This window comes from Chamaea fasciata, unplaced genomic scaffold (genome assembly GCF_029207755.1).
Source record: "Chamaea fasciata isolate MVZ Bird 193981 ecotype frontalis unplaced genomic scaffold, bChaFas1.0.hap1 SCAF_18, whole genome shotgun sequence".
NCBI classification, from domain to species: Eukaryota; Metazoa; Chordata; class Aves; order Passeriformes; family Sylviidae; genus Chamaea; species Chamaea fasciata.
This window is the reverse complement of record NW_027094103.1, coordinates 12,121,350-12,239,182: the sequence shown is the minus strand read 5'-3', so window position 1 is coordinate 12,239,182 and position 117,833 is coordinate 12,121,350. Positions and strand designations below refer to the sequence as shown.

At 49.1% G+C, this 117,833-nt stretch overlaps 5 protein-coding genes and 5 non-coding genes across 13 annotated transcripts; 8 read left to right on the top strand and 2 right to left on the bottom strand.

Moving 5' to 3' along the window:
- Positions 1–1,725: 1,725 nt before the first annotated feature.
- On the bottom strand, positions 1,726–39,120 carry AACS (acetoacetyl-CoA synthetase). Its single transcript, XM_066199600.1, has 18 exons — positions 38,921–39,120; positions 35,770–35,873; positions 32,678–32,798; positions 29,659–29,772; positions 23,429–23,526; positions 19,640–19,754; positions 19,060–19,141; positions 18,794–18,941; positions 14,736–14,816; positions 13,585–13,709; positions 10,821–10,885; positions 10,519–10,641; positions 9,110–9,223; positions 8,832–8,957; positions 7,250–7,319; positions 6,530–6,588; positions 5,604–5,806; positions 1,726–3,044 (listed from the first exon to the last, which is right to left on the bottom strand). The coding sequence occupies exons 1-18, from the start codon at positions 39,036–39,038 to the stop codon at positions 2,907–2,909; spliced, it is 2,004 nt and encodes a 667-aa protein (XP_066055697.1). The 5' UTR covers positions 39,039–39,120; the 3' UTR covers positions 1,726–2,906.
- A 5,545-nt stretch (positions 39,121–44,665) lies between these two features.
- BRI3BP (BRI3 binding protein) lies at positions 44,666–51,407 on the top strand. The gene is made up of 3 exons (XM_066199540.1): positions 44,666–44,870; positions 45,748–45,850; positions 46,495–51,407. The coding sequence occupies exons 1-3, from the start codon at positions 44,673–44,675 to the stop codon at positions 46,911–46,913; spliced, it is 720 nt and encodes a 239-aa protein (XP_066055637.1). The 5' UTR covers positions 44,666–44,672; the 3' UTR covers positions 46,914–51,407.
- Positions 51,408–51,649: 242 nt separating this feature from the next.
- Positions 51,650–68,773, top strand: DHX37 (DEAH-box helicase 37). Its single transcript, XM_066199870.1, has 27 exons — positions 51,650–51,854; positions 52,583–52,752; positions 53,678–53,790; positions 54,366–54,690; positions 55,322–55,470; positions 55,746–55,838; positions 56,430–56,526; positions 56,929–57,042; positions 58,000–58,101; positions 58,628–58,742; positions 58,870–58,965; positions 59,292–59,368; positions 59,894–60,032; positions 60,255–60,331; positions 60,941–61,173; positions 63,202–63,313; positions 63,884–63,990; positions 64,378–64,566; positions 64,675–64,799; positions 65,056–65,172; positions 65,285–65,457; positions 65,852–65,966; positions 66,352–66,489; positions 66,789–66,883; positions 67,348–67,421; positions 67,723–67,820; positions 68,343–68,773. Exons 1-27 carry the CDS (start codon positions 51,752–51,754, stop codon positions 68,423–68,425), a joined length of 3,429 nt encoding a protein of 1,142 aa, XP_066055967.1. The 5' UTR covers positions 51,650–51,751; the 3' UTR covers positions 68,426–68,773.
- A 673-nt stretch (positions 68,774–69,446) lies between these two features.
- On the bottom strand, positions 69,447–69,518 carry TRNAA-UGC (transfer RNA alanine (anticodon UGC)). Its single transcript has one exon. It is a non-coding gene; the product is annotated as a tRNA-Ala (tRNA).
- A 222-nt stretch (positions 69,519–69,740) lies between these two features.
- Positions 69,741–69,812, top strand: TRNAD-GUC (transfer RNA aspartic acid (anticodon GUC)). The gene has a single exon. It is a non-coding gene; the product is annotated as a tRNA-Asp (tRNA).
- A 318-nt stretch (positions 69,813–70,130) lies between these two features.
- On the top strand, positions 70,131–70,203 carry TRNAF-GAA (transfer RNA phenylalanine (anticodon GAA)). The gene has a single exon. It is a non-coding gene; the product is annotated as a tRNA-Phe (tRNA).
- Positions 70,204–70,450: 247 nt separating this feature from the next.
- TRNAD-GUC (transfer RNA aspartic acid (anticodon GUC)) lies at positions 70,451–70,522 on the top strand. Its single transcript has one exon. It is a non-coding gene; the product is annotated as a tRNA-Asp (tRNA).
- A 268-nt stretch (positions 70,523–70,790) lies between these two features.
- Positions 70,791–70,862, top strand: TRNAA-UGC (transfer RNA alanine (anticodon UGC)). The gene has a single exon. It is a non-coding gene; the product is annotated as a tRNA-Ala (tRNA).
- A 2,472-nt stretch (positions 70,863–73,334) lies between these two features.
- UBB (ubiquitin B) lies at positions 73,335–74,685 on the top strand. Of its 2 annotated transcripts, none has more exons than XM_066199852.1 (2): positions 73,335–73,478; positions 73,914–74,685. In XM_066199852.1, the coding sequence occupies exon 2, from the start codon at positions 73,920–73,922 to the stop codon at positions 74,607–74,609; it is 690 nt and encodes a 229-aa protein (XP_066055949.1). In that variant the 5' UTR covers positions 73,335–73,478; positions 73,914–73,919; the 3' UTR covers positions 74,610–74,685. The 2 variants fall into 2 exon arrangements, with proteins under 2 accessions (XP_066055949.1, XP_066055948.1); XM_066199851.1 differs by having other exon boundaries at positions 73,338–73,517.
- Positions 74,686–77,790: 3,105 nt separating this feature from the next.
- SCARB1 (scavenger receptor class B member 1) lies at positions 77,791–99,078 on the top strand. Of its 3 annotated transcripts, none has more exons than XM_066199626.1 (12): positions 77,791–78,010; positions 81,823–81,980; positions 83,618–83,759; positions 84,210–84,413; positions 84,772–84,867; positions 85,450–85,562; positions 87,376–87,542; positions 88,174–88,292; positions 89,346–89,419; positions 90,246–90,297; positions 90,763–90,909; positions 93,220–93,949. In XM_066199626.1, the coding sequence occupies exons 1-12, from the start codon at positions 77,891–77,893 to the stop codon at positions 93,343–93,345; spliced, it is 1,518 nt and encodes a 505-aa protein (XP_066055723.1). In that variant the 5' UTR covers positions 77,791–77,890; the 3' UTR covers positions 93,346–93,949. The 3 variants fall into 3 exon arrangements, with proteins under 3 accessions (XP_066055723.1, XP_066055724.1, XP_066055722.1); XM_066199627.1 differs by having other exon boundaries at positions 77,792–78,010; positions 93,859–95,560; XM_066199625.1 differs by lacking the exon at positions 93,220–93,949 and adding an exon at positions 97,118–99,078 and having other exon boundaries at positions 77,794–78,010.
- Positions 99,079–117,833: the final 18,755 nt, after the last annotated feature.

The following is a 117,833-nucleotide window of genomic DNA, read 5'->3' as shown; positions in this document are numbered from 1 at the left end:
AACCAGGCAATCTTGGATTTATCCTCAGTTCTGTAAGATGCAGAGAGCAGACTGGCACCTCAGGAAAGCACTCACAGGCTGAACAATTTCAGTGGAGAAATTGCTCAGTGCAGAACTCCAGAGGGCACCGGTAGGAAGAACAAGCCTTCATCTCCTGAAACATCCGATCAGGGTCTCAAAGGTGGCCCAGAGCATCCCCTACAGACTCCAGTTCCCCCAACCCAAAACCCCACAGCTCTGTCTCACCAGGTCTCAGACCCTGCTACTCCTCCCTACTGCATTTTAAACCTAATTTTAACGCCCATTTACCTGTGTGAGTGACTGCTCAGCTCATAAATGAAATACTTTTAAGCATGCATGCACTAAACTGAAAGACAGTAAGAGCCTCAGGGAAGTTGCATTCCATCAGGCAATTACCTGTGTTTTTAGAACCCCTGAATAAGTAATCCACACAACCCATTTCTCTCGCACATAACAATAAACAATTTTATCAGCTGTTGCCCTGCTCGGGCTGCTGTGTACCAGCTCATTTTATTTTGTTGAGAACCACCACTAACCAGGGAAATTAATTGAAATCATAAGGCCCTGGGAGGGGGAAGGAAGTACCTGCTCTAACAGGAGCTGACAAAAGCACATTTCTAAGAGGGGAGTGATAAAACCACATCTCCCCGGGGCAAATGGGCTGATTCCATCACATAACTCAAGAGTCACTCACAAATTTGCAGAGGACTAAGTGAGAAATGCAGTAGAGCCTGGAGTTCCTCTGCTCTAATTGCTCTGCTGTTGAACATTTAAGTCAAGAGCTTAAAGTCATTTCCAGAGCCAGCTCTATTTGCATGCCACACATCCCACTAAAATCTGCACACGGAGCTTTCCAGGCAAAACACTGTGAACCTCAAATTATAAATAGGCAACAGCAGAAAACAAAAAAACAAAAAAACAAAAACCAAAAAACCAAACAAAAAAAAAAAAAAAAAAAAAAAAAAAAAAAAAAAAAACAAAAAAAAAAAAAAACAAGAGGGCTATGCACTCACTCAAGGTACAGCAGCTACATCCTGGCAGCCCTAAGGCATCCATCCGGTGTTTCTGGGTAAAACCTGTAATTTTCAGGGCAACACAGAATGAAATCTATATTTTTGTTTGTAACTGATGTCTGGGAAAAGCTTTGCAACATCTGACAATCACAGGAGACCGAATTATATCCATTAATTCAACTCTCTCCAGTGTTTCCAACACGATAAAGGATTAGGAAAAGCAGCCTCTAGGCATTGTATATGTTCTTAATGTATCCGTGCTTCTAAACTATCTTTAATTAATGAAATAACCCAAAATTACTTATTAATAAGGATCTGTGGGCTTTGTAAACCTCAGACATTTTGCATGAATTAAAGAACAATATAATGAAGTTTTAATGAATACAAAGTCACAGTTAATGTAAAATTTATATATAGCAAGCCAGAAGGGGAAGGAATTTAAAAGTACTTTTAATCACAGGTTATTGACAGTTTGATAGCTCCTTCTTCTACTTTTCTAATGGGTGCTTGGTATTTTTATTATCACACCAGCATGACCTGACTTGGTACAGCAGAGAAAAGTACCAGCACAGAAAGTTTTGGACTAAGTTGGACTTGGATTAAGCCCATTAAAAATCAGTAACAAACTGAGATAAGTATTATTTCATGACACCCAGTTAAAAGGAAAATAAAGACAGCAACAGCTGAGAGATGTAGTATATAATTATATATATAAAGCATTGATTCCTTTTAATTAACTCTTTATCATCGTTGAATGCATTCAACACAATTGTAAGTACAATAATATTTCACCCACAAAATTCAAATAGTGCAGGAGACACTGAATGCCAGGGTTGGTATGACTACTGCAACTGTATTTTATGAAAAACAAAACACTTTAGTGCTTCCATTTCGCTGTTTCAGTAAGCTCAGTGTTTTAATTACAGTATTTTTTCCCTTTATAAACTGGAGGGTTACAGACCTAGAAAAGGAGTCTCTCGCTTTCAACATGAACATTTAGTAAAAAAAGTTACAAAAACCCATCAGAGCTTTTAATAAAGAAACACCCAGGAATTCCTCAGCTAACCTTCGAGCCAATAAACGACTTCAACCAAGGAAGCAAAATGTCTTCTTCAACCATAATTATGTTAATCCACAGTAATGACAGTAGATTCCATGGAAATATCCTGGAGTTACCCCAGGAATAAGGAGGAGGCAAATGCTCCCTTCACCTCCTGAGCCCCCAGAAGTCTCTCAGCCAACAGCTTAAAACAATGAGAAGGCTCCAGCACAAAATGAAGCAGCAATTTCCCCTCCAAAGGTACCATGAGAGATTTCAAGACTGAAATGATTCTGAGTCAGATGAAGTTTAGTGCATTATGATTTGGCTTTATAAAAACAGTTTAATGCACACTACACAGAGAACATGGTTCAGGGGCAAGGGGTTAAAATCACTTTGTGCTCCCTTACAGGGGACAAACACAGGGATTGAAAAATGTTGTTAAAAATCCAGTTAAAAAAAAGAAAGCAAACATTTTATGAAAGAAATATCTGCAACTGCAACTATTGGTGCTCCCATTTGATGGGCTGCTGATGTAAGTCTAACCAGAAAAGATGCACTCAGATATATAAAAATCAAAACAGGCAGGTTTCTCCTTCCAGGCTGGAAAAAACTTCAAAATATATGGCATATTTAACCAATAAAAAGGGAGCTAAGCTTTACCCAAGCCTTTCATAATGCACTTCATGAAATACTTTTTTTTTCCTTTTAAAAGAACCACTGGTATTAAATAGAGCTTTTTCTTTACATACATTATTGGTATATACAAAACAAATACAGAACAAAGACACAAAAAAAAAACCAAACCCAAAAAACCACCCAAACAAGTGACTTTAATAGTCTTGAAGCTCAGGAATATTTTGGTACAGGTCCAAAGCCTCTGGGTTTGAGAAAGCTCCCCGCTGCTCAACTTCTTTCCCTGCAATTATTTGTTTCACAGCTACTTCCACTTTCTTCCCATTTACCGTATACTGAAAAACAAAACCAGCAAAAATAAAATTACTTTTTTTTTTTTCATGTAGTGGCTTTATAGAAATATTCATGAACCCCCCCCCATCAATTCCAGAGCTCTATCAAAATTCAGCAGAATGCCTTCTCTTTTGTTACACTTGAAGCACTTTCTTCTGAAAATCACTTGAAGAGTAGGTAGAATTCAAAGAGTTTGTGTCAGTTTATTACTCCTACTGGCAATTCTGTGAGAACATGATCAAGCTCCACTAGAAAACAACAAAACCAGATCAGAATCATGGTATAAACACTAAAAATATTTGGTTTTTATGTTCTGACGCATCCAATGTTCAAACAAACTTTTAATTTTTTAAGGGTGGGCTCAAAAAACAAAGCTCAACTGCACAGGGCTTTGGAAGAAGAAAACCATGATTTTTCTTATCTGAATTGGACAGTTTTTCTAAAAGGGTAAAGTGAAACCTCTGAGCTTAACTGGTCCTCTACAGTTAAATGTTTCAAAACAAACTATAACAAATAAAATAAACTGTAACCAAAGGAGGCTTCACCTCCACTCATGAATCACACAAATTCTGTTACATTGTGTGACTCAAAGTAAGGACACTGCAGAAAAACAAACAAACAAAAACTTCTCTCAGGATCAGGGCACCGTAATTTCTGACACAGCAAGGAGGATCTGCTGCAGTGTGAACAGGAGCAGCCACGGCCCACCTCGGGGGATCTGTTTTTACAGGCACGTTCTGAGCCCCTTCCTGGTGCTGCTACCACTGAGACATTTTGGGGGTGGCAGCTTTGAAAAGCTGACACACAAATCCCTCCTCGAAGTTCCTGCTTGCTCTGGGAACAGGGACCCACCTGCTTTACTGCTCAATCTGCTGATGAGGGAATTTAGGCTGGTCCTGGCCTCCACTGAACCCCCTGAGCTCCAGGCACCCCCATTTATCACTGGAGATCACTCAGAGCCAGCTGAAATAATCCTCAGCACACTATTGTCTCCATACCAAAAAACATCAAACTTTTCCTCATTAGATCTGCTGAAGTCACGTGTAACCCTACCCTCCTGAGCCACCTTCATCTGTCTCCTCAACAATCAGCAACCCAAATTTTCACAGGTGCCCAGAAACCACAACAGCTCAGTGGCCTGGCAGGGAACTGCCTCCCCTTTAACAAAAGATAAGGCTGCTCAAAGTAAATTAGTTTAATCAGTAAATCCTGTGGATGATGACCAGAAGGCTTATCTGGCCAGGACAGGGCTAGACAGGTTCACACTATGTTTTAAATACTGAATATCCTACTAAAACCATTGTTTTGTGCTGCTAAATCACCTCAGCACAGCTGTACTGTCTCTACAGGATCAAATTGCATTTTCACATGAGGATTCAAACACATTTCCAAAAGTAGCAGAGAATAGGCAGTTTCCCTTCCAAGCAAAACTTTTAAAGAAAGACAGGAGACAGCTTTGATCACTTCACCACTGGCAGATTTATCTGAAAGGTAATTTAAATTCACTCAATTCAGTCAATGTGTGAACTAATTAATGATCTAAGCAGGCTGTCCTGAGGGGCAGCCCATCCCAAACACCTCCCTGCTGTACATTCAGGTGATTCACACAGTTCACAAGTTCAACACTCTACACAGAAGCTAAGCTGCAGCCCAGAAAATGGGAACTTCAGGGAATTTTACACTCATGCAAAGACATTTTGAGCCAAGGACTACCTGCCAACAGCATCCTGAAACAAAATTAACTCAAGGGATTAACTCTGTGGACCACACAGAGTATTCTGAACCCTACAGCACTTCCGCATGGAAACCTACATGGGCAGGAAAGGGGTACCAGGCTCAAATGATGGCTCTGAAGTCTCAAGCCTTTTCTCTAGCCACAGTCAAGACTGTGTGCAAATGGACTTTGGGAACACCACAGTCTGCACCCAATTCTGCCGCTCAGAGTCTCTGAGGAGACTGTAACCTTAGAGAGGGCTGTAAAACAGCCACTCTACCTAAGGAGTTCACACAAAGAGCTCTAGCAGAACAGCTTCAAAAGACTGAGCATGCAGAACCTTCAGCTACACTAATTTCTCCCCCTGAACAAGCACAACAATTTCATTTTAAATACTCTTACAGTTAAGACAGTGATAGAGCTACATTTAAGTGGCTAAACAGATGTAACAGTGAAATGGTTTACAAAATGATCTTTTGAATTCTCCGAGTGCTCTCAGCCTTCCTAAGAATGTCACTCGCAACAGGAAAACAAAAACAAAAATGTGCTTATGGATAGCCAGGAAAGCCAAAGTTAAATTACCTTTTTAATATTTTTCTTTTAAGAGGTTTAAGTACATATTACTGAGAAAACTCAACCCATTTAAAAAACAAAAACCACGCTTAGCTGAAGAGGAGATGAAAAGATGTTGCTAGGCAACACAGACAAACTATTTATAAAGCTCGAATACACTTTTGAGATGCTAAAATTTCCACGTATGTGGGTTTGAAGAGCAGTGACAACTGCTCCTTAATTACTATTCAAGGTGACAAAGAAAACAGCAGGCAGCCTTTTTCCCCTGACATACCGGGATGCCTTTGGTTTCCAGGATGAGGCTGGGGACGTGCCTGGCCGAGAGCGCCAGGCGGATGGCGTCCTGGATGCGCTTCACCAGGCTGCGGCTGAAGGCGTGGCTGGAGGCCATCTTCAGGAACAGGATCACCCTCTCCTCCCCGTCCTTGTTGTACTGAGGGACGCACAGGCTGTCAGACACCTCCTCAAAGGCTTCCACTGCAAACGGGATCCTCGTTAGGGGATGGTTCTGGACGCGCGCGGTTTTTTGGGGTCATGTCGGACAAAAGATAAATCACCTCCCCTGTGTGGGCAAAGGGAAACAGGCAGCCTCTGCCTGCTCTGGAATTTCAGCCCTTAGGTGAAAATCCAGGTCCATAACAAAAAAAATTAATGTTACTCGTGGGACAGCTAAGGTTTGACACTAAGCCGTTTTCTCTGGCTTTCCCCACTGCAGCACAGGCAGGAGACTCAAAGTCCTGGTGACACAAGAATAAGGAGGCAACAGGTCCCTGAGTCTCAGATTAGCACCTTTGCAGGGACAGTTTCCCCACCTGTCACAGCACAGGCTTTGAAATACAAAGCACAAGCTCAAGAACTACTTCTAATTATCAGGAAAGTTACAATAAAAACAGTGTCAAGAGCTTGCCTTTAGGGGAAAAAGCCTGACAGGTTCTGGAGAAAAGAAAAAACCTGCTCCATAAAATGCTGCTTTTGTATATCCCAAGGAGTTACCTCCCACCCTACAGGTACTTCAGGAAAGCAACCAGTTTTAAGTCTACAAAATAAAATTTTACTGACACTAACATCCTCTGTACTGTCTCATTTGAAAAACAGCAAGTTTGTTCTTACTTAATCCTTCTAAACAGCTTTGTAATGCTTAAATTTCAGATTTAAGGCAACAATGTCATAGCTGGAAGAGGCAGAAAGTTGATTTCATACCTATGTTATAGATTTCAGAACTTCCAAATCTTACTCCATTGGGATTTAATGTACCATCACTGAAAAATCAGAAATACAACAAAGGAACATTAAAATATGATTACAGCTTGATCAAGAGGAAATTTTGATGCAATTAACCAAGTCTCTCCAGTGAAAGCAAAACCACATCAGAAACCATTTTAAGCGAATTTGAGCCAAGAAGGCATTTTACTCATTAGAATGAATCCGTACAAAGAACAGAACCATCATTAATTCACTCAACTTTGTTCCTAACAGCAACTTTGAAATGAAAACAGTAAATTCAGCCCCACTTGTGATCCTGGATGTCTATGATCACTGACACAGGCACAACTTAATACCTGACCTGCTGTAAGGAAGTTTTGCTGCAAAACAAAGTGGTGGCAAAGCCAAGTCCCCCAGTTCACCACCTGGAATGTGCTGCACTCTCAATCCAAACTCCTGTGACCATTATGAACCATGGAACACAAAACCAAGTCTTGTGTTCATGAACACAAAAGTGGGGCAGAACCCCAAAATGTGCTCCCTTCCCTCAAATCCAGGTGCTCTGATGAATTTAAGGGTTGAAATCCACAATATGTGATTCAATAAAACTAATGTAAAGCTAAGAAGGGTGACAGAATCGTGTGCATTTTACTCCTGAGGTGAAGATTGCAAATTGAACACTTGTTTCCTCCAAACTCTGCCAGCAGAACACTGTACCTGCGACCCAGCATGACAATTCCTCCAGTCTTGGGGTTAATTTTGCAGTAATCACCGTGGGCCCAAACACCTGGTGGGGAACGGCAAAGGTTAAGCAGCTGATTTCTTCACCCAGTCACAGCAGACACTGTGGAACTCAGCTGGCATTAACTGAGTGAAACACACAGAAATACAACTGAAACTCTGAGAACTGCCCCCAGCCAGGGTAACAGCACTGAGCTCCACAAACAACCCAGACCACATTTACCGTAAAGAACCAGCACAGCCAGGAGCAGCTCAGAAATCAGGATCAAGCCCCAGGTTATCATCTGATTGCTTATTTTTGCATGACTACACAGCATTCCTTACAAAACCAGTGAACAGCTGCTCCGAACACCTCATTTTGAATTACTGGAAGCATCTTCCACAAAAGTAACAACATTCCCACCTTGATTCATTGTCTTTCTTGATCCTTTTATTATGCACAGCTCTGTACAAGAAGCTTTCTGGGCTTGTGCAATAGGTATCAACAATTCCCTAAAGAGCTTTTGTGCCTACTGTTCTTGATTTGTCTAAATGTAAAAATCAGGTTTGACTTTCCATTCTTCTTTAAGATTGAGACTGCCACAGCAGCCTGCCAAAACCAGAAGCACAACCCAATTCTACTCAAACTTTTCTGAGGAAAAATACCACCCTCAATTATTTGCACATAAGACCATTTTCCAACTTAATTGTTACCATCTCAAGCCCATTTACAAGGAAAGACAGAAAAGGGGTGCAGACAGAACCTCAGTGATTTCAGTCTTAAAACTGTCACACTTTTTTTTTTCCTATTTGCTGCTGTCAGGCTTAAATACAGACTGCAAATTTCCATTCCTCAGTTTTCCTATATGTTTATCTCCTGCTGCACGTCCTGACTTTTCTCGTGAATCCACTCTGTATTGTTGCTACCTATTAAAAAAGAAGGTTTCCACATGCAAAAAAACCAGCAGCTGGAGATCCTGCTCCTAAAAAATCCCTGCCCCAGAGGCATCAGGGATTTTGGCATTGCTTTGCCACATCAGGAAAAGCCCTGGATGAGCAGAATCCTCCACAATTACTAAGAAAACCCTCTGGTCCACAGGCACCTGTTCCTTTACTCTGTAGAAGGCTAAGGATGCAGAATATGCATGTCTGAGGCAGCAAATATTTAATATATGTTTAATCCTCATGCTAATGAGGTAGCAGGTCAGCACTTATCCCGCGGGAGCAGCCTGGCAGAGGTGCAGCAGCACTCATCAATAGCTGATTGCTCCTGACCTGTTCATCTCACAGCCACGTCAGGCAGTCTGTGCCTGCACTGCAGACTGGGACAGGCAGATCTGCCCAAAGAATGCACCAGCAAAACTGGATTAGAGCTTTGCAGAGATCTTCACTGCTTTTATTTGGATTTCTATTCAAAACAAAACACAGAAAGAAAAGAGTGAGATGTTATGGAATATTGTGGAGTTCTCACCCTGGAAATTTGGACTCAAACTGCACCTGTGGCTGGCATTGGGCAGCAGCAAATAAATCTGTGTCTCTCCCCTCACAGTCTGCATCATCCAAAGCCTTCATTACATACCTGGGAATTTGGAAAAATAAGCCTTTCTGTATTTGCTCCCATTCTCATCGTTCCAGAAGTGTGTGGGCTGACAGGGGATGGGCTTGGTGCAGACCAGCTCTCCACTTTCACCCCAAACTGGTTTTCCTGTTGACAAAGAAAGAGGTATTTTCCATATCTCCTTTCTGTAAGCAACAGTAACAAAGCAAAGAGCATCTACACTTATTACTTGTTAAAGTTCAGATCATCTAGCTCCTGTGTATCTTCTACGTGTGCACAGTATTTTGGATCATAGTTACCTTCATCATTCCAAGCTTCTACAGCCATTCCAAGATTCCTGGCCTGAATTTCTCCTTTGTAAACAGGAACTGTAACATTGTGACCCATGAAACATGAAATTATATCTGTTCCACCTACAACAAAAGAAATCCATTGAGAATATACAGTGTTTTTTGGGAAAAAGCAAACTTGAAAAACTACACGGGAACTCTGGAACAGCCAACTGCCAACCTTTGCCAAAGGCTTCTGATCCACACCAAGCAGCACAGAACAAACAGCATTATCCAGGATGTTGTGACTTTTAATAAAAGGCTTTCTTTCTTATTTTATATATCTTGTTATATGTGTATGTCTTTCATGCAGAACTATCCCTTAAGGCATAACTTTTCTCCTTTCAACAGCCTCTTTAATCTCATTTAAGGAAATTTCCATTTATAGGAGAGAGAAAATAAACAGGCCCTACTTTACAGGCTTCAGATATTTACAGAATTACTTAGAAATGTTTTCTTGTTGGTTTTCATTAGTTTAAAGTAACCAGTCAAGCTATTCCACTCAGCATTTACTTAGCTTTTATACCTTATCAGCATGGGAGGAGGGAAGCCAGGCCTTCAGGATGAACAGTTATCTTAAGAAAAATAGATACTGTCAAAGTGCTTACTTAACTGGAATATTTATAGTCTTTCTAGGACTTCATGGAAGAGAATTAAGACACAAATCAATCACGTTAGCTCTTCTCAAAAATAGGCTTCTGCATTTGAGTCTATTAATGTCTGTAGTAGCAAGTTCTAGATTCAGCACTACTCTTACTGAGCCCAGACTCTGAGAGAACTTCAGTAGCAGAAAAGTTACATTTTAAAAATCAAACTGAGTTAAAAAGCCCTTTGAAAAAGTCAGTCCTTGTTCCAAAGCAAAATGAGGAGTGCTATGGTGGACCTTAACATGAGCAGAAGTTGCCTCAGCCAGCACTGCTCACAACAAACTGCACAGCATGGGGGCTTGGTATTTCTCTAATTATATAATCTACAAAAAAAAAATCCATCTGCAGTGCCAATTACTTGGCACAAAAGAACTGAAATGGGAACTCTCCAAGAGGTATTTTCTGCTAAAGTCAGCTATATGCAGAACAGTATGTTCTGTAGGTTAATAGACTCTTTGCTTGATCTCACCCTGCCACCCCTAAGGACAGCCAGTCAAAACAAATGATCATACTTAAAATCCAAAACATCCACCAAAACCACTTTGGAGTGCCCGAGTTTCATTATGGCACAGTGAATTATGCAGAAAAACCTCAGCACTGAAAAGACAGCTCATTCCAGTTTAACTATAACCAATCCCAAATGATCCAAAGGCTTCGGCTTCCCGAACAAGCAGGAAGGAACTGCACAGGCAATGAGAGAATCACTGAGATGCTGCAGCATAAAAGCCTCACCTGAAATGGATCCCAGGAGGACACTGCTTTTGATGTGTTTGTAGACATACTCATAGCTTTGGGATTTGAGAGGTGATCCTGTAGACAGGATAGTGTGGAGTGTTTGGAGGTTGTGTGTTTCACCTTAAAAAAGGAGAAAAGCAACACAGGTTAAGGCAGATTTTTTTCCAAGTGTTTGGAGCTATTTGTCACCACAATCCAGAGTAATTACATAAAGGACTGTGACAAGACAGGGAGTCAGAACCAGGAGAGGAAAGGTAGGAGGGAGGACAGAAGGGATTCACCAGCTTTTTGAAGCTTACATGGTTTTAAATTTTTCTCTTCTAGCACAGCCAGCCACTTTGCACCCGTTCCAAGGATGGTGATCCTAGAGGGAAAAAAAAAAGGTTTACATGTTTTGCATATTTAAATATGCTAAGATTCTAAAGACCTGCAATTCCCACTGCAGTGAGCAGAGGCTGTTACACACTCTGTACGTGGATTAGACAAACAATGCAGCCTCTTAGAGCTTTCCAAGTGCAAGGCACATCCTTTTGAACTATCAAAATCAGTCAGATCAAATGTCATCTCTGCAGCTTTGAAACTTTTAACTCCATCTTTAAATATTAAGCAAAGCATTCCCATCTCACGAAGACATTCACTTACATTTACAGGAATTTGTAACTGCAGAACACTCCAGAGACATCACAAAATGTTACAATGTTTACTTTATTAATGGACCATAATTTCCCGAGAGTGCCTTGGCACAGTCTTACACAGAAACTTTGCCATTTCAGGGCACAATTTGACAAAAAAATTACTTTGCTGTGGGACAGCAACCAGTGATTTTCTGCTTCTGATTCAGAGATACCTGTTCAGTTTTCAGTGGTGAAAGCCTGAGCTGCCCATGCCTAAATGAACAGGAAACTTGGCCCAATGAACAATTCAATCCTGCCCTTGCAAAGTGTATTTGGAGCTCTTCAACACAATGGAATTAAAACTTGAAACAAAGGCTGCGTTTCTTCCATCTGTCAATGTAAGTGCCAGTTTAATGCTCCTGCTGACCTTCAGGAAATCCTCTTACCTGGCTTCCACTGATTCATTTCACATTTCAGCAATAAACTCACTGAAGAAAATGCAGAGACAGATGAGGGTAAGAGACACAGCCTGAGTGCACAGAGCATGGGCAATACCAACACCAGCAGAGCTTAAAAAAGATCCTGCTGGGTTGGGTTTTCCTCCAAAGGCAGGATGGGAGGCAGGACACTTCCAGGCAAGGAGAAGGAAGTATTCCAACACTGCCAAAAGGGGATCTCTGCCTTTGCCATGCTGGTGGAAGATTCCTCTCTCAGGTAGGACCATGCTCCTTGCACAGACGCAGCAGTGCACAGAGCAGTTTATCAGGCACGTGGGAAGGGCACCAGAGAGGCACAGAATGGTTTGGACTGGAAGGAACCTCAAAGACCATCTAGTTCCAACCCCTGCCATGAGCAGGGAACCTCCCACCACCAGAGCCCCCAGCCCAGTTACCCTGCACCCCAACCATGTGAACTATTTTTACTCTTGTGTAACATCTCACTTTCCCTCTATGCCTCAAACCAGCGCTTATTTTACATTAGAATACAAAATGCTTCTCTATTTTAAGCTCTTTGACACTTCCTCTACAGCACATGTAGAGCCAAATCTCCCTTTATTTCCTTCCAAATGCTACATAACTGCATTTAGTCACCATCCACCAATTCCCTTGCACAGCTCATTAATGGACGCGTCCACTTGAGTCATTCTCGCCACGCAGGATGAGATATCCCGATGATACCCTGAGAATATGCTCTCTGAAGGAAAGTGTGGTGCCTCTTCAGAGAATAAGGTAATCTTCACATGTTGGAGCCTTTTTTTTTTAAACATATTTAACATATGAGTGAGCTGGGAACAGACTGCATGATGAAGTAGCACCCAGATGGCCACCGCTTTTAGCGCCAGATTACAAAAGTGAGACATGCAGACACATTTATCTTCACTTGCTTTTGGCATGTGGAAACAATGCTTAAAAATAAGCTGGGTTGTTTCTCAATTATCTTTTTTTTTTTTTTGCCCGTTGTTCTATCAGGGTTTCTTTGGGAGGGTGAAGCATGGCTGAAGTTTGTGGGTTTCTCTTGTGTTTGGCTTTTTTTTTTTTACTGGAAGCATTCTGACTTGGCATTAAGCTTCAGTTATAATAGCCAGAGAGAAAATGTCAGTCTTTAAATATTACATGTCACAAAAGACAGTGAAGTTTAAATTATTAATCATGCAGAGTCAGAAAGTGAATCTTTTGTCATCCACTTTCCACCACAAACAATTTTAATTATCAATTAAAAATGACACTCGTTTTACTGGAAATAAAATTCAAATTTACTCCTTATGTGCAGCTGGCAAAATAGGAAAGTTACAAAATAAACTTTAAAAAATCAAAGTTTAACAAAGTGTACAAAGCTAAACACAATCCCAGGGTTTTACAGCTGTTTATCTGCTACCTGCCTTTTCTCTATCCTTCAAGAAAGGCTGCTGAGAACATTTTCAGGGACAAAAAATGGCATAAAACACTCAGTGAACAGCTTATCAGCATGAATTAGGCAGTATAGATTAAAGAGCAAAATATGAAAATATAAGCAGCCCTGCTGAGCCCTTCCAGTCAATTTATGCCTTTAAGTCAAAGTTCTATATTAAAATCTTAGGCTGAGCTGCTTGAAAAAAGAATTCTTATTTACTAAGTTCTGAGTGTGCTGAGAAATTACTCTTCAGATTGCTCCCAATTACTGCCTTTTGAAAAGGCTGCTCTTGACAACTATTGAACCAAAAGCCCTTGTTTGCCTGGAATTCTAATACCTGACTCCAATTTGAAACAATCAGCTCTTTGTCTCTCCTCCTCTCTCAGAAAATGTTTCAGAACAAATTTGTAAAAGCAGCTCCACGCCCAAGGCTGAGCCAAAAGATAAACTGTGTCATGCTGTGCACCAGTTCCTGACCAAGAGGAACCTTCAGTGAGGTTCCTGGGTCACTGTGACAGGAGCCAGTGCCACCACCCTTTATTTAACCCTGGATACATACCCCAGTCTGTCAGTCAGGTCCCAGAGCACGTTTGGTGAAGGAACTAGAGGAGATCCATCATACAGGACCACTGAAGCTCCTGTAGCAAGTGCACTCACCAGCCAATTCCACATCATCCAGCCAATCTGGAGGAGAGAAGGAACCTCCATGAGTGCCACTGCCTGCAGTCCTGGCAGCCCCAGCAGTGCTGTCTGCTGGCACAGGAGCTACAGGCAACTCTCAAAAGATGCACTGGTGCAGATCTTGGCAGAAACTGGACCCAAGCACTACCCCTGCCCTCATGCAAGAGGTGCCACCTTCCCCTCCCTGAAGTTCTCCTGCTGTTAAACCCACGCCACTGATTTTGTCTGATCATATCAGTGAATAAAGCTGGAGCTCTGCTCATCCTCTCACCTGTCCCAGGCCTGCCTCAGCTGCCTGTTCCTGATGGATGTTCATCTAAGTGATCCCTACAAACACTAATGAGGTGGGGATCCCACGCCTCCCTGCACACACGGCTTTAGAGCACCAGGCAGGAGACAGGACAACTGCGAGACAAGGCAATTACCATGATCCCTCCGTGGAGATATTGCAAGCTGACTAGTCATGTTAAAGTTCAGAAGGGAACTCATGAGGAAAGGCATCAGCCTTCTCAAGCTGCTACAGTCACAGAAAGCTTAGGAATCATTTTTCTTTAATCACAGCATTAAAATAACACCCCCCTCCCACCATATAACTGAACTCAGATGAGGTTTACCCCCTTGCCTTTATTAAGCTTAGAGCTGAGCAGATTCTTTCCTCACAACCAAAACAGACATAACAAATTCTCATCTTCAGTATGACCTAGCCCTGCAGGAAGGTGGAATCTGATTTGTAGGTGATATTGATGAGGCAGCTTGATCAATAAACCTAAGAGACTAAAAATCAATCCATTTTCCTCACCAGTTAGGTCAGAAACATTTAACATGGGTTTGACCTTTCATCAGAAAGGTCCCTGTTGCATTTTATTATTCCATCTGATTTTATTTTTTTTTTTAACTTGGATGGGACAATCCCTTGCAGTCAACTTAACACACAAAGAAGTGTACTTTTGGATTTGTACGCAAAGTTGTCCCATCTTCACAGGAAAAACATGCTACAGTGTTTATAAAAGTGCCTTAAGCCCCACTTGCCGTTGTGTAGTACATAATCACATCATTGCTGCTCATGTTGCCATGAAGAATGTGTTCCTTCAGGTGCTGGATGAGGGTGCCCTGCAAAGAGTGAAAGGAAAACACAAGATCACAGAAATGAAAAGCAAAACCCTTGACAGCACATTAAGGCTTCAAAAACACTAACACAAGTCAATAGCTTGCAGGATGTACTCCAGGATTAAAGCAAGTATTTCCTCTAACTACAACTGAAGTAAATCCCAGGGCCTATCTACAGCAGCAGCAATTGCATTCTCCATTTTCTCACATAACTTTCCAGCCTCTCTCATTAGACCTCAGCAATTCCCATTGCACATTACTTTTAATCCATGGAATAAACAACTCCCAACTCCCCACAGCCATCAGAGTTGCAGAGTACTCCATGCAGACCCTAATTTTAACAGCAGGCTTTCAGCAGTCAGATTTTCCAAGAGAAGCCCTTTGACAGGTTCATTTTGGATGTATTTGGGCAATGGGAGGACTGAAGGACTGAGAGCTGCCATAAACTGCAGCAGCTGCTAAACATTAGCACCATGAGTCCAAATTATCTTATCTATTAACATCTAGGAGACAAAGGACCTGAGAGTAGAGATCTCTTGTAAACATTGGAGTGACTAGGAATGTGAAATGTCTCACTGCTCAGAGCATCAATATTAATAATGTCCTGAAATGTATTACTTCCTTTTGTTGGAAATGCTGCTAAACCACCTTCCTGATCATCATTAAAGCATAACTTGCTAGGATAAATAAATTTACTTCATTAAGTCACTTCACTGCAGTGACAAATTAATGTAGCCAATGTTAAAATAAAAAATGGTTTTTGCATTTATGCAAGGAGTCACAGTGAAAGTATTAAGAGCCTCATAAGCATGAAACAAGATTTACAGTGAAAGAAAACAGATTACAGATAAACATTCGAAATGAAAAAGGAGAGTCATAAAACTGGCACATGCTTCGGGAGAAAAAGCAGAAAACATTAAATAAAAATAAAGGATTAAATCTTATTTTCACTTCACTGCTCAAAGGAACCAGCTCTGAATTCACCTGCTGCTGTTTGAACACCCTCAGCTGTCACAACGCTGCCATCTAGCTACAGCTGCCACCTCCTGCAGCTGAAAATCACCCCCAAAAAATCGGGATTTAGAAACACTGTGTCGAACTGAATCGGTAAGGCTGCCAAAAGAATTGCAGGTGTTTACATAATTACTGCAGTTATAAAGGAAAGCACATTGTCCCTGCAGGAGATTCTGAAAGAGCCACGCAAAATAGCAAAATTAAAAGTCATATTCAATTATTATAAATACTGGTTTTCCTTTTTCCTTCCTTTAAGTTTTCGCTGCTTCACAGTTTTGGAACCAAAAGGGGATTTTTAACAATGGTTTTAGGTATAGGCTATGAACAATTTCCCTGCAAAACCTGGTACATCTCAGGCTGGAAACAAAAGGACTCAGAGAAGGCAGAGCTGCTCTAAACTCACAACCCAAAATGCTCCCTTGAGTTAATTTATAGGACTCGTTTATTTATAGGACTCTTATGACCTTCCAAATAAACCCCAAGCATTCATCACTTCACACCAGATGTGGCAGCTGATAAAACTCACTGGTCCTCTCCTCAGGACCAAGGCAGGGCTGGTGAAGTGCTGAGCATCTGGAGTGGCAGGAAGCAGCAGGAACAGCTGGGGCCAGGAGGGATTTCCAAACCAGGGCTGAGCACTGGCACAGCTGAGAGGGGCAGGAGGAGCAGCTCCTCAGGGCTGGGCTCAGAGCAGCAGTGCTCTCCAGCAGGGCTCAGGAGAATCTGAGCACGAAACAGCCTCAGAATGGTTTCCCTGCACCTACACGAGGAGTCTGCAGCAGCACAGAGGTTTAAGCCCAAGCCTTGCAAGTCCTTGAGATGGATAGACACGAACTGAAGAGTATTTTACCTCAAAATTCTCTCCTTAGTTACCCTGGGAGCATGGAATAACTGGAAAAGGGCCTGATATGAATGAGGCAAGATGAAGAACCAATATTTTCAGGACTAAAGAACATCTTTCTGCAGCACACCCAACTGGTCAAAGCCATACAGGATCAAAAAAACCAAGCCTACTCCTCTGAGCCACCATTTTTAAAATCATCTCCCCATGACCTGGCTTCATTTTCTTTATTTATGTATGTCGTTTCACTGTGTAGCAAGAAACATACTGCAGAATTAGATAAACTGAGTTGTGAATTTAAAGTAGGCTGCCTGTTGCCATCTAAAATCAGTACAGTAACAAACCAGCATTGGAACATACTATAAATACAATAATTGAAATGTCTTCGCCAAAATGTCATCTCCTCTTGCTGTCTTCACTACCAGAACCACACTTGGTTTAAACTAAGGCTGGAAAATATAACAAAGGCAGTAGGCTAATTCTGCTCTTTTTTAAAATCAAATCAATGCAAATCATCCTATTAATTCCAGTGGAAACAAGATTAAGCCTAGAACACACAGACAAGCCCAATAAAGTGTGTAAAAGACATCTGAGAATTCGTTTGCATGGACTTTGTAGGCCCTATTCAAACACTGAGGTCCCTAGTGCAACCATTTGCTGTTAGCACCAGAGCAAAAATCATCCTGCACCACAACTACAGAACTGCTCAGTGAGAACAGAATCACCACAAACAACAGATCTTATTCATCCATCCATCCATCACCTGCTCTCCTCCCCAGCCAGGATGAGTTGCCTGACCTAAACTCTAAGGTAGCTCTGTACATGACTCAGCTGGAGAGCAGAGTCATGATTCAGGGCAAGCTAGCACAGGTAACATGGGAAAAGAAAGAACTTTGCAAAAGAAAAGTCCAATTGTCTGATCTACAGCTATTTTTCATCTCTAGTGTTTATCACCCACCACTGAACAAAACACCTTCCCCTGTTTTTTGCTAATCCACCTCTGCAAGTATTTAACCAGTCCAAAGCCAGCACAGCTTCAAAACAGCTGTCAAACTTCAAAACCCACCTCCTTTCTTCTCCACAAACATTGGATTTGTGTCCCAAAGGGACCATTTTGTACATCACGTGCTGCCTGCTACCATCTCCTACTGACTGATAAGGTACAAAGCAGAGTGTTTACAGGCAGCAGGGGATTTGTCTGTGGGCAAATCCTCCAGCCCCTGCCATCAAAGAGAGGCAAGAACACACACACACCGGGGCACAGCATTAAAGGAGCCTGCCCTCAGGCCACCCAGCCCTGCAGGATGCTCAGCCCGACTTGCAGAGCAAACAGCAGCAATGGGGGACTCCGGCTAAAAGTTGTGCAGTTCCATTTGTACACATTGGTACAAAGTGCTCTAAGCAACACATCCTACCTGCCTCAAATGGGGGAAAAAACCTGCCTTCTATTAAGGATTATAGCAGAATTAAAGTTTCAACACTGCTGCAGCCACTTCCTCTATTTTAAGACCTTTAGAATGTTTACAGCAAGTGGAAAGCACGTGAGCAAGGGCCATTCTGGCACCAATATCAGATATTATCTTTAGCCACAAGAAGACACTGCCTCAAGCAGTTTCCATTCAACACAAAACCTACACTCAAGGAGATTCCAACTCTCTGGCTTCCTACCTTAAAGATTGAAGAGGATGACATACTCTAAACTGACAAACATGAAGTAATGCTCAAGGTAAAAAATCATAAAAACTGCAAGCTCCCTATGCGCCTCAAGGTAACAGTGTCCAAAAATCAGTTGCAAACATCCAAGTTCTTTGGCTTTTGTTCTTCAATTGTCAGTCAGGCCACTTCTGGTGCTTTTATGAGAGACACTTGCTCCCAGGAAACACCTGGAATCTGAAAGGTCTCCACACTGATTTCTACACCAAAATATTTTATATCCTTACCCATCCACACTTGCTTTCAAATAGCCACTGACAAATAACAAAGCTTCAACTGTCTCAAGTTACTGAAAAACTACTGTCAGCAATCAATTTTTCCTTAAAATACATCAGGGTGTGATGCTGTTAAAGGAAAAATGTAAGCCAAGCAGTCAAGCACAGCCAGTGCAGCTCCAGGAGGGAGGACATACCCCTGCTGAGTGAACCATGCATTTCGGTGCCCCTGTGGTGCCTGAGGAATACATGATAAAGAGAGGATGGTTGAAAGGCAGCTGCTCAAATTCCAGCTGGGGAGGCTGGTCTCCTTTCCCAGTAGCGAGGAAGTCTTCTAAAAAGACACTGCACAAGAAGGAGGGGGAAAAAAAAAAAAGAATAAAGGAATATTTCAAAACTTTCTGAAAGCATTACCCCAGCCCATGTATAAGATCACCACTGTACCCAGCAGTGCTCCCATTACCTGTTTGGAATCTTAGAAATATCTATGGCTTCTCTTGAAGACACATATGGAATCACCACCACCTTCTTTAGGTCTGGAAGCCCTGGAAGAAGGAAGAAAAAAATCATTTCCTACATTCAGTTATATAAGCAAAGGTCTTTTCTGCCTGATTGAATCACACAGTGTAATGCACTAAGTAACAGAAATAATTCTGATGCACTGAGTATTGAAACCCCAGAGGATTGAATTGTTACCCAAGATGTAATTTCCTCAGTGCTGCCAGCTTTTTATGTGTAAATCTGCAAGCTTTAGTGCTGTAATACCTCTCCATTTGTCTTCAGCAGCACTTTGCTTGAGCTTTAAAACACCATCAGCAGCCCCTGTTCCCCTGCTTCTACAGCTGACTAATTTCTGATGATCTATTAAAGTTAAGCAAGCAGAAAACTGTTAAAATTACAGAAAAGACCATTCAGCTTTTACCCAAATCTGTTCTGAAAACCTCAGTGGCCACCATAAAGGAAGGAAAGACAGCAACAAGCAGTGGCAGTGCAGGCTCTGAGTGCTCACAGACCCACAGAGCAGGTGGGATGCAGTGAAATACCTTTTACCACCCTCAGCAGCTTTTCCAAGTGGTTGTGTTCTTTGCCATTGTATATGACAGCCTCCACAGAAAAGATGAGCTTAGGCTGGATTTGGGAAAATCTGTCCAGTACACCCTAAGGATAAAGGGAAAAACGTGTAAAAAATATGAAATGAACTGCTACAGTAGGAAACTTCAGTGGGTGCTAAATGCAAGTTTGCAAACAAGCCAGGAATAAGGACAAGAATTAAGAGGAGAGTTGTTAAAAGACCGCCTGCTTGCCTTTCACTCACACAAGATCACTGAAGCACAACAGGTTTGTAACAACCTATTTAATGACCCCCAAGCAGATCAACCCACGATAAAACCCCCACAGATCACAGAACATTCTTTATGGACAGGACAAGCTCACAAAGTTCTAAACAGCTAAAAAACCGCCTTGCAAGTCAGATTAGACTCATGTAAAGAGGACCAGCAGCTGTGATGTGAGCAGAATTGGGCACTTGGTGTCCATGAAGGTGTCAGGACTCCTGGCTGCACCTGTAGCAGGAGCTCCATGTACCCCAAGCTGCTCTGACAGCACCAGGGCTGGGGGAACAAACACCAGCCTTGAGGGAGATGCATTTATGTGGTGAGGTGGGTCCCCGTGTGGACTGGCAGCTTTGCTCTGCCACCATTAACAAAGGAAGCCAAGCCACTGGTTTTTAGCAAAGTAAATTGATATTGAACACACACAGACCACCAACAAAAGATACCACAGCTCCTTTAGAGTCTCTGCAGCACAACACATTCAAATGCAAAATTTTCAGGTGTCTCCTCCAGCTTACACTGTGTTCACAAATTTACCACAGCTATCATCCTATTTGAGATTAAAACCCTTCTGGCATTTACTTTTTTCCATGTACACTGCATGCAGCAGCCTACCAGAAATGGATCTCTTTGTATTCAACAGCAAGAAGCAAATCCTTTCAATAAAAGCTCTCAGCACACTGATGTTCAAACCTCTCTAGCTCCATTACTTGGAGCATTAAGAACTACAAGATTACACAATAATGTAAGATTGTCAGCTAAGTGCTCAAGAACAATCTCCAAGATCATTCTGCAGAAATCTGACCTGAGTCATCTGCATATTCTTCCCAGCATTCTTTATTCTTCTTGTTTTCTATTTTGCCCTCTACATTGCAGCCAAAATGAGAAACAAATTAGTAGCAAATCAGAAGATGAAAGCAAAAACATCACAATCAACTCATCTCTGTTAAACTGCTATCCAAGCTGGGCTGCTCAGCATTGCAAAAAAATTTGCTGCAAAAGGACAGGAGTCCTGTCCTGACAATTTCTCCATGCTGTCTCCTCAGGAAACCACAGGTAAGGTATAGGATATGGCTAAATAGAAATTAATTAGCTGAGAATGTCATTCAACAGCTTTCCCTCCTATCAAAGATGTATTTCCTTTTTCTTGTTCACATCGTAAGAAAATGCAGTGACAATGCACTGACATGCAAATTTATCAATTACTTTAAAACTAAAAAAATCACCAGAATCTGTGAAGTGGCAGAAGTTTAAGAAGTCCCTAGTGTGTTACCTAACAAAAATGGAGATTAAATTAATACATCACAGTTACTCTCGAAGGGAGTATGAAGTTAAATTTCCTGCTTCTTTGGCACATTCTCACACCTCCTCCTTTTTACCATTTCCCAGGAACAGAGCAAGCAGCCACACAGGTGCTGTGTGCATTTCTCTGTGTGTGCACACCCTCATGCTGAGGGCAGAGCACACACAGCCCATTTCCACTCTGCCTGGTGTTTAAAAATTAAGCCCAATGAGCACTGAGGGTACTCTAAAGAGAAGAGTCAAATCTGAAGAGAAGTGTGAATCAGAAGCAGAGATGGCTCCAGTTCTCAGGCTCCTACCAGACCTGCTAACACACCCAGTTAGATTCATTAGCACTGGCAGGCTCCAGTCCCACAGGGCAGACTGATATGATACAAAGGCAATACAAACAGATGGAACATGTAATTGCTACACTGGAACTTTAATCCAACCAGATGGCTCAGCAAGGAATTCCTTCCACAAAAAGCTCAGGTGTAGCAGATATGGCTCGTTCTACTCCACGAGCCTCCAGTTCAGTCCAAAAAAATTGTGCAGGGCCCCAAAAATGGAGCTGCACTGAGCTCACCAAAGGCTCCTCACCCAGTTCTGCGAGCAGAGCTTCTTCATAACCTTTGAAATCCAACCATTCCTCATGCACAGGCCACCACTTTCCCATTAATTTATGGGAAGGGCTAACAGGGAGGGGAGAGATGAAGCAGCAGCTGCCAAGAGTGGCGTGGTGCGGGGGAGGCAGCTCGGTGGTGCTCTGACAGCAGACTTCCTCAAGGCTGGAAGCCTTGGGAGGGATGGCATTCAGAGCCTGCAGTGTGTAGGCAGCTCTGAGGAGTGACATTTCTGAGCTTCACAAAACACACACACACACAATTGGACTTCAAATGTTGGAAATGCTGCACTATTTCTCCCAGCACAAAAGTATTTTTTTATTTACAATAACAGGACTAATGCAACTTCACAAGAGGAGGAATAGCTTTTCCTCAGGGTGGAAGCCAATGTTTCTGAGGGCCTCTGCTGATCTCCCTCAGGATTTTAGGATTTGAATTCATGCCAACACACGCTGCCAAAGGAAAATAAGTGATATTGATGGCACTGCAGCTCCAAGGCCAAGTTTCATTAAAAAGCTATCACAAAAAACTAAAAGCTGGGCACTGAAAACAACAGCACACCAACACGGACAGAAAACATCCCAGCCCTCTGTAATGCAAGTAAAGTGAACAATCTTCCCCCAGATAAGAGATCGAAGCACATTGCACAGAAAACACTCCACACCATCATTTTCTGAGCAAGCAGAAAATATTTGAACAGATTGATCATTACATGCTGTAATGACTTTAATAATTTTTTTCCCAACGATACCTCCTCAAGCATAAGGACGTGGAATGCTGCTGCCCTCTAGTGCTAATCCAGGAATGATTATTCCATACATTTTCCCAGCCACTGGGGTTAAACACCAAAACTGAGGGGTTTATCTAAAAACACTGTTCTCCACACCATGCACTTCAAAGCCACTACATTTTTCATATGTAAACTTTTAGACAGAAGAAAGGTTCAACACCCCCCTTAGAAATGATTTAGCTCTGTTGAAGTGTGCTAAAAGCTTTCCAAACAGAGCAGAATACATTCCCAAAGCTTCCAGGGCGTATGTGTTTGGGTGTCATAATTTCACACACAGCAATTATTTCTACACTAAAAAGAGTTAATCAGGTTAGTGATATTAGTATGGAATTCCTCACTGTTGGCAAATAAAGCCTTGTGGAAAAGAGCAGCCAGGGTTGGTGCTGAGTTCAGGTGCTGAGTCCACCCTGACAGGAGGCAAAGGATGGGATACTTGGGCAAAGAAATTGGAGTGTGGAAACCTGAGCGTGGCTGAGCAGCCTGGGGCGGGATTTGGGAAGAAGAGCCAAGCCTCAGACAACTCTGTGCCACTGCTGCTCATTTGCATAGTTAATATAATAAAAGCTCACCAAGTCCACGGAGCCCATCTAAAAATATCCCAACAGCGAGTAGCTCAAGCCACTCAAACCACCAAGCTGAAAATCAGCAGTGACAAGCCAGAGCGAGCGGGCTGGTGCAGCTGGAAAAGCCGCGGAGTGCTCGGCTGTGCCAGGAGGTGGCAGCAGGGCTGAAGGGAACAGAACCCATCTGTCACCTGAATTCATCACCCCCGAGCCTGTCTGGGACACAGGCTCCGAGGTTACTCACGTTGATGCCAAAGTCTGGGGACGTGGAGCTCCAGATGGCGCCGATGCTCGCAGCAGCCAGCATCGCCTCCACGGCGTGGATGCTGTTGGGTAAGTAACCTAGGGCAGAGGTGGCATGGTTAGAGATGGAACAACACTAAGAAAAATCCATATAATACAGCAAAAATATAATATATACAGCAAACAGGCTTTAAAAATGCAAAATCCCAGACTGAAGCACCTTTTGAAGTTTTCCACGCAATCAATGTCGTACCTTGAAGCCAAATCGGTTACACGAGGAATTAGTAATAAATCCATTTATAAAAATATTTGTATCAGGGTTTTTTTTTTTTTACCTACAATATTATTCCCAATTTACAAATGTTCCTGCTTAATTAATAAGCCTTTCAGGATAAGAGGGCAGCACACTGAAAAGAGTAACTGGGAGAGAAAAATTAGTGATTGATTATACAAAGACTAAGAATACAGCAGCATGGAGGGGAATAGAACAAGACTGCAGGAACAGCCATTAGAGAAAGAACCAGTATCTGCAAGGAAAGATTATAAATAGCTCAAGAGCTGAGATCCAGCTTCACAAAGCTAAATGTTGTCTGGTAGACACTGCCAGAATCTTAAACACAAACAAGCAAAACCAGTGTCTCAGCTGATAAGGGAATAATAGAGTGGGACAAGCCTTGGAACCTTCCCACACAAATGTGGCTCCTCAGGTTTCTCTCATTAGCTTGCAGCAAGACTTCAAGATTTAAATTCAATTTATCACGACATACAGAATAAATTAATGTCAAGAAAGTCAGATTTTAGTTTCAGTGAGCTCAATTTGAGCAACTCTCCAGAAGGTGCTGGGTGGCTGAGTCTGACTCTGCACTGCTCAGAATCCAGCCCACAAATCAAAACATCCAGCTGGAATCCACAAACTACACTGAGGTGGATCAGAGTTCTGGAGTCACAGATCACCTTTCTTAAGCAACCAAATACATGTCCAAGTACTTTAAAAAAAAAAAAGCACAGGATGGGCCTAATTGCAGAACTCTACCATTTAATTAGAATTCTACATTTGAGAGCAAAACTTAAATGGCAATAAAAATGTTTTCCAATCTGTTCAACAGCAGTGGTAGGCACTGAGATCTTGGACTGCAGGTGCACCCCAGGTATCTCCGGACAGCAAACACTCACCAGTGCCAGGCACTTCTCAAAGGAGGATATTTATGGATGTACATTTCAGGACAGGAACTGAGACCACAGATCTTTAAAGCAATTTCCGCTGTGTTAATATTACCAAGTAGGAGGGTACCAAGATGGATTTTTGTGAGGTTTTTCTACATTGCTTGAAAGAAAAAAAAAATCCATCCTTTCTCAATTTTGTAAAAGGTGAACTTGAATTTTAACCTGTTAACTGAGATTCTTCCTCATTTAAATATCGGTTTCTTAAACCAGCAGTGCCACTGCAGTTACTGAAAGCTGCAGCGCTTTTGGGAGCAGTAACTTTTAAAACAGCATTATGACTTAAGCCCAGCAATGTCCGGAAAACACACAACTGTGAATAAAAGCCTCATGCCATGTTAAGATATAAATGACTCCCTAGAACTGCCTACAGCTTATAGTGGTTTGTTCAGTGAAGTTCTTCAGCACAAAGTGCAGCAAATGCTCATGCCCATAAAAGCATTATTTATTCTGCTATTTTTCCCTTGGGGTCAAGGTTTGTGCAAGGCACAGTATCCCAAAATCTCAGTGATTTTTCTTGTAAGACAAATATTCCTCCCTAAATAATTTGAAATATATGAACCAGAACGGACCAAAATGTCATTTTGTGTGACGAAAGCAGTTCTTTAATTGATGCCAAATATTTCCACTGAGCATTTCTTGGATGGGATCATCAGGGGGCCAGAGTGCAAGGAAAACTGAAAGATTTCTCTTCCTGCTTTGGAGCAGTTGTTACTTATTTACAACGTTCAGTTCTGTTCTAAGCGATTCTCCTTTTCACCACTCCCCATAGAAGCCCTCAAGGCAAGATCACAGGTCTGGGATTATTGTGAGCCAGACAATTAAATCGTTACTTTCATTTGTCAGCTGCCTTTGAGGTGGTGGTTGAGTTTTGGAGGCTACCAGCCAAAAGTGCCCAAAGGTACAAAACATGCACAGCAACTGACTCTGCATTTCTGTGCCTTCACCTGATCCCAGAAGCCATCCTGTTCTCTGGGATCTCACAGATTTATCCCAACACCATCACAGATAAAAATTTGGGTCTGTTCTGGCTGGAGATCCTCCCAACACAGCAGTGTAAGGACTCATGTTCCTTTTCTCTCAACAGCTAAATGACACAAACTACTTCTCCTGCCAGTCTTTCAGATTCAAACTGGATTCTCATTTAGAAGGAAGTAAAATTATTTTTTTCTTCCTCCCACACCCGAGATTCTCAAGCTGATCACAACTGCCATGCAGGTAAAGCTCCCTGCATTTTATGTGGCCCTGGAGACACGAGCACACTCCTCAGGGCACCCAGTGGGCTGACACAGGTCCCCAGTGTCTAGGACTGGAGAAACAGGAATGTTGCTGACAAAGAGGATGGAAAAGGCAACTTCTTTGGCTGGATTAACATCAGGCAGGAGACACAGAGCAGTGACCTATGGACAAAAGCTCTGCGTTATCGAGGAATAATGGCACTGCTGATTTAAATATTTATCATGTTTGCTCATAGATTTAACTACAGCCTCCACGTTCCTTAAGATAATATTTTAGCTAAGGATCAAAACTAGGATTTATCAGCATGGGGAAGGCTACAGGAGGTATTTTTCTATATCTCTGCATCTTCTCTTACCCCTTTCTTGAAGACGGTAAGAAAGGTGGAAACTACCTTCTGTTACCAGAAAAGGACCTTCCTCCTTTGGGTGAACTAGAAAAGCAACCGAATAAAGGGCTCAAAACACAGGAGCTGGGAACTCATCCTGCAGGAGTATCAGAGTATGACACAAAATGGTCCCAGAAGCACTCCTGACTTATAAAAATGTGTACAGTCCCCATAAAAACAGACAAATGAAAGCTTTACCTGACCTAAAACTTGTGAAATCCCTAAGCAGGACAAGTGCATTTTAAAAACACTGTCTGGATTCTTTTTAAGAGGCACTTACAGCCTGATCTGCTCAGGACTAAGTGCCTCAGCATTTTCTGTCAGTGGCTATTTGCTTAATCTAGCACACACCAAGATTACACTTACATGTGTTCATTTCCACTGCAGCACTTCACCAACAGGATAGGTAAAAACCGTATCCAAAAATCTGATATAATTATGCTGAAAACTCTGGCAAAAGTCTGATTGCTCGGAGTGCTGAGAACACATTTCAGGCAAACAACTAATGCCTCCATAAAGTTTAATAAAGGTTTCCTCTTGGAAAAAGAGGCACCCAAATATTCAGTTTTGTGCATGGAGGAGAAAAAAAAATCAACAACAAACTAGGCTTTGTCTGAGCCTTGAGAGAATACATCAGGAAGAAGGAAAACAGGGAGCAGCAACTAAAATACCTTCTCAATGTCTTACATTATTGAACTACACCAGCTCCCAAACCGAACAGAATTCAGAGACCAGACTCCCATTTCCAGCATTTCATACTCCTTTAGGACTTGCAAGTGAAGTTACCACCCTGCCCAACATTACAGTGGCCTGAAACTATTAGCACCCCACTAATCTTCTTACAAAGCTGGCTTTAAAACCCACGTAAGCAAGCAGGGCTAATGCAGTTGCTATAGATAAAATACCAGCTTTAGACAATGTAACTCATTTGATGTTTTGTCGAGGATGTTTCTGTGTGAAGGCATGGGGAAGGATCAGATTGTTTTTAACTGCTGATTTGGAACAGAGCAAAGCCGGCTACAGGGATAGAGTAGAAGCAACCTATCCAGAGAGGAGAAACATCCTCCCAGTTGTATTTTATTCTGATTTTAGTCATTGTTGTTTGCCAAACAGATGGCCAGTGGGAGACCAGGAGTGCCTCATGTGTGGAGCTGGGCAGCTTGCAGGAGGTGTTCTATGCCTCTCCCAACTGTTCAAGCATCACTGACAGCACTGCAAGACATCTTCAGGGGAAGAAATATGTTTCACAACACATCTGCTTCAATTATGTTCACTATTAAGTGCTCTCAGTGATGGAAAGGGAAGACTGGAAGAAAATCAAGCTGAAGAAGTGCTGACACCACTGCCTGTCCACCCACACTCACCCACCTCCAGCTTCAACATACTATTACTGTCATGATGCAACCATAAATTGTACTGAACAAACTAGGGGGTATGTTAAGTGTAATGAGAAGTTAAAGCAGCCTTGTCTTAGAGGCAGCAAAGCCTGGAGATGAAATCCACAGGAAAACAACAGTAATAGTCTCATGTGTAATTCTAACAGCTCAGATTTTAAGAGAAAGTGTCAACGAAGGGTGTCAGAACCTGACAGGCTGACGGCACGTTAGGCGGCTGTAATGAAGTTCATAGAGTATCTCCTTTCTATTTAAGAACTGATTTTTCAGCAGCAGTAGAAGCATGCCCTGTGTTACTACTACGAACCTCAGTGAGAATTGCCTTTCCCTCTGCCATCTGCTCGAAATTTTGGGACATATTACATCCCTGTGGACTCGGGCAAGTTCTGCAGAGCCTGATTTTTGACACCTCAAGAGGGTGTAGGACTCCAGCCTCCCCAATCAACACTTCATGTCTCTTCCCCAACTCAGTTTGGGAAGCTTCAGTCTCTGACTGCAAAGTTAATGACTGCCGATATCCACCAGCACAGCAGAGAAACATAGGAGAGAAGTTGAGACCCCATAGAAGTATCTAAAGTGACTTTAATATTTAAACAAAGTATCAGCTATGCTTTGTAATTTAAATGAGAGGTGAGCCAGCCACCAAAACAAGAAACATTCTAAAATCAGCCAGGCTGCAGTGTTGAACAAGACAGTCATTAACCAAAAGTGTAACAGCATTATTAGCAGCACGGGCCACAGCAGGATTTCAAGACTATGTTTTCTCCAGCTACAGAGCACATTTTCCCTGCTGTTGCTGCTAAAGAAATGGTCAGATATGAACATGACAGCATTAAGGTTGAAAATTAAGATGAAATTAGGGCATCTCCATCTCCCTTCAGACAAGCCTTCTCAACTTCACTGTATGGTTCATACCTAATTAAGGAATTAGCCCTAATTCTGTGTTAAAAACTAAGCCACCAGCTGTGATAACTCATGTTTGGCTGCCAGTTCCAGAGCATACTCATACCCCATGCAAGAAATGAGCTCTACTGAGTATATTTACATTTCCAGGTCATAGTTGTGGGTTTAAAATTTGGTTTTCAAGACACTGGTTCAAGTCTGTAGCATGCAGAAAACAAATCAAGAGTTTCATCACTGTGGGTTTGCATCATGTAAGATTTTACACACACTTATTTGGGATAATGGCCAAGTGTTGCTCAAAGAACATGGGATTCCAGCAGCACAATGATACAAACACTAGGAGCCAAGGAGCTTCAAGGATATTGCACCTCACTGACAAATTAAAGAGCACACAAAACAGAGGTGAAGCAGCTCAGCTGGAGGATTAAACCCAGCAATTTCAAAATAAATGTAACTCCTTTCCAAGCCTGGACAAGCTGCTCACAGGACAAAAGCCTATTTATATAGAAAGACACACATGACAGTCTCTTGACAGGAAATATTGCTGCAGAAGATGGGGTAAGCTGCTGAAAGGATCACAGGGCTCCAATTCTAACCTCTGCATGGCTGACCTGAGGAGTTCCTGCCCACCAGCTGCTCACTGTCACCACCCTGGTGCCAGGACAAGTTTTCTCCTCCAGACCTGCAGCTCACAGTGTCAGGAGCTGCCCGTGGCACCAGGACAACCAACCTGGATCATCATTTCCCAGAGGAATCTGCCAGACCCACCCTGTGACTCAAGGCTCAGCTAGAGGCACAGTCTCAGTCACCTCTGCTTCCACAGAGTGTTTCTGAAGCAGACCTTGGTGAATGGAGGATTTTCCTTCTCCCTTCAGTGCTAGAGAACCTGCAGGCTAATCCAGGTTCCCTCCCTCTAGAAATGCATTTCCTACAAATGTAAATACAGCAGCACAAGAGCCTTTTCTTCGGAATGTTTATCTGAGTTTTTCTGTGAAACACTATTTCAGTCATGTTTCTGTAACTCTAACTGCTCACTTCCACATTTCAAAATAAAACTTCCACCTCCTGTCCCTTGACAAAATTACTCACCTACAACTCTGTCTCCTACTTTTATTCCCATCTTCCTCATGGCTGCAGCATACAAAGCTACCGCTTGTCTCAGCTCTTCAAAAGTAACTTTCAAGATTTCTTCTTTGCCTTCCCCTGAGGAAAGAAAATTAAAGCAATCGGTCAGAAATCAGGCACAGCAACATGAGTCTAGTACAAACAACTAATCCTAGAAGAACAGAAAGCAATTCTAAGAGAGCAGCTCTCACTAATATTTATATTTTTTGCTTTGGAAGTCCCTCTTATGCTGCAACCAAAACCTCTTCTTTTTAACGGGAATCAAGTATTAATCAGTGGTATTTGTTCAGCAGGCATGAGGATGCTCCTGAAGATAAACACAAACCATTCACTGGAGAAAGGTGTGCTCTCAAGGAGGATTCATGGTAAACAGATTACACTCACCAAGGCTAATTTCTAACATGGTAAGAACCTCATTTTCCCTTTTTGCTCAGTTTTCTCATCAGGCCTAAGAAGCAGCACAAGCTGCCAAATTCAGGTTTTATTACAGCAAGTCAGTGACTAGAAAATCCTGCATGTCCAGGCCTGACTTTTGATGTGCTTTTGGATCATCTGCCCTTTGCCAAAGGGGCACAAAGCAAACAAACTAAACTGGACTGCACTCACCTCTGCAGGGATCTGCAGGGTGTTTTCCCCACTGCACTGAATGTCAGGTGTTACATAAGCCGTTAATAAATCACTCGTGAAGCAAAACTAACAAACCCAAATGTTATGAAAGCAAAAATCTGTCACTTTCAAGTCCCTTCCCTCAGTGGGACTGCTGCAAAGGTGTGGCCTGTCCTATTTCCACTACCCAGCACTTCTCATGAAGACACACATGCCAGGGATGCCACAGGAAAGGTGAGCTGCACACCCTGCTCCTTTTTCAGAGCAGCTGCCCTCAGTCTGATGGTATTTTTGACTCTTTTGCCTTCTTAGACTTTCACACCAATAAATCTGGACTCGCACAGAGCCAGGGAGCAGGTCATGATGCAAAACAACCCAAGTCCCTGTTCCATGTAGTTCATAAACTGAGCAGGGACTGCCAGCAGAGCCCGGGTTCCCACAGAACAACAGGAAATGAGACACTGATCTTGCTCCAAGATTAAAGCCCCAGGAGAAGGGAATCACAAAAAAGATCCACCGTGGGAGCCAGCGACAAGTGAAATTGTTTAGGAAAGCTACATTTACATCCCTGTGACATCCACACAGCTCCCAGAGAACCATCCCCAGTGAACACAAACCTCAGCCAGGCCCCCAAACCAGCACTCTGACCTGGCAGCAGGGAGTTGTCAAAAAATACTCGGACTTAAGAGGTCTTAAGGAGATTAAACACAGCAGAAGGTCACAAAAGAAATGCAGGTGGAAGTCTGCTCACCACAGAGGAGCCAACTGTTCATTCCAGCACTCATACAATAATCAACTAGGAAATAATTTTGCTCCTTTTGCATTCACCACCTGTGAATTTGTGACAAAGCAGTCTCTGACACACCCCACGACTTCCTAAGAAAAAGAGCCACAGAACTATGTAATCACATGTCAAACCAAGCCATTCACTGAATTGATAAAAATCCCTGTGATAATTTGAAGTGACAATATTTAACTCCACTTTCTCAAGTCACATGTTTAGCTTTTAACATGAACAAATCAATCACATCAATCCTACATACATTTAGAGCTGACTTATTAATCAATGTTTGGCTTTCAGGTGCTCCACAAGATGCACTCAACTACGCTGACTTGTTTTCTCTGCTGAATAATACATAAGCAGCTTTTCTAATGATCTCAAAATCTGAAAGTGATGACTAACTACTTTAAAGCCAGATTTTGGTTACAAGCCTCATTTCCACCAGACTTCACCAGATCAATTCTCACTCCACCAAAACTGGGTCACAGATTTCACCATTCTCTTTGAACTGATAATTGGGGTTTTTTTATATATGAGATCAGAGAGGTCTCTTTCAATACCTCTAACAAGCAAAATGCAACTGATAAGCATTTCTCCAGCAATAAACTTGCAGAAGGTGACACCTCACACAGCTGTTTAAAAACAATTTATTTATAACTTGAAAAGATGACTCCCATGTAGCTAAAATCAGAAACTAAGATTTTTTTTTAACACCTACACAATCAATGCAGATTTCAGCACCATTTTCTCTGCTAAGGAGCTGCAAGGCTTCATTGTTCATTGATAAGTTATTAAGGAACATCACTGCTTGGTCAGTGTCATGGGAGGGATTAGGTCCAGCAGAAGGGAAGCCCCAAATGCAGCTCCCTGAGGAAACACTTACACACCTGCACCTAATCTAAACTAATCCCACCCAACTGAGATTAGAACTGGTTTTTAAAGTTACCACAGTCAGCAGACAACAAAGTCTCTTCTCTGTCTTATCATGGCCATCCTTTTGAGTGTATTTTACTAGATTTACACAGATTTTACTAGGCTCAAATCTTCAGCACAACAAAAATTAAGACTGAGATTTAGTGCTCCAGAGAAGTAAAATTCAAGTCTTTCAGGCACATAACTGTTGTTTCTGTGGCACCAAAAGCAGAGTAAACTCCTGCCTAAACCCCATGCAGTTCTCAGTATTTTTGAAATAAAAGCCATAGAAAGAGGGTGGGAAGGACATTACCAAGCTACAGTGCCAAAATACTTCCTGAAGGCAAGCAGCAGGTGAGTACTTATAACAAATGAGAAATAACACCTCAAATACTGAGTGATGTTAAACACAGCATGACCTCCACTGCTTTAATGCAGATGAGCACATTCTAAGAAAACCTCATCTAGCTTGCAAAGGATTTTCCACATCTATATTCCCAGAGCATGTTTTGCTGGGCTGTTTGGGGGTTTTTTTGGCAGAGCTGTATCACAGATTGTGCAGCGTTACTGACTCCATTACCCTTTTTCCTCCTCATCCAAACCAGTTTATTCCCATGTTTCATCAGACCCAGTCCTGTGGGTAGCAGATAAACACAAGGCAATTTTAATTTTAACTTTCCTTACTTGCTGCATAGAGTGCAATCTTGTCATTGTCCTTGTGCCTCAGGAGATTCTCGGCATAGTTCAGACGGCTGCCCTTGAACCACTCCGGGACGTCGGAGATACTTTTGGATGTATCCACCACCTGAAAAAAACACATCCTTCACTCCTGGAGAAATGGAATACAATTGGTTTTTCACAGCTTTGTACACAAGGCAGCTCATCAGCTCCAAGCTCTTTGCAGACTTTATTAGGCAAGAATCACTTCTCCCAGTTTACACTGATCCTGGAATTAGAGGCCTGGAAAGTTTAATTATTTGTTAACTGTCACAGGCAAACACGTCACTACAACAAAACCACGGGAAGCTCTTTGCTGACAGCTCTACCTTTGGACCAGCCTTTACCACACAAATAAGACAAAATTGTGACTACACCCAGAGCAGGGGACGCACACAGAGCTCGGGAACAGCCCAAACAGGCACCCAGCACATTTTCACTCTGTGCCAGCACATCCAGCCCAGCCTCCCTCTCTGGAAGGTGTGAGCAGCCACTCTTCCCCAGCACGACTCACAGGGTACAGAGACACAGTGATCATTCCAAATAATTAATTGTATAGTCAAATGGAACTGAAGAGTTACAGCTTTTTATTCAAGGTCTCAATTTTTTTAGGATTAACAGGCTCCACCAACCTGTAAATAAGGATCCAATAAACCTACATTGAGTAACTCCCCACTTAGGATTAAGACATGCAAAGAATTGAAAAAAGCAATGAAAAATCATCAAATATACGGTCAGCTGAAACAACTTCCCCCATCTTGAACTAATTAAGCCTCAAAAGTATTCAGCTACCCCTTCATAAGTCACAGTTAAGATTAACTTTAATAACACTGATAGGTAAAGAGCCCCTTAGCATTAGCCAGAGGTCTAAATTCCATCCAAAATGCCCCTCTGCTTAGTGATTCAGCAGCACATTTCTTTGCAAAACCTTTAAATAGAAACGTTTTTTACAGTCATGTTTTTGAAAGCTTCAGTTTATACCCTCAGGTTCTCTCTCCTGGACTGCACATACATTACAGAAAGAGCATTCCTTCAGCCCAAGTGAAAGGCTCTTCTGAAAGCCAAGCAAGCCTCAATAAATCCCATTCCAAAAACCCAATGGTTTTGTGCTCAGAGAGCAGTGTATGTATCACTAGAGGCAATCTTAAAATTAACTTTTAAGTTAAAACTCACGTGGAAGTGCACTACTGCATTATTTTATTTCAAATGTATTTTCCAAAAAAGGGAACTCTGATTTCTTTGCTCCTAACAATTGGCAAGAACTGAGTTATAACATCTACACTTTATTGACTCAGGCTGCACAAACGATTTTTACACTAACATGCATTACTGCAGCAATTAGAAGCTGCTCTTAAAACTGACTCATTTCTGACTTCCTCAGCTTGAAGAAAAGCGAGCAGAATGTTTTCAGCATTTTCCAGGACAAGATCCAAGATAACTTTTTTTCCCTGAAGTGGAAAAAATCCTTCACAGAGCTTCTAAGAGCTCCACTAGCACCAGGAGCTGGACTCACACTCCAGGGTTTCCTCCCCAGGTAACACCTGGGACTGCCAGTTAAGCTCAACCTTTGGTAGTTGGATTTTGTCAGATGAACAACCTGATCCCTCCCTTGGAGGCCTCTCCACAGGGCCAACAGGTGTCAGGTGCTTCTCACAGCAAGGGGAGAAATTCAGACACATCCTCCCTTTAAAAACAGCTGCCTGGAAGTTGACATTCCAAGGGCAGTGCTGCCCTGCCAGCACAGCTCTGCACACTGAAGTTTCTCTGTTCGTTTCACAAGTGACACAGATGTCAACTGCTACAGAGAGACATCTGCACCTCTACAGCACATACTTCAAACCTTCACTGGGATTAAATAAAATCCTGGCTGGTTTTATTCTGCGTACACAAGGTTTTCTTGTTTTTCTTAGAATGACCTGTGGAAGTAGAAACTGTTTCACTGTTTGGGAAGAGGAGAGTCAACTCTGTTACATTAAACATTTTATTTACCTCAAAACAATGTTTACTTCCAGCAGACAGCCAGGATCAAGCTGTAAGACACTGCAAATCCACCTTTCCAGCCTCTAGCTACCACAGACCAGCTCAGTTACTCTGAGAGTTCCCAGAGTCTGAGCTAGCACCTACAGAAAATGTAAAGTTTAAGTGTTTATAGTGCTCAGACCACACACTTCCAAGCAGGCAAGTTGTTACACTCTTGCTGCATTCACTCATCTGAAGGGTGGGTCACATTAAATAAGACACCTGAGCAGCTCCATGCCAGGAAGAACCACTTGATCTATCATATCAGTACAGAAATCAGTAAAACAGGAAAAGCCAAAACAAACTTCCCAGTCCTCTCTGCAGGACTGGCAGCACTGAGGGAACAGATGGACTCCAGGCACTAAGGCAAGTCCAGTCCTCCCTACTAAATCCCAGGAAGGTTTCTACTGCATCAAGCTTCTCAAGTAATTAGCCCAACACCTTCCTCAGATGGAAAACCACAGGGTGATGTTGGTGTCCTACACCAGGACACCATTGGCATGATCTGCAGAGTCACCTTTCTTGCAAAGGAACTCTGTGGCACTGCCTGGTGCTCCACCACCACCACCATTCCCTCAGAGATATTTCCAGCCTGCACCTGACTGCAGAGCTTCCATAACCAGTTCTGCAAAGCCAGAGTGTAACAGGCGAACTTATTCAGGAAATGGGTTCAGGGAAGGCAAACATGAACCTGACAGAATGCCAGCATTTACAAAACCAGGGTGATACTCCACCAGCACAGTCCCAATGCAGAAGGCAGCGCACTGGCAGACTCCCCATGAGCAGCCAGGAACGACAGGGAGTGAACAGGGGCACAAGGACACTACAGTAGAACTGCTCAGGACAGCAAAACTCGAGGCTTTCACTTCCCTAAAGTGTACCAGCAACAGAACACCACCATCAACCACACCAGGAAATCCAGGACTAGATCAATTCCTTGTATCACTTGCCAGAGTTCCAAGAAGAGGTCAAATGATTGATTGTAACACGACTTTATTTCCTCTTTGTGTTGCACTGTGTAAGATAAGCACTGGACTTACCTCGTCATAGAGGCGGGAGCAGACGATGTTGCTGTACTGCCAGAATTCTGCCCAGAAGTCTGAGTAGGACTCCACTGACCACTGGTATAAATCATCATAGTTGGCTGGAAGGAAGAGATATGTGTCAGCATTAAGCAGGGAATTACAGGGATCTACACAAACTACAATTAAGGATATCCTGGATAAGGAAAATTCGTGGCTAAAACAATTCAGAAGCTAAATCTGACCAGAGAGTAGATCAGTTCTGCTCAAAGAAAGTGACTCTAGAATCAGGGAGTCTACCTGGACACCTGAACAGATGACTTCACCTGTATTACAAGCCATTTGCCACCACAGACAGTGACCTTTTCTAATAACTCCCTTCAATATCCACACACACACTCCCCCGCCATCCATACAACTGAAGATTAAACAAGGCCTGCTTGTTGACACTCCCTATCTATCAACACGATACTTTCACACAGCAAAAGATAAACAAGGCTTCCTGACTAGGGACGTTTACTGCGAGGTCCCAGCCTGGGGCCAAAGGCCTCTGATAGCTCAGTGATACAGAGATTAGAGGCACTCGTTGTCCAGCCCTGGGATCAACATCACTGCCACAGGAGGCACAGCCGATTTTCAGTGGATATGAGGTCAGCCAGACTGCAGCTCACCTTTCCATACTGAGACAGCATGAATGAAGTCAAACAAGATGTTTACTAGCTGGATATTATAAACCATGACCTGCCCTTAAAAACATGGAAATAAGCAGTTGAAGTGATTGTCTGATCGTGAAACACATGAAGTAACCTGAAGCACACAAAACAAACCCCAAAATTCAAACTAAATGCTGGAATTTAGTGTAGAACGGTTCTAGGTATGAATAATTGAAGCCATTTCTCACTGCAAGCCTGGAAGTGACATTTCCTCATCATGTCCACAATATCTGAAGCTGTGCCAGCAACCAATTAAATATCTCTGCCATCAGTGACAGTAAGTTTCCTGCTCTGCCAACTGTTCCCTATTCAATGCCATCAGCTAAACCATTCAAAGGCATTTTCACCAATTATCTCTGATTTTTCAGCCTGTTATCCAGCCAATTGCGGCAAAAGTCATCTTTGCAATGCCCCTTCTACAAGGAGGACATCTTCCAGCTTTTTAAAAGAAAAACATTCAAAACCATCTCTGCACTGTTACACACACTCAGCCACCACTTAACTGTTTCCCCACCCAGTCTGTCCCTTCCACACCAACCCTCTCCATCAAAGTGAGATTGTCCCCTAGGTATTATTGATAGACAAGGCAAAGACTGTTCTCCACAACAGATTTTATCTGCACATTGCCCAAATCCCAGCCTCTATACATCCTTTTTACAGTCCAGAGTTACTCATCACTATCCTCTACTCCACACATCAGCTGCACAGAGATAAGACTTGACACAAGAAGAACTCAAATTTCCACCTCCTCCTTCAAAACCCAATTGTATCACCTGCTCCAAATCATCTGATACATGCACGAAGCTACAGCTCACCACTAATTTGGTTTCTTACAACATGGACAGTTTGTTCTGGTTTGTCTATACAGCTTGTTCCAAATAAACTTCAGCATGCGAGTCCTTCAGGGCACAGGCCTGTTGCTCAATAAGAAAACACTACATTTTGTTACATTTCCAGAGCCACTATCTAAGGGACTATATCGCCCTCAGCTCTCCTCAGAGAGTCCACATCTTAATGTCACAGAGAGCATCCATTCTTTGTTGTGAAGAGCACTCATGACAATGAGCACCAGTGCAAACATAATGGAAGCTGACAAAGGCTCCTAGCTTTACACAGGAATCCACCTTCCAACAGAGAAAGCCACTTCCAAGTGGGATGAAAAGAGTTCTAGTTGTTTCAGCCATAAACACAGGCAGCCTGCTTGAAACTGTATTTGTTCTCACTAAATTTGTGTACCAGCTACACCATTCCATTCACTGCCTACAACCCTGGATTAACTTGCTTCCCATCCAGCGGGAGAGTGAAGACACCACACACCTGGATTCCAACGGGAAATCACCAGCAGCCAAAAGAATGACCTACCTTAAGGTGAGGAATTGTTTCCTGGACATGAACTGCCAGAAGCACAACTGACACTGCTGCCACTCCAGAACGCGTCTGCTCATACCACTGACACCTATACTGGACTGACAAACCTCCAAGCCACGTGCCAAAACTACTCCTATCAGCCTCCATCAGACAAATGATTACAGGAAAGCTACATGAGCAACTCGGGCTCCAAATACTTTGCGAGAAGGATATAAAACAAACTAGTCAGAACTGAAGGGTTTGACCTCCACGTGCACTGAAATTTACCCAGTCCATGATGTGGCTGAGCCCACAGAGCCAGCACCGCTGACTCCTGACAGCCTGGAGACACGACCTACAGCCTGCAGTTATGGAAAAAACAACACCCTGAGCTAGAAACACCTCTGGACACCAAACCCCTGCTCAAAGCAGACCTCATTCCAGTTGTTTCCAAGTCAAAGAACCACACAGCTCTTCACAGCCACACAGGTATTCCTGAACAAGCACAAAGCAGGGACCGCAGTCCACGAGCTGTGGTAGATGCACAGCAAACCCCCTTCATCTTCCACCACTAAACAACCTTATGCATCATCATTCACCTCCCAGTATACCTGGATATTACAAGACACACACTCTTCATAACGAAATATAGGCTAATAACTGCACTCTCCCACGCCTCCGCTGCTGAAGTATCACGCTAATGCTTACCCTGACCTCCGCCACAGCGACAGCGATCCCGCCTTCCCACATCCCTTTAAAACACCAAGTCACTCCAGTGCCGCTCCCGGCCCCAGAACTCCGGGCACGCCGGGAGCCTCCGCAGGTAGCGCTGCCCGGGCTGCCATCCAGCCGCAGCAGCGGGCGCAGATAAGGCTGTTTGCCTTTCCCATCCGCACACACCTTCACACCGGCGGATGCTGCCCCGGAGGCCTCTGGCTGAGGCTCAGGCAGAGCATCCCGCCCGCAGCTCTCTGCCCACCTGCCCCGGGGGGTGCCCGGGCACCCAGAGCTGAGCGGCACACGGAGAGGCCTCACACCTGCCACGGCCCCACGGTGAAGCCCCCACAGCCCCGGGATGTGCCCGCCTGCCCCCGCCCAGCAGCGCTCACCCAGGCGGAGCCCACAGCTGCTAGCCACGGCGGCGCGGAACCGGTCCATGTGGGTGTTGCGCTTCGTGTCAGGCTCCCACATCACCTGCGACTCCATGATCTCGGGCTCCCGGGACATGGCTGCGGCAGCGGAGCGAGGCGAGCACCGTCCGTCCCGCAGGCACCCTCAACAGCCGCGAGCACACCGCTCCCACCGCGCCCCGGCGCCGACTGCGGCCCCTCCTCCGTGCGCACGCTTTAAAGGCGCCGTGGATCGCATCACTCCGTAACCTTCCGCCGCAGAGAAAAGTGCGGGGCGGTGCGGCCCGCCCCGCCCGCCGAGGGGGCGGTGGGGACACGGGGGACGGCGGGGACCGCGGCTGGGCCGGGAGGGGCGGCGGGGACGGCCCGGGCAGCGCGGGGTCAGCCGGGCCCGGTGAGCGCGGGGACGGATGAATGGGGAAGCGGCCGCGCCGGACACCCGGTGCTGTCACCTCTAAAGGTCACCAGACGCCGCGTCGGCAGCGGGGAGGAACCATCGCACCCCGCTTTTCATCGGATCTCCGAAAAATTACCGCCGCACTGTTTGTTCATTTATTTTTTTTTTCCCCGAAGAGGTCCGAAGAAGTACCGACAAGTGTGTTTGACCCAAAAATGAGGCAAGAAACGCGTTTCTCCGTGGCCTCGCCATCCCAGCTACGCTTGTGTAACGCTCCCAGCCTACACAGCTTGCACCTCGGATTAAAACGGGCTCTGCTGGTGACCGTCGGGATGTTGCAACAACCGATTTCGGACGGGAATTGGCGCTACTAAAGCACTTAACAGCGTGCAATTCACTGCCCAGTCCGTGATCTTTAAGGGTCGTTTAGAACCAAAACGACTCCACGATTCACGGTTCCCCCATGCTGCTTATATAACTCATTTTCAAGGTCATGGTTTTGCTTCTAATTCATGGAAACCTCAAAAATGGGAATTTGATGGGGAAATCATGCAGGCGTACTGTCTGTGAAAGTAAAATACGTCTACCAGATTGTATACTTGCTCTATGTGCCATTCAGATTTTTTGTGCTAACACAGTACAACTGCTTTATTAAATTTGAAGGCCATGGAAACATTATTTAAACAATCCACAGTTTTTATTTGCCTCGAGACAGACCTTAAATCCGGCGTATTTTTAAACAACTCTCCCCAGAGCCTCAGGGACTCGGGGAGGCGGAGGTGGGATGGGAACACACTATCTGCCCCGTGTGCCTCCCTCGCCTTGGCAGCGCCCGGAGGTCAGTGGAAGTGTGAAATCCATGGCCGGACACCTGCCAAGCACAGAGATAAGGGACAAGGCAGGACGGCAGTGCCAGTGTCCAGCTCCCAGAGGGTTCAATGGGCTTGGGATCCGCAGCCCGTGGTGGGGAAACTGCCTGGAGAATCCGTCTTCCTGCGATCTGCGGACGAGATAACTCATATCAGGCACATGTCATGTACCAGTGGATGTACCCACGTAGGTTGTTGGTGTCCTAAACACCCTCACAACCCAAAAGGGTTTTGCCTCCCAGGCCAGCACAGACCTCAGACCCCGGGGCAGCCCCTCCGTACCATTTAGCCCCAGTGATGAACAGCCTGCCCTGCTCTGGGGTGAGCTGTGGGACAGCTGGAGAATTACACCCGAGCAGACACCTGCGGGATGCCGTTTATGGTTGTGACGCTCCTTGCCAGGACTGCAGCAAAGCTGTGATTTCTCATTTTTACTGAGGCCACCCCATGTCCCAAAAGGGTCACAGCTCAGGAGGGTGAGGCTGCCCACTGACCCCTGTGCTCTGGTGAGGCCACAGCACGAGCCCTGTGCCCAGTTCTGGGCCCCTCAGTTGAGGAAGGACATTGAGGTGCCGGAGGGAGTCCAGAGACAGCAATGGAGCTGGGAAAGGGGCTCAGCCGGGAGAAAAGGAGGCTCAGGGGCTTCTGGCCCTGCACAACTCCCTGACAGGAGGGGGCAGCCGGGGGGATCGGGCTCTGCTCCCAGGGAACAAGTGACAGGACATGAGGACAGAGCCTTAAGCAGCGCCAGGAGAGAAGTTTAGGTTGGACATTAAGAATTTCTCCCCAGAAAGAGTACTTAGATCCTGGCATGTACTCCCCAGGGCGGTGGTGGAATCACCGTCCCCGGCGGTGTTGAAGGGAAGGGTTGGCACGGCACGGAGGGCTCTGGTCTGGTTGGGTGGCAGGCTACATGCGATGCTTTCAGCAGCCTTTGCCAGCCGAAGCCATACCGTGACCCCGTGCCCCGCCCGCCGCCGCCGCCGCCGCCCCTCAGGGCCGGGCGGGCCCGGGCTGCGGACGGATCCCGCGCGGGGCACGGCGCCCGTGACGTCGCCGCCTGTGATTGGCTGCGGCGCGCCTGGCCCCACATCAGCCCAGAGCCCGCTCTCCTCGCGGCTGGGCCGACGGGGGAAGAGCCGACGCCAGGAGGGACCAATCGGCGCAGAGCTTTCTCAAGCCCCCCTCCCTGCCGACCAATGAGCGGCCGGATCAGGGGGAGGTGTGCCCAATCAGAGCGGCGCTTTCATGCCGCCCGGCGGGAGGGGCGGGGGTTCCGCCGTGGCTCTCTTCAGCGCGCAGGCGATGCCGAAATTGCTCCTTTTGGGATAAAAACACCCAGAATCACTGAACCAATTCGGCTGGAAAAGACGTCTGAGGTCATCGATTCCAACCTATGACTCAACACCACCCTGTCAACCACACCATGGCAGTGAATGCCTCATGCAACCTTTCCTTAAATACCTCCGGGGCCGGTCATTCCACCACCTTCCTGAGCAGCCCATTCTAATGTCTAAAACACCCTTTCTTTGAATACTTTCCTCCTTTAAAACAGCAGCAAAACTGCCGCTTTCTCCCACCCAGAGTAACCTGTACTTCTAAAAAGAAAATGAGCAGCTAAATCACCTGAGAAGGGACCCAAAAATCCTCTCGCTGAGCTGAAAAAGGTGTAATTTAGAAAGGACTGACCCAGTTACAGCTCAGGGAGGAAGGGGTATGATGGATTTGCTGATAAAACTGGGCTTTTAGGAAAGCACTTGCTCACTTATTAGCAGCAGTTTTACTATTGTAACCTTACCTAAGAGGGGCTTATGAATACATGTTCCCTGCCTTCATTCCAGGTTTCCCTTATCCAAACCAGTTTTCCCTCTTTCAAAAGTGACTTTGGAAAACTGGGAAGTAAAAGAAGGAAAACTGAACAAACCTTTAATGAGAAAATGGGCATTAAGAGGACTACAGTGACCGCTGCAATTAGTTTGGAGACTAGATTAGGATAGCCAGAGGAAAACAGCCTGAATAAGATTAACTGGAATTGCCCATTTTCAAATCTTTTTAAGCCTGGCCTTATGCCTGCTAATAGTAATACCAGGGTAGAAATGAAATCATGTTTTCTGCCTCAGATTAAATTAGGGGCCATTCAGATGATGCTTCAGAGCTGCTGAGCAGCAATAATGCTGCTGATGGCACTACCCCGTTGTGGGCTCTGAGGTAACCTGGAGTCACCTGTAAGAATAAATTGAATGATGAAATGCCTGGATCTATGAGATAAAAGTTTTGTAATAATGCCTCAGGGTGAGCTCTGCAATACACCGAGGCCTGACCATGATCCATTTGAACCAACAACTGGATTAGGAAATCTAAAGATTTTGGAAAGATTTTTTTAAGAAATCCTATATTCAGAGCATCGGCCAGCTGGTTAATGAGTCTGGATGAGAATAAGAAACTTCTGGGTCGTTTGATGTCCATGATCTGTGCAACCTCTATGTGGTGTCAGGAGTACAAGTAACCAGGACCAAAATCAAAGGGGTTTGCAGAAAGGGAAAAAGAAATAAAAGGAAAATGAAAAGGGAATAATAAAAAAGAAATGCCATGCTACTTTTTTGAGCATAATGATGACTTTAAAAGAGAGAACCCTGCAATCTGCTAAAACTCAGACACCTAGAAGCCCCCAATTTTTTTCTAAACACTCTTCAAATTGTTGTTGAATCCCTATCTCTAAGACTTACCCAGTTATTTTACTGAGGAAATAGAGAAGCACACTCATGCCTCCTCTGTACAGTGGGACCCTCACCAGAAGACCTTTCTATAAACCTTCCAGCTCTCCTCATGAAGAAGTTCAGTGTGGCTGAGGTCTGCCATGTTCCATGCCATGACGCAATGTATTCTTTGAGCAGACGCTTATTTCGTTTATTTAAACGAGGAGGGTGAAATCCCTTGTAATTTCATAAGAGCTGGGCAGTTGGACAGATAAACATACCTGAAATAGGCTCGTTGGGACAGGCCAGGACACCAATGAAATACCAGGAAAGTTTCCCAGATTATCCTGAGCTCATGCGAAGGACAGCCTTTGAAGGCAGCCACTGCCACAGGCCTCTGGAATTCTGTGAAGAACAGATGGGAAAAGACAACAGGCACTTTGGAGAAGAGATTTTGAGGGGATTCTACCGTGGAAATTCACACAGAGAAACAGGAACATTCCCAAATTTGCAGAAACGAGTCCCATTGGACCATAAACAGCACAAAGGGACACGGAGAAGGCCACTCCAGTTGGAAGCAAATCAAAGAATTATGCCAGGCACAGAAAACAACACTCATGACAGTTAATTATCATCAAGGTTTTTTGTATCAGGAGGCTCTTTACATGCGAGAAATGCCCCAGAAGCTGACATTTAGTGTGTGCTCAGAGTTTAAGCACGACATGGAATTGAGGGCAGATAACCAGAAATTTCACAAGAACCTCAAAAACACCTGTCATCAGCTACCAATCTGTCCTGGCAGAAGATGACGCTTCAGACTATACACAGTTATCAACAGATCAGCAAATCCTAAATGAAAGCACCCTTTATAAATATATAAAGCATCTATATCCCGCTGAAATCGAATCCTAAGTACCTTCCTGGATGTGGGCCCAAACCTTCCAGGGCCAAATAGAAAACAATGCTGAAAGGTCTAGGCCATTCTGCTAAATGTGAAAGTAAGTGCTTTGGCCAGACTAAAACTGGGAAAAAGGCCATAGCAGAGATGTCTATATTCTAAATATCTACTCCGCTACCAGGCTTGGGCTGAGCCACACGGTTGGCAATCGCCGCCGGGCTGAAATAATGAGTCAGGTTGGAGGCTGAAAAACAAAGGGAAATGGACGGCGTGTTAAGCGAAGGTGGCACGGGGGGCAAAAAAACACCAGCACAGCTCCAAAGGGTCAAACCCACACAGGTCCTGTTTTCTAAAGTCGGGGCTAAACCTGGTTCACCTAGTTCTGCATGAACCTTCCTCAAATCACTGGCTCAGCTCCAACGATTCAACTGAATTCATTCCAGGAAAGGTGCCGAAGGCTCTTTAACGACAAACCACTCCAGAGCCTGAGGTCGAGAACACGGAGCATGAAAGACATGCCCACATAAGAGATGCTCCAAACCGCAAATCATCTTTGTGGCCTCCGCTGAACCCTGTCCAGCAGCTCCTTATCTCCCTGGCACTCAGGAGCGGGGCACAGCCCTGCGGACGCGGCGCCTCTCTAGGGCGGAGCAGAGTGGGGAGGCTCGGCTGTGGCCGCTCTCTGTGGCGGTTCCCTGTGCGATTTTTCCCGGCGGTTCCCTGTGCGCTTTTCGCGTTCTTCCCTCGGCGATTTTCCCGTTCTCCCCTCACACGCCGCCCCGGGCCCGGAGCCCCGCCCGTCGGGGCGGCGATGCGGAGCGCGGCCGGCGGGCGGCGCTGCGGCGGCGGCGGCGGGAGCGGCGGGGCGGCCATGGCGGCGGCGCGGCGGGTGCAGCTCCGGGGGCTGCTGCTGCTGCTGCTGCTGCTGCTCGGAGCGGCGGGGCCCGGAGCTCGGGCGGCGCGGAGCCGCGGGGCCGACCGCCAGAACAGCCTCCGCCGCGCCGCCAGCGGCCTCTACCAGGGCGTCAGCGGCCTCTTCGGCGAGGACAACGTGCGGGCCCTGCAGAAGGTGAGGCGCCAGTTGCTGCTCGCCCACCCTCCCCCCCCCCCACACGCGCTTCCTTTCCGCTTCCTTTTCGCTTCTTTGCCCTCCGCCTCGGTGCTCCGGCGGTGATGGGGCGGCTCTCGGGCCGCAGCCCCGCGGCCCCATCGCCCCCCGGTGCGGGGCTCGCTGCTGGAGCGGCCGTGGCCTCGTCCCGGTGCGGCCGGAGCGCGGCTTTGGGGAGGAAAACGGGAGGCCGGGCTTGCGGCAAGCCGGGAGAAATAACAGCTAAACGCTGCGATGAAGGTGGTTCTAGGTGGGGGAGACGGGCAGGGCCGCTGGCTGGCGGTGAGGAGCCCTCCGGCTGAAATCCGGGCTGTCTGCATCAGCAGAGCATCCTGTGCTTGCAGGGCCGTCGGAACTTGCAGGAAAGCGGGCGGGAGCTGTACATCCCTCTGCTCCTGCTCTCCTCGGGCTGTAGGAAGAAACAGTAAATTCCGTTCAATTGACCTCTGAGTACACCTGGGACATTTGCGTGTGACGCCGGGGTCATCTCTCGGTTGCTTGATAAAACTGAATCTTTGGTTTGCTTTACCAGTTGTTGGTAATAGTGTTTTCTCTAAACTTCGTAACGATAGTAAAGCCGATAAAGTGCATTTTTTAAATCTTGCCAACTTATACATTTACATTCCAAAATACCTACAGTAACGATAATTGTAGTGCATAAATTCATGATTCACAGAGTTGAAAAAAAAAATTCAGATTTACAGGTTTTTTCCCATGGGGACTACGAAATAATCTGCAACCCTTGGTTAGTGAATTATAATTCTACTCATGACGAATAAGTCTCAAAGTGTTGCTTTAGGAATTGAGGATTTTTTTAATTTTCAATTTTATTTCTCAGTTTTTCTCAAGGTTGACAGAGAGGTTTGTGAATGGGGTGGATGTATTAATGGACACATTCTGGAGAATATGGACTGATTTGTTAGATGTTCTTGGAATTGATGGTAAGTGTGATGCCTGCTCACCCTTGAACTGTCTCAGCCTGTATGAGTGTTTACAAGCTAATGGGAAAACAGTTACATTTTATCATGCCGCTTAAACGTCCATCAGTGGTGTCTCTCTCTGCTTCACATGGCTTTGATTTTTCCTATTAGTATCTTCACACAGGAAGACTGAACCCCACCATTCCATTTCTGTATGTGCACCTACGGGATGTGTGTAGAATGATTTCCAAGGCACGGCTGGTTCCTTGGTGTCATCATTAAACGGATTCACACAGCCAGGAACAGCGCAGGGAAATCAGTCAGGACTAGAGAAAGGAAACACGCAGTTGAGAGCTTTTAGAATGTAGCTTTTACAAAGCGGGATCTGTAACCCCAGTATGAATTTTGACCTCAGGCTCTGGAGTGGTTTGTCGTTAAAGAGCCTTCGGCACCTTTCCTGGAATGAATTCAGTTGAATCGTTGGAGCTGAGCCAGTGATTTGAGGAAGGTTCATGCAGAACTAGGTGAACCAGGTTTAGCCCCGACTTTAGAAAACAGGACCTGTGTGGGTTTGACCCTTTGGAGCTGTGCTGGTGTTTTCTGCCCCCCGTGCCACCTTCGCTCCACGCTCATTAACACGCCGTCCATTTCCCTTTGTTTTTCAGCCTCCAACCTGACTCATTATTTCAGCCCGGCGGCGATCGCCAACAACCCGACCCGCGCCCTCCTGCTGATCGGTGCCATTCTACTGGCCTATTGGTTCTTATCTCTCTTCCTCGGATTCTTCTTTTACCTCCTGCACATGCTGTTCGGCCGCTTCTTCTGGATCGCCAGGGTGGCCCTGTTCACCCTGTCCTGCGTCTACATCCTGCAGAAGTACGAGGGCGACCCGGAGCACGCCGTGCTGCCGCTCTGCTTCGTCGTGGCCGTCTACTTCATGACGGGCCCCGTGGGCTTTTACTGGAGGAGGAACAGCAACAGCAGCCTGGAGGAGAAGATGGACCACCTGGATAGTCAGATCAGGCTGCTGAACATCCGCCTTTCCAGAGTGATCGAGAACCTGGACAGGGGCAGCGAGCAGTGAGCCGCGCCCTCTGCCCCGCCACTGAACACCAGCTCCGGAGGATTCCTACAAAGCACTGTCTCAGCCGAAGTTAACAAAGCAACAAAACGTCACATGGTAAAACAAGCAAAACAAAACAAAACAAAACAAAAAAAAAGTGTGCAGAGTTATAACTTTTCATCGTGTCTAAGACTAATTTATCTAGGTTAAACACTCAGCCGTTAGACTTCTAGGAGAAACAAACGAGAAAAAACCATTTACGAAATTCAGCTGTACATTCAGAGTTTTATCCAGTACTAGAATTTTCTCAGTAGATAAAACGCTTACTTTTACAAGCATTTAAAAACATCTTTTGTAAAGTTTTTATAAAAGCAAATTGAGTAGTCTTTCAGATATTGAAATTGAGTTAAACATATGCAAATTTGACACTTTAACGGTTAAAAAGAAAAAAAAAAAAATCTCAAGCTACCAAGCACTTCCATTGAGAAGTAACTGCTGTGGGTCCATATTTTTTCTTCAGAGTTGTGAATGTTTTTGTGTTTTTGTTGGCTTATTTCATTGCCTTGAAGTTGCCTTTCATAGAGTATCAGATGAGGAATTTTCTGGTAACCAGGCCAAAAAATTCACACCATAGCTTTTAACAGGAGGTGGGGAGTGAGGGAGAAGGAAGATCTGAAGTCCTTAAAAGCCAGTCCAGTGTGAGGAAGCGCACGTGTGGCATTTTGTCATTGCATTTCATCCCGGGAACTTTAATTTAATAGTGTCTGGAAGGAAATCTGGCTTAATAAATTGGCAGAGAATGAAGATGTAGCGTGACAAATTGTAATTCACGTTCAATCTGCACAAATGGAGCATTTTCCAAGCTTAAGTGCATGGAGTAAAACATGATTTTTTTTATCTCAGGACCCACGTACCTTCTCTCAGAAAAGGCAGCAGTTAAAACACGCGCAAATGTATTGTTGCTTAAAGCTTTCTCAGGACCAATCAGCGGCAATAAATTACCTTCAGGAAGATCTGGATTTCTTTTCTAAAATCATCATAGTTTTATAGGAGCTTTTTGCTTGAAGTCTGTGTCCTCATTAGGTTTTGGGAGAAGCCAGTCACCTTTCAGAGGAGGGTGTAGGGAACGGTTCTCTTTCAAAGCTGCGGAGCTTTGAAGCGATTTTATTTTGCAGGATTTCTGCGTTTCTTAACAAGCTTGGTAGGGTATCACTGGCTGTGCTGGTTTACTGAAACAAAGGTCACCTCAGGGAAGGAAGTGTGGAATGTGGTTTCACCTGGGAGCAGCAGCAGCAGCATCCAGGGGCACAGAGGTGTGCAGGGAGGGGAAGCAGCATCTCCCCCCTAGTGATGAGCACAGTGGTGGTACCACGAGGGGTGGGATGGAGCACAGCTGGAGCACTCCATATTCCATAGGGTCCAAACGAGCAGCTACATCAAAAAAAAAAACGCAACAAAAATTGGTCTAGTGATGGGGCCTGGCTACAAAGCAAGGGAACAAGGAGGAGGAGCAGGAGTTTGTTCCCCAGGTGTGCCTGCCAGTGCCAGCTCTGGTGGGACAAGCTGAGCGCAGCTTGTTCTTCCACTGGGCAAAGCTTTTGTTGGATGTGATGCTTAACTGAATGTAACTGTGGGGCAAATTCCTTTTTTTTTTTCTCTTTATGCTGAAGTTTAATGTTCTTCTTGAAATGTGTGTGCTACTTGCCTAACCTCTGTGGGTCTGTGTGTGACATTTCCACGGAGGTTGTTTTTAAATCCATGTTAATGGCCTTGACTCCTGGTGATCACTTCGGTTCAACACGGTTGAAGCTCATATGCACTTGGCACGGTTGGAATGCATTTTGATTTTTTTATGTCACTGTAAATCCCCCCTGCACCCCATTTATTAACAAGTACATGGTTTAGAGTTGTTAAATAACTGGGTTATCACAGCTTAAAATCTTTCCTGTGAGCAGATAGGGACTATGGCAACAAATAGTCCCCTTTGTCAAGCTGAAAATGTAAAGTACGGTAAATTCCTTTTTCCAGCTCATTTTCCATAGTATTACAGAGTCTTCCCTGTAAGCTCAGTTCTCCCTGCTGCTGAGCACAGAGGACTGGGCTAAAACAAACAACCTGGGAATTAGGAATTGACTAGTAAAGCTTGTCAGGTCTTGATGTGTTTTGTCAAATTCGAGACCTGAGGACCAAAGTTTGCAAACCTTGCTCATGTCAGCGTCTCCATCACCTTTCTTAGGACAATGTGCATGGGTCAGTTTGCATAGATTGTATTTCGTGTAGTCCATATTTAACGTTGGAGTTAAAAATACTGAATCATTTCTATATTAAGAGTTGTCTATGAGAAAGATTTCTTTTAAAGTATTATATAAAGGTTAATTTGGTTTATAGTTTCTCCCTATCTCACTCTAATAATTTGTCATAGTTTTGTAAAATCAGTTCTCCTATATTAATACTCTTAATTTCGATCACCCTGCTGCTTGAAAAATGGTATTTTTATATTTACTTGCATCCCATGTATAGCAAAATATTATGTGAAAAGCAGTATATATAAAATTGGGTATTTTTAATCAGTATTTTTCCCAGCACTCAGTTTTCACGTTAGTCAAATTCAGAAGTAATGATTTTTTTAAAGCACAATCTAATCTTCAAATATATATATATATATATATATAAATATATACTTTAAAAATGCTCTGTATTTTTAAACATGCACTGTAGTGAAAGCGCTTTTGGGGACATGAATGTGGTATTGTATTTAACCTCTTTCAACTTTTGTAAATACCTTTTACAAGTATTTTCCATACTGGGCCATCTAGTTTATCCATGGAGGTTTTTGCTGTTTTTTAGAAACCCATTCCAGTGGCTGCACTGCTTTTGTATCCCACAGAGATGTGTCACCTGTGGACAAACTCAGCCTGGCAGGTGGCGCTTCCCAGGGCTGGGGTGGCACTGGACATCCCTCAGCAGGTGACCCCTGTCCCAGGCTGGGGTGGCACTGGACATCCCCAGCAGGTGACACCTGTCCCAGGCTGGGGTGGCACTGGACATCCCCAGCAGGTGACACCTGTCCCAGGCTGGGGTGGCACTGGACATCCCCAGCAGGTGACCCCTGTCCCAGGTTGGGGTGGCACTGGACATCCCCAGCAGGTGACCCCTGTCCCAGGCTGGGGTGGCACTGGACATCCCCAGCAGGTGACATCTTCCCCAGGCTGGGGTGGCACTGGACATCCCCAGCAGGTGACATCTTCCCCAGGCTGGGGTGGCACTGGACATCCCCAGCAGGTGACCCCTGTCCCAGGCTGGGGTGGCACTGGACATCCCCAGCAGGTGACACCTGTCCCAGGTTGGGGTGGCACTGGACATCCCCAGCAGGTGACCCCTGTCCCAGGCTGGGGTGGCACTGGACATCCCCAGCAGGTGACATCTTCCCCAGGCTGGGGTGGCACTGGACAGCCCTTGTAGCTCCCACTTTTTGCCGTGACTTCGGGGAGCAGCTCTGTCACAGCCACGACCTGCTGGGGAACAGGTGGCACGGGGACAGCCCTGCCTGGCTGCTCCTACAGGACAGATCCCACTCCTGGACCTCTGGAGATGCCATCCCTGTGTGAGTGGCTGGACAAGTGCTGAGGAGGGGCCCTGGCTGCCCGGGATCGGCAGCTCCCCGGGGTTTTCCCCCGCCTGCTTTGGGAGCAGCCTTTGGAAGCGCCGCGGTGTTTTCCCCGAGCGGCTCCTGCGGACGCACGCACCTGTAGATATCCGATGTGTCCTGTGGGATGTGGCGCTTTCCCAGTGGTTGGTGGGTGTCAGAGTGCGGTGTACAAACCCGGTGTAGCTCAGTGCTGTTCTCCTAGCGCGTCCTTCACCTCGTGATTCGCTTCTCAAGACTCGTTGCGTCGTCGGTGTGGAAAATAGACCAGTATCAACCTTAGCTCTTCGGTGGTGTAGAAGTGTTTTAAGTGTGGTTTGCCTCACATTCTGATCTGTATTTGGCAGCTAATGGCGTTAAGTGACCATGAGTTCTCTTTGTCTGGGTTGGGGAATAAAAGGTTTTATCGTATCCGCATGTATTTTAAACTTTTTTGGATAATTCCATCGACCTGTGGTGACAGCACATGTAAAAACCGATCTTTTCCTTTTATTCAGAAGTTGTATTTGCTGTGGTAGCACTTGTTGTTGGCACTGATGGTAGTGATTTCACATCCTGTTTTGTACATCAGGTTTCATGATTACGGTGTTTAAGTTTGTACAATTGTTTATGTAAAAATGATTTGGTCTGAAGAGATGCTGTGTGTTCACTTCTTATCCCTAGACACATACGAGATCCTACTGGTAATACCGTTAAGTAGTTCCAACTGTACCAGACTTATTTTTTACTGAGCTTTACATGCCTTTATTTATTCCTTTATCGGACCATCCAAACCATGTACTCCGTAGTTCAGTATTTGTAGACCAGTTTCACGAATCAACTTAAAAGGTATTGTGGCAAAGCTTCGAATAAATGTTTACTGAGACTTTGCACTGAGCCGCGAGTGCCTGGTGAGGCTGCGAGGGGTGGGAGGGGAAGGGAGGGGAGGGATAGGGTAGGGTGGGACGGGATGGGATGGGATGGGAAGGAATGGGGAGGGATCGCGGCTCCCGGTGTGGGTTGGAGGCGTCCCGATCCTGCTGGATCGCCACGCCCCTGCCACGCCCCCTACCGCGCCACGCCCCTTTCTCCGCCCTTTTCTCGCGAGACCGACGTGCCCGGAAGTGGCGGCAGCGCGGTCCGCACGTGTGGCGGCGCCGGGCCGGGCCCGCTCGGGTCGCGCCGTGTCCCCGTCACCGGCACTGCCCCCGTCACCGTCCCCGCCACCGCCGCCATGGGCCGAGCGCGCCGCCGGCACAACTGGAAGGCGCGGCTGCCGCAGGGCCCCGCGGCGCCGCCCGCCGCCGAGCCGCTGGAGCTGCCGCTGGAGCTGGGAGGTGCGGCGGGACCCGGCGGGCTCCGGTCGTTATCGACAATACATCGGGCTGAAAGGGGCGGCAGGGCTGCTGTGATCGCAGTTGCTGTCGTGTCTTTGCTGTATTTTTATTACATTCTTGTTGTTATTATTTTTAAAACTCCCCAGGAAGGCGGTGGGTTGTCCGTCCCTGGATGTGGCACTCGAGTTCAGGAGTTGGACTCGTGGGTCCCTTCGACACTCAGCGCTTCCATTATTTATTAAAGCAACTATTAACGTATTTCTTATATTAAGCATTCGCTTTCTCAAGCTTCCTCAAAACTTTTTTTTTTTTTTTTTAAGATTGTTTGTTCTTCTATTTTTATCATTCAGAATTTAGTGAGGCGGTTTTTTAGTATTAAAATTCACTGGTGGTGCCCGGGCAAAGCAGGAGGCTGGGGAGTCACCCCAGGCCACGCCGTGTCCTGACCCTGGGGAATTGAGTAAAAAGGCAAAAATTGCATCATGTTGTTACATAAATGATGGGAAAATCGCCCTCAGGGCTATAGAAAGCTCGGGGTTATTGAATCCCCAGTTTGGAGGTCTTTTGCCCTTGCTGATGTTGCAGGATTTTTTCTTTTTTTTGGCTGGGCATGAGGGTTGTGTTTGTTAGGAATAGCTAAATCTGGCCTGGTGCTCGATAAGCCTGCTAAGCAGTGTGCTGAAAATAATCCACCTGGCACGAGTGAATAATCAAACCCTTGCCTTCAGATGGAGCAACCCTGAAGGGAATTGATGAAAGCAATGCCCTGGTGCTGCCAGCAAAAAAAGCAAAGAGGAAAAAAGCCTCGTGTGTTGTGCAACAGCAGAAGAAACCCCTGAGCAAGAAACAGAAGAAAAACCTGCAGAAAGTTTTGGAGCAGAAGGAGAAGAAAAAACAGGTGTGTTTGCTGTTTGTGGCAACAGCAGCTTCGTGGGTTTTCTCTTCAAATGGTGGTTTGGTCTTGGTGTGTGGAGAAAAGGGGGGTGATGGTGAGGGGTGTGAATTCTCAGGGGTGGATTCTCAGGTGTGAACTCTCGGGGGTGTCTCAGGGTGTGCAGGTGCTGAGGGTGATGTTACAACAGCAGCAGCCACCCCCTTTGCTGGGCACTGTGGCAAGGCTGCAGCACGCACGGGTGCAGCTCCAGTGGGGGAAGGCATCCCCTGCCCTCTCAGTGGATCAAGTGGTGCAGGAACACGAGTGGTTCCTGTCTCCAGGTTCCTGTTCTGACCAGGTATTACAGGTGTTGTGAGGTACATCACTGGCAGTCAGTGAGTTATTGCATTTTAAAGCACTCTGTGAAGCAGGTGCTGTGAGCGGCTGTGGCCTGCAAACCTCCAAGCCACCCTAACACTGCCCTGTCAGTGCTTCTGAAATGCTTCTTGTCTGTTTTCAGTGTGGGAATTAGAGCTTTTTGTCTTGGTGAAACCAGTCCTGGCCCTGTTAGTGTCTGAAGAATGGCTTTCACAAAGGAACTCTGGTTTTGGAGGTGGTTTAAAACTGGCTGCCTGACCTGCCAGTGCCATGTCCCACCTGAGGGATTTGAGGGGATGCTCCCATTGCTCCAGGCCTCATTCCAGTGCTTTAGTTCAAATCTATTTTCTTTGCTGCTGTTCTTAGGGTGCAGCTGAGCTGCTCATTGCAGTGATGTCAAGTCCCCATTTCTATTTTTGCTGTGGTACAGGGCTGAAATCTTCACTAGGGAGGGCTGAGCCTGGAGCAGCAGGAAGGTTTTACATCTGGATTTGCCAGGGCACACCTTGGAATGCTCTTAGTGCAAATCTTGGTGAAACAAGCACTGCTTTTGGTTGTTCTCCCCAAACAGAGAGCTGAGTTGCTGAGCAAGCTGAACGAGGTCCAGGCTTCTGAGGCAGAAATGAAACTCCTGTTCACAACTTCCAAGCTGGGCATTGGGGAGCGCATCTATCAGGCTAAAAGGTAAAGGGATTTTAGAACCCTTGCAATTGATCACTGCATTTGAACAGCAACATTCTGGGCTTTCCCTTGATTTCTTTTTTTCCTTCTTGGTGCAAACAGGTTCTTCAGAATGGACGGAGTTAAATGATTTGCTGTTTTTATCTGATAATGTGATAGTTATTTTCTTGTATTGAGAGGATGTTAGCTAAAAAAACCTGGTCTTTCATACAGGATGAGGTAGGTCACAATATGCAAGCTTTTGGCAATTATGCCTAACTACAAAATTGGTGGATAAACATTTATGTGTTTTCTTGTACTGGGGGACATCTACTGATGTTGACCAGAGTTGGTAGATTTATCAAGAGATGGATTTATTAGGAGCTGCATTTCTAGATTAAACTATAAAGATTCCTTCAGAAGAAATTAATAAACCCCAGGATAGAAAATGCTTAGGTACAAATCCATCAATTGGATCAGCCAAGGCTTTACCTGGCAGAGTTCTGAAAAGCTCCAGGAGTGGAGATCCTGGTTTTTGGGGAAGTCATGTCTGGTTTGAGGTCCAGAACACAGCTGACATGTGGATGTTTTGTTCCCAGGGTGACACAGGAGCCGAGGGCTGATGTCCCTGAAAAGATCAGGAGCATCAGCGGCGCAAACAAGAGAAGGCACAGCTCAGGTTCAGAATCAGAGCCTGAGGAGGAGCCCAGCAGCTCTGAGGAGGAGGAAGAGCAGAAACCAGACCCTGAGAAGTCCCCAGCCAGTGCTGTGAATGCTGCTGAGAAGGCAGAGGCAGGAGTGGGGAAGGCAGGCGCTGAGCAGCCTCCAGCTGGTCCCAGAGCCCCAGTTCCCCAGGCAGCCCCCAGCAGGGCACCCTGCCAGCCTGCAGTGTTCGTCCCTGTGGACAGGACTCCTGAGATTCAGGTGAGGCTCTGCACAGTGCTTACCAAAGGGGCTGGCGTGTTCCAGCAGCTGGGTGCACTCAGGGACCTTGTTCTGGCAGCTGGTGCAGGTCTGAGCTCCAAATCTGGTCCAGCAGCAGCAGAACTCGGTTTGTTTTAGGGTAGCAGCATTTATCTTTAGTTTTCCATACAGAATCTATTAACAGCCCTTTATTGTCCTCGCTGGAAAATCTTCTGGAGTCCCTTTCAGCCCTCCGTTGTTTTGTGTCTTACGCTGGATGGTTTTGCCCCATTTGTTGTAGGTGGGGCGTCGTGTGGAAACAGGAAAAGCTCTGCACGAGTCTAAGCAGACCAGACAGTTGTGAAATGAGTTTTCCCTTGAAGTGCTGTATTAAGAAACTCAAGGGACTCTGGAGTTTCACAAATTAAAGCGCAGGGCTTGCCCTCTGCTTTCTGGGAGGCTGCCTTGATGGCTCTGGCTCTCAGACATGCTCGTGTGGTATTGACTGGTTTAGAGCTTTCCAAATCACAGGCTTGCAGAATTCCTTTCGGTGGGTTTTATGCCCTGAGGAAGGCAGCAGTTTTCAGTCTAAGGAAAACAAAAAAGAAGTGAGAAGCAAGGCAACTAAAATCTGTGTTTTTACACTGTTTAGGAAGCAAGACTAAAGCTCCCAATCCTTGCTGAAGAGCAAGTGGTCATGGAAGCCATTAACGAGAATCCCGTTGTGATCATATGTGGGGAGACGGGAAGTGGCAAAACCACACAAGTGCCTCAGTTCCTCTATGAAGCTGGATATGCCAGGTAGGAATTGGGTTTTATGTGCAGCAAATGGAATTGCAGAGACAACATTTTGGGAGAAACTTTGCTGTAATCCGTGCATCTTCAGATCAGTACAGATATAACAGAAGGGAATCCCAAAGCTTCCTGTCTGTGTTTTTATTCCAGCTGTAACTAAGAGTGAGGCTGTGAGACCGATGCCACTTAATCTAGAGCCATTAGTGCGAAGTCCTGTTGTCACTTTTTGCTCCTCTATTTAATTGAAACAAGCCATCCTTTTCTTTTCCTCCCCCTGTTAGTTCCAACGGCACCATCGGGATCACGGAGCCGCGGCGTGTGGCTGCTGTGTCCATGTCCCAGAGAGTGGCCAAGGAGATGAACCTGTCACACAGGTGAGCTTGAAAAACACTTCGAGGCCTTGCTGGAAGGTGACACTGAGATGCTCTGTGTGAGTTGTCAGAAAAACCCTTTTTCTGACCCAGAGATGGAGCTCCTGAGAGGGTTTTAAAGACTTTTATTCCGTTTTCAGTCTCATGAGAAGGGTGAGACTGTACAGATGTTACAATTCACACCATCACAATCAGAAGCCAAAATATTTCCTAATTACAATAAGTGGGTTTTGGCCTACCAGTTTTTGCCTCACAATGCTGCTAATGCTTCTAAACCAATCACCTGAAATACCCCATGTGGGTCTTGCTACATCTTTCATAGTTCTATTTTTCCAAAATATCTGCTCTATTTGCAAAGTCCTCATGTGAAGCTTGTTTCCAGTTCCATTTCTCTCTCAGCAATGTCTGTCCTATCCCGTGGCCTTTCTCAGTCCCACACTTTATCTCAGAGTTTGCACCCAGCTGCACAAGACTGTGTGAGCCTTCTGCCAGGCTTTAGGAATTCCCTACAAATCCATTTCCCGCAGTGAGTGACATGGACTTTCTCATTCTCCCTGTGCTTTTTCCCATGTCTGCCCTGGTGTTTCCCCACAGGGAGGTTTCCTATCAAATCCGATACGAGGGGAACGTTACAGATGAGACACAGATCAAGTTCATGACAGATGGTGTGCTGCTCAAAGAGATTCAGAAGGTGAGTTGCTGTCTTCAGTCTTATAAAAAGGGAAAATTTTTGTATAGCTTGGGAAGAGAGGCCAGCGTGGGTTTGTTGCCAGTCTTTCAAATCAGAATCCCTTTCAGCGCCAGAGATTTGTTTCACCTCTACTCTTAATATTCCTACTCAAGTCCCTAAATGTTAGTTTATGTTGCTATTATTAATTGCTATGCTATGATATGATATGATAAGATATGATATGATATGATAGTTTATACTATAAAATGAGAGCAAGAAGAGACTTGGGAACCAGGCTGCTTTGGGTAGGGTGAGTGCGTTCAACTCTGTGAGAAATCCAGCTGTGGATGGGGGTCAGGGCTTGTGTAGCTGTGGGATGTCCTGGCTGAGGCCTCCTGTGCTGAAATCCATCTCTCTCCTCAGGACTTCCTGCTTTCAAAGTACAAAGTCATCATCATTGATGAAGCCCACGAGAGGAGCATGTACACGGATATCCTGATCGGCCTCTTGTCTCGCATCGTGCCCCTCCGTCACAAGGTGAGAGGGGCAGGGCCACTGCTCTGGGCAGGGATGTGCCACGGAGGGGGTGGCACACATGGAGAGGCTCCCTGAAGAGGGGATTCCCTGTAGTTGGAACCCTGGAGGCTGAAAGTTTCAGGCTTTCTGTGCTAAAAGCTGCTGACCCTCAAGCAAGCGCCACATTTGACCTGAGGCTGTGGAACAGGTTCCCAAAATTGAGTGACGGCTCTGGGGTTGTGGGTGAGTGGTTTGAATAGAATTGTGTGATCTCACAGGGTGAAAAATTTAGATTTAAGGTTTTAGTGTATAGTAATGTGTATGGGGCAAGATGGAGGATTTGGGGTGTTGTCCAAGTCCTTCTTTACCTTCTTCTTGGTTTTGGGTGGTTTTTTATAATTGGGTGAAAAAGGTCTGCATTGCTTTGGGTGGTCATTGTTGGGTCAGAAATATAAATCATAGAGGTGTCCCCTCGTTATTGGGTGATTAGCACTTAAATAACCTTGGAAAGAGTTAGAGGCATCCATTTTACCTCCATTTTCTGCCTTGCTAGTCAGAGCTCATGGCTCGTGAGGCCGTGATACAGATAAAGATTAATAAACACTGACTCTGAACACCAAACTGTGACTCCCATGTATTAATCCCGGCTCTAACACGAGGAAGAAAAGATAAAAACCTCACACCTGTGACATGAAATCCCATGGAAATCTGGCAGATATAACACTCAGTTTAACATATTTGTCTTTCTGGAGCACAGAGCCTACACCAAAGGGGAAGTAGTACACGTCAGTACCAAGAGATCTGGTAAAATCCAGTTCATTTGAGCCTTGCAGTGCCACAGGACACGTGCAGATAATTGAACACCAGCAGCCTGGGAGAGAGGAAGGTGTTTATTGTTGCACTGGCTGAGGCTGCCAGCAGCAGTGCCCAGGGGAGGAGTTGTTTGGGGCACGGGGTGACAGATTTGTGTCCCTGCAGAAGGGGCTGCCCCTGAAGCTGATCATCATGTCGGCGACTCTGCGAGTGGAGGATTTCACTGACAACACCAGGCTGTTCTCTGTTAAACCTCCTGTCATCCAGGTACTGTTCCCCTCCCTGGGAGCTGAAATCAAACCTTTATAAACCTTTAATAAAACCTTTAAAACCCGGGAGCCTTTATAAAACCAGTTACAAAACAGGCAGCACTCTAGTATTTCCAGCTGGTGCTGAAATCTTTCAGATACTGATTTAAAAACAGGCATTTTGTTTAGGCTATTGTTTCTTCTGGGACTTGCTGTTTTGCTTTCCACTTTAATCAGAAAACCGCCCTGGCAGAATCTGATTATCTTGAGAAACTCTTAAGTTACGGTTCAGGGGAACCAGAAAGCCTCAGTCTGAGTTGATGATGTGGAAGGGAGAAAAACTTTGGTTTCTAGCAGGATTCTATGGTGTTCAGAGCAGACAACACCAGTAATTTCTGTGGGCTTGGTGTTTTGTGAGGTACCAAACCCCAAGAGGTGAACAGAAATCCAGGGTGAGCTTTTCTGGTTGTCCCGTGAACACTGTGATGATTGATTGTGTGGAGTTATGACAGCAATTAAACCCTTAATTGCTATTTCCTCTCCAGGTAGATGCAAGGCAATTCCCTGTAACTGTTCATTTTAACAAGAAAACCCCCCTGGATGACTACAGTGGGGAGTGCTTCAGGAAGGTGTGTAAAATCCATCGGATGCTGCCTGCAGGTAAGAGAACCTCACTGCTGAGAACCTCTCAAATTCCTTATACTGAACATGTCTAAAGTTTTTGTGGGATTTTTTTTCTTCCCTTCCCTTCCCTCCTTCTTTTTTTCTTTTTTTTTTTCTCTTGCAGGTGGGATTTTGGTGTTTCTAACAGGCCAGGCAGAAGTTCACTCTCTCTGTAGGAGGTTAAGGAAAGCATTCCCATGCCAAAAAAACAACGCTGCAGGTAATGCTATGGAAAGTGTTAAACTTCAAATTAATCCCGCTGAGAAGTGAGTTTGCTTTGCATTTAAAAATGTGAACTTCTATTTCAAAACCACAAAAAACAAGGTTTGGGGAAGGGGCTCGTTGTGGATGATTGTCATGAGTGATGTTAAACTTTGTGCTGGTTGGAGTTTGGGAAAAGGCTCCAGTTCCCCTCTGCCTTCAGTGTGACTTCTTCCACACTGTGCATCCCCAGAAAGGTGGGAGGGGGACCAGACTCCTCCCAGCACCTTTTCCAAGAGGAAAAGCGTGCTCAGCTCACAGCTGCTCCACTGGCTGGTTTTGTAGGAGGAGAGGATGACAAAGAAGACTCGGTGGAAGAAACCAGGAAATTTAAGAAGTCGAGGAAGCGGAGGAAAGTTCTGGTAATGTGTGATGGGTAAAGAATTTCTCCAAGAGACAATAGGTGCCTCCCTGCAAACAGCACTCCTGTGGAGCTCTGCCTCTCACCGGCTCTTCCAGACTTGCCTGAAGCCCTGTAGCCCCCATGTTTCCCCTCAGGAGTTCCAGCAGTGCTGCTCACACTGCTGAAACTCCAGATGTTTTGGCCAGGAGATTGGTTTAGATTGAGTATTGACCACTAAAACTTGAATGGAAGGAGCTCCAGACTTGCTGGCACCGGGGCCGCTCCTCATCTCACCATTTGTTACCCAGAATTTGAGCTGGTGCATCTGTTACCAGGGCTGGTGTTTGGCTTGTGCTGATGCGCTGTGTTAGCAGGAGATGCTGATGTTACAGATACCCTGATGTTTTAGGGGATGCACTGATCCCTCTGCCACCTTCAGGCCAACACATCTTTGGAGTCAGTGCTCAGCTTTGCTTTCGAAGCAATGCAAAGTGCTGCTTGTGTCCCCCTCTTAACGTGTTGTTTTCATCTTTCCTCTCCTCAGACACTCCCCAGAATTGATCTGAACAGTTACTCTGTGGTACCAGTGGATGAGGGAGATGAAGACAGAGACATTGACAGTGATGATGATGCTGCAGGCTCTGATCTTGACCTGGATTTAGGAGATGGAGACTCAGAAGAAGGTTTGGCACACATGAAAGAAAGAATCACCTGTGACATGAGTTGGTTGTCCTGTGCTGAGCTGCTGTGGCACCAGAGCAGCCCCATGTCGTGGGAAAGCTGTTCAGGTTTTCCAGCTCCAGTGCCAATTACTTTGCTGGTTTTAATGAGGTGGTGTTTGTGCAGATGCTGTTGGGACTGAGCCTGGAAGTTGGACTGAGCAGTGTTGGTTTGTTTCCCCGCAGATGAGAAATCCGACTCGTCCCTGCCTCTGTATGTGCTCCCTCTCTATTCCCTGCTGGCACCAGAGAAACAGGCAAAGGTAAAGGATTTATTGTCACAGTGAGCAGAAGATCTTACAGATAGGAGTGATCATTGTCTGAAACCACAAGTGAGCTAAAATTCCCACCTTGGACTGACTGTCAGCTTGAATTTCCCAGTGGGCAGGTTGGGATGGACTTGGGCTGTGGTCTCCCTAGTGTGCCACCTCAGCAGGGTGGGAGGGATGATCACCCACAACCCTGCGGGATCTCTAGATCCATCCTGGCCCTGGGCACATCGAGGTGCTGCTGCCAGCAGGCAGCTTGAGCAGATTCCTGTGTTCCCTCCTGCCTCTGGAGGCAGCAGCAGGGTCTGGACACAGCTCAGAGCTGGCGTGGGCTCCACCTGGAGCCCCTGTGGTCATTTCTGAACCTTAACCGGGCTGGACAAAGAGCTGGGGACAGAGTTGGGTCTCTGCTCTGACTCTTGGGTTCCCCTTGCAGTGCCATATGCACTGCTATCCCTTCGCAGCCCATCCAAGAGGACTGCCTGCCCCTTTTCTGCCCCTCTTTTTCCCCTGGGCCCTTTTTTTCCCCTTGGCCCCTTTTCTTTCTTCCCTGCCCCATCCCTGTCCCCCCCTGCCTCTCACACTCCCCGCTGTCCCTTGCAGGTGTTCAGGGCTCCTCCTCCCGGCACCAGGCTGTGCGTGGTGGCCACCAACGTGGCCGAGACGTCCCTGACCATCCCGGGCATCAAGTACGTGGTGGACTGCGGGAAGGTGAAGAGGCGTTTCTACGACAGGATCACGGGGGTCTCGTCCTTCAGGGTCACCTGGATCTCCCAGGCCTCGGCCGACCAGCGGGCGGGGCGGGCCGGCCGCACCGAGCCCGGCCACTGCTACAGGTCAGCCCCGCTCTGCTGATGCTGAGGGCAGATGGGAGGAGTGATTCAGTGGGCAGAATTAGGTTTTACTCAGGTTTTCCTGTCTATAATAGTATAATAATAGCATTATTATATATATAATATATTAGGATTGCTATATATATAATAGTGTTACTATACATATACTAATATATATATGTGTTATTTTATATATGTAGTACATATAATATATACTATTATTCTACTATTATTATAACAACAGTAGAATAATAGCATGTATTCAAATATATACTATTTCAGGAAGGTTAATCATTTCCACTAGAGTAATTAGGTTAAAAGGTCATACAAACAACTTACGCATTTCACAACATTTTTCTCGCAGGGGGTTGATTGAATCTCTCCTCTTCCCTTAAGCAGGTTTTATCCCACCTTCTGTAATCTCAGAGCTCTGTTTGTTCCTGCCATGGCATCCTGGTTATCAAACCAGTCATGCTAATTAAGTGTGTCTTACTCTCTGTCTTGTGTATTCCCGCACTGCTGGATAGCAGGGGAAAAAACAGCCCAGGGGGGTTTCAGGGGGGGTTGCCAATGGTTTGGGATTGTCTGGTGTGACTGTTCTGGCTCTTTTTCTGACAAGGTTGGGGTTAATAGCACCAGAGGTGAAGTTCACGTTCGAACTTAGGTGTTTATTATTAATTATTGTCGGGTTATGCCCTTTGCTGAGCCAGAGGTGGGGCAACTGAGAGGTGTTTTAAAGACTTTGATGCTGTTTTCAGTCTCATGTGAAGGGTGAGACTGTACACATGTTACAATTCACACCATCACAGTCAGAAACCAAACTATTTCCTAATTACAATTAATTATAAGCATTTCTTGGCCTATCAGCTTTTGTCGCACAATGCTGTAAATGCCTTAAAGCCAATCATCTAAAATCACCCCTCGTGGGCCCTAATACAATTCACCTTTCACAGTTCTATTTCTCCAAAGTATCCAGTCTTATTTGCAAGGCCATCCTTTGAAACTTGTTTCCAGTTCCATTTCTCTCTCAACAATGTCCATCCTATTCCATGGCATTTCTAAGTCAGCATTTCTTCTCTCAGGGTTTGCATATTATTGCACATTATATCATCGCACATTGTGTGAGCCTTCTGTCAGGCTTTGAGATTTCTCTACAAATCCATTTCCCATAAATTGCCATCTGTATGACAGTCTCACAAGCCGTGGGTTCTGCAGCACCTCTAACAAGGTGCAGAATGGAGCACTTCTCTATCTCTACGAGGTCTTTCCGAGCACGATCTGTCCAGTTGGGAAATGCCACCTAAATTATCTTTACTTTAAACCCAATAACCAAACCACTTGAAGTCTGCAATGCAGACTTTATTTACCAGTTAGAGAAAACCACCCAAAGCCATGAAGAAGGAGGAAGAAGGTGAAAAAAGAACGACTAACCTCCACCCTAAAATCCCCATCTTGTCCCATATGTATTACTATGTACTAAAATCTTAAATCTAAGTTTTTCACCCTGTGGGATCACACAGTTCCATTCAAACCACACACCCACAGCCCCAGTGCTGTCACTCAATTTCAGAATCCTGTTCCACGGCCTCAAGTCAAATGCAGTGCCTGCCTGAGGGTCAGTGCCCTTCAGCACAGAAAGCCCCAAATCCTCAGTGTCCAGAATTCCAGCAGTCTGCCCTGTGTTCCAGTGGGAGAGGTGAATCCTAAATGCGAACTGTCACTGGTGATGTTGGTTTGAGGTTTGAGTTTGGCTCCTCAGGGGCCTTTCTCTTGCTGAAAGCTCTTTATTTTCATGGTTGGATGAGATTTCACCACGGCCAGATGAGATTTCACCATGGCCAGATGGATTTAACTCCAGGCTGAGTTAACTTGTTGTGAATAAGGCAAATGCCCCAACCTGTAAATAATGATGTGATTATATAAATACTATCCACAGTTGCCTTTTTTTTTTTTTTCATCCTTTGCTAATTTTTTCCTGCATATCTTTTAAGATTTCTTTAAAGGATCTAAATAATGCTTCTGGTCCACTAGGTTATATTCTTCAGCAGTTTTCATGGACTTTGAGAAATTTTCTGCTCCAGAAATAACAAATCGACCAGTAGAAGACTTGATTCTGCAGATGAAGGCATTAAATATAGAAAAGGTGAGTTGGAAAGGGCTTTGTACTACAGCACCCATTAAAGTGGCTGCCCTTAGGAGCCAGAAACCAACAGAAATGTGTTTTATTGTCATTGCTTGGAGCAATGAAATTAAGACCCTGAGAGTCTGTTTTGGTTCTGCACATTGCAGAAGCTGCTCTTAATTCCACTAGGCCTTAACAGACGTGTTTGTTCAAGGAGTAAATGCTTTCTTGTATTCTTGGAGGTTAAAAAAAACCCCCTCTCTAAACAGGGTCTGTGTTTTGGAGATACTTTCAGAAAGCACAACACTTAAATTTAGACCTTATTTAGCCTGCCCTGGGCGGTGCCTGCAGTCAGTGGCAGCTCAGGGTGATTCTGCTATTCCTGTTTCCTCATGCTTTTGTTCCAAGCATTTCCTGCCATTATGTGTCCTTTCCTTTCACTCCTGGCAAACATCCTAGATGTTTTTCTTCGGTACACGGAACCAGAGGGGAGGATTTCCCTCCCTCCCAGAGCTCCTTGCTGTGTTCACACTGTTTCCCAGTGAGGGCCGTGTCAGTGATGGACTGAGGGGCTCTTCTCTTGTGTTTTAGGTCATCAACTTCCCCTTCCCAACACCACCTCCCACGGAAGCCCTGGCAGCAGCTGAGGAGCTGCTGATAGCCCTGGGTGCCTTGAAGGAGCCCCCCATGACAGGAAGGTAATGCCTGTGCTCCCCCATATATATAATAATTATAATTATTATAATAATAATGGTATTATGTCCTGCCCTGCTGATCCTGTGGGCTCTGCTGTGCTCCTGCCTCCTCTTCCTCCTCAGCCCTCACATCCTTGGGCACAGAAAATGGCATCAGCTCAGTCTCTGTTTGTTTTGCTGGCCCTGGGTGTGTTTGGGCAGGGAAATCGTGCTGGGAGCCCCATGCAGGGCTGTGTTAGGAAGGGGAAATCTTTCCCCCAGCCTTTGGGACCAGCACGTAACCAAACCTGAGAAAACACCTCGAATCAATTGGGCTGCCAGAACCAGGAGCACGAGCTTGTTCTAATTCGAAGTTCCTTCATTCCACGGGCTCTCTTTCCCCTCTCCCAGGCTGAAGCAGCAGCTGGCAGCAAAGCTGAGCTGCCCCATCAGTCCCCTGGGCAGAGCGATGGCCACTTTCCCTGTGGCCCCTCGCTATGCCAAGATGCTGGCACTGAGCAGGCAGCACCACTGCCTGCCCTACACCATCACCGTCGTGTCTGCCATGACTGTCAGGGAGCTCTTTGAGGAGTTTGACAGGTGAGTGGCTGAGCCTGGCGTGCTCCTCAGGGGCTGTGTCCCTGTCACACTCTGCCCCTCTGCCTGCAAAGCCCAGCACTCACAGGGGCTGTTCTGTGCTTCTTCCAGGCCAGCAGTGAGTGAGGAGGAGGCAGCGCAGCTGAAGGGGAAGAGAGCCAGGTTTTTACAGATGCAGAAGGTCTGGGCTGGGCAGGGGCCCATGCAGAAGCTGGGGGACCTCATGGTGATGTTAGGTACGGAGCCTGATTTCCCTGTGCCATTCCCCTCATCCTGTTGTCCCCCTGTCACCCTGAGCCCTCAGCCTGGCACAGCCAGAGGCTCCCCTGTGCTGTAGGACTGTAGGAAAACACTCCCAGCAGTGTTTTCCAGGCTGCTCTCTGGGCAGCCTCCGTTTCCCCAGTGCCCAGAGGAAACTGAGATGCACACATTGCCTGGGGCAGTGCTGGGTTTAACCAGGAGAACTGATCTCTCCTGTCTGTGCGTTCCCAGGAGCAGTGGGGGCCTGTGAATACGCCGGGTGCACCCAAAAGTTCTGCGAGGACAACGGGCTCCGGCACAAAGCCATGCTGGAAATCCGGCGCCTGAGAGGGCAGCTGACCACAGCAGGTGTCTGGGGCTGGGGAGGAATTGCTCTGTGTGTCCTCCTCTGGGGGGATGGCACGTCCACCGAGCTGATTTTTCTCCTGTTGGATCTCCTCTCACCTCGTTTTCCCCGCAGTGAACTCGGTGTGCAAGGATGCCAAACTCTACGTTGACCCAAAGATGAAGCCCCCAACAGAAGCTCAAGTGACCTACCTGAGGCAGATCGTGCTGGGAGGGCTGGGGGATCACCTTGCCCGAAGGGTTCAGCCAGAGGAGCTGCTGGATGACAAGTGGAAAAATGCCTACAAGGTGACCAGCTTGAGTGGGCTCGGTTCCTCCTCCCCTGCGTGGCAGAAAGATGCTCCTGTGCAAAGCCCAGGGTTCTGGCTGGGTGCAGCACTGAGGGTGCCTGTGCTGGCTTCCTGCAGCTCCTCTCTGTGGAATTTAAGTTTGCCAGTGTTGCCTTTCCCTCTGCTCACGAAGGAAATGTTATAAAAGAGCCAAGAAGTACCATTAGTTCATCCTGTAAAGTGCTTTGTGCCTCCAGAGAAGGTGAAGCAGAAAATGATGGCGTGATTAAAAACCTCCATCACTTAAAGCTTACAAATGCCCATCTGAGAGAGACTGAAATGAGATGCAATGAAGGAATTGAGTTGTCAGTAACTGCTCTTAACTCTGCTTCAATCTTTGTGCCTCCTGACAGACTGCACTCCTGGAGGACCCCGTGTTCATCCACCCCAGCTCAGTCCTCTTCAGAGAGCTCCCAGAGTTTGTGGTGTATCAAGAAATTGTCGAGACTACGAAGCTGTACATGAAAGGTGAGTGCTGTGGGCCAGCTTGTGCTGCAGCCGTGGTGAGGAGCTCAGAAATGCCTTGGCAGAGAGTTTCCCCTCTCTGCTGGCTGAGTGCTCGTGACTCCTGGGATTTGGATCTTTAAGGCTTCCTAGCTCTGGATCAGGAGATAAATTGGCCTTTTTTGAACATTTATCTGGCAGAATTGGCTGGAGCAAAGCTCAGCTTCTGAAATACCTGCTTTGCCCCAGCCCTGCCAACCACAGCCGATCTCTGAACAGATTTTTTTACAACATAAAAAGTCTGACTTGAAAAATGAGGGACAAATCAATCTGTGGAGATGAGATCCTGACCGCGCCCTGTACTCATGGGGCTGCAAACCTTGCATTCAGTTGTGTTTTCCCTCCTCAGGTGTGTCTGCAGTGGAACCTGAGTGGATCCCTGCCCTGCTGCCACCCTACTGCCACTTTGGGAAGCCTCTGGAAAACCCTCCTCCCTCCTACTGCCCTGGCACGGGCCGAGTTCGCTGTCACAGACCCAGTGTCTTCTGTAAGTGTCACTCAGGGCTTTGTCTGCTCTGGAGCTCCTGGGATGCTGCTTTAACAGGGTCAGGCTCTGCTGGGGCTGTCCAAGGAGCTCAGCAGTGGTTTGAGCACCTCCATGGGGTTTGTAGCATTTAAATATTGGCATTTCCCATCGAAATGGGCGCTTTGTGGAGCCCATTGTGAGGGCTGGCGGGGGTGGCAGTGCCCTCCCCACTTCTCTTGGCACCTGTGTTGTGCCACCTCCCTGGAAATGTGGCCTCCTCAGGGAGCAGGGAGGAGACCTCGGGTGCTCTTTGTTTCCAGACCGTGTGGGCTGGCAGCTCCCTGCTGTGGAAGTCGATTACCCCGCGGGAATCGAGCGCTACAAACACTTTGCCAGGTTCCTGCTGGAAGGAAAGGTGAGTGTGTTCCAGCTGCATCGTTTCCCTGATGTTATCAGTAAGTTTTCAGCCCAATTTTTGGAGGAGATGAGCTTTATGGCTTCGTTTATTTGCGTTTTCCCATTCCTCATCACTTGCTGGTGGATGGAAGAGTTTGTTGTGGTTGATGAGGTGGGTAAAGTATCTTTAAAACACAAAAAAAGCGTGAAAAAGAAAATCAGTATTTCAGTGAAAGACACCCCCAAATTTAAGTCCTTTTTGTGCAAAGTAAAGAAAGCTAATATCCCACGTCTTTGTCCACCTTGAGACAGAAGAATTGTCCAAGGAGTCAGGACAAGACTTGGGGACACACGGAGAGGAGGAAGATGATGATGGAGAATATGAAATGGAAATTTGTAGTAGCACAAGTTCATCGATGGTTGTTGCCATGTAACAATTAATTTACCTTATTCATTAGATAATTGCTGTGCCAAATCTTGCAGGTCATTAAAAAGCTGAGTTCATACAGCCGGTGCCTCCTGTCCAGCCCCCTCATAATGCTGAAGACATGGTCCAAGTAAGTTGTTAAAAACAAACTTCAGGTCGTTGTCTCCACCACACGCTTTTCACCTCCTTTCTAAATATAAAAAATTCAGTGCTGAGAAGGGTGTTGGAGGCTGTGATCTTGGCTGTAGCTGCAGGGTGGAGAAAATGAGTTTTCTCACCAAGAAAAGTCGTGTCCCAGGAGAGTTGGTGGTGGTGGGGGCAGTGCAGGACACGTGCTGGGCTCTGCCGGCCACTGCTGGTGAGCTGAATGCTCTAGCTCTGCGAAAATGTGCTGATGAACGTTGTTTTGTTGCACCATGTCATTGATTCAGGCTTCAGCCCAGGACAGAAGCCCTCCTGCAGGCTCTAGTTAAAGAAAATTGTGATAATCGTGATGCTTTGCTGGCTGCATGGAGGAAAAATCCTAAATGTAAGTGTTCTGCTTGCCTAATTATCAGTCATATCACTGCAGTGCCTCAAGCACTACTGAATTGTAATTTCAAAAATGGACTATTTCATTTATGAAGTTTCAAATATTTCCTATTTTCTTACCAGAAGCAGTAATGTCTCATGTTTGGTTCTTGTGAAAAATGACAGAAAGCACTTCAGAAAACAACATTTATTTCTATTCTAATATTTTTTTTTATAGTTGTAAACACAGTTAAAATGTATTAGACTGTGGTGGTACTGTCTGTGAATATACTGATTTTTTTTTTCCTGGTCAAATGGATTTTCTTCAATATTGGGTGCCAGATGCTAGGAATTCCTTCACAGAAGCAGCAGCCAAGTGCTGCAGTGGTGGCTCACAGGAATCCCTGTGCACGGAATCATCCAAGCTCCAGCACCATCCCTGCCGTGGGATGCTGCTGCTGGCACGGTGGGGAGATCCCACAGGAGATGATTTTTCCAGGCAAACTCTGTAACTGTAAACTCTGCTCCTGTTCTCTTGCAGATCTGCTCACAGCCTATTGCCAGTGGGTCCCCGAGGCCATGCACCAGGAGGTGGCCCTGAAGTGGCCACCAGTAGCCCTGTGACTGTTGGTGTGGATGGATTCCTTTTCTCCAGGATGTTTTGAGAGCTTTCCAAGGGTTTCCTTGGAAACCTGAAACAGATGGACTCACCAGCTGTAGCAATACCTTTTTGTAAGCAAACCAGGTGTTGTTCTCTTTTCCCACAAGTCCTGCCAGCTGTTTGGCTGGTATTTCATAATATTAATGATAATGAGATGGATATGGACTAATATTTCATAATATTAATGATAATGGATAATTTTATCCATTGTATTTTACGGATTTTTTTTTTTACCTGAAGCTTCTCTTTGGACTATATTAGTCATGTGAACTGTAATAAATATGTAAAGTTCTTGGTGTGGATGGGAGAAATGCTTGCTGTCTGGGATGCTGCAGTGAGCAGAATATCAGAGCTGTGCGGGCACATCCTCACGGGTGGCAGCACATCCAGATGCAGACAGAACCTGGGCAGCAGCTCAGGACAGGAAGCACAAAAATGAGGAAACTCGTGGGTTGAGATGGGAATGGTTTAATTAGTGAAGGGAAAAGGCTCGAGCTGGTAAACCCAGTGCTCACACTGTGCTGATGGGCTGCTGCTGTGGCATTGCTGGAGGATAAAATCTGCACAGGGACTCTCTTGTCCCCATCTTCTGAAGGAAACTGGTGCAGCCCAACTGGCTGGATGTGATAATTCCCACTGCTCCCACATGCCTCAGGGGTGAGGCCAGGATATGAGGAAACATTAAAAATATCCAAAGTGTAGGAGCAGCACCTTTAGGTTTGGAGGCAGAAGGAAAGCAGCCCCTTGCCCTGTGTTGTCAGTCAAACGCTGCAGCACCACTGGGTTTGGGATGTCCCCGGGCAGGAGGGAGCTGGGGGATCTTGGCAGGGCTCCTTTCTTTAGCAGGAATTGCAGCACGTCTGCAAACTCTGCTGAGGGGAGGGAAGAAAAAGCAGCAGGCAGTTGTCGAGTGTACTGGGGAATTTCGGCTCATGGGGCAGGAAAAAGCAAAAAGCAGCGGCTTGGTTGAGCCAGGGCAAAAAGTGGAGATGCCGGGGATTGAACCCGGGGCCTCATACATGCAAAGCATGCGCTCTACCACTGAGCTACATCCCCTCCTGTAGCCGAGCCTAGTGCAAGTCCATAAACCCACAGCAGGAGCCGCAGGCCGGGCCGGGCGGTGACATCGGGGTGACAGGGCGGTCACCTCGCGTCCCCTGCGCCCCACGCGGGGCCCGGCGGCGGCAGCGCCCGCGGGATGGGAACGGGACGGCGGCAGCGCCACCTCAGCGGGACGCACCGTCATAGAGCAAGGCAGAACAGGCTTACATGTGTCCGTCCTCGTTAGTATAGTGGTGAGTATCCCCGCCTGTCACGCGGGAGACCGGGGTTCGATTCCCCGACGGGGAGGTATCATACTTTTTGTCCCCGGCTGCCATTTTTTGTGGGCGGCCCCGCGCAGGGTTTGTCTCTGATGCTGCCGTGGAACGCACCCGCCGGAGGGGCGGGACGAAGCCGGCAGAGCTGCGTTTTGTGCCGGGGCAGGGGAACGTGCGGAACCCCCCGCGGCTGCTGGTACCTGCGGGTTTCCTGGGAACGGGAGTGGCTGCGGGAAGGTGGGAATCGCTGGACCCCGCAGGACGGAACCCGCGCGGGACGGCGGGCAGCGGCCGGGCAGGGGAGCGCGGGGCGGGGTCGTATCCACGGCCAGTGAGGGCGCTCGCACCCGCCGAAATAGCTCAGTTGGGAGAGCGTTAGACTGAAGATCTAAAGGTCCCTGGTTCGATCCCGGGTTTCGGCAGAAACTTTTTTTTTTCCTCTTCTTTCTCTCTCTCTTCTTTTTTCCTTTACCGTCAAGACGGCTTCTTTTGCCGCCGACTGGGGGCTGCCGTCCCTGCGTCGGGCGGCTGAGCCGGTGCCAACGCAGGCGCTCCCGCGTGTGGGACTTTTGTGTCACGGACCGCTTCGCGCAGAGCGTTGCCGATGGAGCGGGTCATGCAGCCGCCGCTCGGGCATGACCTGGCCCGCGGGGAGCTTCTTTCAAGCCGTCCTCGTTAGTATAGTGGTGAGTATCCCCGCCTGTCACGCGGGAGACCGGGGTTCGATTCCCCGACGGGGAGGTTGATTGTATTTTTCTTCCTTTTTTTGCTTTTCGGCACGGATTTCTCTGATTTCCTATGGAGCAAAAACATTCAGTTTTCTGTGCGCGAACGAGCGCGTTCCCGTCTTTCTGAGGACTGTCTGAGGATCGCACCAGGCTCTGTGCACAGCAGCGCCCGCAGCGCACCCGGGCCTGGCGGGGCTCGGTGCGACCCCGGCCGCCGTTCTCCACAGCGGGGCCGGCCCCGCGCGAACCTGGCCGGTGGGCAGGACGGGAAATGCGGGCAGGGGGATGTAGCTCAGCGGTAGAGCGCATGCTTTGCATGTATGAGGTCCCGGGTTCAATCCCCGGCATCTCCACGTGGGTGTACTGCTCTTTTTCTCCCGATTTGTGGTGATGTTTAATCCGGTTGAAGTCACCGCGTCCCGTTAAGCAGCAGCAAACTGACCGCGCGGCCGAAATGGGCTCACAGTAGCACTTCCCAGCGGCATGAAGTGGGTTTTATTTTTCCATTTGGTTCTCCTCAGGCCTATGCAAACACACACAGCTTTTTGTGTCCCACTGGGTGTCCTATCTCTGCACTAAGGGATACAGGAAGCCCCAAAAGGACAAAGCACCAAACCCCGAAATGCAGGGGGACAGTGGCCACTCATCCCAGCCTGACAGTGCCTGGCAGTGCAGCCTCAGAAGCTCTGCTCCGCGTTCCCAGAGCCAAAGAGGAAGGAAAGAAGCCAGGACACCACAGGTGACTGCACTCCCTGGCTCTGCCCACTCCCCTCCGCTGTCCTGCTTGGACCCTCGGCCGGCTTGGGAAGAGCTCTCAGAGAAACAACCGCCCTGCTTTGATCTCCTGCGGAAGAGAGACGGGAAAACTCCGTGGAAACTTTGTGGCTGGGGAAACTCAGTGGGGCTGGGAGAGCTGAGAGCCGTGGCACAGCTGAGAGGTTTGGTCCAGAGACGCCAAAGCCCACGCAGAGCCTGAGACAGCTTTGATCTGCTCAGCTCAGTGGCAGCTGTTCTGTCTCACTGCCTGGTTACCAACAGCAGCAGGGAGATGACCGCTGACAGATGCAAAGTGACATTTCCTGCCACACTGGCTGAAACAGCTCCTTGTGCTATTTATTTACTCATCTTACTTCCAGTTGTTATTTTGAGCCAATGTTTGGCCGCAGCACTGCTAAGCGTGAAGATCCCTGTTGTAAATTTCTCCCTGGATATCCCTGACAGCTGTACTTTTGGAATGTGCCCTGCATGTGAATGTAAGAGAGAGTTTGTAGTAACAGGCATGAAGTAACAGAATTTTTGTCACAAAATACTTCCCCATGTGCCTTTTCGATGATTTTCTGCCCAGTCCTAAGTGCTCACCTTGTAACTGAAAGTACAAGCTTAACATTCTTACTCACTTTGTGCTGAGGAAAGAGCTAAACCTGGAAGGCTTCTCCAGTTTTTGTTGTTTGTACATTCCCAATGCATACAGTGTCAGCCACTGAGCACTGAGAAGTAAGAAGTAAGTAAAAGACTTCTGTGGCATTTTTTTTCCCATCTAAATGACACAAATGATTGAGATTATTATCCCTACAGCTGTGGTAGTGATAATAACACAAAGCAGCAGAGGCCAAAGAGCTCCCCAGAGAATTCCTCTCCTGTAACAGCTCCGTGTGTCAGGCAGACACAGGCACTTCTCAAACCACAAAGCTGCTCCTGGAGCTCTCCTTTCAGCTGGTGAGCAGCCCTGGGTGTTATCAGTGTCCCTTCCATTTCCCTTGGGCGCTGCCAAGGGAAGGATTTGCTAGGCAGATTGAACTGAATGGCACTGCCTGCATCTTGCAGACAAAGCTCCATTCTGTTCCCAGCTGCTCCCTGGAATTGCTGCGCAGTTTGGGGAGGATGGTGGAGGAGCTGGCTGTCAGAGTGCAGCAGAGGTCTGTCAGAAGGTGCTCTTTGAGAACAGAATAACAAATAGGCATTATTATTGTTATTTCTAATTTTACCCGGATTTTAATGAGCTATACACTACACTCAGATGCATACTCCACTATATGTGCGCACTTATATACACACACTCATTATCTCTCAGGTACACCATCTGCAGGACTTGATCTCTTTATCCATCTGGCCTTTCTTTGTCACACACTCATTATCTCTCAGGTACACCATCTGCAGGACTTGATCTCTTTATCCATCTGGCCTTTCTTTGTCCCTCACATCCCCTCTCCAGGCCCCCTGATCTCCATCCCCTCCTTCCTGGGGTGGTCCCGGCCCTTCCAGGCTGCTCCAGCCTCGGCCCCAGCACCAGCAGAGCAGCCGGACACCTTCTCTGGCCTGTCCCTTGTCCCACGGGCGCGATGGCACCGAGGCTCTGAGATAAACCTGCTCCACCCGTGCCCATCCCGGCGGCGTTGTGCCCAGGTGGGTGACACAGAGCACCCTGCCCCACCACGTGCAGAGGCCTCACAGGGAAATAACACTCGAGGGACGCCTCGGGATAAAGCAACGACCTCCTTCCCTCAGGAACCCCCTCACGGTGTGTGGGGCCGCGGGCAGAGCCGACCCTGGCCCTGCCCCAGGGGTGGAAGCCAGGGAGATGTTTTTCAAGGCAGAGGCGCAACTGCAGGGTTTAAACCCCTGAACATAATGAAAGACTCTGCCAGAAGCCGCGTCGTAAATGTAAATGCGGCTGCGTCTCCAGGTTGGGCCCACTGTGACGGGCCGGCCACGGCCCCGCTCCGGCGGCTCCGGGCCGGGTTTTGCGGCGCTCCGGACGCGGCGCTCGCCGTCCCGCGCGCGGCGGTCTCAGCGCAGCCCCGCGAGGCGCCGATCCCTCCGCGCCGCCCTCCCCTCTCACCCGCGCAGGAGAGCGGAGGCGCGCGGCGCCAGGAAAATAGTGCGCAGCGGAGTGATCCGAGCGCGGGGGCGGAGCGCCGGGGGGCCATATATGCACCGAGCGGGGGGATGCGTGGCGCAGTTGATTCTGGGTGAGGTTGGTGGTGTGGGCACGGCCGAGCGGCGCCGCGGTGAGAGTTCGGCGGGGAGAGGGCCTGGACACGGGCTGGGCGTCCGGGCGGAAGGGAGGGGTGTGTGCACTGAGGAACTGCGGCCGGGGGCGATGGCAGACGGTGATGGCGGGGGCAGAGCTGGGACGTTGCCTTCGCCTTTAACGGCAGCACCGCCAGGCGGTGGCGGGGAAGGGCCAGGGCCGGCGGCCGCCGGCAAAATGGCGGCGGCGCAGGCGCAGCGGCGCTTCAAGAAGGTGGTGGGCGCGCGCCTCGGGCGGGAAGGGGAAGCGCGTGGGGGCCCCGCCCCTCCGTGGCTGTGGGCGGGGCCGGCGCTGTGACGTCACTGACGGTCACAGCCCTGGGTACGGGGAAAGGGGAACAGTCGCTAAAGCACGGTGGTTTTCCCTCTTCCAGGGAAAAATGCAGATCTTCGTCAAGACCCTGACGGGCAAGACCATCACGCTTGAGGTGGAGCCCAGCGACACCATTGAGAATGTCAAGGCCAAGATCCAGGACAAGGAAGGCATCCCTCCTGATCAGCAGAGGCTGATTTTCGCTGGCAAGCAGCTGGAAGATGGCCGTACTCTCTCTGACTACAACATCCAGAAAGAATCCACGCTGCACTTGGTGCTGCGCCTGCGAGGTGGAATGCAGATCTTCGTGAAGACCCTGACGGGCAAGACCATCACCCTTGAGGTCGAGCCTAGTGACACCATTGAAAATGTCAAGGCCAAGATCCAGGACAAGGAAGGCATTCCCCCAGATCAGCAGAGGCTGATCTTTGCTGGCAAGCAGCTGGAAGATGGCCGTACCCTCTCTGACTACAACATCCAGAAGGAATCCACCCTGCATCTCGTGCTGCGCCTCAGAGGTGGGATGCAGATCTTTGTCAAGACCCTGACTGGCAAGACTATCACTCTGGAAGTGGAGCCCAGTGACACCATAGAGAATGTCAAGGCCAAGATCCAGGACAAGGAGGGCATCCCTCCCGACCAGCAGAGGCTGATCTTTGCTGGCAAGCAGCTGGAAGATGGCCGTACCCTGTCTGACTACAACATCCAGAAGGAGTCGACTCTGCACCTTGTCTTGCGCCTGCGGGGTGGTAACTGAACCAGCAGGTTGTTGCTTCCAAATAAAAGGTTCCCTGCACTTGTTCATTCCAATAAAGCTGTTGCATCCATAAAAAGTTTTGTGTCCCGAGTTACATGCACAGCCGTTCGTGACATTGCCAGACTCCGGGCTCTCGAATAAACAATAATTATGTAGTTTCCACAGACAAAGGAGTTGCAAAACTGCCTTATGCAAGGCTTCCACATGCCTGGTGATTGTAGCTAATCCCTCAGCCGTGGTTTCCCCGGGGTTGTATAAGTGTTCTGATACCTGGCTGCAGCTCAGTGCCCGCCTGCAGATGTTGTGCAGCTGTGGGCGTTGTGTAAGCAGGGAAAGCTGTAGATGCTCCCGGGTCGGAAGGCTTTGAAACAGCTCCTGGTTGCCCAGCAACTGCCCTTATTTTGGGATTAGTGGAGAAACAGCGGAAGGGTGATCCTGCAGCTCTGTCACAGGCTGGGGTAACAGGATGTCTCTGCTGGTCCTGCAGCCCTTGGGCTGGAAAAGTGGGGTGGGAAGTGTAGATCTCATCAGTTACGGGGTGGACTTGTTTTTTTGTCAAGCTTAATGGCATTAGGCAAGCAGCAATTTCAGATGTACTTACTGGAAATCTGAATGTGCCTCATTCCAGCTGTGCCCCAAGTGGAAATGCTGCTGAGCTGAGCTTTCACAGAGCGGTTTGTGTATGCCAGAGAAGCTCTGGCAGAAGGGAAGTTCCCTGTGAAGGGAGGTGGAGGTTGCAGGAGGGGCTGCTGAGTTAACCATGGGTGTGTGGGGACGGAAAATGGAGAGTAAAACAGAAATTTCCTTTCTAGGAGTGCTGGGATGGACTCAGCTGTGGAAGGGGATACAGTGGGAGCTCAGTGATGGTCTCAGCTGGTGACTGGCTTCAGGGGGACCAGAAGGGATCTTACACTGCCTGGGTGGGATAACAGGGTGACTCCAGTAACACCAGTTGCCTTTAGTACTGTGGCCTGTAAGGAGCAAGTCTGGAGCACCAGGATGTGTACTGGGGGAAGCATTTGAATGCTAAGGAGCTAAATCCTGTGTAGGTGGGAGCTGGTGCTGTGCCATCCTGGACATCCTGGCCTCTCCCACTGCAGTGCCCCAGGCTCTGCCCACGCTGCCCTGGCTCCCTGAGCTGAACCCCAACAAGTGCAATGAACAGTTTGCCACTGTGTGGGCTTTCTGTCCTCTTGGGATGTCAGAATTCACAAACTGAGCATCTCAGGTGTCCCTGCTTAGCCCAGGAGACGGTGTCACAAATGCAGGGAGAATAACTGCAAGTGGTTCTGATTTAAAGGCAGCCTGACTGCTATCAGGGAATGACAAAAGCCTCCACAAATCACTGCAGAGCTGTCTTCTAAGAAATCCTTTTATTTTCAATATCTCATTAAAAACCTTTACCGTGGCATATTCAAAAACCACGAAGCTGGACAAATCTGTAAATGCCCCGAAACAGGCTGCAGCCAGGCAGAGCAGGAAGCCTGCAGGAGAAACCTGGGCTGTGGTCTCAGCCTCTGCTGACCACGAAGGGAATGGCATGAAAGTTGTGTCAGGAGGGTTAGGATGGGTGTTAGGAAAAAGTTCTTCCCACACAGGGTGGGAAGTGGTCACAGCACCAAGCCTGCCACAGTTCCAGATGAGTTTGGACAGCACGCTCAGGCACAGGCTGGGATTTTGGAGCTGTTCTGTGCAGGTTCTTCACTCGATCCTAGAGGGTCCCTTCCAGCCCAGGACATCCCATGGCTCTGTGACCTCTGCAGGTCCCTTTGCTGGGTTTGAGGAACCTCAGGGCTCACAGTGGCAGCACCCGTGAGCAGATACCACAGCCGGGGTGGGATCAACCACAGAACAGCAAAATTTGATGAGAACAGCAAAGCGTGTCAGAAACTTTAAGGTTGTCAGGACATCTTTTGTTCTACCCATGGCAGAACATGCTGTTCCCAGAGATCTTTTCACAGCTTTGTTCTGCAGCGCCTCAGGGAACCTCCTGGATTTTCCTGGGGTTTACTGGGATTTGAAGAAAAATTCCTTTTGCAGCATTTCTTGGTAAAAAAAAAATAAATTAAAAAGTAAAAGAAAACACAGCTTTTGCTTTGTGCTGTTCTGAGGGCGTTGCTGCTGGGAGAGGGGGCCCACCCCACAGCAGAAACCAGCCAGGATTGAACAGAGACCTTGGTTAATTGATAATTAAACAGAGTTAACTGGTTATTAAACACAGGCAACTATCAGGGTAAAAGGTGTAGAAGGAAAAAATAAAAGTCACAATGAAGTGTAAAGATACAAATGCAGATGTTCCACCGAGGTGGGGGCCCTGCCTGGTGGCAGCCATGAGCTGGTCTCCTCTCTTTGTGCAGGACAGTGTGTGGCAGGTGGAAGCACTCCAATTTCCAGATGTATTGGCCCCCCTGGGACAATGGGACGTTGCACGTGGTTGATTTAAAACAGGTTGTCACAAACTGGACTCTTATTTTCTGCTGCCTTCTGGATGCTTCTGGGGATGAGTCTCAACAAGGATTTTATCCAGGGCCACTTTCAGATGCACAAGACAGACTATAAAGACCCAGTTCCTTGGAAAAGCAGAGTTGAATTAAATGAGAAAACAGAGGCAGGTTAATGGGTGATGGATGTTTACTCCTCAGGCAAGACATATACAAATATACACATGAATACAAATACATTTGTGTATTTTTTGTCTAGCATGTAATGACAGAAGAAGGAGGAATGGCTTCAAACTCAAAAAAACCCAAGATTAGATTAGATATTAGGAAAAAAAATTACTGCGAGGATGGTGAGGAATAGGAACAGGTTCCCAGAGAAGCTGTTGCTGCCGCTGAATCTTTCGAAGTGTCCAAGGCCAGGTTGGACATTGGGGATTGGAGCAACCCGGGAGAGTGGAAGGTTTCCCTGCCTATGGAAAGGGGGCGGAACGAGATGATCTTTAAGGTGCCCTCCAACGCAAACCCATTCTATTCTACAAACCGCCTGACTGAGCGATAGTTCATCTATTTACATAGGGCCTTTCTCTCTGTATTTCCCCAATTTGCCCGTTTTTCCGCCCGCGCACACGCGTTCACACGGCCGCCGCGCTCCGCTTCCCTTTCCCGTCGCGGGAGGGCGTGATCAGGGGCGTGGCCTTCCGCATCAAGCCCCGCCCCGCCCCGCGAGGCCCCGCCCCTCCGGCCGGGCCGGGCCGGGCCGGGCCGCGGGGCCATAAAGCGGCCGCGGAGCCGGGACCCGCTCCCGGTGCCGGTTCGCTCGCGGTTCGGCTCCGCCCCGCCATGGCCGTGGCCCGCCGCAGGCTGTCCGTGGGGCTGGGGCTGGCCGGGGTGGCCTGCGCGCTCCTGGGGGGCTGCCTGCTGCTGCTGGGGCCCGTCATCGTCCGGCAGCAGGTCATCAAGGTCAGCGGCGTGCGCGGGCGGCGCGGCGGGGGCTCGGTGCGGGATGTGCGGTCGGTGCAGCCCGTGTGTGGTGCGGGGCTCGGTGCGGGGATGCGGGGCCGGTGGCGGTGCGGAGCGGGACGTGATGCAGGCGGTGCGGGGATGCGGGGCTCGGTGCAGCCCGTGTGCGGTGCGGGATGCCCGGCTCGGTGCAGCCCGTGTGCGGTGCGGAATGCCCGGCTCGGTGCAGCCCGTGTGCGGTGCGGAATGCCCGGCTCGGTGCGGGATGTGGGGCTCGGTGCAGCCCGTGTGCGGTGCGGGATGCGGGGCTCGGTGCAGCCCGTCTGCGGTGCGGAATGCCCGGCTCGGTGCGGGATGCGGGGCTCGGCGCAGCCCGTCTGCGGTGCGGGATGCAGTGCTCGGTGCAGCCCATGTGCGGTGCGGGGCTCGGTGCGGAGTCGGGGGCTGGAGCCGGTGCGTGTTTTGCCTTGCGCGGTCCCGGGAGCCGAGCGCTGGAGGTGGTGGTGGTGGCAGTGTCGCCGCTGCAGCTCCGAGCAGCCTCAGGCTCTTCTCACTCTGGGCAGATGCGGGCTCGGGGTGTTCCGCCCTTGGTGGCAGCAAATTTGCCCGGAGTGAGCAGGTTAACTGGGCACCGCTGGTTAACGAGGGCTCTTTGCATCACTGCAGTTGGCTGGGGATGCCGCGCTTGGCAGAGCATCACCCTAAGCACCCTCCCTTCCCTCCTGCCTGTACCTGCAGCACCAGTTATTCTTTTCGTAAATAGATGAGCAGACTGCCGGGCTCACACGTGCTCCGGTGAGATGCTTTCCCAGCTGGAGACAGGATGATGTGCAGGAGCAGCCTCCAAGTTATCCTCTCTCCTAGACTGAAAGCCTGAAGAGTTGCTTCTCTCAAGACCTGTTTTATCCACAGGAGAGGTCGTGAGGCTGAGGAGGGTTTGTCCCCAAAATGTGGGGCTGCGAATGGAGCTGTTGGTCTGTTCAGTAGCTGCTGCACAGTTTTAGGAACCAGCGCTCCTGTCCCTGCTCCTGGGACACCAGTTACCCTGCTGTAGTGTAGAACTCATCCCCACATTTAGCCAAACCTCTGTGTCCCTGTCCAGGGCAGATGTGCTCCCTGCCTTGGCCTTTCTCCAAGCCTCCACCTACCCAGGTCAGCCCCTGAAAATTTGCTTCTGATGAAAGAGGTGAACAAACACCCCAGAGCCAATGGCTGGCAGTGAGTGTGGCGCAAAGTCTCTGCCGAAAATGACCTACTTAAACATACCCCTTGGAAGTGCTGCTGGCTGGGCAGAGCCAGACAGTCCTGTAGATTAAACAGCACAAAATCTTTGTTCAGTTTCAGGGCATCAGGAACTGGGACCTGCAAATAAAAGGCTGAACGGCCCCTACGGAACAGAAATGACGTTTTTTTGTGCAAAAAACCCCTTTCTGCCCTCTTTTTAGCCAATCCTGATTCTTTCAACCTAATTAGCTAAGTCCTGGTAATTTGCAATGAGAGCAGAAGATGAGGAAAAGATCAACCCTTGTTTCTCCTCCCTTCACCTCAGGCCCTTGGTCTCCACATCTTCAACATGATGCAAAATTGCCTTGAACTTATATTTTTTCCATTTCATGTTAAGCTGAATAACTGAGTGATGGTGGGTGAAGACAAACATTCAGACAAGACCCCTGCTGAAATTCCTGGGTTGCTCCTCAGAGTAGTGTGGGTGAGAGGGGCTGGTAAAGGCTGCTTTGCCCATCCTGGCTCCCCGAGCCCTGTCAGGATGGTGTATCCTGGTGGAGAAGCACTCAGTTACAGAGGGGTGGCTGTTTCAAGGATATCTTTGGGTGAAATCTGCAGGGAAAGATGTGGGAAGCAGGGAGCTTGGAGCCTGTCTCCTGCCCTGTCTGCACAGGGGGGCTGGCCCTGCAGAACCTGGGGATATTGCTTTTCTGGAATGCCACAGACCTTGCTGCCTGCGGTACGAGCTTGCGCACAGTGAGGCTGCATCAGCTCAGCCCTCTGCCACCCGTGGCTGCTCCACCTGGGGGCTCTGATGCTGCCCTGGGTGGCAGGAGCCCTCCTTTCCTTGCTGATGGAGCAGGGGGAGGAGGAGGGTGCTGAGAGGACGTGGAGGGTGAGGTCTGGCTGGCACCCGGCTCAACTGCTCCTCCCGGTCTGCAGGGGAAACCTCAGCTCTCAGTTTTCCTGAGCGGGGTGCCTCCCTCCTGGAGAGGCAGGATTTGGATGCTGCGGTGGAGCTACTGCTCTTCTGGCCCCATCTGGAGTAACCAGTTCCTCGGGAACAAAGATCAGCCTGGTCAGGAGGGGTCAAACATCTCCATGACCCTTTGCAACCCGTCTAGTCGACTAACGCTCTATTTTTATTTCAGCCGTATGACCGTGTTTGTTTTGACCTAAAAGTAGGTTAAATTTTAAGGCAACCCCGTTTTAGGGGATCTGAGCAGCACCTGTGGGGTGCCTTGAGCTGGGAAAGGCAGCAGGGAGCTGGGATGTAGCTCCATCTGACTGGGTACTTATTATAAAAATAAATGCGTGTGCAACAAGTGGTCAAGGGGAGTGCAAGACAGAACAAGCAGTTAAAAGAAACTAGCTGTTCTTGGTCAATCAGTTTGACACTTGGGAGTTAGGGTTGTAAAGCAGACTAAATAAATGTTTGTCCTACTACCCCTTCTTTGGCATGAAATCCTTGAGGCTGGCAAAATTAGAGCAGCATGTGGGCATGGAAGTGGTGGTGGGAAGGGTTTGCCAGGTTGGATGGGTTGCACAGAGTTGTGGAGATGCCTTCCCAGGGGGTAGGGCTTGGATGAGGGGCTTGCAGGGGCCTGAAATGCCTCAAGAAAGATGAGGTGTTGTGGGCAAACCTCTGGCACCTCACCTTCCCTGTGTCAGCAAATAAGTGCCCAGTGAGACGGAGCTGCCCCAGAGCAGGAGCTGCTCCAGCATAAAGCCACGTCTCTCCTCCTGCTGGTGGATCAACCCCACTTCCATAAGCTGCCTGCATCACCTCAGCAGGGACAGGGATTTGTACTTGCCGAAGAAATTATTCTGGTGGAACACACCCAAAGTAAATGCTCAAGAAGGAACAAGCTCTTTCCCCTCCTGCAGTGCCCCGGGGGCAGGGAGGGAGTGGAGGCAGATGTGCCCCTGTGCCAGGCCCTGAGCTGAGGAGGGCTCACGCTGTCTTTGAGCTCCTGCAGGCATTTCCCAGGACAGTGATATGGCAACGATTGTGCCTTGCCTTTGACCTGCCTCATGATCAGCTGAGTCAATGCAGGTTGGCAGCTCAGAGGAGGCAGAGGTGTCCTGTGCTGGGCTGTGGGGACACAGCAGGCTTGCCATCCTAGTTCTCCCTTTTCTTTTTGGGAATCCAGTTGTGAGGATAGCTGTGCCACTTCTCCTCGCTTGCTTTTAGCTGTGTGGAGCTGTCAAACCCATGAGCAGAGGCCTTTGAGGCAGGGTTGTTTCTGCCAGACTAGTAAAACAGAGCGGTGAATAATTCAGAGCCAAGTCTCCAGCACGTCAAAACACTCAGAAACCCTCTGGGCAGGACTAGAAGAGCTAAGCCTGAATGAATAAACCAGCATTATCTATCCTGTGGCATAAACCTGATGCTTCTGCACACACAGGAGTTCTCCCTGTAGATCTGGCTGGGTTTCAGTCTGCCAGACACACCTGGATCCTCTGGAGAGCTTCTGTTGTAGCTGCCACCTTCATTGAGCTGAGGGTGGACGTGTTCATCGGAAACCAAAGAGCCCAAAACATTGTGCCCCCTTATTTACTTATTTATTTGTTTGTTCTCCTTACAGAATGTCAGGATCAACCCCAGCAGCATCTCCTTCCAGATGTGGAAAGACATCCCTGTTCCTTTCTACCTGTCAGTGCATTTCTTCGAGGTGCTGAACCCCAAGGAGATCCTGCAGGGAGCGAAGCCGGTGCTGGGCCAGCGTGGACCCTACGTGTACAGGTCAGGTTCCCCTTGTGGTCCAGCCTGGCCCCCGTGCTGCCTGCCAGGCTGCTCCTGGCTCCTCTGGCAGCAGGACGTGGCATCAGCAGGCCTGGGGAGAGCCCAGGGGCACTGGGTGTTACAGTGACCCAAATTGTGCTCTGATCTTGCTAAAGACACACGTAGGACCTCTGGCCACTGAGACAGGGAGGTTGGAGTTGTGGAGCTCAGTCTTTTTCTGCCTTTTGGGCAGGCAGGAGCTGGGCTGGTACGGTCCAAACACGGGTGTGAGGGGTGGTGGTGGGTGACCCCGTCTTCAGAGTGCTCTTCTTTTATCTTTTGTGCATTTAAGAGCCCAGCTCTTGAGCTGGAACTGCCTCAGTGTCAGACTTCATGGGTCAGCCTGAGTCCTTATCTAATGCGAGACCCGGGATGTGACACTGACATGAGTGCTCTGGTCATGGAACTAGAGCACTGACAGTGGGTCAGAGCCACACTCAGCAGGGCTGGGGCTCTTAGCCATGGCTGAGGAGGGTGGCTGAAGCCCAGGTGTTCCTCAGCACCTGGAAGAGGAAGCAGTGATGGATGCTAAGTCGAGCATGTAAGCTTATGGGGATAAGGAGTGATCTTCAATCTCTTAGTGCCTCCAGTAATGTGGCGAGGTTGAATCAGCAGCCTAAGCAAGCTCATGTGGGCAGATTACAGGTTAATCCAGAGCTGCTGGGGCAGTGTGAGGAGAAACCTGCAGTATGTGCAGCGTGTGCCCTTGTTTCCCCCCGTGTGCCTTCTGTATGTTGCCGTTGCATCGCTCCCTTGGCTTGGGGAAAAGCTTCACTCGCTGTAAATAAGAATAAACAAAGGGGCAAAGCTTATTAGTGTCCTTGTGTTCCTGCTGAGCAAGATTAGTGCCCTTCCCTAATGTGGGCTGTAAAACAGAGGCTCCACAGTGAAGGACTTTGTTTTTTGCTGGTTAGAGCTGAGCTTCAGCTCCTCCAGGAGCAGCAACAGGCTTGTGATGTTGGGGACAACCTCTCACTGCAGAGCTCTGGGGCTGCCCCTGTGGCGTGGGCTGAAGTCTGGCAGCCCTGGGCAGTGAGCGGGACGTGGATGGCCTGAAGCCCTGAGGGGCAGGAGGTGTGATTTGAGCCCTGAGGGGCAGGAGGTGTGGAAGGTCAGGCTGCCCTGAACCCAGGAGCCATCGGGGAGCTTGGGAGCAAATCCGCGTGGGCTGGCTGGTGGAACATGTGGCACCTTGGCTGGTCCCCTCCTGTCTGCAGGCTGTTTTGGTGTGTGGGTTGCTGTGGCTCTGCGTGTCTGGGCACCTCTCTGATGTGGCTGGGCCTTCCAGTGGCTCTAGGTGAGACAACAGAGAAGATTTATGGTTCTGTTTTGGATTTCTTGGGTAGTGAGTTGGGAAGGAACACTTTGTGTCTGCAAGAATCCAATCTATCGGGGATGCCTGGCTCCTGGGCTGCCCTCTGCTCCTGCCAGACCCTAAGCCTGGTTGGGGTGGGAGGTTTCTATCTGTTCCCACACTGCCCCCCCAGGGGTTTGCTCTCCCCCAGCAGCAAGCCCAGGCCTGTGCAGCCCATTCTTGCTCCATAGGCTGCAGGGGCTCTGCCTGGGGGTGGTTCCCATGATCTCCCATCTCTTTGCAGGGAGTACAGGAATAAAACAAACATCACGTTCCATGACAATGACACCGTTTCCTACCTGGAGTACAGGAACCTTTTCTTCCAGCCACACTTGTCCAATGGCACGGAGGACGAGTACATTGTTGTGCCAAACATTTTGATGCTGGTAAGTTGCTTGTTGCCTGGATGGGTTCCACCTTCTGGGCTTGAGGGGAGGGTGGTGATATCCAGCACTGAATCACTGAATTACTGAATCATTTTCTTGTAGGGCTTAAGCCAGATCAAGCAATGAGGTGGTTAAGCTTATATAATGCAATTTTCTGCTTTTTTGGTATTAACTGTTCTGTTCTGCTGCTACTGTTCCAAAACCAGAGTGTGCAGAGCAGCTGGTCTTGAGTCTGCAATCCCATCTGAGCATCCTGTCGGGAAATCAAGCCTGTGAGCCCTCAGCTGCTTTCTTCCCCAACTGAGGAATAAATGAAGAACCTCAGTCTGTCCAGAGGATTCCTCTGGGGCTCTAGATGGGGGCAGCAGAGGGATTTTGGTTATCACCAAAAAATGCTTCATCTTCGGTAAAGATGGGGCTCTCATCCCAGGGGTTTGTTTTCTTTCTCAGGGAGCAGCTGTGATGATGGAAAAACTGCCCAATTTTCTGAAGAGTTTGCTGAGCACAGCCCTGACTCTCCTGAAGCAGGAGGCATTCATGAACAGGACGGTGGGGGAGATCATGTGGGGCTACGAAGACCCCCTCATCAACGCCATAAACATGATTGTTCCCGGCCTGATCCCTTTCAAGGGGAAGTTTGGATTATTCATTGATGTAAGTAAAGTGATCTTGGGGATAGCTCAGACAGTCAGCCAAGGAGAAGCTGAGAAGCTGGCGGGGTGTGGGGCACCCCTAGAGCTGATGGGGCACCCAGAGTCAGTAACGTGTTTCAGCCTCGCTGTGAGCAGCAGATTAAACCAACCATTCCTTCTCTCTGCAGTTCGACAACTCCGGTTCAGATTAAACCAACCATTCCTTCTCTCTGCAGTTCGACAACTCCGGTTCAGATTAAACCAACCATTCCTTCTCTCTGCAGTTCGACAACTCCGGTTCAGATTAAACCAACCATTCCTTCTCTCTGCAGTTCGACAACTCCGGTTCAGATTAAACCAACCATTCCTTCTCTCTGCAGTTCAACAACTCCGATTCTGGGCTGTTCACAGTGAACACAGGCATGAAGAACATCAGCCAGGTTCACATGGTGGATTCATGGAACGGGCTGAAGAAGGTGAGTGTCTGGCGCTGAATATGGGGAATGCCTGGTTGAAAGCAGGGTGAGCTGAAAGCTCTGGATGCTCTTGTGTGGGAGTCAGGTTTGAAGAAAGCTTTTACAGGACTTCAAGTGCTGCAGCTTCTGCTGTAGCAAGCTGCCAGGAGGCAGCCATGTGGCAAGGGGCTTTTCAGGATTAAATTCATCTCCTCGTGGGTTTCAGTGCCCTCCCCTGCAGTGCTGTCAGAGCTGGTTGCCTCTGATGGCTGAAGTCTCTCCTGTGGCCTGTGTTGAAGTTGTTAAATACTCTTGTTAAAGGATGCTTCACCCTTCCCCTGTGGAATTCTGCTCCCAACTAAACTCAGCTGGATGCAGAGATCAACTTCTGGGGGCAGGTGGATCTTAATTACAGGTCCATTAATTGGGTGGATGTTTGGCTCATGGAATCACGGAGGATGGAAAATAATGTGCTCAAAGACAGGGAAGATCTTTGATGCTGCTCAGGAAGCAGTGTGGGGTGGTGGGCATTCCATGCAGGGGCGCAAGCTGACTGCAGCAAGCTCGTCCTTCTGAATTCTCCTCTCTACACCTGTCCCACAGGTGAACTACTGGCGGAGCAGCCAGTGCAACATGATCAACGGGACAGCAGGAGAGATGTGGCCGCCCTTCATGTCCCCGACCTCCCTGGAGTTCTACAGCCCTGATGCCTGCAGGTGAGAGGCCACAGCAGGTGGCAGGACACCCTGTGCAGTGAGGCAGAGGGCTCAGGATTTGTTTCTGTAGCTAAAGTTCAGCTGCAGTTAGGGTTTGCATTATCTGAGCTTTGCAAACAGCGTCGCTGTCTAATTATCAGCATCTTGGGGTGTCCATAAATACCTTCCAGATCACTGGAGAGGTCCATCTTGCCCGGTTTAATCAGTACAAAATAACCAGATGTGGTTATCTAATTGGAGATAAGATGTGGGCAGTTAGAAGGAGAAGTAAGGGTTGTCAGAGGGAAATGCAACTGTAACTGCAGAACTTTTTCAGCTGACTAAACCCTTTGAGAGATTATGTCAGGGGGGAAATTCGTGCCACCATTTCCTAGCTCCTTCATTTTTTTTTTTCCCTTTTTTTCTCTTCTGCTTTTATAAGACAGCCTGACCTTAACTGATCACACAGGGGTTAAAGTACCCCACAGAGCTGGCCTGAGGCTGGGAGGGAGAGGAAGCAGGCACAAACCCCCTGTCCCTAGCTTGGGGGAAGGTAATTCCAGCTTTGTAGATAGTGCTGCAAAACAAGCAAGTGCTCCTGTTGAATAGAGAACAATGACCTCTTCAGTGAACAAACAGACAGCTGAGCCAGGCACCAGCACAGGGATTCCTCCACGCAGGGGACATCAGCAAACACCAAAATGACCCCGAGCCAGCAGCTTACAGGGAAGTTTACCTGTAACCAAAGTTCAAACACATCCCTGTTCCTGTAAAACTACAGAAACCTCTGGAACAGAGCAGGCCTTCCAGTGAACAGGAGGAAGCAGAGCTTGGTTTGTTGTTGGCACAGGAGGCTCCTGCCACACGGAGCTGTGGGGAAGTGGCTCAGCTGCTCAGGCAGCGCTGTGTCTTCTCCCCAAAGCTCTGCCTCAGCCTCTGCTCACGCACAGTCACAAACACCAGCCGCCTTTCTGCAGGGCAGGCGGGGCCCATCTCCTGTGCCCTGTGCACACAACGTGCACCTGATGCTGGGAGGCAGCTACCGAGGTTTGATCCTGCTGATGTGCTACAGCAACCTCTGCCTCCTTGCTGGAAGGTGAGCAGAGGCAGGAGGCACACTTGTAACTGCTGAACATGCCCTGAGCCCCCCATCAGAAGGCCTCTGTAGGGATGAGCATCCCCTCGGCCTGCCCAGGCTGTCCTGGCAGCCCACTGTGACCCACTTACACAGTCTGTGATTCCCTGATCCCTGCAAGCCTCGCTCAAGTGCGAAGGGAGCAAATTTTTTTTTTTGTCCTGGAAACTTGCATCAAACCTGCCCGGCGATATTGCAGCACAACATCAACAGCCTCCAGTAGCAAAGGGAAAAAAAAAAAAAACAAAACCTTGCTGTGTCACACAGGGAAATTTTCCACTCCCCTGGCAGCCTGTTGCTGGAGTTGGGCTGTGAAAGGGATTTATCCAGTGTCCCTGCCCTGTAACGGAGCACTTCAGAGCCAGGGCTTGCATAAAGTGGGTATTATCTCTTGGAGAGCAGCCCTGGGGATTACTACATGCCTTTAAACAAATCTCACCTGGATGTAGCAAACAGACTTATAAGCCTGTGGTTTCTCTCCCTAACTAGTCCTGACCAAACCCTTTAGATGTGCTTAAAAACATGGAAAGCAAAAGGTTTAAATGCTCATTCCCCAAAGCGCTGCTCTGAGGGTTTATCTTGATCTCAAAGTCTAAGTTACATTGCAACTGCATCTTATCCAGCCAAGATAAGAACCCATTTTCTGGGCTGGGAAACCTGTTGGCTAACCCTGCTCCTTCTCCACTGAAACCCTTGCAGGTCCATGACACTGGTGTACGAGCGCTCTGGGAAGTTCCAGGGTGTGCCCACCTATCGCTTCGTGGCGCCCAAAACCCTCTTTGCCAACGGCACAGACTATCCACCCAACCAGGGCTTCTGCCCCTGCATGCAGTCTGGCATCCAGAACGTCAGCACCTGCAGGCTCAGTAAGTCCTTTTTCCCCCCTGGCTCTCATCTAGTGGACCAGTGTTAAATTTGAGGTGCAACACGAGCTTGGCTGTCCGAAAGAACACAGCTCTAGTGTCTTCTGGGGTGTTGAAAAGTCCTGGTGGGTTCTGTTTGCACTCCCACAGGCCTCTCAGCAAGGAGGGAAAGAGGGAGAACCCTTGTGCCTAAAGTTCCTTCAGTGCCAGCCCCATGAGAGCCTGGCATTTGTGGGAATGCCCAGGGATACGGTGTGGGAGCATTACAACCCCTGGGCTGGCCGGGGGAGCAAGGAAGAGGCAGCCCAATTTAATTTAATTTGGCGACATTAACAGTTCACTTTGGACACTGTGTGTCATGCTACAGTGACAGTTCAGCCTGGGTGTCCTGACTCGTGTCTGGGAGCTGGAGTTACACGCGTTGTGTGCTGCACAGTGCTGGGGGAAATTGGGTGCTCCTTAACCCTCCCAGATCAACGGAACAACCTGCAGGGAGGGCAGGAGATTGCTGGCTGGGAGGGGAAAATAGAACAGCCTGTTCAGAACAAGTACTGCAAGGGCTTAAAACCCTCAAAAAGAAAAAAAGCTCTTAGGTGGGTGTGGAGGAGCTTAAGGTGTCTTTCATCTCATCCAGATGCGCCGATGTTCATTTCCCACCCTCACTTCTACAACGCCGACCCGTCCCTGGTGGATGCAGTGGAGGGCCTGCACCCCAGCAAGGAGCAGCACGGGCTTTTCCTGGATGTGCACCCCGTGAGTGACCCCCCCAGGGTGCTCCCCTCACCCCAGGGGCCGGCCCGGGGTGGGGGGGACCCTGCCATCGGCTGCGTGCTGGCGCCGCTCTGCTCTCGTGGCGCTGACTCCAGCAGGTTCCATAGTGCAAAGACTGGCCAGGGCATGTGCAGATAAAAATGTCAAAGCCATAAACTAATTGAATAATTAGCCTGGCTTCTGGAGAATTGCAGGACTAATTATAAACATAATTGTTTCGATAAGCACAGTGAAGTTGTTTCCACTGACTCAGGCCTATAACACCAGGAGGTGTATCTGGCAGCAGCCCAGCTGTGCCCCAAATCTGCAAGTGCGCATTGCCATGAGAACTGGCTGGCAAACTCTGAAGACCACGCTGTGGCTCAAGCTGGCAGCTCCATTTTTGGGCTGGCTTCTTCCACTCCCTCAACCTGCCTGTCAATCTGGAACTGGCTGCTTTTGCACGGGGCTGCTGCTGTGTCACGTACCTGCAGCGTGAGGGTGAATTCTCTGATTCACCCTCACTCCAGAGTGGAAAATTTGGGGTGTCATGAGGTGTCATTGTCCCAGCTGCTGAGGAGAAAGGGACGTTGGGATGTTCCACCCACAGCCCGCGGTGTGCGTGGTTAGTTTTTCCAAATGTTCAGCGATGTTTACTCAAGCAAAAAAAAAACCTATTTCCCTCCTGAGGTAAGGTAAACTGTGTGTCTTATCTAGACATTGGGCTCTGACTGCTTTTCTTATCGCAGTTATGAAAATCTAATTAAGTTTATTACAGTATCAAACAGCTACTGATACCAGTACAGTTAAGTATATTCTTATCAAGCTGCAGGCTGCTGACTACAAACAGGGACAGTCCAACAAAAATTCTCTGCTTGTAAAAAGCTGCTGCAAAACTGCAGAGTCAGGAGAAACCAAGATCTTAATGGGTGTCAGCAAGACCAGCTTTGAAGTGTGATGTTTTCATGGTCTTTGAATGTTGCTGGAGAGGGTCTGTTGGTCCCCACAAAGTCACTTGGGAGTTCCTGATGATCTGGTTGTTCTCTTCCTCTGCAGATGACTGGCATCCCCATGAACTGCTCCATCAAGCTCCAGCTGAACCTGTACATAAAGCACGTGGCTGGTATAAAGTAAGTGGTCACCTCCTAGAAATGTCCACCTGCCTTCCCTGAGCAAGGAGTTGTGCTGGTGCTGAGCTTGTTGCAGAGTTCACTCTCCCCAAAGATGAAGCAGCTTTACCATGACCAGTTGCCCTGTGGCTGGAGCTGAAACATCAGCCATTCCAGCGGCCACAAGTTCCATCCTTTAGCAGTGCCCAGTGGCTGCCTGTTTGCTCAGCTGGTGGTGCAGTGTCCCTGTCCCTGGGCAGACAGCTGACTGTTCCTCCAGGTGAGGCAGGAGCTGCTCACCCACACTGTGCTGCCTCTCAGGAGTCACCTGCAACATGGAAAGGCAAAACCCCCTCTGCCTGTGAGGCGGAGAGTGAAACCTGTGTCCCAAAGACATTCCCAGCTCTGTGAAAGCAAACAGGAGGTCTCTGTAACCAGTCCCTGTGGTGCCAGATGTTAAATGCCAGCAAGGGTGGGACTGTGCTCTCGCTGCTTGGGCTGGGGGCAGACAGCTGCAGACAGCCCCCGTGGTGCCATCCAGGTGGCTGGAACAGGAACTTTAGCATTCTGAAATTAGTTTCACTTCCCTGGAGCCCAGGTTTGGGATGGCACTTACTGCTGTCCTCGGGCAGTTAAGCCCCCGTGGAAGCACAAGCTCTGCTCTGGCATGGAAAGCACCTGGTGCCCCAAGGTGGGAGCAGCAGGGATTGCCCCCCCCTCATGCTGCTTTCCTGGCCGCTGTCAGTCTGTCAGACACGTCCCCTTAGGAAGGATTATGGGGCTAATTGTGACCTGAGCAACCCTGAACCTAAGCACGTGTTTCTTTTTCAATTTTCTTCCCCCCCAGACAAACAGAGGATATTAAGCCGGTGGTCCTGCCGCTGCTGTGGTTTGCAGAGGTGAGCTGCCTTCCTCTGAGGTTCTGCAGAGCCTCTCCTGCTTCCCCATCACCCAGCGCTGGGGAGACTCCACTTTGGACAAAGCTTTAAGCCAGCCAGACTAATTAAGCACCAACAGAAGGCTTTTCAATACTTGGCTATGCCATTAATCCCTCTGAGCTGAACAAACCCTGCACTATACTGGGTAAATCTCTGGCTCTGCCCTAGATGTGGGGTTAAATAGGGCCCTGGACAGGGCTGCCATCATCCCTGTCCCCATGTGGGCCAGGGAGTGCAGCCTCCAGCTGTGGGTGCACGTCCAGCTGACTCCCCCTATTTAGTAGAAAGCTTTTTAACCTGACTGAATCTTGCATAAATCCCCTAATTTATGCTGGGAGGTGGTGGGAGAGGAATCATTCAGCCGCTCTGTCTCAGGCCTGGGCAGGAGGGAGGTGGGCACTGACAAACTCTGCCTTTTTTGGGCAGAGTGGATCCATCGAAGGCTCAGTCCTAAAGCAGTTTTACACCAACCTGGTGCTGCTCCCCTCGGTGCTGGACTACCTGCAGTACGTCTTCCTTGGGCTGAGTGTCCCCCTCATTGTCTCAGCAGCTGTGCTCATGGCAATGACTCAGGTAAGGACCTGCAGGTGCCTGGTGGGAAGTGCTGCCAGTCAAATCAGGCTCAATCAGACGACGTGGTTTGGGCTGACAATCTAACATGTCTGAGGAAACATTGGCTGATGCCACCAGCAATCTCCTGGTGGTGCCAGGTGCCAGCAGAGAGCAGCAGGACTTCCTCAGCCGTCTAGAAATCGGGCTGCAAATAGAGAACATGAAGCATTTCTGGCTTTTTTGGTGCACAGCAGTGATGAAAGTGGCTTCCTGGAGGAGGAGGAGGTATTCCTCAGCTCACCCAGCTAATGGAGAAACAATCCTGGTTTTTCAGCCCAGTCTGTGCCATTGCACAGATCTGCATCTCTGCAGGGTCCCAGCATTTTTGCAGGCAGCACAGAGCCTTCTCCAGAGGATGGAGCTCTCTGAACACAGCCTGTTCAGTGAAATGCGGTTGCTGTGCTCTTGCAGAAGGGGCACAGCCACTGTGGCTGCTTCTCAGCCCTGCACAGGTTCTGTGTTTCCTTGAAACGCTCTTGATTCCTGTGCAAACTACTCTAAAGAGCTCTGAAAGTGAAACCCTCAGAGCCTTGCTGGACCTGGGCTTACCTTTGAAGCCTGCTGCCAGCTGGGCTGTGGGGTGAGCTGTCAGGACTGAATATAAAACAGCCAAAACACCCAGTTTTGGGAGATCTGTGGCTCCACAGTGATCTGGGCACACTAAGCTCTCTACAAGCTTCAGTTCTGGAAGTGGAGATCTGACTTCCCACCCTAACCCCGTATCAAAGGAAGCTGATTTAGCCCTGCACGCTGCAGGGGTGGCTGAGGCTGGCTCTAAAGCTGCAGAGGTGAAGGGGCTGCTGGTGGGGATAAAAGGCAGTGCTTGCGATGAGAGCAGGCTGAGGGGGAGCCTGTGTGAGGGGCTGCCTTTGCTCAGCTGCCTCCTGCCCTTCCTGAAACACCAAACCCACCCCGAACAGCGCCAGGCTTCTCGGAGCACCACGTAATTGGATTTTAATCAAGTGTACAATTACTTGAGTGACTTAAACACATGATCCCAAATCCCCTTGTTGCTCCGCGCACTTCCCTGGCAGGGTGGGAGTGATGCTGGGGCCCAGCGTGGAGCCCAGAGCTCACCACCAAGCCCTTACAGTGCTCCCAGCGTGGTCCTGGGGTGAGCTGCTCCCTGCAGCACGTGTGATGAGTGGCTGCTCTGGCAGACAGACAGGCTGCCCTCTGCTACATGACCCCAGGGGCTCTGAAATAAAAGGGCTGGGCAGCTATTTCTAACACCTTATGCGGCCCTGAGCTGGCATTTCCTCACCCTCCTTCGTGCAAGTCTTAATTCCTCGTATCAAAGAGGTTCAAGCGTGCTGGAAAAGGTCAGGAAAAAGAAAAAAAAAAAAGCTGGATTTTTAAACTCATTCAAGCCAACTGAATATCTGCTTGTGAAATCTCCTAAACCCAGGCATAAGCCAGCTGTATTTCTGTGCTCAGCCAAAAGAGTCATGAAGTGTTAGAACTAAAAATCAAGGGCAGGAAGTGCCTGACTACCTGGAAAGTGATTCAAAAGCCTCCATGACCTTACAAATCTCTAAGAAAGCTGTACCACAACACATGAACTGTCTCCACCTAATGAGCAGATAAGAGGTTGTAAACTGGAAGACAGCGATTTGCAGCCAAGGTGTGTTCCTCATTTGATTTGAAGTGTTGCTGATCTAGCCCTGATTGCTTAATCCGTGCGCAGTTCTGCCTCCCGAAGTCACAGGCCGTGCCAGAGGGGACACAGAGCGGGGACATTGTCCACACCTTCACGTGTCTGCCGGCGTGAAGGTCTCCCTGAACCCAGCTCCTCCCTCTGCTGTGCCTCTGGCTCCTGGAGGGAGCAGTGTGCTCTGAAGCCAGTAGAGCAGATGAGGTGCTGTGAAACTCTTAAATCTTAGTCTAGTTGGTAGTGGAGCCAGTTTGAAATGCATCTGTTGGCCTCAAAAAAAAAAAAAAAAAAAAAGAAAAAGAAAAAAAGAAAAAAGCAGCATCATCTGTACAGGTGTAAAATACCCCCCAGGCGTTGTTGCGTTGCTGTGATGGCCTGAAAAGCCCACAGTGTGGTGACAATTTCAAAAGGCAAAGCAGACCATTTTAAAACTGGCTTGACACTGAACGAAATCTTAAATAGGACCTAGTTTAATCTAAATTTCGAAATCCTCATTTATAACCCGATTCTAGTTAAAATGGTGATTTCCCCCCCCCCCCCCGGATCTCCTCCGAAAATTGGAACCCTCGTGAAATTCTTGTCCGAGTGCACCATAAACTAGACTGATTGTCTTCTAGGAGAAATGCCCTTTATTTTGGAGTAGCAATAAAAAGAGCTCAGACAGTAATAAGGCAAACCAGGCCACCTCTGCCAAAAATCTGCCTCCGGTTAAGGGGACGGTGTTGCAGGAAGCCAGACTGTAGGTGGGTACCCAGTCAAGGTAAAATGCTTTTCTCTCCTCCTGATCTGATTAAACCTCACTTAAAACCGATCAAATGAAACGTTTGCTGTCCACATCTCCCAGACGTGCCCTCCTGGCAGAGCTTTGACGGAATGGTGTTGTCTCCTGGATTTATTTGGGGCAATTTAGATCTCTTAATGCTGGCACTTAACCAGGTTGCAAGCACGTGCTCTTATTGTTTCTCCCGGTGTGATCTGCAGCCCTAATAACGTCAGCAGGGACTGGGGGGAAAAGTAGGATTGGTGTGAGGAAATATTTTCTTTGCCTGGTTTTTTTTTTCCCCCCCCCATCTCTGAGTGTTGGAGTTCCAGAGGTAAGTTTTTTGAATGGGTAAAAAAAAAAAGACTTGTGGGGTAACAGAGGTCGGTCCACTGGTGGGTGTCACCCCCTCCCCTGCATGCAGGGACCCTCAGCAGAGAGAGAGGCTTTCAGGAGGGGGTTTCTGATGTATAAAATATCTGGGTTTGTATTACAGGAGCACAAAATCACTGAGTCGTTGAGGTTGAAGGGACCTCTGGAGGTCATCTATCCCAATCCCTCTGCTCAAGCAGAGTCACCTAGCTCAGCACCATGTCCAGATGTCTCTTAATGCCTTCAGGAATGGAGATCCCCCAGGGCAACCTGGTCCCGTTTTTTACAGTTCTCACAGGATTTTGGAAAAAAAAAAAAAAAAAAGGAAAAAGAAAAAAAAAAAAAGTATTTTTAAGTGTCCAGATGGAATCCCCTGTGTTTAAAGTGCCCCTTTGCTCTTGTGCTGTCCCTGGACACCACCAAGAGGAGTCTGGCTCTGTAACTTGCACCCTCCCTTCAGAACTTTGTTTTCCGTGGTAAGATCCCCCTGAGCCTTCTCTTCTCGAGGCTGAACGCTCCCAGTTCTCTCAGCCTCTGCTCACATAAGAGACAGTCCAGTCCCAAAATCACCTCAGTGGTTCCTTTGCTGGACTCTGCCCAGTGGCTCCATCTCTCTTGTCCTGGGGAGCCCAGGGCTGAGCACAGCACTCCGTGCGTGGCCTCACCAGTGATGAGCAGAGGGGAGGGATCACTCCAGGACCTGCTGCCAACACTCCCAGGGCAGCCCAGGAATCAGCTGCCTGCCTTTGCTCCCCTGCCACGCTGCTGGCTCACCTTCAGCTCCGTGTCCCCAAGGCCCTCAGGTCCTTTTCTGCCCGGCTGCTGCAGGGCTGGGTGACCTTTAGTGTGTGGGGGGTTGTTCACCCCGAGTGAAAGACCTTGTGCATCCTCTTGGTGAACCTCAGGAGGGTCCTTCCAGTCCGTTTCTCAGCCTGCTGGGGTCCCTCTGGTGTAGCAGCCACTGCCCCAGGTTTTGCAGATCATTAATAAAGATATTAAACAGGCCTGGACCCAGTATTGACCCCTGGTGTACACTGATGGTTGCTGGCCTCCAACTCAGCTCTCTGGGCCTGCTGTTGAGCCAGTTTTCAGTCCACCTCACTGCCTGCTCATCCAACCCCTGCTCCGTCAGCTTCCCTATGAAGGTTTCATGGTGTCAAAATAGTCCAGGCAGACAATATCCACTGTTCTCCCCTGGTCTACCAAGCCAGTCGTTTCATCATAGATCATCAAGCAGTTTCCCCTTGATGCAGCCCAGTGACTACACTTGATGATTTAATTGTCCTTCGTGTGCCTGGAGGTGGTTCCTAGAATTAGCTGCTCCATCACTTCCTCCAGGGTGAAGGGAGACTGACTGCTCTGTAGCTCCTGAGGTTTTCCCTCCTGATCTGTTTCAAGATAGGAGTGACATTTCCTTTCCTTCAGTCTTTGAGCCAGGACTGGTCAAAGACAACAGGGAACGGCCTTGCTGTGACATGAGCCCACTCATCCCATCTTGGTCCGTGGATCTGTGCATGTCTGGGTTCCTCAAGTATTCTCTGACCTCATCCTCTTCCACCAAGGGTGCATCTTCCCTGCTCTGGACTTTCCCCTGGTTTCTGGGGTCCCCTGCCTCATTCAGCCCCAGGCCCTCGTGGTTCCCTCTTCCTTTTGTCACCTGGGTACTTAGAGAAGCCTTTCTTGTCCTCTGGCATCCTTGGCTGGATTCAGTTCCAGTTGGGTTTTGGCTTTCCTGTCTTCATCCCTGCATGCTGGGAGAGCTTCCCTGTGTTCCTGCCAGGTTACCTGTCCCTGCTCCCACCTTCCATGTGTTTCCTTTCTGCATTTGTCTTTGGAGCTCCTGGTTCATCCATGTTGCCCTTCCTGGCTTGGGATGCTTGTTAGGGTGGACTCTTGTTGAACTTGGAGGAGGTGACCCTTGACCATTATCCATCTCTTTTTGCCCTGACCGTATTCCCTCACCTGAGGTCTGTAGACACTTTCAGAATCATTGACACATTAAGGCTGAAAATTCCTCCAAGACCTTCAAGCCCAAAAACTTCACCCGTTGACCACCAATGCCCAAAGAGTCTCCAGGTGCTCCCGGTGGCATCGCTGGTGCCCACACTGGAGCAGCAATGGGCAATAGTCAAAGGGTCAGACAAGCCTCGCCGTCCCTCCACAACACCCCGATCCACGTCCCCAGCAAGCAGAAGGCTCTGGGTGAGGGGCAGGGTGGTGTCTGTGTCCCCAGCAGCAGGAAGTGACCCACTCCTGTCACCTGCTGCTTCCTCCTGAGGTCCTTGCATTAATAGTGTCAGGCCCCACGTGGTCTGTTGGAAGGCCCAGCTGGCTCCTGCTCAGCCCTGAGCGTGGTGAACCTGTTCTGTAGGTGTAAGCGTAAATGTTTAGGTGAGGAGGAGCTGCCAGAAGGCTCCACCTTCCACCTTCCCCAGAGGCTGCACCTGTATCCTAGGAATGAGTGCAGCCTGTGAGTGCTGCAGCTGCTGCCTGGGGGTCTCCAGGCCCTCCTGTCCCTCAGCAGAATGTCCCCGTCCCTTCCATCTCGGGTGCTGTGCAGCTCACTGCCTGTCCCGCAGCTCCTCAGGCTGGGTGTTCAGGTGGTGTCACAGGTGCTGCTGGGCAGGGATGGGAATAACCTCACCTTGGTGGGGCAAGAGGTGCAAAAAGGAGGTGCAGGAATCTTCCATTTAAGGAAAGGGTCCTTTGTTGCTTCTTATCTTCTTTTCTGCCAGAGTCAGGATTAAATGCTCAAGATGGCATTTCGTGTTCAGACTCAGGTGTTTATTAAATCTTATCTGTGTTACAGTCTCACAGGCCCTGAGTTCTACAGCATTTCAAGCTAACAAAGTAAAAAACTCCTATCTCTTTCTCTACAAGGCCTTTTAAGAATAAACTGCCCAATTATGAAATGACACCTAAATTATTTTTACTTTTAACCCAATAACCAACCACTCGTGGCCCACAATGCTGATTTTTCTATCCAATTACAAAACCTCACCCAGAGCCATGAAGAAGAAGGTGAAAAAGAAGGACTGACCTACACCCTAAATCCTCCATCTTGCTTTATATCTATATTACTATATTCTAAAGCCTTAAACTCTTAAGTTTTCCACCCTGTGATATCACACACTTCTATTCAAACTCCACACCCACACTCCCAGTGCTGTCACTCAATTTTGGGAGCCTTTTCCACGGCCTCAGGTCAATGCAGTGTTTGCCTGGGGGTCAGTGCCTGTCAGCACAGAGAGTCTGGAATTCTCAGAAAGTCTAAAATTCCAAACCAGGTCCTTGGAAGAGGCTGGGGGTGGGCATGGCCCGGGTGGGGACAGGGTGGCACCGCGGGGTGTGGCCGGGCTGTGACCTCTGTCCCTCCCCTGCAGAGAAGCGGCGGCGAGAAGAGCCCCGGGGCCCCGGCCAGGCAGAGCAAAGCTCCCCCGTCCTCCTCCGAGACCACACCGCTGCTGCAGGACACCGACACCCCGAGCCAGGACGGTGCCGAGGCCTGAGCCACCCACCCTGGCACAATTCCCACCTGGACGGGCTTCCCAAGGGACACACTGCCCACAGGGACACGGCCACCCTGCAGGTGACACCTGCTTCAGTTCCTCTCTGGAAGGTGAAGCCCTGGACAACTCGGCGTTGACCCTGCGCAGCACGGGATAATCCTGCTGCTCAGCATTCCTGCTCATCCAGAGACCTCCTCCACACAGGTCACCCTTGTCACAAGACCCCTTGTCCCCAAGGGCCAGCCTGAGCCACTGCGGCCCTTCTCTCCGGTGGAATGAAGATTGTTGCTGACTGATCTGAGAAGTTATTTGCGATTTAAAGCTGCCTATTGCTAGGGATAAAAGGCGCTTTAATGGGAGCCTTTAAAATAAATGAGGTTTGTGTAGGTAGCACTGATGGGATTTAGTGATCTTTTTAAAAGCCGCTGTTCATCTCACCAAGTGGGGCACACGCTGTCCTGGAGCCACTCACAGTTTTATTGCCACTTGATGTCACTGGGCTGCACTGCAAATCATTCCTGGGTGCTGTCACTTCAGTGATGTCTCTTCCCACAGAACCTGGAGCCTGCCTGGGGTTGCTCCAGCTTTTGCATGTGTTGGAGAGTAGTGGCGACTTTCAAAGCCCCAGTTCTGTGCCATGACCTTGTGCTCCACAGCGATTCCAGCTCACAGCCCTGTTACTCAGTCTCTCCTGGCTGTAGGGGACTGTGTGAGATGAGCCTTGGCAGGAGCTGGGTGGTACATCTGAGCTGTCACTCAGCTCCTGGCAGTTGTCCCTGCTGCCTGCTCAGCCGTCCAGGATCAGCTCTGGAGTGGCCGCTGGCACCGGGAGGCTGTCAGTGGCTCTGGTCACACTGCCTGACCACGGGGAGGGGGAAGCTTGACCCTGTCCTGGCGTGTTAATGAAGATATTTGTGCTCTTGAGAAGGAGGAATACGTGCGATCATGAAAGTAACAGTGGCCTTAAGTAGGGTTTGATTAAAGTATTGCAGATTTCTGAAATGGTGTCTTGGGTGACCTGGGGGTTCATGTTTCCTGGGTGGTCCTGGGTCACACTTTTGTGAAAAGGAACCCCAAAGACCATGAATATTTTTGGAAAACTCCTATTGTAGTTATCTACCACACCTGCCTTGGCCACTTCCAGCCAGGAGTTTGGGAAACCAAAGGGGGCAGTGCTGGAGCATCTGGCAAGGATGAGACAGGGGTGGGGAATCTCTGCTCTGGCTTGGAGCAGAAGACCTGTGTGTGACATGGATACTCTTGGGGTCTGGGAACCTTTGTCCAGGACTGCCCTGTGACTTTCTAGTGGGGCAAGCAATACTTTTACACCTCCGTTCCCCTTGCTGAGCAGGAAGAGCGCAGGACCTAAACCCAATTCTTCCTGGGCCGGTGCATTCCTTGCTGGCCATGTCCCGGTCCTGCAGTGGGCCTGGGCTGCCTGACCATGGCAACAGCCGTGATAGAGCCCAGCTCTCGACAGGAAAGGTGGCACACTCCCTGAAATGTGTCTTGCAGGTACGACAGCACCGGCCAAGTCCCCTCTTGTGGCCACTGCTGGGTTGTCTCCGTGGCACAGATCCCCACTGAGAGTGACTCTTAAACCGCAGCTGTGAACCCGCTCTGGCCTTGGATCCGAGTGTGTCCATCGGCGAACAGCAGCTGGCAGCCGCTGCGGGGATGGAGCCGTGGTGGGGCAGAGGCTCTGGGACAGCGGAGGGCGCAGCAGCAAGACCCACGCGTGGGCTCCCTGCGCGACGCTTTAACGACATCACGGTGCTAATTGCAGTCGGGCGAGTGAACGCCAATAAAACACGGCAATACCGCTCCGAGCACAAGCCCTGGCGGGTGGGGTTTTTTGTGTTTTTGGAGAAGAACTCGGTACTTTCACCGGCGCTGCTGCCGGGGGCGGGGGGAGCACGGCGGGATGGCGGCGCTGCAGCGCTCTCTGCGGCCGCCCGAGGGCGCTGTGGGGCCGCGCACGCTGCGGGACCTGAGAGGGACCCGGGGGACAGAGGGACACGGGGACGGGGGGACAGAGGGTCTGATCCTGGGGGACAGAGGGACACGGGGACGGGGGGACAGGGGGACGGGGGGACAGGGGGTCTGATCCTGGGGGACAGAGGGACACGGGGACGGGGGGACAGAGGGACGGGGGGACAGGGGGTCTGATCCTGGGGGACAGAGGGACACGGGGACGGGGGGACAGAGGGACGGGGGGACGGGGGGGACAGAGGGTCTGATCCTGGGGGACAGAGGGACACGGGGACGGGGGGACAGAGGGACGGGGGGACAGGGGGTCTGATCCTGGGGGACAGAGGGACACGGGGACAGGGGGACAGGGGGTCTGATCCTGGGGGACAGAGGGACACGGGGACAGAGGGACACGGGGAGAGGGGGACAGAGGGACACGGGGACAGAGGGACACGGGGAGAGGGGGACAGAGGGACACGGGGACAGAGGGACACGGGGACAGGGGGACAGAAGGACCGGGGGGACAGAGGGACACGGGGACAGGGGGACAGAAGGACCGGGGGGACAGAGGGACACGGGGACAGGGGGACAGAAGGACCGGGGGGACAGAGGGACACGGCGACAGAGGGACGGACAGGGGGTCTGATTCTGGAGAACAGAGGGACAGGGGGTCTGATCCTGGGGGACAGAGGGACAGAGGAAACCAGGGTCTGATCCTGGGGGACAGCAGGCCCGGGGCACGGTCAGCGATCCTGGGCACTGATCCCTGCCCCGAACCCCCGCCGTGTGTCTGTCCATCGGCACGCCGTGTGTCTGTCCATCGGCAGCGCTCCGGTTGCTTTCCCCCCTGTGCTTCAGTCACCTTGTTGGCTGCTTGCGAATTTTCCAACTCGTTTTAAAATGCTTCTCACAACCTCGAGTCCTTCCCTGGCCCTGACTCACTGTCCCTTGCCAATTCCCCTTGTACACGGCGTTCGGGGCTGTCACAGCCCCAAGGCCCCTGGTGCAGCGCCCTCCCTCCCCTGTGCCAGGCCAGGTTGAAGTCGTTCACCCTCTCCCGAGGATTTTAATTGGCCCCCACAGGCTCGGTTATCATCACAACGATCTGGATTTACTGTGCCGAGCCGCCTTGCACCCGGGGCTGGCACAGCCATGGGAAATGAAGGAGTCATCTCCATCCACGAGGCACTTCATCACCGAGGGGGAACTGTCAGGGCTTGGTGTCTGCCTCCCCCACGATGTGACAGAGGCTCCACTGTCTCCTCTGGAACAGAGAAAAGTGATAACACAGCCCCACTGGGGGTGGGGTGCTTTTATAAACGCTGCACAGAGGCTTTTCCCATTCTCTGGATCCATCTCTATCCCACTTTTCCTGAAGCACCCCCAGCCTGGCCATCCTCTGGGTCTGCAGAGGTCAAGAGATGGTTTAGATCCTCCTACACCAGGAGAAATCAGTGTTATCCCCTTCATCTCTGCCTCATTGCTCCCAGGAGTTCATCATTAGCTGTGCTGGGTTAAAACCCTGTGGGGCAGAGAGGGATCTGCTTTGAGCTCCAGCAAGTCTCTGCTGTGGTGTGTGTTTGTTCCTCATGGCATCCAAGTCCTTTCCTGAGCTGCAGCTCTGGTCTCCTGCATGCAGAACTCCTCCAGCACTGCAGGACCGTGAGTGAGGCTGGTGCTGGGGTGGGTGTGGGCAGATGCATCTCTTGGGGCAGAGCTCTGGCTCTTATTGCTTAAAAAAACCCAAGAAACAAACAGAGCAGTGTGTAACTGTTGTAGTTATAGGGTGGTGTTTGATGGGGAGGTGGTTTTGATCCTGGAAGCTATAGGGTACTGAGCTTTATGAACCTGCAGCGTGGGGCTGCAGGACCCAAAATCCAGGCAGGAGATGAAGTGACTCGTGGTACCTGGTTTCTCTTGCGTTTGGCCACAATGACCCTCTCTGTCTGGAAGAAAATAGCTGGAGGGAAGACAAGCAGCTCAGGTGGTTTTGGAGGAGAGCCTGGACTGTGCCTGGGCACTGCAGGGTTTTCCTGTGCTGGTTGGGTTTAATCCCCTCTCGGAGGCTCTGTGGTGCAGGATTCAGGCTCTGGATGGGGACCTGCAGCTGAAACCCATCACCCTCCTGTGCTCAACTCGGGGTTCAGCCTGCGCCCCGCTCTCCAGGCTGTGTGCGGGGCTCTGTGCTGGTTGTGTTTAATCCTCTCTCGGAGGCTCTGTGGTGCAGGGTTCAGGCTCTGGATGGGGACCTGCAGCTGAAACCCATCACCCTCCTGTGCTCAACTCGGGGTTCAGCCTGCGCCCCGCTCTCCAGGCTGTGTGCGGGGCTCTGTGCTGGCCGAAGCCCCGCTCCCAGAGTGCCCCAGAGCTGGAGGTGCTGCAGTGCTGGCACGGGCAGTGCCCGGCAGCCCTGGCCCCGAGCTGTGCCCTCCGCGCTTGGCCGGCTCAGCTCTGCGCAGCGTCTGCTGCCTTGGCTGTCACCCAGCCCGCCCGGGCCGTGCCCGGCGCTGCGGAGATCTCTGCCCATGTCCCCACCCCGGGACGGTGATCGGCCCCCCCAGCATCGCCCCCTGCCCCGGGTGTCCCTTCCCCTGGTGGAAATCTTCCTGCCCTTCAAAAAGGGAAACAAAACCCCCTGTGCTTCTTGCTTTGAGCTGTTGCTTTTACTGTGTGCTGGCAGAGAGAGCCACAGGCTCAGCCCCTGGCACAGAGCATCACTTTGGGATGCTCCACCCTTGCTGCTGTGGGCACAGGGATTCCCAAATCACCCTGGTATCACCTTCTTGTGGCCGTTGGCGTGCCAAACCTTGGCTCAGTGGGGTAAACCAGACCACAGCCCCACATGGAGTCCCTGTTTCCCTTCCCCATGCTGTGTGCATCCACGTGGGGAAATGCCCACGCCGCAGCAGGGAGATCCCACTGGAAGCCAGGCCCCTGGGGCTGGCAGCGGTGATGTGCTCAGATCCGTGCTCCCTTGTGCTTGGTGGCTCCCTGGGAGCCAGAGAAACAATTCCTAAAAAGGAGCAGTCAGATGGAAAATTGATACCAAATGGTGCTATCAGTCCCTTGAGGAGCAAGGTTTGCTTCCTGGGGGTTAGGGCGGAGGCACAAAAGGGTATTTCAGAGGAAATTCTTTTTTTTAAAGAGTTTACTATTTTACTCCTTTTGTAAGTTCCTAATTTTCCCAGATATGAACTGGCTTCAGATTTGATGCTGAGGGTACAAGATGCTGCTTTGGGCGTGTGTGGTGTCTGCAGGATGGGGAGGGTCTGAGAACTGTGCCCTTCTCTAGCTGCTTTATGGGTTCTGCAGCACCAGGGACCATCCCCAGCAGCTGATCCCAGATCAGGGGGATTTGTAGGTATTTGATCAGGTATTTGCCAGCCCCACAGGGTGGTTGTCCTCAGGAGGAGACAATCTTCATCAGGCAACACCCCAAGGGCTGCCTGCCTGGTTCCCATCCTCACTGTCTGCCCCTGCGGCTGCTGGGTGTTCCTGGGGGTAGCCAGCTGCATTTCTGGGCTTCAGGACATTGTCTGTAGCACCGTTAAAAACCCCACCTCCCTAAATGCCCCAGCTGCTCTCTGTCTTTTCCATCTGGACCGGCTCCTGGACCAGTTCCTGTAGGAAATTGTCTCCTGAGCAAGCAGTGCCACAGACAGGAGGCTTCACCTGGTGCCCACGAGCTGGGGACTTGTGTGTCACGATGTCCCCTCACTCACAGCACTGAGCACCGCACAGCCCTGGGAGCATCGGGGGGAACAGGGCCGAGTTTTGCAGCTGAGCTTCCAGGGAAGGAATTTCCAGCAACTGCAGATCCATCCCCAAAGACAGCATTTTAAGGAATTACCCTCTCCCCCATCTCTGCAGACTTCCTCTGCTTTTCCAAGTAATTCTCTGGCTCGGGGCCATTTTTGTAGTAACCGGAGCAGAGCAGATCCATGGGAACATCCGGGGCTGGAAGTTGGTGTTTTCCAGGTTCACAGCCCGTGGCTCTTATCTGCATTAAGTGTCCCCAGTTCCTGCACAGAGAGCCTCTCTCCCAGCTGTCTCCCTTGGGAGCACTGTGTTTCCAGAGCTCTGGATGCCACCAGGAGCAGTAAAACCACCTTCAGTCACAGAAGTAAATGGTGATTAGGGTTTTTTTGGGTGTTTTGGGGTTTTTTTTTTTTTTTTGAGCACTGCTTTAGCCAACAGCAATTGCTGGTGTTGGTAACTCAATCCCCTCCCTCACAGCAGGGCTGCTCCGGCTCCAGATGTGCTGAGCACGCCGGAGGGGTGCAGGGGGGATCCCCCGTGGGTGACCAAACAGCTTCTCTGCCCCCAGAGACCAAGGGGCAGACCCTGCCTGCCTGCAGAGAGCTGCCAGACAGCTCATGGTTGTGCTCCCCCCTCCCCTCTCCAGAATTACAAGGTTAATTTTCATGCCCTGATGGGAGCAGGGAATAGTTTGGGGGCTCTGGAGGGGGTGACCCCTCTCCCTGGCAGCCAGGGCTGAGGGCAGGGATCACATTTCCCCTCCCCACCTGAACAGCCCTCAGTGTCCTGGCGGGTGCAGCCCTGGAGACATACCTTGTGGATTTTCTTCAGCTCATAAATACTCCCCTGCCCTCCTCGGTGCCCCTGGCAAATAAATTATCTGAAGCTACATTTCCCCATTTCAAAGCCTTGTGAAAGAAACCAGAGGGTTTAGCAGCCCTGGCTGGCTGGAGTGGTTCACATACCATCCACCCATTTGCATTTGATCTACTTCATCCTGTGTTAAGTAATCCTCGAAAGCCCAGTGGGCTCTTCGTGCCTGTAAATCACTGGGGCATGTCACAGGCTGGAAATGAGCGGGGTGAGAGCGTGTCCCACCCCTGCATGGGACCCCGAACCTCCCCCTGGCCCAGAAAAATCGTCCTTGTGAAATCAGAGCTGCAGCTTGCTGGCTTGGGATGGCCGCAGGAGGTGGGGTGGGAGTGTGCCTGGCCCCCAGGTGTGTTTCCATGTGGGGCTGGAGCAGGATGCCCACCTCGAGGGGGTTGGGGATGCAGTTTGGGGATGGGTTTGGTGTCTCCCAGGTGCCTGCGTGTGCCTTGGTCTGGGTGCTCCCAGCTCAGCCCTGCTTGTGTCCCCTGAGCCACCCGTTCACTGGGGCTGCCCTGTGGCACCCCCTGCCCTGCTAGGTTTGCTTCCCATGCCTGGAATTTCCCGGGACAGAGAAGGGAATCCGCCTCCCCTCCAGCCCCTGCTGGTCGATCGGCCTTTAAGCCATCGAACCTCTCGCAGCCAGGCTGTGGCTCTCTCTCTCCCTTGTAATAAATCAAAGATTATTCCCCTCTTCCCCACCGCCTCTCCTCAAAAGGTTGCTATTTCTCAGCCGTGGCCTGACTTTAATTACAAATTAAGAGCAGTCGAGCAGGCACTAGGTGCTGTTAATTGGCTTTCCAGGAAAGGTTTCACGGGGAAAGCTGAAGGCACCAGCCATTGATCTGCTTGGTTCCTTGTGGACAGCAGCTCAGCCCGGTGTGAGCCCTGTGCCAGCTCCCAAATTCAGCACTCTGGGCGTCATTTGCCCAAAAACTGCAGCCTGGCCCCAGGCTCCGAGGTCCTTTCCCCTTGTTAATTAAAGCCTCAGGGGCTCAGCGCCCCCCTGCCCGCACTGGGATGAATTTTTAGCTGCTGAGAACAAATTCCAGGGGAGGATGCTGAAATAAAGCAGATGGGATGATTCTGGAGGTCAGAGCGAGGAAAGGATGCGCTGCCAGGCATCATGTGATGAAAACATACTTACTGCTCCAGCAGCTGTCAAAGCCCGAACAGATGAGGCGAGGTGCCCGAGGAGTGCGCAGGGATCTCATTTACCTGGTAATTAATGGAAATCGTGAAACAAATCAACACATGCTCCCTGCGGAGAGAGCTTCACGCTCCGGTTTCCAACTGCTGATGGGCATGACCGGATTGTGAGAGCAGCGAGCGCTGCCGTGGGGCTGTGACACGGCCCCGTCCCCACCCCTGTGTCCCTGACAGAGCCCCCGGTTATTTGGGGATGTCCCCACAGTGTGGCTGCGGCACGGCAGCCCCTCCCTGCTCGTTTAGGGCGCTGCTAATTGCTCTGCCCCGGAGCGCTCGGGGGACTCGCCGTGCTGCCTGTCACAGCCGGCAGGGATGAAGATGTTACCGTGAGCTCCATCCTCCTCCTCCTCCTCCCTCTGTGATCCCCCTGCTCGGCTGAACATGTCACAGCTGATTTTTATTTTTTTTTTTTTTTTTTGCCGGCCCGGCCCTGCTGGGCACCTCGGGCAGTGCCAGCCCTGGTGCTGCGGCTGGTGGTGGCACCCACAGCTGCCCCGGAGCTCCTGCTCATCCCGCTGCCAAACGCCCGTCCCTCTCTCTCTCCCAAATTAATTTGGCTCGGTTGAACTATTAAAACCGATGTTTGCTGGGTTTGGGGTTTTTTGTTTGTTTGGGGGTTTTTTTGGTTTTTTTTTTTTTTTTTTTTTTGTGGTGGTGGTTTGGGGGGTTTTTAATTATTTTTTTAAGGGTTTTTTTGAGGGGTTGGGGTTTTTGGATTTGATTGTTTGTTTGTTTGGGTTTTTTTTTTCTTTTTTGGGGTTTCTTTGTGTTTTGAGGGGTTTTTTTTGGGGGGTGGGGTTTTTTTAGGGTTTTTTTTTTGTCTGTTTGGGGTTTGTTGTTTGTTTGGGGGTTTTGTTAGTTTGTTTTGTTGGTTTCTCTTTATTTTTTGGGGTTTTGTTTGTTTGTTTGGGTTTATTTGTTTGGTTTTCGGTTTTTTGATTTTTTTTTTCCCCTTCCATGCGCTCTGCGGGGCTCTGGGGCCGGAGCAGGGATGCTCGCAATGCTTCAGGGATTCAAGGCAGCGCTTTGGTTCCCCGCCTCTTCTTGTTTATTCTCTTGCGTCGCAGAACGGTTTTGCAAAACAAAGTCTTCGGAACAATTAATGCCAATCAGGCTCGCTGACAGCCCAGCCCCCGGAACACGGGCTGAGCTCTGTCCGGGCTTTGCCTGCTCCTCGGGGCTTCTGGGGGGAAAAACAACCCCAAAATAGCACAGGTGAGCACATAACTCACCTCGTCAGTCTCCTGCCAGTAGTTAGCAACTGGCAGAATGCCTTCAAGCATAAGGTTTGTGATCCCTTCCAAAAATTGCATCTGAATGTTAAGTGACGTATATAGTAAATGCCAAATCCCTTTTGAGTCTCGCTAAAAAATCTCAGTTTAAAATATGCAGGCGACCTTTCTGTCTTTCTGAAAAGCTCTCTGCTTCTGGAAATTAAAAAAAAAAAAAAAAAAGAAAAAAAAAAAAAAGAAAGAAAATAAAAAAAAAGAAACCAGGCCAACAGTCTCTTGCTCCCGGCTAAAACCACATATATCCAGGGGTCAGGGTCCTCTTTGCAGGCTGGACTGGAGCAGATCATTGCACTGCTGTAATAAACCTCCCCCAGATATCCTGACAGGAGAAACTACAGGAACTCTGCCTGAGGAATTGGTGGGCTCCTGCTCTCTCTGATATCCCTCACATTATAATTAAGAGATAATGTCAATAGAATAAAACATTGTCCCGGGATAATGGTCTCCCGCTGCTACAGGAACGTCAAGGTGAAGTCAAATCGTTTATCAAAAACCAATGTTGAGGCAGGTCCGGGACGTTTGTTTTCACAGCAAGAGGCATTAATCCTGGAACAACAATATTCCGGTGCTTTTATTTCTGCTGTGCCTGGTGATTGATGCCAGTGCATCATCGTGCCTGAGAGCCAGGGTGGCTGAGTGATGGGCTCTCCTGCCAGCTGTATTGACCAGGGGGATTTGGGCTCGTGGAAATAGATAACAGTGAATCCAGGAGTGCTGGACTGTGCGTCAAAAAGTGAGATTTTTTCCTGCCGAAGGTGAGCAGGGCTGTGTGTGGGCTGGCTCTGCCCGGCCAGGGTGTGTTTGGGGGCTGTGCTTGCCTTGCTGCTGCAGCTGTGGGAGGGCTGCTGGTCCATTTACCATGCAGGGCTAATCTCAGAGCCTGCTCCCAGCCCCGTTTCTCTCTGCTTTAGAGGATTTTAGGATCCCCTTCTGAGCAGAGGGGCTGAGCAGCTGACGGGCTCCATGCATTTATTGAATGACTGCTGAGTAAAACCACTCACAGACATGGGGAATGCCTGTGGATCCAGGTCCTTCAGCCTCAGCCCCATCCCTGGCACCCACAAAGGTTTGACACAGCACCCACTGCAATTGCTGCTGCTCTGGGCTGGGCAGAGGAGCAGCTTCTGCTTCCCCTCCTCAGCTTGCATTGGGAGAACTTGTGAGGTCAACACTTGAAATTGAATATGTGTAAGTGGCAATTAGGCTTGAAACAAAACTCCCGGGGGGGGTGTGTACATAAACTCTATCAGGATTTATTTTTTTCCCCCTCCTGTATTTGTCAGTGGAGAGAATTTACACACCCAGCAAACGTTTGGGCTGCAGAGGAGCACAAGTGCTTTGTGCTGTCTCCAAATGCCAGATCTGGTTTTCTGAGGCACAGAAGCTGCCTGCTGGCAGGAGCACAGCCAGGTCTGTGAGACCTGAGAGGGGACAGTCCCCTCTGCCAACATGCTCTCCGCAATTCCGTGCCTTTTGCAGGAGAGGCAGAGCCATTCGGCTGGAGCAAAACCCTGTCTTGCACAGGGTGCTCCCAGAAGAACTAATTGGAGGTGATTTTGACTCCTTATATACCCTTAAACTTACTGTAAACTTCAAAATTATAATCCCTTAAATCACGGGCTCCTTGCACTACTCTGGAGTGATCCAAGCCCCGTGGCAGCAGGCTGTGTCCAGACCAGAATTTGCTTGATTTATTGGTGCATTTTGCGCTGAGAGGCCCTCAGCAGCTCGGGTCAGGACAAGGACTGAGCTGCACGTGGACTTTTGGGTGCAGATCCTGCCTTTTGAAGCTCTGGGTGGTCCTAGTCTCCCCGCAGGGTGATGACTCCCAGATGTGCCTGACCACCTCAGATGGCTTGGGCAGGGCCAGTGCATCCTGCTGGGTGCACGGGCAGGGCTCAGCCAGGCCACATCTTGGTCAGTTTTTTACTGTTTTTCTCTGGTTTGTTGCCTGTAGGAAAGGGCAGGGGCCATGGAAAACTCTCTCTTTCAAGAGGTGGAATGGTTTGGAGCGTGACTGGGTTGTGCTGCCCAGCAGCAGGCAAGGGCAGACCCATGCTTAGGAAAAAAAAAAAAATTAGGTTATTCAATTATGAACCCCAAATCCATGTGTTTGCAAGAAGGGTAGAGGAGGCAGAACTGGTTGTCTGTCTGGGACTGAGGACACTGAATCGGGAGTTTATAACTATAATTACACTTGTGTAACATTGGGCAGGTTAACTAAAAGAGGGGGAGGGAGGAAACTCTGCATCTTCTGGGCTGGTGTTGAACTCTGAGGCCAGGGAGCTCCAGCTTGTTCGAAAAGGAATTTCCACCACCGCCTGCTCGCCCTCAGAGAGGCTCAACTCCAGTGCGAGGTGGGCACAGGAGAACAGAACCAGAGGAAAGCCTTGCCCTGTGGCTGCCCTCCCCAGCCTGAGGCACAAGGAGCTCCTGCAGCACGGCCAGATGGTGATTTAGGCAGGAAATGATTCATGCCCAGTGAGGGATGCTCAGGGCAGCCTGAGCCCCTGGAGCACCTTGTGCTGGGCATTGAAGGATCACAGTTTGCTGTCAGGATGTGTGTGTGTGCAGCGCTGCTCCTGCGCCCAGGGCCGTGCCTGCTGCAGGCACCAATAAAGATGTCAGGCTGCTGCGTGTGGGGAAATAAATCACAGCTTTGTTTTCCTGCCCGCAGCACCAAGGTGTCTTCTGCTGCAGCGTGAGGGGGGAGCCAGGGGAGGGGCAGGAGGTGATTTTTGGATCTGTTCTGCGCTGGGAATGAGGGCTGCTCGTGCCACCCACTGCTGCTTGCAGCCCCTGGCCTGATCCACCCAGGAATTTGGGATGTGACCACCAGGGCCAGCTCAGGGTGGGCACACGCAGCAGCAGCTCTCACCTGAGCCTCCGTGTCCCCTCACCTTCACTCTGGGCATCAGGACCATGAGATATTGCCATGGCCTGGGAGTGGCCAAAGAGGAAAAGAATAGGTGGAAAACTTTAAATGACGAAGTGCTTTGAGGCAGCCCTTTGCTGTCAGTGTGAAGCAGCGAGCCCTGATTTAAGCCGCCCCTCCAGTAACTGACCTCCACCGAACAAATCCATTTACAGTGTCTTGTTTCTCCTCGCTGTTTAACCACCAGGGTTCAGAGACGATTCCTTAAATGTTAATGGTGCAGGAATTTGGAAACTTTCCCAGAGTCGCTAGGGGAGCCGTGCAGGAATATGTCTGCTGTGCTGGTGCAGTTCAATTTCCTGCCGAACATCAGGCGGGCTGTTCTCGCCTACTGCTTTGTAATTAAAGTGCTGAAAGGCCATCACTCTGCGAGCTTTGCTCGCGTTCACCCCGGGGTGAGGGCCAGCCCTGTGCCTACCTGCGAGGGGGACGGGTTGTAAAATATTTATAGGTCAGTCCCAGCCTGTTGCCGTCCTGCTCCTGCCATCCTAGAGGTTGGGGATGGGGTGACTGAGAAACCCCACAGCCCCACTCTGCATCCCTTGTGCTGCCATCCATCCGTGGTGGGGTCAAACCGAGGCTTGACCCTCAGGGGACAAATTGAGGGTTTGCCCCATCCCTCAAACAGCTCATCCACGGGGTTTAACATCAGGAATGTGGCAGGGGACAGCCTCCCACCGTGGCTGGGTGTGACTCTGACCAGCACGGTAAGTTTGGCTCATAGCCGGGAGCATCAGAACTTCTCAAGACCCTTTTCCAGAGGAGCCTGGCTGCTTTGGTACACGCTGCTGGGTTTCATCAGAGCAGAGCTCAGGGTAATGACCCTGGACGTGTGTCAGCCTGGAAGGTCATTGTCTCACTGCTTCCTGCAGTGGGATGGTGTCACTGTAAATGCATCAAACCCCCGGGGCTGGAGGGCAAAGCGTGGAGTCCCGCACTGGGAATGCAAAATTCATCAATCCCCCTGCTCACGGCGAAGGGGTGCCCCTGCCTGGAGCTCCCTCCATCCCAGAGCTGCTGAGGGATGTCCTGGCAGGGTCAGCAGTGCCTCCCACCCCTGCTGAGGTGTCCTGGTTTGGGAGCAGGGAGAGCCAGCTGGCAGCACCAGGGGAAGGAGCTCGCCACGGACGTTGCTGGGGAAAACAAGGGCTTTAAAAGGAGCCAGGAGTGCTGAGCTGGCCTGTCCTCCTCCTCCTCCAGCTCTTTTGTCTCTAAACTTGGAGCTGACTCTTTCCACCATCTCGTTAGGAACAAGTGCTTGGCCCGAGTCTCATGGCAAATTTTGACATTTTAAAAATTGATGCCTTTTTCTGCTCATAACTTAAGCTGTCTAGTTTATCAGAGACATATGGAAAGTTTATTACATTCTTATTACAGATCCAGCCAAGTGAGCTGACTAATGAATGTGATTTTATTATTTTCTTTTTAGTTGTTTATTTATTTTTTTTTCAGTTAGGACTTGGCATGGAAGGCCTCCTCCAAAAGGGTCAAGAAATAAATCCCCAGAAGTTTTTGTTTGTTTGTTTGTTTGTTTTTTTCCCCCTCTGTCCTAACAGTTCAGCTTGGCAAAAGTGACAAAAATGTGTGATTTGGGGGGTGGAGAGAGAGGCACAGGTGGAAATCGGGTTTGCAGGAGATTTATTGTGTTGCCCCACGACAATCCCAGCAGCATCTGGCACTGTGGGACCCTCGGTGCTCCTGGATGGGCTGCCAGGATAAATTGTGCAAATCCACAGGAAACCAACCTTTTGCTGCTTAGAACAACTTGGGGTTTTATCAAAAAGGACTGGGGGGTCTACTGTCCTTGGAGGCCCGGAGCAGCTGGGGCTGTGAGGGTGCAAACTCGTGGCTGTGGGTTTTGGCAGCTGAGGGAAAGGTGAAACTCCTTGGAGGCTTTGGGTGAGCTCAGCTGGGTGTGAGCAGGTGGAAACACAGCCTGGGGCTGCCCGTGCTCCAGACATGAGCCCGTGGGGACACTCCTGTGCCCACCACCCTGCCCAGCCCCTGACATCTGCCCTGTGCAGCTCTGCCGGTGGTTTTGGGTTGAAAACAGCGTGTTTCTGCTCTGCTGCTGTGCGTGGGGAGGCTGAGTCTCTCCTCCCTTTCGGTGCCAGGTGCCTCCAGAGGGTTCAACCTGCACATCCCCAGAGCTGATGCTGCAGTTTCCCATTTTCCAGCACACATTCGTGCTCAGAAGATTCTCCATCCCTCCCAGCCCTGGTAACCCGAGGGCAGATCTCCCTGGGGTTTAACAGCTGTGAGCACAAATTTTAGTTTTTCCCTCGCAGGAACCACTCGCTTCTGCTTTGGGCTCACTTGATTCATGAATTCAGCCCGGTTATAACTTATCGTTGGTTTTCCTCTGCTCACATCCTCCTCCTCCTCCTCCTGTGCCTTCCTTGTGCAGTGTCCGTGGTTTATGGTGCCCGCTGGGACGATGACAGCAGCGCTGCAGAATGCAGCCTTTGGCTGGGCTCTGCTGCACTTTTACTGCCTTGCAGAATGCAGAGAATCTCCAGCCCAGCTCCCAGGCTCGCCCTGCCTCACGGCTCAGGTTTCGTGGCTCCCTCCATCGCCTCCTCTGCTGGTGCTGGTGGCCTTTTCCACTCCCCATCTGCCCCCTTCACAGCTCTCTGCTGCTCTTCTACCATCTATAGGCAAAATCTCTTCCTCTGACTCACTGCTTGGTGCTCTCCTCCCTTTAGGCCGCTGACTTTGGCACAATTCCCCCTTGCTGTTCACGTTGCAGGGGGTAGCACACACAGGGCACTTCTCTGGGAGAGGGTTTTTTTTGCAGCACAGCAGCCATCAGTCTTTTCTGGTTTTTTTCCTATTTCCTACACCTACATCCTGCTTTTTGTGAGACAGGGGAGGTGTGTTTCCCTGTGGAGCCTGGTCAGTCAGCTCTCCTCGAGGCTGTGCTTCATCCCTGGGTGTCTTTGGAGACCACTTTTGGGGCTTTGGATGTGTTTGTAGGTCTTGGCAGGGCGGGAGCTCCCCGGTGAGGCAGGCGGGGATGTCACACCCCGTTACCTGAGCAGCCCTTGCTCCTTTGCGGCTCCACACCCGCAGCTCTGCTGAGCCTGGGCTTGCTCTGCTCCTCATCCCTGCTCCTCCTCTCCGGCGGCTCCGTGCATCCTTAAACTTGGATGCTCACCCCGCGGGCCATCTGGTGTGTTTTAGCCGTACAAAGAGCCATTGTTTGCTCCGGAATCCGTGCTCTGGCGAGGTAGCTCCTCTTCTGGAGCTCTCTGTGGGCTTTGCCAAGGGTCCTTCTGCTCTGCTGGCAAGTGCAGGTGCCTTTGGAGCAGCCTTTTGTCCCTGCCAGCGGCACGGCTTGGGTTTTCTTTTCTTGTTTTTCCTCGGCTAATCGCAATCCCGAAGTTTCCCACAGTGGGATGTGTCCCTGTTCTCAGTCAGGGATGGGATCTGGGGCTGATCCCTGACTGTTTCTCAGTGGCAGCAATGTTCTGAGCTTTTGGGCTTGAAATGTCCTTTTTTTTTTTTTTTTAATCAGCGCTAAATCTTTTAATGTCCTTTAACATCGAGCCCTCAATGTCAGGTTCTCAGTCAAAATGCCCTGCCCAGAGCGTGTCCCCTGGGAAGCTCTGCGGAGAGGAAAGCAAAGGGTTAAAAGCGGAGCCCTGCTGCCAGCTGGGGACACTGGTGCATGACAAATGTGGCTTTTGCATTTCCCTCTGCAAATGAGCCCGTAGCCAGCCTAATTTCGGAGAGAGCCGCCTCTGAACCCGAGTGACTCAGAGGAATTTGTTCTGTGGCCCGGCGGTGTCTGGCGGGGCTGCGGCAGGCTCGCAGGTTTAATTTGTAAATGCTGACACATGGCATTTCCTCACCGTCTCGTTGGGAAGGGCGGTGTGTCTGCCGGCACTTCCAATTTGTCACTGTCAGGGCCGGCCCCATCTCCTGCTCGTCTCTGAAATGCCTTCTGATCGGTGCTGAGGCAGTTATTGGCATATAATTTATCATTTAATATTACCAGAAGGGTTTTCTTCTGCAGACATCCCAGAAATGATTACCCAGATAATGTTTGGTAGCTCTTCCTTTCACCTGCGAAAACCTCCCGGCGTCTATTTGCTGCTCTGCCGTAGTGCTGGGGAGAAAAACCGCCCCTGATGTGATGTCCCCACCACCAAAAAGCCTTGATTAACACCTGGCCGAGTGCAGCAGCTCCCTGTGCCTGCGCTCTTGCAGGAGATTTTTGCATTAGGGACTCTTTCAGGGCTGCACCCTTGGCATCTCTCATCAGGCAATGTGGGAAATGTTTCCCCAGACCTGTGGAGAAAGGATTTTGGGGGTGAATAAAGGCCACCGTGGTGCCTGGATGGTGTGAGTGGGCTGGATCTGGGCTGCTGTGCCTCCAGGAACAGAGAATTTTCTGCTTTGCTCATCCCAGTGGTGGCAGCTTGCTCTTGCAGAGGGGTGCTGAGGTGCTGCTCAGCACTCAGGGAAAGCAAATCTGTCCCCAAAGGCTGGGGCAGAAGGAACCTGGGCTGCTGTCCTGGGTCAGACCCCTCTGGTGCAGCAGAAAGGGCTGATCCTGATGGTCCCCAGCTCCTGCTGCTGTCCACCAGCACCCAGATGAGATAGGAGGAGGCAGCTGAGTTGCACACAGCCAAAAGTGGGATGTGGGAGCTGCTTTTTGGGGCTAAAACACAACATTCCCCAAAAGGGGCATCGCAAAAATTTTCTCTGCACGTGTGTAATGCCACGTCCTCGGGGCAGGGCTTGGTGTTGCCCCAGCACAGCCCCTCCGCTCAGGCTTGGTTTGGCTGCTGCTGTCTCCATCTCCTCCTGGTGTCCTCGGCCAGGCAGTCGGTCCAAACCCTGGCTGCTGTCCTGACTCGCACAGGTCAGCCTTCCTTGGAAGCTGCCTCTCGGTTTTATAGTTCTGCTTTATTGGAGACATGAAAGTGATTTTTTTTTGTTGTTGCTGGTTTATGAGCCAGACTTCAAAGAATGCAATTACGCAGCCCGGGCGAAGACCTGCTGGTATCTCATGGAAATCTGTGGAAAACCACTTCCCTTCCGAGCTCATTCCAGGCTGCACTCCTGTTATTTTCATCGCATTTGCAGGTTTCTGGGGGAGATGGCAGTCGCACAAGGTCTTTGGTGGCTGTGGTTAATTGTTCCTTGGCTGGGCATCCTCACCCCCCTGACATTACAGTTGGATGCCAGTGTTGGCTTTGGGGTTGGAGGGCATGAACTTATGGGAGACAAAAGGGAATCATCTGAGAAAGGAGCAAAATGGCAGGAAAAGGGATGTTTTTACCTGCAAAAGCTGGGCAGTGTTCCTGCTGCAGGCAGAGAGCGTTGTATCCAGGGTTCTCTCCCTCTCTGCATTGCCAGGGAAAGCTGCCAGCTCCCCGTCCTGCCCTGTGCAGGGAACTTGGCAGGAGACCCTGCCTGGGGCACAGGCAGTGCTCGTGGTGGGTGTGGGGCTGGTTCCCATCAGGAAGTGTCCAGGATCAAATGACATCTTGGTAATTGCTTTAATTGCGGAGAGATTATGCTGTCAAGTGTCACAGCTCAAAAGTCAGCTTTCCTTGTAGTCCCTGAGCTTCCTGATGAAGACACTCCCCTAAAAATCCCCCATCCCAAGCTTCCCTATTCCCAAAGGCAAACTCTGGGCACCGGGCAGCTTCCCAAAAGCAGTCGGGTCTCTCCCTCCTGGCTTCATCCTGCTTCTTCCCAAGCCTGTAGGAGTGAGGATCTGAGCCCTTTATCAGCTCCTGTACACCAGGAAATTTTGTGTCTGAGAAGACCCTGAGGCTATATAAAAGTTCAGCTCGTGATTCATTTCCTTCCTATTCGGGGATCGGCTAATTTGAGAGTATGTGCTAAACATTAATTACCTTCCCTTGCCATGGTTTCCTAGTCAGGCATCCTTTCCCAGATGACTTTCTGCTCGCTCAGGTCCAAGGCCATAAAAGCTTCCCTATTAGGAAAGGAAATATTTTACATCAGGTTTATACTGTATGCCTGAGGTCATCACAAGTACAGATGGAGTGGCAGAAATACACACTGAGCTCTCCTTGCAGCATGAAAAATGAATCAATAACTCATCGATTTAAATTAAAATGTCTGCCTTGCAAAATGCCTCCGAGTGCTAATATTTGTAGCCCCCGCGCTTTGCAGCAGGGATTGGAAATCCACTGCCCCTGCAGCACGTGCAGGGATCCATCTCTGCTAACAGCATGTGATTGCTGACACCCAGGAAAGAAACAAACAAAAAAAAACCCTGCCTTCCCTCCCCCTGGAAGGATCCAGCAAGGTGAACTTTTGGAAAATTGCTTCTCCTGGCACATGAATTATGTATCGAACAGGTGGCAGTCAATATATCTGACTTCTTCGCGAGGTAATTAAGAATAAATGTGGGAATTCAGGCAGAACTGTTGCCCTGTGCAGAAGGGGAGAGCAACAACGGCGTAGCCAGCTCTGGAGGGAAGGGGAGGGGATGCTGCAGGGATGCAGGGAAGGTACAGCTCAGGGGAACTCTGTTGATCCCATTGCCTCCCTCCGTGTCCTTCTGGTGCCTGTGCTGGCCCAATCTGCTCTTTGCATCCCCATCTGCCTGCCCATAATGGGGTCATCCCTCTTTTTCCTTAATTCATTGGGTTATTTGCTGCTCTGCTGTACCTACCTGTGTGTTCTGCCAGCCCTAGATTCTGAAATGACCCTGAACCCACCTATCCAAGCCTGGATTTGGGTTATTGTCCCCAAACTGCTGGGTTTGGAGTGGGAGGATGGGTCCTTTAGTGCTGTCTCAGTTATCTTGGGATAGCATGAACTTACATTTTTTAAAAAAATCCAAACATTCCTCTCTGCTCGAATTTCTTCCTGTGAGCTAATTGAAAAGTAGCTGTATTAGTGAACACATCCACGGTCATTAGCAAACAGTTAAGTAACTAATTTTAAAGATTTATGGTGTTGGTAGCAGGTAAATTATAGTCTTCCGAGAGTTTTCTTGCAAATGAGCTGAAAATAAGGTTTGTTCTGGCCTGGGGGAAACATAAAGGAAATGCATTTAATGACCACAAATTGTATGTGCTGATAGCCTCAATAAGATATTTAATGCCTACTTGAAATTTTAGCAGCTGGGAAAGCACAACAGCCTTAACAGCACGCGTGGGTTACACGTCCTGTCCTCCCCCTGGCTCCTAGCTCCGGGATCTGCCGTCTCCAGGTGATCCACGGGGCCCTGGGGGAAGGAGTTCCCCCTCTTACCTGCTTGGGGCAAAGCTGTGATGCATTAAAACCGAGTGCTGGCCTTTTGTTTTCCAGCTTTGGTTATTAAAACCCCGCTGGCCTCCAAGCGTGACAGGGGATTACGGGCTGGGTTTTGCAGTTAAAATAATGTTTGGGTTGGCAAGGGGGAAGCCCTGAGTGTGCTTGCAGGGGAGAGGAGGCACGGCTGCACTTGCTGGGAGCCGCTCTGCTCTCACGATTTCTGCTCTGGGCAACCCTCACTGCCCGCACTGCCAGCCCCTGCAGGCTGGGAGGGGTGACAGGGGGTGGGGATGGGAGCTCCTCTGGATCTCCTCCCTCCCAGAGTTGTGGCAGGGAATGCTGAGAGCTGCCCAGAGCTGTCAGGCTGGCTGCGACCCACACATGGGCTCTTAAAACCCCCAATTCTGATTTTTCCTCCCCCCCCCCAAAAAAAAAAAAAAAATCCATGCTTGAATAAGAAGAGCGCTGAGGCAAATAATGAACAGCTCTGGGTCCAGAGAAGCCATAGATGGCCCTAAATGATTGAAGAAGGCAATTTCCCTAACGGAGCTGCGGGCCCCTGGAAGTGATTAGTGCCTGAGCAGAAATGCATCACTTAGCTCCTATTATTTAAACATAAGATACTTGAGCAAGCACACGGAATGTTGTTTGCTGTAAATTCTTTCCCTCATTTGAAGGAGCCCTTATTTACACATGCAGCGTGTGTGTGTGTGTGTGTGGGGGAGCTTCCTCCCCTGCTCCCGGACCCACATGGAATATAAATGACCACGTTTCTCCTCGGTAGCAACGGCTCCATCTGAGGGCTATCTTCCCTGCATGTTAACTGTTAATTATAGGTTGCATTTATATCGTTAAGGTTTATCTGCAGTCCTTTCCTTCCCCCTGTTAAATCACTGATGCTTCTTGCACGGCTTAATTCCCTTCGGCTTCCTTCCCCTCCTTGTCTGTGCAGGCAGTGGCAGCTGTCAGGGAGGGATGCCCGCGGTAACGGGAGCAGGATTGGGATCGCGGAGCCCAAACGGTTTGGGTTGGTGTGGGGTAACGGAATCCAAATGGTTTGGGTTGGTGCGGACCCTAAAAATTGAGTTCCAACCACCTGCCCTGGGCAGGGATGGCACCTGCTAGACCAGGATGCTCAAAGCCCAACCCGGCCTTGAACAATTCCAGGGATCTTGGGGGATGACCCAACGTAGCCAAACGTGGTGGGACATGGCGCTGTTGCTCTTGGCTCGTTGCCTGCCCAAAACACCACGGCGAAGCGCTGAAAAGTAGAGCTGCCCCGGTGCCCTGGGTGAGAAAAACGCTC

Coding starts and splice junctions, on each gene's coding strand:
- AACS (XM_066199600.1), bottom strand. CDS start 39,038: ATGTCCCGGGAGCCCGAGATCATGGAGTCGCAGGTGATGTGGGAGCCT. Junction 32,799..35,769: donor GCTCCCGCCTCTATGACGAG/GTAAGTCCAGTG, acceptor TGTTTTTTTCAG/GTGGTGGATACATCCAAAAG. Junction 18,942..19,059: donor ATTTCTAAGATTCCAAACAG/GTAATGGGAGCA, acceptor CTTCTTGTGCAG/TGTCTTTTTAGAAGACTTCC.
- BRI3BP (XM_066199540.1), top strand. CDS start 44,673: ATGGCGGCGGCGCGGCGGGTGCAGCTCCGGGGGCTGCTGCTGCTGCTG. Junction 44,871..45,747: donor ACGTGCGGGCCCTGCAGAAG/GTGAGGCGCCAG, acceptor TTTATTTCTCAG/TTTTTCTCAAGGTTGACAGA. Junction 45,851..46,494: donor AGATGTTCTTGGAATTGATG/GTAAGTGTGATG, acceptor TTTGTTTTTCAG/CCTCCAACCTGACTCATTAT.
- DHX37 (XM_066199870.1), top strand. CDS start 51,752: ATGGGCCGAGCGCGCCGCCGGCACAACTGGAAGGCGCGGCTGCCGCAG. Junction 52,753..53,677: donor AGAAGGAGAAGAAAAAACAG/GTGTGTTTGCTG, acceptor CTCCCCAAACAG/AGAGCTGAGTTGCTGAGCAA. Junction 58,743..58,869: donor CCATCGGATGCTGCCTGCAG/GTAAGAGAACCT, acceptor TTTCTCTTGCAG/GTGGGATTTTGGTGTTTCTA.
- UBB (XM_066199852.1), top strand. CDS start 73,920: ATGCAGATCTTCGTCAAGACCCTGACGGGCAAGACCATCACGCTTGAG.
- SCARB1 (XM_066199625.1), top strand. CDS start 77,891: ATGGCCGTGGCCCGCCGCAGGCTGTCCGTGGGGCTGGGGCTGGCCGGG. Junction 81,981..83,617: donor CGTGGACCCTACGTGTACAG/GTCAGGTTCCCC, acceptor ATCTCTTTGCAG/GGAGTACAGGAATAAAACAA. Junction 87,543..88,173: donor CGTCAGCACCTGCAGGCTCA/GTAAGTCCTTTT, acceptor CATCTCATCCAG/ATGCGCCGATGTTCATTTCC.